The sequence below is a fragment of the Ornithorhynchus anatinus genome, chromosome 1 (assembly GCF_004115215.2).
Source record: "Ornithorhynchus anatinus isolate Pmale09 chromosome 1, mOrnAna1.pri.v4, whole genome shotgun sequence".
Lineage (NCBI taxonomy): Eukaryota > Metazoa > Chordata > Mammalia > Monotremata > Ornithorhynchidae > Ornithorhynchus > Ornithorhynchus anatinus.
In genome coordinates, this window is record NC_041728.1 from 163,866,388 (window position 1) to 164,009,668 (window position 143,281).

At 50.1% G+C, this 143,281-nt stretch overlaps 2 protein-coding genes, 1 non-coding gene and 1 pseudogene across 7 annotated transcripts; 2 read left to right on the forward strand and 2 right to left on the reverse strand.

The window, feature by feature from the left end:
• The first annotated feature begins 6,275 nt into the window (after positions 1-6,275).
• Positions 6,276-6,422, forward strand: LOC114817054 (annotated as a pseudogene).
• An 8,222-nt stretch (positions 6,423-14,644) lies between these two features.
• TNK2 (tyrosine kinase non receptor 2) lies at positions 14,645-75,112 on the reverse strand. 5 transcript variants are annotated; one of them, XM_029069025.1, is made up of 17 exons: positions 74,778-75,112; positions 46,183-46,302; positions 39,092-39,281; positions 37,855-37,925; positions 36,124-36,351; positions 34,853-35,005; positions 33,711-33,988; positions 32,785-32,911; positions 30,125-30,271; positions 29,763-29,857; positions 23,317-23,511; positions 19,566-19,657; positions 18,850-18,894; positions 16,463-17,805; positions 16,115-16,210; positions 15,876-16,003; positions 14,645-15,667 (listed from the first exon to the last, which is right to left on the reverse strand). In XM_029069025.1, the coding sequence occupies exons 1-17, from the start codon at positions 74,826-74,828 to the stop codon at positions 15,661-15,663; spliced, it is 3,366 nt and encodes a 1,121-aa protein (XP_028924858.1). In that variant the 5' UTR covers positions 74,829-75,112; the 3' UTR covers positions 14,645-15,660. The 5 variants fall into 5 exon arrangements, with proteins under 5 accessions (XP_028924858.1, XP_028924886.1, XP_028924866.1 ...); XM_029069053.1 differs by lacking the exon at positions 46,183-46,302; XM_029069033.1 differs by lacking the exon at positions 18,850-18,894.
• TRNAK-UUU lies at positions 66,175-66,247 on the forward strand. Its single transcript has one exon. It is a non-coding gene; the product is annotated as a tRNA-Lys (tRNA).
• A 9,173-nt stretch (positions 75,113-84,285) lies between the features above and the next one.
• TFRC (transferrin receptor) lies at positions 84,286-114,957 on the reverse strand. The gene is made up of 19 exons (XM_029059230.2): positions 114,854-114,957; positions 107,598-107,660; positions 106,673-106,883; positions 105,165-105,384; positions 103,881-104,027; positions 102,937-103,042; positions 102,147-102,269; positions 100,557-100,655; positions 99,302-99,441; positions 98,446-98,606; positions 96,965-97,084; positions 95,102-95,187; positions 94,925-94,988; positions 94,202-94,269; positions 91,983-92,038; positions 91,762-91,843; positions 90,869-91,087; positions 89,086-89,226; positions 84,286-87,480 (listed from the first exon to the last, which is right to left on the reverse strand). The coding sequence occupies exons 2-19, from the start codon at positions 107,631-107,633 to the stop codon at positions 87,238-87,240; spliced, it is 2,322 nt and encodes a 773-aa protein (XP_028915063.1). The 5' UTR covers positions 107,634-107,660; positions 114,854-114,957; the 3' UTR covers positions 84,286-87,237.
• Positions 114,958-143,281: the final 28,324 nt, after the last annotated feature.

Here is a 143,281-nt window from a genome sequence, read left to right on the forward strand (position 1 = left end):
CCTGCCCACAGCTCAGCTGGACTCAGTATTACTCTTTGCACTGTACTAAGCGCTTGGGAGAGTCCAATAGTACAGAATTGGTAGACTCGCTCCCTTCCCACACCGAGGTCTGCCGGGCGGTTCGGAATCCGTCTGGCTGCTGACAGGCTGCTCCCCATCCCACTTCTCCCCGGTCAACTAAGGTGACACGTCTTTCATTCATTCATTCATTCAATAGTATTTATTGAGCGCTTACTATGTGCAGAGCACTCACTGTACTAAGCGCTTGGAATGTACAATCCGGGAACAGATAGAGACCGTCCCTGCCCATTGATGGGTTTACGGTCTAATCGGGGGAGACGGACAGACAAAAACAAGAGCAATAAATAGAATCAAAGGGATGTACATCTCATTAAAATAGCAACATCTTGTGGAGAAAAGTGAGGGGACTGGCCTCACTGAGTAGATTCCAGGACAGCAGGCTGGGTGTGGGCAGGGATTATCTCTATTTGTGGCTGAACTGTACTTTCCAAGTGCTTAGTACCGTGCTCTGCACACGGTAAACGCTCAATAAATACGATTGACTGAATGAATGAAGTCTTCGTTGCCCAGAAAACTGATTTTTTGGTAGGCTCTGCTTAATCTCTTCCAAGCCTCAGACCTAAGGGCCTGTGCTTTTTAATAACACAGTGGTATATGTGGGGGGGGGGGGGGTATGTGTGCCTGCGTGCGTGTGTGTGTGTGTGTGTACTATACTCTCCCAAGCACTCAGTACAGTACTCTGACACAGTAAGTACTCAGTGACCATTGATTCATTGATTCATTGATTCATTCATTCGTATTTATTGAGCACTTTCTCTGTGCAGAACACTATACTAAGCACTTGGAAAGTACATTTCAGCAACAAAGAAAATCCCGGCCCACACCGGGCTCACAGTCTAGAATGGGGGAGACATGATGATTTGTGCCCAGCTGGTGGATGGTGTCCGGACTGGGCCTGAGCTGATTACCTTCTATCTACTTCAGGCTTAATAATAAAAATGGATACTAATTGTATCTGTAAAGTGCTTACAATGTGCCAAGCATGATACTAAGCATAAGGGTAGCTACAAAAAAACAGGGAGAAGAAGAAGCTACAAAGAAACTGCAGAGAAGCAGCATGGCTTAGTGGAAAGAGCATGCACTTGGTAGTCAGAGGACGTGGGTTCTAATCCCCACTCCACCACTGGTCTGCTGGGTGACCTTGGCCAAGCCACTTAACTTCTCTGGGCCTCAGTTACCGCATCTGTAAAGTGAGGATTAAGACTGGCAGCCCCATGTGGGACAACCTGATTACCCTCTATCCACCCCAGAGCTTAGAACCCGTGCTTGGCATATAGTAAGCATTTAACAAATACCATAATTATTATTATTATTACAAGATCATCAAGTCAATCAATCAATCGTATTTTTGAGAGCTCACTATGTGGAGAGCAGGTTACTAAGCACTCGGGAGAGTACAATGCAACAGAATTAGCAGACATGTTCCCTGCCTATAAGAAGCTTATGGTCTAGAGGGGGAGGCAGACATTAATATGAAGAGGTACTTTAAGGAGTGTTTGTTTCCTTTGTGGCAGTTCATCCTTGTGGAGACATTTGTGCTGGGGAGGAGACAAAACACTGTGATTTCAGGGGCCAGAAAATCATTACTTATGCCCTGGGACAGTTTTGGGAGGTCACAGAACAAATCCAACCCCCAAGAGCCACCTTTCTGAAAACAGAAGTCCTCTCAGAGAAGAGTAATAATCATAATAATTGTGGTCATTGTTAAGCACTTATGATGTACCAAGCACTGTGCTAAGCACTGAAGGAAAATAACAGAAAATCAGATCGGATCCAGTCCCTGTTCCACCTGGGTCTAAGTAGGAAACAGAGAAAGTATTGAATCTTCATTTTACAGATGAGGAAACTGAAGCCCAGAGATATTGTGACTTGCTCAAAGTCACACACCAGACAAGTAGCAAAGCCAGGATTAGAATCCAGGTCCTCTGACGCCCAGGCTTGTGCTCTTTCCACAAGGCTACTCTGCTTCTATTCAGTGAAAACAGTGAAAAACTCTAGAGTATAGCTATCCTGTTAATCAATAAATCATCCAATCAATCAATTAATACTACTTATTGAACAACTACCATGTGCAGAGAAACAGAACTTGGAAGAGTACAGTGGATGTAGAAGACACAATCCTGTCCACAAAGAGCTTATCATTTAGTAGAGGAAGAAATCCACGAAATAATGGACAGGAAAATGCTCAAATCGTACAATGGGTAAATCAATACGTCCAAAAGTGCAACAGGAAATTGTGAGAGCAGAAGCCCTGAGCGGGTACAAAACCATAGAGGTGACAGTAGGGATCATGTAACCTGGAGAGAGGAAAAGGTGATCAGGGAAGCCTTCCTGGAGAGGGTGGGACCTCAGTGCTTTGAAGATGGTAGAGCATTCAAACAGTTAATCACTGGGATTTTTTTAATGGTGTTGATTAAGCACTTAATATTAATAATTATGGTTCTTGTTAAGCACTTATTAAGTGTCAAGCACTGTTCTAAGTGTTGGGAGAAATACCAGGTAATCAGGTAGGTCACAGTCCCTATCCCATGTGGGCCTCATAATGCTTATCCCCATTTTACAGATGAGATAGCTGAGGCATAGAAAAGTTATGTGACTTGCCCAAGGTCACAAAGCAGACAAGGGACAGAGGTGGAATTAGAACCCACATCCTCTGATTCCCATGCCTATTCTTTTACCACTAGGCCATGCTGCTTCATGGCCTCCAACCTGGCACTTACTATGTGGATAGAGCATGGGCCTGGGAATCAAAAGGTCATGGGTCCTAATTCCAGCTCCGCCACTTGTATGCTTTGCAGCCTTGGGCAAGTCACTTCACTTCCCCGTGCCTCAGTTCCCTCATCTGTAAAATGGGGATTAAGCCTTTGAGAAGTAGTATGGCCTACTGGCTAGTTGCATGGCCTACTGGCTAGCACACAGGCTTGGGAGTCAGAAGGACATGGGTTCTAATCTCAGATCTGCCACTTATCTGCTGAGTGACCTTAGGCAAGTCACTTCACTTCTCTGAGCCTCAGTTACCTCATCTGTAAAATGGGGATTGAGACTGTGAACCTGACATGGGACAGGGACTATGTCCAATCTGATTTGCTTGTATCCATCCCAGCGCTTAGTACAGTGTGTGGCATGTAGTAAGCGCTTAACAAATACAATTGTGATTAATTATTATTAGGTTGGTCACAATTCATATCCCACATGGGGCTCACAGTCTTCACCCCATTTCACAGATGAGGGAACTGAGGCATAGAGAAGTCAAGTGATTTGCCCAAGGTCACAACAGCAGACAAGTGGTGGAGTAGGGATTAGAACTCAGGTCCTTCTGACTCCCAGGCCCATGCTCTACCCAGTAGGCCATGCTGCTTTTCTATTTGGTATTTGGAATTTAAGTGCTTACTGTGTGCAGAGCACCATGGTCATTCATTCATTTATTCATTCAGTTGTATTTATTGAGGACTTACTGTGTGCAGAGCAGAGAAATGGGAGAAATAACAGGTAATCAGATTGGTCACTGTCTCTGTCCCATGTGGGGCTCATAATGCTTATCCCCATTTTACAGATGAGATAGCTGAGGCACAGAAAAGTTAAGTGCCTGGGAGCATATAACAATAAACAGAGACATTTTCTGCCCACAACAAGCTTACAGTCTAGAGTGGAAGAGACAGACATAAATAGAAATAAATAAATGACAGATCTGTACATAAGTGCTGTGGGGCTGGGAGGAGGGGATGAATAATAAAAGGAGCAAGTCAGGGTGATACAGAAAGGAGTGGGAGAAGAGGAAAGGAGGCCTTAGTCAGAGAAGGCCTCTTGGAGGAGATGTGCCTTCATTGCGAAGCAGCACGGCTCAGTGGAAATAGCACGGGCTTAGGAGTCAGAGGTCATGGGTTCGAATCCCTGCTCTGCCACTTGTCAGCAGTGTGACTGTGGGCAAGTCACTTAACTTCTCTGTACCTCAGTGACCTCATCTGTAAAATGGGGATGAAGACTGTGAGCCTCACGTGGGACAACCTGATCACCCTGTATCTGCCTCACGTGGGACAACCTGATCACCCTGTATCTCCCCCAGTGCTTAGAACAGTGATCTGCACATAGTAAGCACTTAACACATAGCAACATTATTATTATTATTATTCATTGAGGTTTTGAAGTGAGGGATAGTAATTGTCTGTTGAATTTGAGGGGGGAGGGCATTCCAGGCCAGAGGCAGGACGTGGGCAAGGGGGTCAGTGGCCAGATGAATAGATTGAGGCACAGCGAGAAGCTAAGTAGAATCCCGGCTCTGCCACTTGTCAGCTGGGTGACTGTGGGCAAGTCACTTAACTTCTCTGTGCCTCAGTGACCTCATCTGTAAAATGGGGATAAAGACTGTGAGCCTCACGTGGGACAATCTGATTACCCTGTAACTACCCCAGCGTTTAGAACAGTGCTCTGCGCATAGTAAGCGCTTAACAAATACCAACATTATTATTATTATTATTATTAGAGGAGCTAAGTATGTGGGCTGGGTTATAGTAAGCGTAGTGAGGTGAAATAGGAGAAGGCAAGGCGATTGAGTGCTTTAAAGCCAATGGGGAGGAGTTTTTGTTTAATGAGGGGGTGAATGGGCAACCACTGGAGTTTTCTGAGGAGTGGGGAAACACGGCCTGAACGTCTTTATGGAAAAACCGGCAGCAGAGTGAAGTATGGACTGAACTGGGGAGACACAGGAGGCTGGGAGGTCAGCAAGGAGGCTGATGCAGTCATCCGGGGGGATAGGATGAATGATTGTATTTAATATGGTGGCAGTTTGGAAAGGGCTGATTTTAGCAATGTTGTGAAGGTGGGACCGGAAGGATTTAGTGATGGATTGGAAACTTGGACTGATTGAGAGAAATGAGTGGAGGATAATGCCAAGGTTACGAATTTGTGACACAGGAAGGATGGTCGTGCCGTTTATAGTGATTGGCAAGTCAGGGGAGGACAGGGTTTGGGTGGGACGATTAGCAGTTCTGTTCCAGACATGTTAAATTTGAGGTGACGGGAAGACATCCAAGTGGAAAGAGCAAGGGTTTGGGAATCAGCGGTCACGGGTTCTAATCCCAGCTCCTCCACCTGTCAGCTGTGTGACTTTGGGCAAGTCACTTGACATCTCTGGGTCTCAGTTCCCTCATCTGTAAAATGGGGGTTAAGACTGTGAGCCCCACATGGGACAACCTCATTACCTTGTATCTCCCCCACAGTGCTTAGAACAGTGCTTGGCACATAGTAAGCACTTAACAAATACTATCATTATTAGTAGAGATGTCTCAAAGGCAGGAGGAGAGGTGAGACTGCAGAGAGGGAGAGAGATCAGGGCTGGAGATGTAGATTTGGGTGTCGTCCTCATGGAGGTGATAGTTGAAGCCATGGGAGCAAATGAGTTCTCCAAGAGAGTGGGTGTAGATGGAGAAGGGGACCCAGAATTGAACCTTGAGGAACCCCCACGGTTAGGGGGTGGGAGGCGGAGGAGGAGCCCGCGAAGGAGTCCGAGAATGAACAGCCAGAGAGATAAAAGGAGAACCAGGAGAGGACCGTGTCAGTGAAGCCAAGGTCGGATAATGTTTCCAGGAGAAGGGGGTGGTCCGCAGTGTCGAAGGCAGCCGAGAGGTTGAGGAGGATTAGGATGGAGTAGAGGCTGTTGGATATGGCAAGAAGGAGATCACTGGGGATTTCTGAGAGGGTGGTTTCTGTGGAGTGATGGGGACAGAAGCCAGATTGGGGGGGGGGGGGTCAAGGAGAGAATTGGAGGAGAGGAACCTGAGACAGTGGGTGTTGACAACTCACTCAAAGAGTTTGGAGAGGAATGACAGGAGGGAGATGGGGTGATAACTGGAAGGAGCCATGGGGTCCAGGGAGAATTTACTTTAGGATAAGGAAGACATGCACATCTTTGAAAGCGGTGGGGAAAAGGCCATTGGACAGCAAACAGTTGAAGATGGCTGTTAGGGAGAGAAGAAAGAAGGGGGCAAGTGTTTTGATAAGGTGAGAAGGAATGGATGCTGTGAGAGTACAGTAGAGTTGGAAGATATGATCCCTCTAGGAGCTCAATATTTAGTAGAGGAGACCTCCCCGCCCTCATCGCCCTGACTCGCTCTCTTTGCTCTTCCCGCCTCCCGCTGGCCCACAGCACTTGTGTATATGTGTACATATTTATAATTCTATGTATTTATATTAATGATGTGCATATATCTATTGGGATCATTTTTATAGTATGTTACTAGAGAAGTGAGAATGAGAGTGTGAAGAGCCAGAAAACCACGAGGAGGAGTTTGAGCATTCTCTCCTGAGCATGAAGCTGGCTTAGAGGAGCAGCGTGGCTCAGTGGAAAGAGCATGGGCTTGGGAGTCAGAGATGGTGGGTTCTAATCACGGCTCCGCCACTTGTCAGCTGTGTGACTTTGGGTAAGTCACTTCACTTCTCTAGGTCTCAGTTCCCTCATCTGTAAAATGGGGATGAAGACTGTGAGTCCCACATATGAAAACCTGATGACCTTGTATCTACCCCAGCACTTAGAACAGTGCCTGGTGCATAGTAAGCGCTTAACAAATACCATCATCATTATTATTATTTTATTTATATTGATGCTGTTGATACCTGTTTACATGCTTTGTTGCTTGTCTCCCCCCTTCTAGACTATGAGCTCGTTATGGGTAGGGATTGTCTCTATTTGTAGCTGAATTATACTTTCCAAGCACTTAGTAAAGTGCTCTGCACAGAGTAAGTGCTCAATAAATGATTGAATGAATGAATAAAGGCGAAGCAACAGAGTTTAAGAATATGAACATAAGTGTTGTAGGGGTGGGTGCTTCGTAGGTAGGGAACCAAGTGGAAGATGAGATGAGAGCTTAGTCAGGGATGGCTTCCTGGAGGAGATATAATTTTTGAAAAATGGGGAGAGTGGTCTGTTAAATGTACATATCTTTATATATTATAAATTACTCATTTATTTGTTCAAATTAATGTTTGTCTCCCCCTCTAGAATCAAAGCTTGCTATATAGTCAGGGACCATAGCTCCTCATTCTGTTGTACTGTACTCTTCCAAATACTTAGTACAGTGCTCTGCACCCAGTAAGCACTCAATATAAGTTTGAGTGAAAATGAATACTCTCCCAAGTGCTTAGTACAGTGCTCTGCACACAGTAAGCGCTCAATAAATGCCATTGATTGATTGTTATGTAGAGGAGAGAGTTCCAGGCAGGAGGGAGAAGATGAACAAGGGGTCGAAGGTGAGAGAGATGAGATGGGGGCACAGTGGATAAGCTGGTGTTAGAGGAAGGGAGTGTGCAGGTTGGGTTATGGTGGGAGAGGAATAATTTTAGGTAGGAGGGGAGAGAACTGGATGAGTGTTCTAAAGCCGTTGGGGGGAATTTCTGCTCGATGCTGAGATGAGAGATGGGAGATCAGTCGTCTGGGAGATTTGAAGGGAGAGATACTCGTCCCCTTCTATCTCTATCTCTCTCTTTGAGCTGTCCTCAGGAGAGTGTACTTTCACTTGGTGCTGAGATGACAGGGCGGGAATGTCTCGCTTCCTCAGAATCACCCCCTTTTCTGGGCTAGGCCGGGGGTGAGGCTTAGGGGTTCAAGGAACACTGAACCCAGTGGTCTTTCTTAAGCACTTACTGGGCCTTGCTTGGCTGCATTCCCGTGACTTTCAAGTTTGGTTCAATTCAATCGTATTTATTGAGCGGTTACTGTGTGCAAAGCACTGCCCTAAGTGCTTGGCAGAGTAGCTAACAATAGATAGATACATTCCCTGCCCACAGCGAGCTTTCCAAGTGTGTAGTACAGTGTTCTGCAAAGAGTAGGAGCTCAGTAAATATCAATGATTGATTGATTGATTGATGGATTGAGCTGGAGCTGGATCTTGGTCCAACAGACTGCTTGGTCCTTTTTTATACCAACCCATATCTCTTGGCTCCACCCTTCAATCTCACAACCCCACATTCCCCTCCCTAAAATGAACACAAACAAAGCCCAGACTTCAGGGGCACCATCTCAATACTTGTCTTTGATAACAGTCCCCATGATCTGGACACAGCCCCTGGGATCAGAAGCAGTGTGGCCTATTGGAAAGAGGAAGGTCCTGGGATCAGAGGACCTGGATTCTAATCCCAGCTAAACCACTTGTCCTCTGTGTGACCTTGGGAAAATCACTTCTCTGTGTCTCAGTTTTCTCATCTGTAAAATGGGGATTAAGACTGAGTCCCTTGTGGGACAGGGATTGAGTCCAACCCAATTATCTTGTATCGACACCCCAGCGCTCAGTACAGTGCCTGGCATTCATTCATTCAGTCGTATTTATTAAGCACTTACTGTGTGCAGAGCACTGTACTAAGCGCTTGGAAAGTACAATTCGGCAACAGATAGAGAGAATCCCTACCCAACAACGGGCTCACAGTCCCTTACAAATACATTAACCAAAGAAAATAAAAGAGATGTGCATTCATTTGCTGCTCTGAAGTTTTCAACAGGCTTAGCAGAGTTAACATCTCAGATCACAGCTCTCCTCTCCCTAGGCAAGTGGACCCTTTAAGTCAGATTGTGGGGAAGTGTGATCTAGTGGAAAGAACGAAGGAGTTGGAGTCAGAGAAACGAGGGTATAATCCCGGCTCTGCCGCTGGCCTGCTGGGTATCCTTGGACAGGTCATTTATCCACTCAGGACCTCAGTTTCCCCATCTATAAAATGGGGCTAAAATACCCTCACCCTTCCTTCTTAGAGGGTGGGCACCAAGTGGGATGGCTATAATAATAATAATAATAATGAAGATGGTATTTATTAAGCACTTACTATGGGCCAACCACTGGTCTAAGTGCTGGGGTAGATACAAGGTAATCAGGTTGTCCCACGGGGGACTCAGTCTTTATCCCCATTTTACAGATGAGGCCACTGAGACACAGAGTAGTTAAGTGGCTTGCCCAACGTCACACAGCAGACAAGTGGGGGAGCAGGGATTAGAATCCACGTCCTCTGACTCCCAAGCCCATGCTCTTGCCACTAAGCCAAGCTAAAGGAGCAAGTCAAGGCGATGCAGAAGGGAGTGGGAGAAGAGGAAAGGAGGACTTAGTCAAGGAAGGCCTCTTGGAGGAGATGTGCCTTTAGACTGTCTCTGTTGCCAAATTGTACATTCCAAGCGCTTAGTACAGTGCTCTGCACATAGTAAACGCTCAATGAATACTATTGAATGAATGAATGAATGAATGAATAAGGCTTTGAAGCCAGTAGGGGAGTAATTGTTGAGAAGCAGCATGGCACAGTGGATAGAGCATGGGTGTGGGAGTCAGAAGGTCATGGGTTCTAATCCCAGCTCCGCCACCTGTCTGCTTTGTCGCTTTGGACAAGTCACTTAACTTCCCTGGGTCTCAGTTATCTCATCTGTAAAATGGGGATTAAGATTGTGAGCCCCATGTGGGGCATGGACTGTGTCCAATCTGATTTGCTTGTATCCCCCCAGCGCTTAGGACAGTGCCTGGCACTTAGTAAGTGTTTCTCAAATACCATAATTATTATTATTACTTGAGGAGGGAGGGCATTTCAGGCCAGAGGCAGGATGTGGGTGAGAGGTTGGCAGGGAGATAGATGAGCTAGAGGAACAGTGAGAAGGTTAACATTAGAGGAGCAAAATGAGTGGGCTGAGTTGTAGAAGGAGAATAGTGAGGTGAGGTTGAGGGGGTAAGGTGATTGAATGCTTTGAAGTCAATGGTGAAGAGTTTTTGTTTGATGCAGAAGTGGATGGATGACCACTGGGATTTCTTGAGGAGTGGGGAAACACATCCAGAATAGACAAATGGCATTTTGAATGCTTACTGAGTGTGAAACATCGCACTAAGCATTTGGAAGAGTAATCAATCCATCGTGTTTATTGAGTTAATGTCTGTCTCCCCCTTTAGTCTGTAGCCTCACTGTGGGCAGGGAACGTATCTACCAGCTCTGTTATATTGTACTCTCCCAAGTGCTTAGTACAGCACACTGCACACAGTAAGCACTCAATTTGTTTATATATCTCTAATTCTATTTATTTATATTGATGCCTGTCTACTTGATTTGTTTTAGTTGTCTCCCCCTTTCTAGGCTGCGAGCCCTTTGCTGAGTAGGGATCGTCTCTGTTGCCAAATTGAACTTTCCAAGCAGTTAATACAGTGCTCTGCACACAGTAAGCGCTCAATAAATACAATTGAATGAATGAATGGATGGATGCGATTGATGGATGGACTGCAGCACACTGTACTGAGCCCTTGGGAGAGTACAATGTAACAGAAGTGGTAGACCCATTCCCTGCCTCGAGCTTAGTCGAGTACAGTACAGTTCAGGATGGAAGAGGTGATCCTTGCCCTCGAGCTTACAGTCTAGCACCCTCCAGGTGCTCCCAGTGGGCCGAGAACACGTCTACCATCTCTCTTATGACGTCCTCTCTCAAACGCTGAATACAGTGCTCTGCCCAGTAAGTGCTCAAAAAATGCAATTCACTGAAAGCAGCAAGAGCATAACAATACGAATATGAATAATGAGGTGAATAGCAAAGGTCTTAGGGGCTACAAACACTGCTTAGGTGACATAGAAGAGACGGAGATTAGAGTGGGGAGATGAGCACTTAGTTAGGAAAGGCTTTCTGGAGATGTGAAGATTATTCAACCTTGGCTTCACAGACTCCGTCCTCTCCTGGTTCTCCTCGTATCTCTCTGGCCGTTCATTCTATCTCCCTTGCGGGCTCCTCCTCCCCCTCCCATCCCCTAACTGAAGGGGTTCCTCAAGGGTCGGTTCTGGGCCCCCTTCTGTTCTCCATCTATACTCATACCCTTGGTGAACTCTTTCACTCCCATGGCTTCAACTATCATCTCTATGCAGATGACACCCAAATCTACTTCTCCTACCCTGTTCTCTCTCCCTCCCTCCAGGCTCGTATCTCCTCCTGCCTTCAGGACATCTCCACCTGGATGTCCGCCCGCCATCTAAAAATCAACATGTCTAAGACTGAGCTCCTCCTCTTCCCTCCCAAACCCTGTCCTCTCCATGACTTTCCTGTCACTATGGACAGCACGACCATCCTTCCCATCTCATAAGCCCGCAAACTTGGCGTCATCCTTGACTCGGCTCTCTTTCACCCCACACATCCAATCCGTCACCAAAACCTGCCGGTCTCACCTTCACAACATCGCCCTTTCCTCTCCATCCAAACCGCTACCATGTTAGTACAGTCACTCATATCCCGACTGGATTACTGCATCAGCATCCTTTCTGATCTCCCAACCTCCTGTCTCTCCCCGCTTCAGTCTGTATGTCACTCTGCTGCCCGGATTACCCTTTCTCCAGAAACACTCTGGGCATGTCACCCCCCTCCTCAAAAATCTCCAGTGGTTGCCTATCAACCTCCATATCACGTAAAAACTCCTCACACTTGGCTTCTAAGCTATCCACCTTGCCCCCTCCTACCTCACCTCCCTTCTCTCCTTCTACAGCCCAGCCTGCACACTCCGCTCCTCTGCCGCTAACCTCCTCACTGGGCCTCGTTCTCCCCTGTCCCGCTGTCGACCCCTGGCCCACGTCCTACCTCTGTCCTAGATTGCCCTCCCTCCTCACATCCGCCAAACTAGCACACTTTCCCCCTTCAAAGCCCTACTGAGAGGTCATCTTCTCCAGAAGCCCTTGCCAGACTGAGCCCCCCCCTTTGCCTCTGCTCCTCTTCCCCTCCCCATCGCCCTCCCTCCCTCTGCTCTACCCCCTTCCCCCGCTCCACAGCACTTGTGCATATTTGTACTTATTTATTATTCTATTCTATTAATGATGTGTATATATCTATAATTCTATTTATTTTGATGCTATTGATGCTTGTCTACTTGTTTTGTTATGTTGTCTGTCTCCCCCTTCTAGACTGTGAGCCCGTTGTTGGGTAGCGATTGTCTCTATCTGTTGACGAACTGTACTTTCCAATCGCTTAATACGGTGCTCTGCATACAGTAAGTGCTCAATTAATACAATTGAATGAAGAGTGTGGGCCAAACAAAGTGCCACTCTATGGTGGAAAGAACAGAAGAGATTCTGCTTGTCCAGACAGTCCCAACTCTGTCTCCCTCCGGCTCTTGTCCCCTCACTTTCCCGACCTCATCCTTCCCCCTTCCACTCACCCTTGCTCGCCCCTTCTGCCCGCTCGCCAGTCCTAAAACACAGGGTCACCTAGGCAGGTCCTCGTGGTTCTAATCATTCCGAGCAAACCAGGAGTCCCCTAGCATTTGTAATTCTGTGAATCAAGGAAATAATTGTGGTATTTAAGCCCTTACTAGGTGCCAACCAGTGTGTCAACCTGAGGTAGCTACAGTTCAATCAGATCAGATATAGCCCTGTGCCACACGGGACTCCCTGTCAAACGAAACAGGGGTGGGGAAAGAACAGGCACTGAATCCCCAGTTTACAGATAAGGAAACTGAGGCCCAGAGGTTAAGTGACTTACCGAAGGTTATGGCAGCCGAGTGGTAAAGCCAAGATTAGAACCCAGGTCTTCTGACTCGCAGTCCTGCGGTCTTTCCACTTAACCATGCTGCTTCTCATTTTACATATGTTGATGTTCTAATTAGACACATACGTCTCAATTGCGTTTTATATATGTTTGTTACTTTTCTGTATGGCTTCCTGTTTCTGTCATACGTGTGTGTGGCTTTGTGGATAGAGCACAGGCCTGGGAGTCAGAAGGACCTGGGTTCTAATCCCAACTCCGCTCCTTGTCTGCTGCATGATCTTAGGCAAATCGCTTAACTTCTCTGGGCCTCAGTTACCTCAAAAGGGGGTCAAGACTGTGAATCCCATGTGGGGCAGGGACTCCAACCTGATTAGCTTGTATCTACCCTGGTGCTTAGACCAGTGCTTAACACACAGTAAGCGCTTAACAAATGCTATCATTAATGGAACTTATTAATCGTTTACTGTTTACAGAGCACTATACTATACTAGGGGCTAAGAAAAAACACTCGGGAGAAAGTTAGCTGTGGTCCTTGGCCATCAGAACAAGGGAGGCAGAGCCAATGGCGGGTGGATGGGTGGACCGGAACATGAGGAATGAGAAACAGCAGCTAATGGCTGAGGTGCGGCAACTGCCCGGCCATGGGGCTCCCTGGGACTTTGGTGGGTTCTACAGTGAGAGAACAGATCGGAAGGAGAAAGTTAACAGGCCCGCCAACTCATATTGTGATCATAATAATGCAATAATGTTGGTATTTGTTAAGCGCTTACTATGTGCAGAGCACTGTTCTAAGCGCTGGGGTAGACACAGGGGAATCAGGTTGTCCCACGTGGGGCTCACAGTCTTAATCCCCATTTTACAGATGAGGTAACTGAGGCCCAGAGAAGTGAAGTGACTCGCCCACAGTCACACAGCTGACAGGTGGCAGAGCCGGGATTCGAACTCATGATCTCTGACCCCAAAGCCCGTGCTCTTTCCACCGAATCACGCTGCTTCTCAGCGTGATCATATTATCATACTATCAGTTTATATGATCAGTTATCATATTGTGCTTTCCCAAGCTTTTGGAATAGCGCTCTGCACACAGCACTCAATAAATATCAGATTGATTGAAAAAGTCTACAAAGGGGATGACAGCCGGGCTCCACAGGGCCCCTTGCCAGCCGGGCCCACAGCCAGCACCCGCCCAACACCCCTGGGCATCACCACCGCTTCCTCATTGCTTCCCAGTCTCCCGTCCTCCCGGTCTCTTCCCATACCTTACAGGACCCCACCGGCTTTTCTCTCTCTCCACCCCCGGGGACCCAGCTGAGGACCCCATTTACCCTCTCGCTGGAGGAAGAGCAAGAGTCAGGGTCTGCTTCCATTTGGAACGGCAGAATATCCCTCTCGCCCCCACTGCACCATAGAAGCTGGGTGCTGCAGAGGGGAGGGGTTTTCCCCATGCCCAGGCATCCTCGGTGGGGGGTGGGGGGACGGGGAGGGAAATGGTGTCTGCAGGAGTGTCCTCTCTGCAGGAGGGTCCTCTCCCTCCTGTCTGCGGCTGTCCAGCCTGGCCCACAACCCCAACGCCCTTCCAACTGCAGGAGCCCAGAAAGAACCCTGCCCCGGCTGCCGTCGCCTTCTTCTCCCCCTCTCCCACACTGGGGGTCCCATCCTTGGTGAAACACACCCCACTCAGAGAGGGACTGAGGGTAATTTTACTAAGACTGATATCTATTTGTACTGATGTCTGTCTCCCCCCACTCTAGACTGTGAGCACACTGTGGGCAGGGATCGTCTCTCTTTAGTGCTGTATTGTACTCTCCCAAGCGCTTAGTACGGTGCTCTGCACGCAGTAAATGTTCAATAAATAGGACAGTGAATGACCCAGGGCTAGTGGCACCCAGCAGCCCTCAGCTCCCTGGCCCTATCCTAGCGAGGGGCCGCTCTGTGGACTCCTGTTTGTCCTCTGGCCCGAAAAGGGTGCCCTGGGGCTGGGAAAAGTATCTAGGGCTTAGGCACACAGCCCAGGGAACGGGGCAGGGCCCTGGAAAAGCCACACACACCTACACACACACCACACATGCATGCACATAGGCACGCCACAAGCTTGGATAACATAAAATAGAAACTACCTTTATTTCTCAGGGGAGAAGCAGCTAGTGAGGGCAGGGAGAGGTGTTCTTTTGGCAACAGGTGGACGCACAAGACACTGGGGTGCTGCGGAGGGGTGGCTGTGAAAGAAACAGGGGCCCGTACCCCTCCCCTACCCCTTCTGGGTTCTAGCCACTCCTCGTTGGAGCACTCGCCCGCTGGCTTCCCAAGAGACCCTTGGTTGGAGCCGCACGGCTGCCCTGATCCCGCTCCACCTTCCCGCTGCCCTCCCACCCCCAAGCTCCAAGGGTGAGCGGTGCCGAGGGTGGGGTTATGGTAGGGCACCCTCCGGGTCCCTCTCTCCCCTGGGCTGCCTCCCCATCTCCCACTGACAGGCTCAGGCCCCCTCGGCCTGGACGGGGCTCCAGCCACCCGGCCAGATAGCCCGAGAGAGGCCTTCTGGGTCCCGCCCCATCCTCTCTGTTTGTCCTGGGGGGAAGGGGTGGGGGAGGAAGAGGGAAAGGGCTCCCCGCTCTACCCACCTGGCCCGTGCCAGGGAGAACCAGGCACGGGCGGTAAAGGGAGAGAGGGAAGAGAAGCAACAGGTCTGAAGTGTGTGTGTGTGTGTGTGTGTTGCGGGGTGGCAAGGAGGTGCCTGGAGAACCGCCACCTGTCTTCTCTCCCGGTCCAGCCCGGGACCGAGGGTTCCTACGCACCGCACCGACATTCCTCTCGACAGTTTTGCCGTTGCCATCACGAGACCCTCCTGGGCGGGGGTGAGGTGAGTAGGAGGGTGCGGGACAGCAGCTGAAGGCGTGGTGGGGTGGAGGGCGACAGGAGCTCCTGGGTCCTCCGCGGGGCCTCAGGTCGGGAGGCTGAGGTTGGGATAGCAGCAGGGTTCCTCCAGCCCCCGGAGAGGGTGGGCCTCCTCTTCCTCCTCCTCCTTCAGGGACTCGCCACGACCTTCTCCTCCTCCTCGGCTCTGCCTCCGGGGCTCTGGGGCTCCGGGGCTTCAGGATGGGCTTGCGCTCCCCTCTTCAGCGCCTGGAGGGAAGGGAGAGCCCACTGGGCATCCGGGCTTCACAAGCCCCGGAGGGGTTTTCCACCTCGGCCCCTCCACAGGTCCCAATCCTCAGGGAGGACGTCCCCCCGGGAGAGGGAGGAGGACCCCCGAGGCGCTGCCCCTCAGGCCCCAGAGTTTCCAAAGCCATGGTGGCCTCTGAGGCCAAGAGGGACGGGGATGGAGGCTCACTTGTGCCGCGTGGGCCCACACGAATCGAGCAGGTGGCCGCCGGCCTGCTCCAGGTTCCAGTCGAACATCTCCAGCACCTTGTGGCACTCGAGCCGGGGGCGCAGGCCCAGGCAGAACAGCTGCTCCACCTGCAAGGGGCGGACCCGAGCCTCAGGTTGGCGGCTGTGGGTGGGAGGCCAGGGCGTGACAAGTGGGGATGGGGGTGGGGGAGCTGAGCCCAGGGGCCAGAGAGAAGGTACCTTCAGATACTGGACAGCTCTCTGGACGTTCCAGCCATGGCTCTGCAGGGCAGCCTGGCACTCCTCTGTGGTCACCCCATGCACCGTGGCCTGCACCTGGGCACACCCCACCCCTGCCTCCATCAGCACCCCGCCTGGGGCTGGGCCTGCCCCCAGGGGGCTGGTCTTGCTGGCTCCCCTCTGCCGTCCCCACCCCCCACCCCCCCAGAGAGCCGGACCTCCCAACCCTAAGGTCCCCGGCCATGAAGCCTGCGTTGACCGGTCCCCAGCTCAGAGGGAAGACACCGTCCGGGTCCCTCCCCAGCCGCCCCGCCACCATCCGGGGCCCGCTGCCCCGCCGGCACTCACCATCTGAATCTTGTCGGCGGGCCTCCCGGCTTCCTCGGGCCCCTCCCCGGGGCAGCCCCTGGACGGCCCTCCGGTCGCCCGCGAAGCCGGGGTCGAGGCCCCGGGGTTGCTGTTGTTGGCGGAGAAGTTGGCCTTGGGGTCGGGGGCGGACTGGGGCATGGGGCGCACGGTGGCGGTGGGGGCGGCGGGGGGCGGCGGTCCGGGCTCGTCGGAGCCGCCTCCCTCACGCAGATAGCGCTGGTAGCGCTCCAGGTACGGCGGGCGCTCGGGCAGCAGGTAGTAGTGGGTGCTGCTGACCTTCTTGCCGTCGCGGACGATGGGCAGGATGCAGGGCCCCGCCCGCGGGCCGGGAGCCTGGATCACCTGCGGCGCGGCGTACTTGGGGTCCGACGCAAAGCTCTGGGTGGTGGGCATGCCCTTGCCCGGGGACCCGGCCGGGGCCACCATGGGACTGGGGGTGCGGGAGCCCGGTGGGGACAGGGGCTCCCGGGGGGGCACCAGCGGCGGGGTGGCTACCGCCGCCCCCAGCCGGTGCCCCGGCTCCTCCTCGCCCGCGGGGGCCGGGGACGGCTCCCCCGAGCGGCCGCCCGAGTCGCCGCCGCGGCGGAGGGGCCGGGGAGGGATGGGCACCCGCGGGGGCACCCGGGGCTTGTCCTCGTCGGGTCGTGGGCCGGGCGCGGAGGGCAGCGGGCCCGGGGCTGCCCGCAGCTGACGCAGGCACTCCTGCTGCAGGGCCTGGAAGATCTGCGCCGTGTGCAGGGAGCCGGGGCCCGGCGGGAGCGGGTCCTCCCCCGGGGGCGGCGGGTCCTCCCCCGGGGGCGGCCGGCCGGCCTCGGGCACGAAACCGTAGTTGGTCTCGCCCTGGGGCGCGGACGGCGGGCCCCGGGCCCCCACCAGGGCGCTGTTGATGGAGCAGACCTCAAAGTCATCCTCATCTTGGGCCACGTCGTCGTAGGCGGGCGGTGGGGGCAGGGGGCGGGCGTCCCAGTCCACCACGGGCGTGGGGTGCAGCGGCCGGGGCAGCGCCCGCGTGGGGCTCTGGGGCGGCGTCTTGTCCAGCAGGGAGCAGGCGTCCATGGCCAGCCGGGCGAGGGAGGGGGCGCCGGGTTGGGGAGAGGGGGTCAGAGAGGCCGCCGGCTCGTCCCCGAAGTCGATGAGGGTCACCTCTCCGCCCTCGCCTTCGCCCTCGCCGCCCCCCGGCCTGCCCGCCCTGGGGCCAGGCCCTCGGTTCGCCGGTTTCACCAGCCACAGCCCCCGGGGCGGACCGGGCTTCCGCAGGCACAGCCGCCGGAGCCCCGCTCCCAACGGATCCTGGTCCTCGCTCACGGGGTCGTAGGTCGGCTCTGCGGGGCGGGAGGGGAAGGGGACGGCTCCTGGGGTTCGGGCTCGAGGCCAGGTCCCCCACCCCCAGGCACCGGGACCTCTCCCTCTCCTCCCTCTGCCCACCTTCCCTGCCAGGGCAGGCCTAGTTCCCAGAGGGGAAAGGGGCAAGCAGTGTTTCTTTCCAGAGAGCCTTAGACTGTGGCTTTGGAGTCTCAGGATGCCCTCTGCCCGCTCCCCCCCGGCCATTCGACCCCCTACCCACGGTCTCCCCGGTCCCCTGCCCCTTGGACCCAGTCCACTGTTAGGAGGACGTCTCCGGTGACAGCACACTCCCGTTAGTGCGGGCAGCGGGGAGGGATCCGGGTGGGGAAAAGTCCCGCGGGAGCAAACCTTCGGGACCAAAGGTGAGGCGCCCGAACCCATTCTGGCCACCTTCTGTCCCAGGCTTGGCCTCCCAGAGAGGCCGGGGGGCTAAGCTGGCAGCGGGGGTGGTTTGGAGCCTGTGGCGACTGGTGAGACTGAGCCCTTTTCTCAGGATTCCGAGGCAAGGTGGCCAAATGGAAAGAGCACGGGCCTGGTGGTCGGGAGATCCGGCTTCCCGTCACTGGCCTGCCGTGCCACCTTGAGTAAGTCACTTAACCTCTCTGGCTCTCGGTTTCGTCGTGTGTTCAATGGGGAGAAGATAGTGGCATTCTATACCTCAGACCAAAAGCCCTTGGGTGGGGCAGGAACTGTGACTGATCTCGTACCCGCCCCAGTGCTTGGCACACGGTACATACAATCCCCATTACTAATAGCCCTCTAGAAGTACCAAACCAGGATGGTGACTCTGGGGAGCTGAGGGAGGGTGGCGGGGGACACGGAGAGGGGAGGAAGAGAGGGAGGAGGGACGGCTCCCCGGCCATGCTGGGGTCCGGCAGCAGGAAAGCTCACGGCACACCCCGTCTGTCCCTCCACCCCGCGCCCGCCCCAGCTTTCCAGCCATGTACCTGCCAGGTGAGGAGCTAAGAGAGAACGGAAGGGACAGGGGCACAGGCCGGGACAGCATGGATGGCCCCACTTACTCTGAGCGAAGATGGCGGGCTGAGGCGGGCGAGGCGGAGGCTCCCCTGCAAGAGAGGCCGCAGGGAGGGGCAGACCCGAAGGGCGGGGAGGAGGTGGGAGGCAGAGAGAGAAGAGTGACGATGAATACACAAGGACAGGCGGAGAGGTGAAAGAAGGGGGAATTGTTGGGATGGGGGAGAGGAGGACGGTAAACGAGCAGGTGGGAGATGAGCTGGGGGCGGGAGCAGGAGGGAGCCCAATCTGAGGAGGGTCCGGCGGGAGGGCGGGCCAGGGCGTGGGGGATTCTGAGTCACTGAGAGGAAAAACGGGTGGGGGGGCAGTGGGAGGCGTGGCTAGAAAGCAGTGAGGATGAAGGAGGAGCCACGGGAAGCAGCTGACGGCAGGCAGGGACGGGAGCGGGGAGAGGGCCAGGACCGGGCAGGACCACCGCGGAGCTACCCTGGAGGGGGTCCAGAGAGTGGCCGGATAGCGAAGACCGGCAACGGCCCGTACCACCAGCTACCCTGTCTCTGCCGCCTCAAACCCGGCAGTGACCAAGATCCCAGCTGGCACACGTGTGCGCACAAACCCACACGCACACAGACCCACACACCCCTTTTTGCAACTGGACCCGGACCAGGGAGGCCAGGGTGAGAGAGCCCTCCCTCCCACCAAAACCAAGGCCAGAGAGGCAGAGTTGGGGTCGTTGGTGGGACGGGGTGGTTTGGACTCTTACTTTTTGCCCTTCCCGGGAGCTGGGTGGGTCGGGCGGCGCTCAGCTCCACACCTAGCAGGTCTGGAGGGTCCATGGGGTTCCCCAGGTAGAGCCTGGTGGGGGGGAGGGGAAAGCTGGGTCAACTCCACAGTCTGTCATCAGGCAGGGGAAGGGTGGGGAAGGATGGGGAAGCAAATGGGAATACAATAATCTTCCTTCCATCTTAGACTGTGAGCCCCATGTGGAAAAGGGACAGTGTCTGATCTGATTATCTTGTACTTTCCCCACTGCTTAGCAGACAAGAACTAACATATGCTATTATTATTATTATTTTTATGGTATTGGTTAAGCACTTACTATGTGCCAGTCACTGGACTAAGCACTGAGGTAGCATCAAGCTAACCAGGTTGGACACAGTCCCTAGCCCACCTGGAGCTCACGATCTTAATCCCCAATTTACAAATTGAGCCCAGAGAAGTGACGTGACTTGCCCAAGGTCACACAGCAGACCGGTGGATGAGCTAGGATTAGAACCCAGGTCCTTCTGACTCCGAGGCCCACGCTCTATCCTCTAGGCTATATAGTGTTACTGTTAGGCGGAGTGGCGAGGGAAATAACAGAGAGCTCGGTCTCGTTTCCCCCCCGAGAGAAAGCCTAACTCCACGGCCTAAGCACCGGCCACCCCTCGCCGCCTCCCCGCAGCTCCTGCCCCAGCTGGCAACCCTACAATTTCCACCTGCCTGCTCATCTATATCCACTTGCAAACATTATGCATCTAGAAAATATTCCTCTTTAAATTGGGTCATTTCCTGACTATTTTTCCCCACCTCCGCCAAAAAGGGGAGGGCATGCAGGGGGGGAGAAAACTCCAAAGGAACAAGGCTACAGTCAGAGACAGAGAGAACAGAGAAGCCGTATGGCCTAGTGGAGAGATCACGGGCCTGGGAAGCCAAGGACCTGGGTTCTTATCCTGGCTCCACAAAGTGTGACCGTGGGCAAGTGCTGATGATGGTGAGGATGGTATTTATTAATCCTTTTCTATGTACGGAGCACTGTTCTAAGCACTGGGATAGATAAAAGCTAATCAGGTTGGACACAGTCCCCAGAGAAGCAACATGGCCTAGTGGACAGAGCACGGGCCTGGGAGTCAGAAGGTCATGGGTTCTAATTGCGACTCCGCCGCTTGTCTGCTGGGTGAACTTGGGCAAGTCACTTCAGTTCTCTGTGCCTCAGTTCCCTCATCTGTAAAATGAGGGTTAAGACTGTGAGCCCTATGGGGGACAGGGATTGTGTCCAACCCGACTATCTTGTATCTACTCCAGCGCTTAGAATGGTGCCTGGCACACAGTAAGCACTGAACAAATACCATCATTATTAGTATTATTATTATCCCACTTGGGGCTCACAGTCTTAATCCCCATTTTACAGATGAGGTAACTAGGTTCAGAGAAATTACGAGTCTTGCCCTAGATCACACAGCAGACAAGTGGCGGAGCTGGAATTAGAACCCGGGTCCTTCTGACTCCCAGGCCCATGTTTTCTCCACAGGGCCATGCTACTTCCCTAGGCAAGTCACAACCTTTCTGTGACTCGGTTTCCTCATCTGTAAAATGGACATTGAGACTGAGTCCCATGTGGGACATGGACTGTGTCCAACCTGATGACCTGGTATGTACCCCAACGCTTAGTACAGTGCCTGGCACAAAGCAAGTGCTTAACAGATAGCATTACAAAAAAAAAGTCTGAGATATAGTCTCAGGGACCAAAGCAACCAAACGCTGATGGTCCCGGGGACACGACAGCTTTCGCCTCTGAACCAACACCACCTCATAATGATAATAATAGTAATGGCACTTGTTAAATGCTTACTCTCTGCCAAGCACTGTTATAAAGACCCGGATAGATACAAGTTAATTAGGTTGGACACAGTCCCTGGCCCACATGGGGTTCACATTCTTAACCCCCATTTTACAGATGAGGTAACCGAGGCCCAGAGAAGCGAAATGACTTGCCCAAAGTCACAAAACAGACAAGTGGTGGAGGCAGGATTAGAACCCACAGGGCCTTCTGACTCCCAGATCCGTGCTCTATCTACTAAGCCACGTTGCTTCTTTGCTTCTCGTCACCTCATCCCCTACTGCTTCTACCCACCCTTCCCAGAAATTTCCCCGCCACGACAAGGCATTCTCGGATCACGCCCTCCACTGCCCAGCTCAGCCGCTCAGCCCAGCTCCCCAGCACTCTCTACTTCTCACTGCACATCTTGTACACAGAACATTCCTTTTGTTTTGACTCCCAAGTTTTACCAACTGAAGCTAGCAAAGAATCTGTGGGGGTTTTCGACCCGCCCCCTGCTCGTTTCCGAACTCCGGTTTGGCGGTCCGGCGGACGGGAGGTTGGCTTGGCCGGAATTCTGATGTTAAAGCCACGGAGTCCCGGTCCCGTTACCGGGACGCTTCCCAGAGTTTGTCCGTTCCCGCCGGGATGCGGGGGTGCGGCCAGGCACGGAGCATCAGTGGGCAAGGGGGTAGGGTCCTGCGGTCGGAGGCCGGAAACAGAAGCTGCTCCATCCTTCCCCCGCTGCCCACCCGGCCCTGCTCACGCTTCCCTGCCCTACCCACTGTCAGTCCTGGTCTTTGTCACTGCCATCCTGGGGTACTGGGCTGGACTCCCCAAGCCACCCCTCCCCTCGGGCAGCGGGGCACCGGCCCAGCAGGGTATCGGCTCTCATCCTCCTGGCCGGGAGAGCTCTCCGGTGGCCCCTCTGCCCACCAGCCCGGTCTGCCCAGCTAAAGCCCCCAGCTCTTGAGTCCCTGGAACTAGCCCCCCTCTAAGCCCCGCCTCGGTACCCAGGGCCACTCTGGTCAGCGGTCACCCGCATGGGTCTGGTCCTGTACCACTCCAGGACGCTCGCCAGCCTAGGGGTGAGTCATCTTCCTGGATTCTCATGCTCCCTCCTCCGGGTGGGTCGCACACTGACACACCAGGGCGCAGAGAGACTCACCCGAATCCCAGGAAGCAAGCGCGCGCACACTTGCACACACACCCGCCCTCCCCACCCTTCCCCCACAAACCAGTTCCTCCAGTTGTGAGCGCACACACGCGTGTGTGTATCCTGGAGCCCAGGGTCAAGGTCTGCACAGGGCAGGCTGCCTCAGCTGACGGCAGAAGTCGGGGAGGCCCAGAGGTGGGGGAAGGCTCAGGGGAGAAGGAGAAGAGAGGAAGCCAAGCTGGGGAGGGGGACAAGCCAACTCCAGCACGACAGCCTGAGGCCGGCCCGCCTCATCACAGTTCTTCCCCGCGAATAACCAACCCACCCCAGGCCCCCTCGCCCACCCGGTTTCGGCTTGGCTTCCCGGGACAAATCCCTCCGCCTGGAGCCGCGGGATTCGGTCGGTTCCCGAGGCCCTGGGGATGACGGTGTAGTGGATACGGTACGGGCCTTGGAGTCAGAAGGATCTGGGTTCTAATCCCATCTCTGCCAAGTCTGCTGTGTGACCTTAGGCAAGTCTCTTCACTTCTCTGGGCCTCAGTTATCTCATCTGTAAAACGGGGATTGAGAATGCGAGCCCCACGTGGGACAGGGACTGCGTCCAACTCTGTTCGTATCCACCGGGTGCTTAGTACAGTGCCTGGCATGTAGTAAGTGCTTAGCAAATACCATCATCATCATCATCATGTGCTGGGCAGCAGACACTGCTGGGGCAATGAAAGGGGCAACCAACCTGAGAGAGGGGCAGGGAGGCATACACGCAAACACACGCACACTTACTCGTCGATCTTGTCCGGGAAGCCCCAGCAGTGGCGGGGGTCGCTGGCCCCATGGCCGGTGTGGATGAAGCTGTTCTGCAGAGGCTGGCTGATGTCGTGGGCCGACAGCCCGGCCACGGAGGTCACGGCGTTGCGGGGGAAGGGTCCCACCCGCAGCGTCCGCGTGTTCTGCCCGCGCCACCAGTAGTTCTCGGCCCTGCAAGGAGAAACGACCCGGAGGTTGAGGGAGAGCCCTCACCTGGGACGAGGTGGCCGGTCCCAGACACCCACACGGCTAGCGAGCCCGGGGGTCCGGCCCTGGCACCGCCGACCCACCGCATGCCAGGTCTCCCCGCGTCTAACCGACCCTGCCGCCGAGGCAGCGGGAGTGAGTCGTCCCCATCAGTCCCGGTGACGTTTCGTCCAGCGGCAGCGGACCGCCGCTCTCTCGGCTGCATCGTCATCGTCATCTACCACCAGGGTCCCCTGCCATGACACCTAGGGCCCCCGCTCCCAATGTGCCCTGAGCCCTCCGGGTCACGGGGGATCCAGGTGGCAGCAGCGTGAAGCCCCTAAATATTCTAGAACATCGGGAAGCCCCCGGCGATCTACCACCAGACATGTTGGACTCTGAGCTTCGGCTTTCATGTTGCTTTTGCATTTTAAATGATTTCCTCTTTCCTAACACATCTGTTACCAAACCTTTCCCCTCCTTATTCTTAGACTGCGAGCACCTAGAGAGCCAGAGACCGGATCTACCTCTCACGGTGTATCTTTCCCAAGGTTTAGTACAAAGGTGAGCACGCAGTAGGTGCATAATACATACCATTATTACTACTTATGGAAGGAATGCCCTCTCACAGCAGGGATTAAAAGTCACATTGGATTCAGGAGGATGGGGAGGGAGGGGGAGAGAAGAAGCAAGATGAGCGGTAAAAGCTAATGAGAAAAGAGTTGACTTTCCAGCACTTAGCAGGAGCTAAGTCACTCTAGACATCGGGGCCGGGGGAGACGGGAAGGGAGCGGAAGAGAAGAGGCGGGATAAGCATTAAAAGCTAATTAGAAAACAAATTCACTTTCCAGTACTTAGAACAGTGCTTGGCACATTGCAAGCACTTAGAAGGTCCCATAATTATTATTTCACCTCCTGTTCCTCTACAAAACATGTTTAGCTTCCTCCCTCTGGAGTGAACTTCCCTCACATTACCGAATGGCTCCCAGTGGCTGGGCAGGTAGTGAGGATTAAACTGGGGGTTTGGGGGTCCCATAAGGGAATGACTGGGGCCTAGGATTGATGCTATTGATGCCTGTTTACTTATTTTGATGTCTGTCTCCCTGCTTCTAGACTGTGAGCCCGTTGTAGGCAGGGATTGTCGCTGAATTGTACTTTCCATGCACTTAGTACAGTACTCTGCACACAGTAAGTGCTCAATAAATACGAATGAGTGAATGACAGTCCAGCCTACAGGTAGGTCCCCACTGAAGGAATGACCCAGGTGTTTTTCCCTTATGGAGTCTCAAGGAGACTCACCAGGCCTCAGACCTCTTGGGACCACTGTCCTGACACCGGACTTTACCTTGGGGTGGGGTGGGGGCGGGCAAGTGGTGATCCCTTGGCTGATCCTCTGCCAGCTCCCAAGCTGGGTAGCCTGGCCAGCAGACCCCAGAGCTACAAGAACTTTGAACTTTGTACAGGGAGAGGAGTTTGGGGAGGTGGTGGGGGGGACGTCAAAATACGACCAGGGCACCAATGTGAGACAAGAAGATTGCCAACCACCTCATGCTCTGCCCAGGAATGAGCTTGGGGGAGGGAGCAGGCACCTACAAGCTCTCTCCTTCCCCTCACTCTGGAGTCCCTAACTCTCTGTCTGCTCCCTTTTCAGCCGCTGTCACCTAGCTCCAGGGGAGCACGGTACCCCTGCCCCGCCGCCGCCCAACCCATCCCTTCCCATTTTTTGAAGGATGCGATGGACACAAGCTCAGGTGGTTACAGGAAATGGGCTGGGGTGGGCGGGCCTAACTCAGGGCTCCAATAAAAATTATAATTCTGGTATTTGTTAAGCACTTACTATATGCCAGGCGCGGTAATAAGCACAGAGGTGGATACCAGCAAATCGGGTTGGACACAGTCCCTGCTCCATGTTGGGGTCATAGTCTCAACCTCCATTTTTCAGATAAAGTAACAGGCAGAGAAAAGAGAAGTGACTCGCCCAAGATCACACAGCAGAAAAGTGGCAAAGCAGGGATTAGAATCCAAGACCTTCTGACTACCATGCCTGTGCTCTATCCACTGGGGGATAGTGTCCTTCTTGAGGTTCTTTCAGATCTTTGTTTTTCTTCATTCGATCGTATTTATTGAGCGCTTACTGTGTGCAGAGTACTGTACTGCGCATTTGGGAGAGGATGATATAACGATGAACAGACGCATTCCCTGCCAGTGTCTAGAGGATTGTGAGGACTGCCCATCCGCCCTAGGAGGGCAGAGGACCACGGGCACCTCGCTCTCCCCCCCAGCCACCCCGTGACTGCCACCGGCCCTCCTGGCACACGCACACTTCCTCCTCCTTTTCGAATGGGCTGTCCCAGCGAGAAGGCCGACTCAGGGCACCACCGGCATTCCCATGGCAACGAGAGGGCAAGGCTGCCAGTCGGCGTCACTGCAGGAAGGCGAGGGAGAGTCCCGGGGTGAGCCGGGACGGGGAGTTCAGCAGCTGCAACCCCACTGGCCCCAGGGCCAGCTACCATCCCTGAGGGCCAGCGGGAACAGGGACAGGACTATCTTCCTCAGAGGGAGGCAAGGGCTGGGAAAGGGACTGGGGGAGGGGACAGGGGAACAAGCTGTCCGGGAGTGGCTGAAACAGGCAGGGAGTGCTGGCCCACCCCCACTCACCCACCTCTGACAGTACCAGCTGGACAAATGTTTGGTTTCCAAAAAAATAAACAAAAATCCACCCACTCCTCAACCCTCACCCTGCTTTCCGGAGGCTCCAGCCAGCTCCAGGGCCCCTCGCGGAGTCGGGAGAAGAGAGGAGGTAAACAGCAGTCTGATCCCTGGAATGCCCCAGCCCCAAGACCCACTGGCCAGGGGAGCCCGCATCTCCCCATCCACGGCCTCCTTCTCTACCACCCCTGGGGTGGGCTTGATCCATAAGGTTCTCTAGGACGACACCCCCGCCCCCCCCCCCCCCCGTCTCTCTAAAGAAGTCTCAGCGCTCAAGGTCACCAGCCTGGGCATCGCCTCTCCCCCATGGGAAGGGAAACTGAGGCATGGGGCACTGTGATTTGGAGACCGAGCTCAAAAGGGACCCAGGAAAGCCCATTCCCCCCCCCATCTTTTCTAGCTCCTTGTGACCACAGAGAAGAAGAGAGAGGGAGGAAGGAAACCTAGGTCCAAGAACATCTGGGCTGCCTCCTCAGGGAGCCTACCCGCCCACCCTGCCCACTAGCCCAGTCTTTCCCTCCACCCAGCCCTGGCTCCCAACCTCTGGACCTTTAAAAACTTCCAGACTACAGGTGTGGAACCGGATTGTAAACTCCTTGACGGTTGGGATGCCACCTATCAACTTGTACTCTCCCGAGCGCTTACGACAGTGATCCATAAAGGCTATTGATCGGTCGACTGAGCCGGCTAGTCCCCGGTGCACGACCAGCAGAGAGAAGTCCGTCTCAGAGGCCAGAGGGCCAGAGACTAAGGCAGGGAGAGAAACCAATGGAATAAAGAGAACCTAGACAGAGAGCCAGAGTGAGGACGTACACACACACACACCCACCCCAAGATCAAGGACCACCCCCACCTCTGTCCCTCACCGCCCACCTTCTCCAAGCTCCCAGAAGAGAGAGGGCAGAGGACTGCCGGTCGGTTCGGTGGGTCAGAGGCTCCCTGGAAAGACGGTGCCAGTGCCCGAGCTGCACGTTACTCAGAGGAGGCGGCGGCAGCGTCAGCCCGGGCCTCCCAGAAGCCAGTGATGCGAGCGGCGGGGGAGAGAGCACCCACGCCTCCCCTCCCAGGAGGGAGTGGCCGGCCAGGCCCGGCCCAGCCCTCCCACCCACCGGCTCCCCGTCGTCGTCGTCCCCCGCCTCCTTCCGGCGGTGCCAGAGAAAGAGCCGGGCCCCAAAGACACACACGCCAGCCGCCTGAGTCAGCCCCTCGGGAATGACTCCTTGTTGGTTGGGCTCCGGCCCCGGCCCGGCTCACAAACCCTCTACTGCCTGGAGGCTGAGCGTGACGTGAGATGTGGGATAGGGAGTAGGGGAGAGGCAGGGGAGGGGCAAGAGTAGCAGGGGGAAGAGAGGGAGTTCTCGGGGGGCCAGGTCCCCCAGGTAAGGGAGTCGGACAGGGGGGCACGGGGGGGGCAAGGTGGCAGTGAGCATTAAAGCTAAGGGTAAGAAGTAGCCCAGGATTATTTGCCTGGAAGTTCCACCACGTTTGCTAGCGCTCAATAAATATGATTGAATGAAATGTTTTGTGACCTTGGGCAAGTCATTTAACTTATCTGTGCCTCACTTACCACATCTATAAAATGGGGATAAGAGTGTGAGCCCCCTGTGGGACAGGGACTGGGTCCAACCTGATTAACTTCTATCTACCTCAGCACTTAGAACAGTGTTTGGCATATAGTAAGCGCTTAACAAGTACCATTCTTAGTTTTGGACTGGAGGGGACCCCATGGCCAAGCCCCCCTTCATGATGATGATGGTTTATGTTAAGCGCTTACTATGTGCCAAGCACTGTTCTAAGCGCTGGGGTAGATACAGGGTAATCAGGTGGTCCCACGTGGGGCTCACAGTCTTAATCCCCATTTTAAGTGACTTGCCCAGTGTTTCTTCGTACAGGTCTACTCCCTTCTCGCCCAATTAGGCCCTCTCCCTTTCTATTCTCCCTCTGCCCCTGCTCACTGGTCCTCAGAACCCGCCCACTCCATAAGGGCCAAGGCCCACCCGCGCCCCCGTGCACAGGACAATCCTGGCCGCACCTCCAGGAGAGAGGATCCCGGCCCCTCCTGGGGAAACCTTCTCTTCCCCCCAATCCTCAGAGGGACCCAGGAAGTCGGGGAGCACTGGCCGCTTCCAGGACCCTAGAACAAATAGGTCACATTTCCCTCCATGCCCGCCCCGTCCTGAGTGTGCACGTGGTACTAAGACAACCAATCCGGGCACCCACTGACTCAGTCCTCCCCCTCGTCCCCTGAGGGGAAAGTAAGGGAGAGGCCCCCTGGGCCAGCTGCTAGAGGGAGAGGGTAGTCCTTCAAAAGAGTTGGTTAGAGGATGGTTTCCAGGGCCCTGGGGCAATGGAGAATGGCAGGGAAGGAAAAGTTGGAGAGAAAGAGCAGATAGAATTGCCCCGGCCCCTCCCACCCCCAACACCTGAAGCATCTCCTCAGGTGGAAAGGTAAAAGGGTCCTCACCCCAACATCCCTGCCTGCCCCCCTCTAGACTGTAAGTACAGTGTAGTTAGTACAGTGTTAGTGATAGTACAGCACTCTTATTACAGTGCTCTGCACACCAGTAAGCGCTCAACAAAAACGACTGACTGCAGTAGAGAAGGGGGAGGAGGGTAGATGGCCATCCCTAGAGGATTCCTTTCCTCTCCACGATCCCCGCCCCTGCCGCAACCAATTCCGACTCCCGAGGTATCAGATGACGGCGGGCGGAGGGGGGCCGGGGCCAGAGCATGTGTGGGGTCTGCAGGCAGGGTCCGCAGGGAAGGAGGCCGTGACTCCGGTCAGGTGGTGCCCCTGACACATGGGGGGGGCCTTCGGGGCAGGATCAGAGAAGGCCCTAGCTCGGAGCCACCGGCAGGTGCCAGACTGGGCATTGGAGGCCTGGGGTGCCAGGAAGCCTGGTTCTGTGGGCACGTGGCACGGCTGTGGAGGCAATCGAGGCACCCGCCGGAGCTCTGGTGTCCAGCTCCTCCCACGGGCTGACTCGCTGCCCCCAGTGAGGGGCTGCGGATGGAAGACCCGACTGAGCAGGAACCGGAGAAGGGGCAGGGATGGCGGGTGGGGCAGCAGGAGGAAGGGAGGGGAGGGCCCGCACGGACACGCAGACACAAGGACACGTGGCCACAAAGTCATACAGAAACACCGACGCACATGTGGACATAGGGACACGGACACGTTATCATCGATGTCAGGATTGAAGAGTTCTACAGTCCCGGCCGGGGCTTGCAGGTAGCCTCCCGCCCTTCCTTCCTAGGGCGAGTGCCTTCCCCTCCACAAGCCCTCTGTCCCTCCTCTGAGCAGGCCAGGGGCAAGCCAGGGGCAGGCCAGGGGGCCTGGAGAGTTCCCTGGTAGAGCCAGGCGGTGGCGGATGGGATGCCCTCCAACGCTTCTACCTTCTGCTCTTGTGATTACGATGGTGAAGGAGCTGGGAGCCAGCCAGACGGGGACAGACAGACACACAGACACAACCACACCCCTTCCCACCCCCACTACCTATCTGTCCTCAGGCCTCTCTCTCTATCCGTACCTGCCCTCGATGACAGTGATGACGTCATTCATCTGAATGTGTAGCTTGTCCGGCTCCTCAAAGTCCTGCAAGGCCCGCATGTCTGTGGGCTGCGCCTAGACGGAGGGGAGAGGAGGGAGGGACAAACGGCACTCAGCGCCGAGGGGCTCTTCACGTCACTTGTCCCCCAAGATTCAACCCATCTCTGCCTCATTCACATCCACATAGCCTGGGCACAGAACTGCACCTCCCCGGAACCAGAGAAATAGACACACACACACACACGTCCTCCTCCCTGCCACTGGGATCCCAGCTGCAGCTCCCACAGTGCCCGCCTCACCCCCGTGGTGCCAGCCTTGCTCCAGAGTCCCGGGATCACTCACCTCCAGCAAGAAGTCCCTCAGGGCCACAAAAGTGGGCCTGTCTTCGGGCTTGTGGGCCCAGCACTGCACCATGACGTTGTAGATGTCCTGGGGACAGTCTTCGGGCCGTGCCAGTCGCTCCCCCTCCTTATCAATCTTGTGCAGGATCTGGAAACGGAGCCACTGAGCACCTGGACCACCAGCCACCCCCCGGCCCTCCCAGAGAGGCTACCTGTCCCCCCTCACCCTCCCTCCAACTCCCAAGAGCTCGGCGGTTCCCTGACGCCTGGACCCCTGAACTGAGGCGAGGTGAGCTGGGGCAGAGGAAGTGCAACCTTCACAACACTGCTAAAATCCACCCTTTCCTCCCCATCCAAACTACCACATTAATCCAAGCACTTATCCCATCCCATCTTGATTACTGTTCTCAGCCTGATTGCTGATCTCCCTGCCTCCTATCTTTCCCCACTCCAATCCATACTTCACCCTGCCACCCAGATCATTTTTCTACAAAAACGTTCAGGCCGTATTTCCCCACTCCTCCAGAAAACTCCAGTGGTTGCTCATCCACCTCCGCATCAAATAGAACCTCCTCACCATCGACTTTAAAGCAGTCAATCACCTTGTCTGCTCCTACTTCACCTCGCTACTCTCCTACTACAGCCCAGCCCACACACCTCACCCCTTTAATGCCAACCTACTCACTGTACCTCGATCTCGTCTATCTCACTGCCAACCTCTTGCCCACGTCCTGCCTCTGGCTTGGAACACCATCCCTCCTCTTATCCGACAGATAATTGCTCTCCCCCACTTCAAAGCCTTACTGAAGGCACATCTCTTCCAAGAGGCTTTCCCTGAGTAAGCCTTCTTTTCCTTTCTTCCTGTCTCCTCTGCATCGCCCTGACTTGCTCCCTTTATCTATCCCCCTCCCAGTCCCACAGCCCATAGGTACATATCCGTAATTTATTATTTATATTCATGCCTGTCTCTCCCTCTAGATATAAGCTCATTGTGGACCGGGAATGCGTCTGTTATATTATTATATTGCATTCTCCCAAGAGCTTAGCAGAGTGCTCGGCACACATTAAGTGCTCAATAAATACAATTGATGGATTGATTGAAGTGCAGGGAAGCAGTGTGGCCTAGTGGAATTAGCACAAGTGAGTGTGGAAGTTCATACATTCAATAGTATTTATTGAGCGCTTACTATGTGCAGAGCACTGTACTAAGCGCTTGGAATGTACAATTCGGCAACAGATAGAGACGATCCCTGCCCAGTGATGGGAGGATGTGGGTTCTAAATCCAGCTCTGCCTCTTGCCTGTTGTGTGACCTTGGGCAAATTACTTCATTTCTCTGTGCCTTAGTTACCTCATCTGTAAAATGGGGACTAAATCCTCCTCCCTCTTTTCCTCAGCTCCCCCTTCCTTTCACGTCACCTCGACTCGATCCCTTTGCTCTTCCTCCACCCGCCCCACAGTGCTTATGTATATACGTATCTACAATTCTATTTATTTATATTGATGTCTCTTTACTTGTTTTGATGTCTCCCTCCCTCCCCCTAGAGTGTAAACCCATTTTGGGCAGGGACTGTCTCTCTTTATTGCTGAATTGTACTTTCCAAGTGCCTAGTACAGTGCTCTGCACACAGTAAGTGCTCAATAAATACAACTGAATGAATGAATGAATAATATAAACTCTAGTTCCACGTAGGACAGAGACTGTGTCTAACCTGAAGATTGTGCGCTGAGTAGAGTGCTTGGCAAAGAGTAAACGCTCAATACTGATAATAACGATGATGACCTTGTATCCACCCCTGTGCTTAGTCAGGTGCCTCACAAAGAGTAAGTGCTTAGCAAGTACCATTTAAAAAAAAAAAAAAAAGCCACTTTCAGGGCCTAAGATGCCAGGACACTTCGGTCTCTTTGAGGTCCCAGATTGCTTCCTCTCCCAAGCTTCTGCCTGCCTGCCCTTTCCCCAGGTAGCCACCAGTGAGGAGGAAGGAAGGGAAACTGAGGCATGGAAAAATCAATTTCTACTATGATGGGAATAATAACAATATAAATAATGCTGCGTGGCTTAGTGGCAAGAGCCCCGGCTTGGGAGGCAGAGGTCGTGGGTTCTAATCCCGGCTCCGCCACTTATCAGCTGTGTGCCTTTGGGCAAGTCATAACTTCTCTGTGCCTCAGTTACCTCATTTGTAAAATGGGGATTAAGACCTTGAGCTACTACCTTGTATCTACCCCAGTGCTTAGAACAGTGCTTGGCACATAGTAAGCGCTTAACAAATACCATCATTATTATTAAACACCTATCAGGCACCAAGGACTGAACTAAGCACTGGAGTAAAGACAAGATATCAGACCGGATATAGTCCCTGTCCCACAGTCTACGGGGCATGGAGAACAGGTACTGGCCCCCCTTTATGCTGATTCTCATCATTTATGTGACTTGTCCAAGGTCACCCAGCAGACACATGATCATTATCACCATCACCTTCATCAATGGCATTGAGTGCTTACTCAATGTATGCAGAGCCCTATGGTACGTGCTTAATGCAAGTTGCAAGGTTCTGGTTGTCTCCGCACTTAGGTAGGCTCCCCCATCCCCACCCTGCCCCAGGAGACCCACAGGAAACACGGGACATCTTGAGCAGGCACCTCGCTGCCCCTTCGCACTCACCTGGCTGCCATTAAGGCCAATCCAGGGCTCCTGGCCGTAGGTGAACATCTCCCACAGGGTCACCCCAAACATCCAGGTGTCACTGGCGTGGGAGAAAGTGCGGGTCTTCAAGCTCTCAGGGGCGCACCTGATAGAGGGGTGAGATGAGGTAAGGTGGGTGAAGGACCGGGGCCCGGGCAGGCCCACAGTCCAGAACCCGTCCGCACCCCAGGTGGCCGGCCTTGAGTGGGTTGAGAAGGTGGCGGGGGCTTCCTCGAAGGGCCCGGGAGGACAAGGAAAGGGGCCTCCCACTCTAGTTTGGGGTCGGGGGGTGTCAGATCCCACCTGGAAGCTGTTGAGAGGGGGTGGCAAGGTGGAGAGCGCTGAGGCAGACTCCCTGGGGGCCAGGATCAGGGTTCCCGAGGTGACCCAGATTTAGGCCGTTCTGGGCAGGGATTGTCACTGTTTATTTTGTATTGTACTTTTCCAAGCACTTAGTACAGTGCTCTGCACACAATGAGCACTTAATAAATACGATTGAAGTACGATTGAGTGAATGAATGAATGACCTGGGGTTGTTGGAGCCACACTGAGAAAGCGAGGGCCTTGGCAGAATCCACCAAAGGCCAAAACAGGGCTGAGCTCACCCCACGCCCATGAGCCCCTGCAGCTGCCAGGGAAAGGGGGCGGTCAGGTGATTGGGCACGCCTGGGATCAGTCCTGCACGCTGGGCCCTCCGTCCAGCGGGCCTGGGGTCAGGAGGGCAGGGCATAGGGTAGTGGTGAAGGCTCCAAGAAGAAAGAGCCCCAGGGAAGGCCGGGCCGACCGACCTACTGGGACGAAGGCAGGGTCAGCGCAGCGACGGTGAGGGGGCAGGGAGGTCGGATGACACCGGGGGCGGGGGACAGCATGGGGAGGGGTTGAACGGAGGTGCCCTACGCCCTCACCAGGCAAAGGGCACCTTGCGGTGCTCCTGCATGACGTAGTGGTCATCGTTCTGCGGCAGGGCCCGCATCAGGCCGAAGTCGCCGATCTTGACCAGGTCTCGGGAAGCGAGCAGCAGGTTACGGGCGGCCAGGTCCCGGTGGATGAAGCGCTTGGCCTCCAGGTAGCCCATGCCTTCCGCCACCTGCACGGCATAGCGGCTCAGCGTGCCCAGCAGGAAGTGGCCCTGGTGCTTCCGCAGACGGTCCAGCAGCGAGCCCAGCGGGGCCAGCTCCGTCACCTGAGGCCGGGGGGCAGGGCGTGGGTCACCAGCGAGCCAGGCAGGGAGCAACAGCCTCTCTTGCCATCCCTCTCCCCTTGCCCACCCGTTCTCTCTTCCCCCCATCTCATCTCTCTCTCCCCACACTTCCCCATCTCCCCTTCTCATCCCAACTAGCCCCGGGCAGTTAGCATCTGACGGAAGGCCTGTTTCAGCATGGCCGGGTTCGGTCAACCTCTGGCAGAGGACCCGTCCCGGGGTGACCGGGTTCACTTAACATCCGGTGGAGATTCTGTCTCTGGGAGGTCGCTGACACGGCCACCGGGGCACCTTCCAGCTCCAGGACCTCACCCACGTCCCAGACCGCCACCCCATCCCTGCCCTATCATCCCATGGCTTGGGTGGCTGACCACAGCCAACTGCTACCCGGCCTCCATCTCCGCAACCAACGTTCTGCCCCAGCATCCCTTTCCTTCCCCCCCAACTCACTCCCCCAGGGCACAGTTTTGTGTTACCCCTCTGGCAGGTCCCTCTTCTGAGGACCTCAAAGCATTTTCCAGCCCTCTTCCCGGGCAGCACCTCCCCACCCTAGGAGGCTGGAAACTCCATGGCCACCCCCAATCTGAGCCTGTGTTCTGTGGCTCCAGGTGCTCACAGGTAGGAGAGAGATCCCAGGAAGGGGAGCCTGGGGCGTCCACCTAGGCCCCCCGCCTCTGGGGAGGCTGGGCCTTGCTGCTCCCAGGTAGGGAATCAGGCAGGGGTAGGAACTGTGTCCTGGGCCAGCACACGGGGTTGGACGCGAGATCAGTGTACCAGCTCATCCTGGGGGTCCCAAGTATGGCCGGCCGCCCTCCTCCCCCAACAGAGGGGGGGCCCCCCTCTCACCATCTTCATGGGCGGGGTGAGCACCACCCCGTAAAGACGGATGAGGTTGCGATGGTCCAGGGAGTGCATGGCGTTCACCTCGCGGATGAAATCGTCCAGGGCTTCGGGCTGGCTCAGCACATCCGGTTTCAGGCACTTGACAGCCACGTTCACCTGCCCGGGCCAGGCACATTACAGGGGTGGACAGGAGAGGGGACGGGGGGACTCCTGGGTTCCCGGGGAGGCTTAGAGGACGAGCGGCATCGCCTGCCCTCCTGTCCTCGCCCCCTTCCCCAGCAGGGGTTCCCTGCTTGGGTATCCCTGCGGCCATTCTGAGATGGGGCTGGGCCAGGGGCCCTGGAACCGCGGCAGATAATTTGCCTATTTCTCTCTCCTGCGTCACCTTAAATCATCGCTAACGACAACTCTGGCAGTTGCTAAGTGCTTGCTATGTGCCCAACAACGTGCTACGATGTGGGGTAGATACAAGACAATCACGTTGGACACCGTCCCCGTCAAGCACACGGCTCAGTCTGATGGGGAGGAAGACCAAGTATTTCATCCCCACTTTACAGTCGAGGAGAAGGAAGGACAGAAAAGCTTAGTGACTTGCCCAGGGTCACCCAGCAGGCAAGCGGGATTAGAACCCAGGTGTCCTGACTCCTTTATATTAAAATGTCACTCACTGTGCCCCCCCCCCGGGGGGGATCACTGTTCAACTTTTTCTTTTGCCCTTCCTTCGCCCCCTTCCTGCAGCCGCTGGCCCAGCTCTCCCCGGATCTGGGAGAAATCCTGAACGGAGGGAGGCAGCCCTGGGAGCAAGCCCTACTCAGAAGGCGCAAGGTGCAGCCTGACACCCCTGCCCCCCTGGTGGTAGTGGTATTTGTTAAGCGCTTACTATGCGCCGGGCACTGTGTTAAGTACTGGGGTACATTCCAAGCGCTTAGTACAGTGCTCTGCACATAGTAAGCGCTCAATAAATACTATTGAAGATAATAGGATCAGATACAGTCCCTGTCCCACACAGGGTTCACAGTTTTAATTCCCATTTTACAGATGAGGTAACTGAGGCACGGAGAAGTGAAGTGACTTGTCCAAGGTCACACAGCAGGCAAGTGGCAGAGCTGGGATTAGAACCCAGCTCCCTCTGACTCCCAAGCCCGTGCTCTTTTCATTAGGCCATGCTGCTTCTCTAGGCCACACTGCTTGTCTGTCCAGTGCCTCTCAGGCCCCTGGTTCATCCCACCCCCACCCCAGGCGACTCTTGAGGGGACGGGTCTCCCCTAACGTACCGTCTTCCCGGAAGGGGCGTCCCACTCTCCTCGCCGCACCACCCCGAAGGAGCCGTCCCCCAGCTTCTCCAGCAGCCTCAGGTCCTTCTCCCCGATGAGGCAGGTGAGGCTCTGCAGCGGGTTCTCGGAGGCCCCGGGGAACACCCCCGGGGGTGGGGAAGCCTGGCGGAATGTGCTCAGCGTTGGCAGAGGGGGCAACTCTGCCTCTGGTCTCTTCCCGCTGAACACCTGAGGGGAGGCCGGGACCACGGAACCGAGGCCAGAGGGGAGAGGGAGTGGGGAGAGACAGAGACACAGAGAAGCAAGATGGTGCATCAGCAGGCGGCCTAGGAAAATCCACCCCAGCCACCACCCGGGCTACTCCGGCCTGCTCCGGTCCTGGAGCCGGGCCCGCTGGGGGTTGGGCGGAGGGAGCAGGTTGCAGGCCTGAACCACCGTCCCTCCTGAAGGCTGACAAAACGGTCCACTTCTGAGACAGAGCTCCGCAGGACCCAGAGGCAGTGCTCGTGCCCTCAGCTGCCCCCAGTCCGGGGCAGGATCAGAGCCGGGGAGCCCCAGGCTGACTGGAAGAGACGGGAAGGGGCCGAGAGAGAAACCCACCAAGCTGCCCTTATTTTTAGCTCTGGCTCTCTGGCTCGCTCTCTCTTTTTCTCTCCTCCAGCCACTTGGTGCTGTCTCTCTCTCCGGCCCTTCCTGGGAGGGGGCCGCCTTGGCCCTTGTCCGGCTGGGGGGTGGGGGAAGGAAAGAAGGGGGAGGAGGAGGTGGGAGAAGATAATTTTAGCTTTGGAGGTTGGCAGCAGGGTGGGGGAATGTAGTGGGGAGTCTCGTGGCAGTGCTGGGCCCTCAGACTGCAGGAAGGAGATGGGAGCCTGACACTGAGGGTTGAGCAAGATGGCAGACAGGGAAACTGAGACCCCAGAGAAAGGACCAAAGGGGATGAGGGGAGAGAGGAAAGTCAACAGTTGGAGATTAGAGGAGGGATGGTCAGAACCTTCCAAACAAGGTCCTGCAATGGGAGGCTGAGGCGAGGTAGCCGTGTTAACCCTGGCAGAATCACGGATGCCACCCAAAGCTGAATCCCAGTGGCCCCTTCTCCCTTCGCCCACTGCCAGCCTCATCACTGAGCTCTGCCAGCAGGCTGAAGGCCAGACCAGTGCCTGCAGGAAGCCACTTTGTCTGCAGCGGCGGCCCCTTATCAAGTCCTCAAGTGGCCCGCCTGCCCCCATCTCCCCTTGCCAAGCCCCTCTCCCTGACTGGCCTGATATCCCACTCTCCAGGCGGGACTTGGGCGGGCAGAGCAGAGACCCCACTCTGTTATGCGGAGTCCGGGGAGGACCAGCAGCAGACTCTTAGAAAGCACCCCCTCTCCCCGTCCTCAATCCCGTCTTCCTGGGAATAAGCAAAGACCTTCATGGAGCACAATGAACTAATTAAGTTCATTTGGCAGAGGGACCTACTTCGGTGAGAGAAGGGTTGTAAGGGCTGTGAGAGGAGGAAGGCAGCCAGGGGACCAAAGCCAGGTGGGAGATGGGAAGGGAGGGAAGCTAACACATGCAGGGGAGAAAGCCCCCCCACCCAAGGCCAGTTCCATTTAGACCGGTCCCCGCCAGATCCCGGGACGATGTGTACCTCTCCCACGATTCCTCCCCTGTCCCCACTGGTGGCTCGGTCAGCTCCGAGGCCTCCCAAGTCCCACCTCTTGCCCAGCATCCCCCCTTTGCTACCACCCACCTTGCTCATCCAGGACTTGCGCTTGCACACTGCCTTCCTCCGCTTCACTGCCTCCCACAGCCGCCGCTGGCCTACGGGAAACGGGCATCGCCATCAGCTTGGACCCTCACCCGTGGAGCCCCGAGCCCTCCGCTCCAGGCCTCGCATCATCCCTCAGGGCGCCTCAAGGATGAGAGAGGCAGGCAGAGGGACACGGACAGGGGAAACGGGGGCCACCGGGAGCTGAGAATTGACCCTCGGCGCCGCTCAGGCACGGACCACTCTGGTTTGCCCACCAGGAACGGCTGGCCAAGCCTGCAACAGCTCCAAATACCTCAGGGGGACGGCCCCTGTCATGGACAAGACGACCGTTCCCTGGATGCTCTCCCCACCCACATCACCCCACCTTATCCTTCCCTAGATCCAAACCCTCAGTGGGCATAACTGAAATAGGGGTTAAATACCCGTTCTCCCTCCTAGCGAGGGGGAGGGGAACCTAATCCTGGTGCCAGCGACATGAGACCAAGGCCTGGAAAGCAGCCGGGCCCCCTCGATGGCCAAGGCGAGTCCTAATGCCATATCAATGTCCACGGAAAACCATGCCAAAGCTTTTCCCAACAACTCCCACCACCCCAACTTCCCCAAATATAATAATTATAACAATAACTATGCCATCTGTTAAGTGCTTATTATATGCAAGGCAAGGTACCCAGCATCCCCGTGACCCAAACCCCCATCGACTTCTGTTCCCATGTGTGACAGGGACTGCATCCCACCTGATCGATGTATACCTACCCCAGCGCTGAAAACTGTGCTTGAAACACAATAAGCACTTCCATGCCATTATTATTATTTTCATCCAGCGTTTTGGGGGCCGAGGCCTTCCCGGTGGCTCGGGAGGGAGGGGAGGAGCTGTTCCTGGGGTAAGACACTGGTGAAGGCTACGTTTAAGGGTTGGGAGTGGGAGTCTAGTGTCTAGTCGCTGGCACCAGGAGACTAGGTGAGAGGAGGGAGAATCCTCTCTCTCTTTAATCCCTATTTCAGATATGCCCAATGAGGCGTCGGATCCAGGGAAGGATGACGGGGGAGAGCATCCAGGGAATGGTCTTCTTGTCCATGACAGGGGTGGTCCCCCTGAAGCATCTGGATCCGTTGAGAGCTTGGCAAAGAGGAAAGCCCGGGGTCAGGGGAGAGGGGTGTAGAACGGATGGGGTAATGCAGGGGCGGAGGTGAGGGTGGGTCAGGGGTCTCCACTTACCAGGCCGGCCCATGCCGATCTTCTCCAGGTCCTCATTCTTGACATACTCAAAGTGGGAGAGGCGGGTGACGTTGAGCTCGTCGCGCAAGCGCAGGAAGTACTGCTGCAGCTGCACCTCGGCCAGCAACTCCAGCAGCCAGCCCGTACCCTCCTCCGCTCGCATGCTGCCACCGCCGCTGCCCTCCAGCCTCTGGGGAGGCAGAAGAAGCCGTCAGATGGAGACGTCGACTCGGGCCGCCTGCCTCGGGGCCCACCCTAGGGCCGGGGCAGCAGGCCATGAGTCCAAACTGGTCCTGCTGGGATGAAGGGAGAGGACCGGGAGCCAGACTCCCTCCTCGCCCCCTGACCCCTACCCCCAACCCATCCCTAAGCTTCTGTGTCAGGAGCCCCCCGTTCCCTCCAGATCCCTCTTCCCAGGGAAAGAAGTCACGTTACCCCCTCACCAACTCCACAAGTCACTTTCACGGTTCTCCCCCACCCCCCAACAAGAACCCTCCCAGAATATCTGCTTCTTCCCAACCATCTGTTGCCGACTTGTTCATCCCAAGCGCTTAGTACAGTGCTCTGCACATAGTAAGCGCTCAATAAATACTATTGAATGAACCTCCTCCCTCAGCCCATTCTGCCACTCTTTCTCCCTCCATCTTCTCCTGCCAGGCTCTTGGGGGACAAGGGGAGTGGGGAGGAGAGGGGTTGGGTCAGAGAAGAGAGCTGGCATGGGAGCGGGAAGAGAGAAATTCTCATCCCCTAGGAAGTCTCCCCTGGCACCCTCCCAGTGAGCAGTCCTTAAAGCCCAAAGGGGTGGTGGGTGCCGTCCAGACCTGGGCCACCCTGCAGGGTGGGCTAAGCGCTGGGGAGGGAGAAGTTAGCCCTGCTGCCAGAGACACGAGGCCAAGGCTGGGAAAGCAGCCCGGCCCCCCTCGATGGCCAAGGCGAATCCTAATGCCACATCGATGCCCCAGGAAGGCCAGCATTCCCAACAACCCCCACCACCCCAATTTCTCCACAAACAGCCCCTAGCATCCCCATTACCCAAACCCACACCAACTGCTGCTATTCCCCAAATTCTGAACAACAAAATTTTTTCCTTACCATCTCTAATTGGGGTGACAGCACTAACCACCCTTAGCGTTCGGGATTCAGAAGCTTCTGCCCCAAACAGTAATTTCATCGGCAGCTGCAAAGCTACTTCTCTTCCCCTAGGGCACCCTCTGGCACCTCCCTTCCCTGGCAGGAACAGGGCTCCCGCCTCTCCAACGAAACCCAAAGACAACAGGGATAATGCGGCCATCTCTTGGGAGAGGGGCAACATCTGGGGACAGTCTGAAGACACTGTCACCTAGTGAGAAGTAACGTGGCCTAGTGGGACGAGCACGGGCCTAGCAGTCAGAGGACCTAGGTTCTACTCCCAGCTCTACCACTTGACTGCTGTGTGACCGTGGGTAAGGTGCTTAACTTCTCTGTCTCAGTTCCCTCATCTACATCCAGCACTTAGAACAGTGCTTGGCACATAATAAGAGCTTAAAAAGTACATTATTATTATTAAAAAATGGGGATTCAATACCTGTTCTCCCTCCTAGACACTGAGCCCCCCCCATGGGACATAATTTATTTATATTAATGTCCATCTCCCCATCTAAACTGAAAAAGCTTGCTGTGTTCAAGGAATGAGTCTCTTACACTGTTATATTGTAGTGTCCCAGGTACTTGATACAGTGCTCTGCATACAGTAAGCGTTCTATAAATATGACTGGCTGACTGACTGTCAGCATCCACTACAGCGCTTAGTACAGTGCTCGGTCCATAGGAAGCAGTTAATAAATAGCTTAATTACTACTATTCGTGGCTGCATCTGGAAAAGAGCCTCCTGCCCAACCTGGGGCATGCCCTTGGCAACCAGGTGGCCAAGCAGAGGCATCAGCATCCCCCACCACCCAGACTGAGGTGGGCAGGGAGCCCACCCTTTTGAGTCCAGGACACCGTGAGCCCCCCAGAATGAAGGAAACCCCCCGGCCTTGGGGCCTGGGCAGGCACACACACCTGCCCGGCCCCGGCCAGGCTGCTCGCTGCTTGGGAGGCCGGGAGGGGAGAGAGGTGCCTGGTCCCACAGTCTGATGGGGGGACGAGGGTCTGGGGGTTGGAAGTTGGAGGGTCTGAGGGTCCAGGGGTCTGGGTATTGGAGGACCTGAGGGTCCGGGAGTCAGAGCGTCCAGCAGGCCAGAGGGTTTCGGAGGGGAACCCATGGGGCAGAGGGTCTGGGGATCGGAGGATCCGGGGGATCCGGGAGGGATAACTATGGGGCAGAACTTCTGGGGGTAGGGGGTCGGGATTTGGGGAGTGGAGGGTCAGAGTGTCCGGGGGTGGGGCAAAGGGTTCGGGAGTTGGGTGTCGGAGGACCCAAAGGTCTGGGGGTCAGAGGGTCCAGGGGTCGGAGGGTCCGGGGGAGTCAGAGTGTCAAAGGGTCCGGGCACTGGGGGTCAGAAGGTCCCAAGGGTCAGGGGTCCGAGGATCCAGTGCGTCTGGGGTTTAAAGAATCCGGGGGGTCGGGGGGTCAGAGGGTCTGGGTGTCGGAGGACCCGAAGGTCCGCGGGTTAGAGAGCCGGAGGGTCCGGGGGTCAGAGGGTCCCGGGGGTTGGAGGTCCAGTGTGTCCGGGGGGGGTCGAGGTTAGAGGGTCCGGAGGTCCTGTGTCAGGGGGTCGGGGGTTAGAGGGTCCGGGGGATCAGAGGATCCCGGGGGTCAGAGGTCCGGTGTGTCCGGGGGTCAGAGGTCAGAGGGTCCGGGGGCTGGGGGTCGTAGGGTCCGGTGTGTCCGGGGTTCCCGGGACTCACTGTGTAGAGGCGGCGCCGCAGCCGCGCCAGGAAGGGGAGCGGGCGCTCCGGCCCCGAATCTCGGCCTCGGGGGGCGGCGGCTTCCTCCGGGCCCCCTCCCTATCCCCCGCAGGCCAGAGGGGCGAAAGAGGTGCGGGGAAAAGGGGCGCAGCGGAGCCCCCCTCCCACCGTGCCCCCGGCCCGCCCGGGGGCACTGCCAGGCGCGCCGGGCAAGACCCCCCCAGAAATAGGAGCCTCGCGGGCCGACAGCCAATCAGCGGGCAGGGGGCGTGGCTCAGCCGGGGGCGGGACCAATCACCTCTCCTCCCTCCCGGCCCCGCCCCCTGCAGCGAGGGGGCGCGCGCGCATGCGCAGGCCCGTGCTCCCTCCTTCCCCCCGCCCCCCCCCATGCCATCCAGTCCTGGCCAGCCCCAGCCAGGGCCTGCTGCCTTCCTGCCCCAAGACCCGGGCCCCGACCCCCCGAAAAACTCCACTCCCCACCCGGATGCCCCTGGCATCTGGCTCCTGTAGTCGGGCCCACCTGCGGCCTCAAATGATGGCCTTTGTTAAGCGCTTACTAGGGGCCAAGCACTGTCCTAAGCACTGGGGAGGATACAAGGTGATCAGGTGGGCCCACGTGGAGCTCACCGTCTTCATCCTCATTTTAATAATAATAATGGTGGCATTCGTTAAGCGCTATGTGCGGAGCACTGTTCTAAGCGCTGGGGTAGATTCATTCATTCAATAGTATTTATTGAGCGCTTACTATGTGCGGAGCACTGTACTAAGCACTTGGAATATACAAGTCAGCAACAGATAGAGACAATCCCCGCCCACTGACGGGCTTACGGTCTAATCGGGGGAAGCGGCGTAGCTCAATGGAAAGAGCCTGGGCTTGGGAGTCAGAGGTCATGGGTTCGAATCCCCGCTCTGCCACTTGGCAGCTGTGTCACTGTGGGCAAGTCACTTCACTTCTCTGTGCCTCAGTTACCTCATCTGGAAAACGGGGATGAAGACTGCGAGCCTCACATGGGACAACCTGATGACCCTGTATCTACCCCAGCACTTGGAAAAGTGCTCAACACATAGTAAGCGCTTAACAAACACCAACATTATTATTATTCATTAGGGTATTTCTTACTACTATACTTTCTAAGCGCTCGGCACACTGCTTGGCCCGCAGTTAGCGCTCAATAAATACAACTGAATATATGAATGCACTTGTTAAGCCCTTACTATGCGTCAAGCGATGTCCTGAGCGCTTGCTCGTACTTCCAGAATGCACCTCCCCTCCAATTTGGGGGACCATTCGAGTAGCGCAGGCTCCAGCACCCCAGCTCAGCAGAGCATCCCCCACCCCCCCAAACCAACCTCTGCAGAGGGGGGAGTGAGGTAAACACCCTTTCAGTTACTTCTTCCTTCACTCCAAACGCATTCTAAACTCCTTTTCAGTTACTCTTCCTCTCCTACCTTCACTCCAAACACATTCTAAACTCCTTTCCAGTTACTTTCCCTCTCCTACCTTCGCTCCAAACGCATTCTACATCATCTCTCCCACCCAGGCCAGGGCAGAAACCTGACTGGTTGAGGTGTGTGTATTTGGGAATAACCAGGGTAGAGAAGTCCAATTCATCAGCTCACGCTGGCCCAGAATTCTTGAGTCCGGGGAAAACTTGGGAATGGGACCCAAGCAATCCTACTTGAGAAGCAGTGTGGCTCAGTGGCAAGAGCACGGGCTTTGGAGTCAGAGGGCATGGGTTCGAATCCCCGCTCGGCCACTTGTCATCTGTGTGACTGTGGGCAAGTCACTTCACTTCTCTGTGCCTCAGCTACCTCATCTGAAAAATGGGGATTAGGACTGTGAGCCCCACGTGGGACAACCTGATTCCCCTGTGTCTACCCCAGCGCTTAGAACAGTGCTCTGCACATAGTAAGCGCTTAACAAATACCAACATTATTATTATTACTCCCTGTCCAACCCATCTCCCCTCTCTAGGCCTGGCAAAAGGTCCTCCCTGACTGCAGGCTCCCTGAGGGCAGGGATCTTATCTTTGAACTCTATTTTGCTCCCCCAAGGATTCAGTACAGTGACCTGCACAGAGTAATCAATCAATGGTATTTATTGAGCGCTTACTGTGTGGAGAGCACTGTACTAAGCTCTCGGGAGAGTACAACACAGCACACTTGGTAGAGCCGTTCCCCACCCACAACAAGCTTACAGTCTAAAGTTAGGCCCTCAATTACCGATTTGTACATTCCAAGTGCTTAGTACAGTGCTCTGCACATAGTAAGCGCTCAATAAATACTATTGAATGAATGTACAGGACTGACCGGTGGCCCTCGGTCGACCTCAGCAATCTCCCTTCACCCCCAGCACCCCGACTAGCAGCGGAGCAGTCTGGCTTAATGGATAGAGCACGGGCCTGCCAGTCAGGTGACGGGTTCTAATCTCAGTTCTGCCACTGGTCTGATCTTGGGCAAGTCCCTTCACTTCTCTGGGCCTCAGTTACCTCATCTGGAAAATGGGGACTGAGACTATGAGCCCCATGAGCACATAGAAGGTGCTTAATGAATACCATCATTATCATTATTATTCCAGCACTTAGAACAATGTTTGGCACATAGTCAACACTTAACAAATACCATCATTACTATTATGTCGGTATTTGTAAAGTGCTTACTATGTGCAGAGCACTGTTCTAAGCGCTGGAGTAGATACAGGGTAATTAGGTTGTCCCACGTGGGGCTCACAGTTAATCCCCATTTTACAGATGAGGTAACTGAGGCCCAGAAGTGAAGTGACTTGCCCACAGGCACAGAGCTGACAAGCGGCAGAGCCGGGATTCAAACCCATGACCTCTGACTCCCAAGCTCTTTCCACTGAGCCACGCTGCTTCTCTTATGTGGGACTGTGCTCAACCTAATTTGCATCTACCCCAGCGCTTAGAACAGTGCTTGTCACATAATAAGCATTTAAGGAGTACCATTATGGGAAGCAGCATGGCTCAGTGGAAAGAGACCGGGCTTGGGAGTCAGAGGTTATGGGTTCGAATCCCGGCCCTGCCACTTGTCAGTTGTATGACTGTGGTCAAGTCACTTAACTTCTCTATGCTTCAGTTACCTCATCTGTAAAATGGGGCTTAACTGTGAGCCTCACGTGGGACAACCTGATGACCCTGTATGTACCCCAGCGCTTAGAACAGTGCTCTGCACATAGTAAACGCTTAACGAATACCAACATTATTATTATAATTATAAGCAGCAGTCTGTTGAGGACGGGTGGGGACAGAGTTAAGCGAGTAGAAGCTTCAGCTCTTTCTCAGCCATCCTTCCGAGTCATTCCAAAGCACCTGTCAGGGCTATGGGGGGACTCCAAGATGGCTCTTAGGGGGGTCCTCGGGAGTCAGGAGAGGTGGGAGGAACCCAGGTGGAACTCGTGAGGAGTCGCTCACCTGGGCAAAGTGGCAGAACTAATGGGTCAAGGCTGAGGATGTGGGAGGAAAAGTCTGGCCCTCAATCAGGGAGGACTGTAAAAATGCTCCCAAAAAGGATCTCCCCAGATCTCCCTCCCACTCCCCCAATTCCACCTACACCCGAGCACAGCTGGCAGAGCTCCACCATCTTTTGGGCAGGGACTCTCTTTATTGCTGTACTGTACTTTCTCAAGAGCTCAGTACAGTGCTCTGCACACAGTAAGTGCTCAATGAATAAGACTGAAAGAATCTTTTGGTGATCACTACTCCCTGCTGGATCCTCATAGAAGGGCGGGTCCAAGTCAAGAAAAAGGGAGCCAACCAGACAGCTACTCTGCATCCTGTACCCCAACTTTTCCCTCCATTTCTGGGAGGGGGGCGTCCAAAGAGCTCCACCCCTCAGCTTCTCCCTTCCACGTGACAAACACCTCCTGGCTACTTGATGCGAGCCCTTTGTGGGACAGGACGACATCCAACCCAGCACTTAGAAAAGCACTTGGCATCCAGTAAGCATGTGGTAATTATTATATTCGCTGGTGCTCAGCCCCACTGAGTAGCCTGCTTCTCTCAGGGTGAAAGGGAGGAAAAAGCAGGTGCAGAAACCAGACACTCGGAGGAAGAAGGCAGGCGATCCCCCTCTCCCAACCCCTCCCCTGGCACCTCGGTCCCCTGCCCACCTGTCACCCCCTCCCCACTGCTCACCGGTGGGTGACCCAAGCTGCTCCCCAGTCCACGAGATGTCCCGAATGTGGGTTCTGGGGGTGGTACATACAGCTTGGATTCGCCCCCCAGCCCCCTCCCCTCAGGTACCTGCTGGTCCTCCTGGCCGCTAGCCAGCCGCTGGTAGACGGACTTCTCCCCCATGATGCCGGAGGGCCCGGGCTGGGGTGCCAGCTTCTGCTCTCGCTGATCACATGGCACGGGGAGAGGCTGCAGGGCCAGGAGAGAGGCGTGGGCGTGGAGTCAGCACGGCCCTGGGGGCCTAGAAGGGCTCTCCCGCCACATCAGCATCCCTGATCCAGGAACAGGAGCACAAGGCCCCGCCAGACGGGAACAGACCCCCTCCCCAGCCCCGCCGCCGGGGGCCTTCGGGGGTCCTGCTGCCTCCGGAGCTGAGAAGACCCCCCTCTGCTCAGTTTCAGCCCTTCCCTTCTGCCTGCTCCAACCCGCCACCCAACCTCTCTCTGTACTTCCCCCCTCATCCACCCCTGCTGCTAACAGGGGCAGTGCATAAAAGCCTCCAGTAGATGGTAAGCTCTTCCAAGCGCTTAGTACAATGCCTTGCACACAGTAAGCGCTCAACAGACACCACTGATGGGGCATCATTTCCCCCCACCCAAGGGAAACCTCTGTGGGCCTCCGTCTCCAGCCTCCCCTCCCACATTTCAGGCACCCGTTCTGGCCGGCCAGCCAGGAACTGAGGTAGGAGACAGGGAGAGACAGATGAGAGACCGACAGAGAGAGACACATGCACACACATACATATTGGCAGAAAGCCAGAGACTCAGAGCAAGTGAGAGGCCTGGGGTAGATAGGCTGTAATCAAACTAACTCCTTTACTCATTTGACACCAACTGGAGAACATACTCAGTGTGGCCCAGTAGAAAGAATAAGGGTCTGGGAGTCAGGCGACCTAGGTCCCAATCCCAACTCTGGCACTCTTCTGCTATGTGATGACCCGTGCCTCATTTTCTCATCCGTAAAATGAGGATTCCATAACCGTTCTTCCCTCCATGGTCTGTGAGCCCCAAGTGGGTCACAGACTGTGTCTGACTTGATTGTCCTGTACCTACCCCAGCCTAAGCGCTTAACAAATGCCGCAATTACTATTATCAGCTTAATCAGCTCTCCCCCTCCCACCTCACCTCACTGATTTCCCCATACTTTGCTTCCCTAAAGCCAACCCATTCACTGTATCTCCGTCAGTTATCTCTCCGCCAGCCCCTGGCTCACAGACTACCTCTGGCATAGAACTCCCTCCCTCTTCATATCCGACACACCATCCACTCTCTCCATTTTCAAAGCCTTATTAAAAGCACATTTCCTCCAGGCAGCCTGCCCTGACTAAACCCCCATTTCGTCTATTGGCCCTCCTTTCTGCATCACCTATGTATTTGGGTTTGTACTCCTTAAGCACTTGATATTCACCCCACCTCCAGCCCTAGAGGGCTATGTCTATATCCTTAAACTCTGCCAATTCCCCTACCTGCAGTGGTGGGTTTTTTTTAATAATTATAAGCTCCTGGTGGGCAGGGATCTCATCAACCAATTCTATTCTATTATACTCTCCCAAACATTTAGTACAGCACTCGGCAAATCTAAGTGAGACGCAACATGGCATAAGGGATAAAGCATGGGCCTGGGAGTCACAAGAATCTGGGTTCTTATCCCAGCTCTACTCCTTGTCTGCTGGATCACCTTGGGCAAGTCACTTCACTTCTCTGTGCCTCAGTTACCTCAACTGTCAAATGGGGATTAAGACTGTGTGTGTGAAGGGGCATTTGGCAACCAGACTCAAAATGGCTTGGGACCTTGGCTACTTGGCAGTTACACCCAGTAGTGGGGGCCAGGCTTGGGAAAGTGGGTTTGTGTCCCCTCTAGCCTGTAAGCTCGTTGTGGGCAGGGAATGTGTCTGTATATTGTTGTACTGTACTCTCTTAAGCGCTTAGTACAATAAATATTCTTGAATAAATGAATGAATGAGCCCCAAGTGGGATGGGGACTGTGTCCAACCTGATTAGCTTGTACCTAGCCCAGTGCTTAATACAATGCCTGGCACATTGTAATTTAAATCCCATAAAATAAAAAAGTGCTTAATACCATTATCATCATCATCAATGTAAAGATCAAGAGAGTTCCAGGGTTCTAATCCCAACTGTGCCATTGGGTCTCCTGAATGATCTTGAAACTCCAGTTTCCTCAACAGTAAAATGGGAAACAGATCCTTATTTTCCCTACCTCCTAGACTGAGTGCCCCGTGTGGGACAGGGTCTGTGTCCAATCTGATTACCTTACATCTACCCCAAGGTTAGGTTCAGGGCTCAACAAATGCCACCACAAACTCAATTTTCCATCTGAGTGTCATTTGAACCAAGAGCTCACTACCCCAAATGGCTCCAGTCCCTTGCCCCTCACCTCAACAGGGTAAGGGTGTGGGAAGGATCAGAATCTGAAGACTTGGGGGTACCCCGAGGAGATGGAGTCTTTCTGGGGGTGGGAGGAGATATGGCCTCACCTCCAGCAGGGCAATGAGGCTAAAGGCCACTGAACGCACAGGGGAGGGTGTGGGGGCCTGCAGTCCCTTCCCCTATGGGTATGGTGGGATAAGGTCCTAGCTCTGCTGGAGGGCAGCTTTTGTGAGGAACAGCTCCATTCCTGGGCCTCAGTTTACCCCTCTGAGCAATAAAGAAGGTAATCCTGTCCCTCCCACCTCATATCTGACAGACAATTACTCTCCCCCCTTTCAAAACCTTATTGAAGGCACATCTGCTCCATGGCCTTCCCTGACTAAGCCCTCTTTCCCTCTTCTTTCACTCCCTTCTGCGTCACCCTTACTTGCTCCCTTTATTCATCACCCCCATCCAGCCCCACAGTACTTATGTACATATCTGTCATTTAAGTTAATTTATGTTACATATAAATTTACAATAATATCTGTCTCCCCCTCTAGACTGTAAACTCAATGTGGGCAGGGAATGGGTCTGTTTATTGTCTATTACTCTGGACACAGTAAGCACTCAAAAAATATGACTGAATGAACGATTCTCCTTCCCACCACAACCCAGCTCCTTCTTCCCTTCGCTCTAAAACTAACCCACTAACCCACTGAAAAAGGCGCTTTTTCATCTCTCCCAAAGCCACCAACCTCTTGCTTCCAGCCTCTCTCCAGTATGCAACTCCTTTCCTTGTTGCAGCTGGCAGACCACACAGTTCTCCCCATCTTCAAAGCCTTCTGAAATCCCCTCCTTTCCAAAAGGCCTTCCCTACTTACTCCTCCAACCTCATTCACTCAGTCATTCGTATTTATTGAGCGCTTACCGCATGCAGAGCACTCAGATTTACCCCAACAGCCACTTCTGCCATTTCACTTAATAATAAGAATAATAATTATTATAATCATGTTGGTATTTGTTAAGCACTTACTATGTGCCAAGCACTGTTCTAGGCACGGAGGTAGACACAGGATAATCGGGTTGTCCCACGTAGGGCTCACGGTCTTCAGCCCCATTTTACAGATACGGTGACGGAGGCACAGAGAAGTTAAGTGATTTGACCAAGGTCCCAAAGCTGACAAGCGGCAGAGCTGGGATTAGAACTCATAACCTCTGACTCCCAAGCCCAGGTTCTTTCCACTGAGCCAGGCTGCTTCTCAAGTAAGTACGTAAGTACTCACACCCTCCGCAGAACTTACAGCCCTAACTTTTATACCCTATAACTTCATAGTCCATTACTGGGCAGGGATTGCCTCTATCTGTTGCCTAATTGTACACTCCAAGCGCTTAGTACAGTGCTCTGCACATAGTAAGTTCTTAATAAATACTACTGAATGAATAACTCTATTTTAGTGTCCCTCTCCTTCACTAGTTTGCAGGCTCTTTGACAACAGAGCTCTTGCTTAATTCTAATATTATCTCCCTAGGGCTTAACATAATGCTCTGTACACAAGGGCTCAATAAATGCTACTGATTGGTATCAAATCTCCACCGATATCCACCCTGGACCCAATCTAGCCTACAAATACAAAATGCCTCTTCTCTCGACAAATCAACAGCAGTGTTCATTAAGCCCTTACTGTGTGCAAAGCACTATGCTGAGCACTGGGAGAAAATACATCGGTGAGAATTAGACACAGTCCCTGTGGCTTGGGGGGCTTGATAATATTTATCGAGTGCTTACTTCAGGGACAGCACTGAAATCCTCTAGACCTTAAGCTCATTGTGGGAGGGGAATGTGTCTTTTTATTGAAATATTGTACTCTCCCAAGCAATTAGTGCAGTGCTTTGCACACAGTAAACGCTCAATAAATACAACTGAATGAAAGTAATTAGTGTATCGATCGCTTGTCCTCAAAGGGATAAAAATCCCAATAGTGTCTGACTCTTGTCGACTGTAAGCTCTTTATAGGCAGGGATCACACCTACCAACTCTATTATACTGTATTTTCCCAAGCAAATTCATTCATTCAATAGTATTTATTGAGCGCTTACTATGTGCAGAGCACTGTACTAAGCGTTTGGAGTGTACAATTCAGCAACAGGTAGACCCAATCCCTGCCCAATAATGGCTCACCGTCTAAACGAGAGTACAGTGCTCCACACACAGTAAACACTCAAATACCATTCATTGTTCAACTGGCTAAAATAAGTTACAGAAAGGATTTGGAAAGAACGGGGAGATGAACATGAGTTGCTGCTTAAGTAACAAGCGTCTGTGCCCTGTTCCTTCCCCTCCCACCCTCCCACGTGGCTTGTGGGGGATGAGGAGGGTGGGGGTGAGAAATCTAGGGCCCTTTTTAAAATCGGTGTCTCGGAGAAAGCGTAATCGGCTCACCCACGGTGTACGCGTCTTGCTTGGACGGAATGCGGTTGGGGGCTGGGAAACCTCAGTCTGAGAACCCCCTCTTCCTGGAGAGAACGTGAAGAAACCCAGGAGCACTGGGCGAGGCTTATCGTTCTTGACCCCGTTGACCACCCGCTTCTCCGGGCAACATTGGCTTCACTGACTCTATCCTCTCCCAGGTCTCTTATCTCTCTGGCCACTCCTCCTCAGTCTCTTTCACAGGCTCCTGGTCTGCCTCCCTCCCCTTCACTGTGGGAGTCCTTCAAGATCTGGTTCCGTGTCCCCTGCTGTTCTCCATCTACACCCTTGGGAAACTCATTTGCTCCCATGGTTTCAGCTGCCATCTCTATGAAGATGAATCCCATTTCTACATCTCCAGCCCCCATTGCTCTCCTTCTCTGAAGGATAACTCTACTCAGATGTCCCATCGACATTTTAAACTTAATATGACCATGACAGAACTCATCTTCTGACCAAAACACTGTCCTCCCCTAACTTTCCCACGTCTTAGACAGCACCACCATCCTCTGTCTCCCAACCCTTTAAACCTGGTGCTACTTTCGACTCACCTCTCTCATTCAACCCACATATTCGACGTCACCAAAACCTGTCAGTGCTTCCTTTTTGTCCCTGCTAATATCTGCCCTTTCCTCTCTGGCTAAATTGCTACTATTCTGAACCAAGCACTTATCTTGTCCCACCTCGCTGACTACATCAACCTCCTCACTGACCTTCCTGCCTCTCCCCACTCCAGTCCACACTTCACTCGACTGCCCGGATCAATTTTCTAAAAACATATTCAGTTCTTAAGAACCTCCAGGGGCTGTCCATCCACCTCCACATCCAACTCCTTACCATCGGCTAAAAAGCACTCAATCAGCTTGCCCCCTCCTTTCTTACCAAGCTGATTTTCTATAACCCAGCCCGCACAATTTGCTCCTCTCGTGCCAACCTACTACTCACTGTACCTCGACCTCACCTATCGCACCACTGACCTCTTGCCTTCCCTTTTCCTTTGGCCCGCAAAACCCTCCCTCTTCATACACAACGGACCACCACTCTCCCACCTTCAAATCATACCACCCTAAAATCATATCTCCTTCAAGAGGTCTTCCCTGATTAAGTTCTCATTTTCCCTACTCCCTCTCCCTTCTGTGTCACCTCTACACTCGGATCTTTAACAGTTGATACTCACCCCACCCTCGCATTTTTGTACATATCCAAAATTTATTTTAATGCCCGTCTCCCCCTCTAGAGTGTAAGCTCCCTCTGGGCAGGAAACGCATCTACCAACTCTGTTGTTTTGTACTCTCCCAAGTGCCTAATAGAGTGCTTTACACAGAATAAGCACTCAATGAACAACACTGATTGAGTTTTCCTTAATACAGGGTTCACCAAAAACATGTAATGCAGCTTAGTGGAGGACCTGGGTTCTAATCCCACCTCCACCACTTGCCTGCTGTGTAACCTGGGGTAAGTTATATAATAATAATTGTGGCATTTATTGAGCGCTTACTATGTGACAGGCACTATACTTTGTCCCATGTAAGGCTCAGAGTCTCAATCCTCATTTTACAGATGAGGTAACTGAGGCACAGAGAAATGAAGCCAAGCCCATGCAGCAGACAAGTGGCAGAGCCACGATTAAAACCCAGCAGCGTGACTTAGTGGATAGAGCCCGGGCCTGGGAGTCAGAAGGCCATGGGTTCTAATCCCACTTGCCTACTATGTTACCTTGGGCAAGTCCCTTCACTTCTCTGTGCCTCAGTTACCTCATCTGTAAAATGAGGAATGAGACTGTGAGCCCAACGTGGAACAGAGGCTCTATCCAACCCAATCTGCCTGCATCCACCCCAGCAATTAGTACAGTGTCTGGCACACAGTAAGCGCTTAACAAATACAATTATTATTAGTATTATTCTGACAGAACATGGATCTGGGACCATGCTCTGTCCGCTAGGCCATGCTGCTTCCCCATGCACTGAACTTCTCTGTGCCTCAGTTACATCATCTGTGAAATGGGGATTGATTGGGAGCCCAGCGTGGGACATGGATTGTGTTCAACCGGGTTATTTTGTAAGCTTGTTTCGGGCAGAGAATGTGTCTGCTAATTCTCTTGTATTGCACTCTCCCAAGCACTTAGTACAGTGCTCTGCACATAACAAGGGCTCAATAAACACTACTGATTCTTATATCTACCCCAGCGCTTAGTACTATGTGAAGAGAAGCAGTATGGCCTAGTGGCAACAGCATGGGCTTGGGAGTCAGAGGTCGTGGGTTCTAATCCCGACTCTTCCACTTGCCAGCTGTGTGACTTTAGGCAAGTCACTTAACTTCTCTGTGCCTCAGTTACCTCATCTGTAAAATGGGGATTAAAACTGTGAGCCCCACATGGGACAACCTGATCGCGTTATATCCCCCCCCCAGCGCTTAGAACAGTGCTTTGCACATAGTAAGCACTTAACAAATATCACCATTTTTTTCTTTTATTAATAAAATAGAGTAATAAATAATATATACAAATATACATTGAGCACTTACTGTGGACTGAGCACTGTTCTACAGGCTTATATACCCCAGTGCTTAGAACAGTGCTTGGCACATAGTAAACGCTTAACAAATACCATCATTACCATTATTATGGTATATAGTAACAGCTTCGCAAACAAAAACCTCCACTGGTTGCCCATCAACCTCCTCAAGAAACAAAAACTCCTCACCCTGGCTCTCCATCCCCTTGCCCCCTCCTACCTCACCTCCCTTCTCTCTTTCTCCTGCCCAACCCGCACGCTCCGCTCCTCTGCCGCCCACCTCCTCACCGCTCCCCGTTCTCACCTATCCCGCCGTCGACACCTGGGCCACGTCCTCCCGATGTCCTAGAATGCCCTCCCTCCTCACCTCCGCCAAACTCACTCTCTTCCCCACTTCAAAGCCCTTCTGAGAGCTCACCTCCTCCAAGAGGCCTTCCCAGACTGAGCTTCCCCTTTTCCCTCTGCTCCTTCTGCTCCCCCTTCACCTCCCCTCAGGTAAGCCCTCTTTCCCCCCTTTCCCTCTGCTCCTCCCCCCTCCCCTCAGCACTGTGCTCATTGTCTATATTTTTATTACCCTATTTATTTTGTTAATGAGGTGTCCATCCCCTTGATTCTATTCATCGCGATTATGTTGTCTTGTTTTTGTCCGTCCGTCTCCCCCGATTAGACTGTGAGCCCGTCAGTGGGCAGGGATTGTTTCTATCTGTTGCCGAATTGTATATTCCAAGCGCTTAGTACAGTGCTCTGCACATAGTAAGCGCTCAATAAATACTAGTGAATGAATGCATGAACATTAAAAAAAACCACAACAGCTCAAAAAAGCTCCAGAACTGTCCGGAAGGAGAAATGGATTCTCCACTAGGGGGCGCTAATGCCTGCACCAGGACACACAAACACACACAACATACACAAACCCTCTGCTCCCTCTCTAACCCCCTCTTCACCTCCCCTCAGCTAAGCCCTCTTTTCCCCCCTTTCCCTCTGCTCCTCCCCCTCTCCCCTCCCCTCCCCTCAGCACTGTGTCCGCTCATTTGTATATATTTTTATTACCTTATTTATTTTGTTAATGAGATGTACATCACCTGGACTCTATTTATTGCTATTGTTTTTGTCTGTCCATCTCCCCCGATTAGACTGTGAGCCCGTCAATGGGCAGGGACTGTCTCTGTTGCCGATTTGTCCATTCCAAGCGCTTAGTACAGTGTTCTGCACATAGTAAGCGCTCAATAAATACTATTGAATGAATGAACACACATGCCACCCCCCCCCCACAATTTTCTCCTCCTTCGCCCCATCTTTCTAACACAATCCCCGGCCCCCTGGCCACACTCAGTCTCCCAAGCAGGGCCAAAGCACAGGCCCTGGAATGGAAAGAGGCTTCGGGGCTTTATCTTGAGGCCCTGATTCATGAGAAGCAGCGTGGTTTAGGGGAAAGAGCACAGGCTTTGGAGTCAGAGGTCATGAGTTCTAATCCCAGCTCTGCCACTTATCAGCTGGGTGACTGTGGGCAAGTCACTTCTCGGTGCCTCAGTGACCTCATCTGTAAAATGGGGATTCAGACTGGGAGCCCCACGTGGGACAACCTGATTACCATGTATCAACCCCGGTGCTTAAAACAGTGTTTTACACATATTAAGTGCTTGACAAATACCGTAATTATGAATTATTAATTCACTCATTCAATCGTATTGATTGAGCGCTATGTGCAGAGCACTGGACTAAGTGCTTGGAATGTACAATTCAGCAACAGATAGAGACAATCCCTGCCCAACAACGGGCTCATAGTCTAGAAGGGGGAGACAGCAAAACAAAACAAGTAGTCTGGCATCAATACCATCAAGATAAAGAGAATCATAGCTATATACACATCATTAATAGAACAGAGTAATAAATAATATATATAAATATGCACAAGTGTTGTGGGGAGGGGAAGGGGGTAAAGCAGAGGGAGTGGGGGCAATGGGGAGGAGAGGAGGGGCAAAGAGAAAGGGAGGGCTCAGTCTGGGAAGGCCCAAGGTCCTGGAGGCAGAGTGTGGGGCGGGCAGGGGGCCCCCGCTTGCAACTCAGCCGTCTGTCTTCACAGCAAGGCCAATCTGGCCCCCAAATTCCCTAATAATAATAACAATGATGACATTTGTTAAGCATTTACTGCAAAGCACTGTTCTAAGCGCTGGGGGAGATACAAGGTGATCAGCTTGTCCCATGTGGGCCTCATGGTCTTCATCCCCATTTTACAGATGAGGTAACTGAGGCCCAGAGAAGTCAAGTGACTTGCCCAAAGTCACACAGCTGACAAGCGGCAGAGCTGGGATTAGAACCCATGAACTCTGACTCCCAAGCCCAGGCTCCTTCCACTGAGCCACGCTGCTTTGTGTGTGTGTGTTTGTATACATATGTTGGGGGGGGGGGTGAGGCGCAGGAAGCACATTGCCACCCCCCACTGCAGTAAGGGGGACAGGCTGGGGGGGATTTTACCTCTAGCAACTGACCGGAGGGCCAGTTTGTTCCTGCCAATGGACTCTTCCTGGTGGAGAGGATCAGGACTGGCAGGGCGGGGGAGAGACAGAGTCACTGGGGTGCCATTTATTCAATAACCATTCAACAGTATTCACTGCCAATTGGATTTACTGAGTGCTTACTGTGTGCAGGGCACTATACTAAGCGCTTGGGAGAGTACAATAAATAGACACATCTCCTGCCCATAAGGCCTGGAATGCCCTCCCTCCTCACATCCACCAAACTAGCACTCTTCCCCCTTCAAAGCCCTATTGAGAGTTCACCTCCTCCAGGAGGCCTTCCCAGACTGAGCCCCCCTTTTCCTTTCATTCATTCATTCATTAGTATTTATTGAGCGCTTTACTATGTGCAGAGCACTGTACTAAGCACTTGGAATGTACAAATCGGTAACAGATACAGTCCTTGCCCTTTGATGGGCTTACAGTCTCTGCTCTTCCTCCCCTCCGCATCATCCCTACTCCCTCCCTGCCCTACAGCACTTGTGCATATCATTCTATTTATTTTATTAATGACGTTTATATATCTACAATTCTATTTACCTGTTTCGATACTATTGATGCCTGTCTACTTGTTTTGTTGTCTGTCTCCCTTTTCTAGACTGTGAGCCCGTTGCTGGGTAGCGACTGTCTCTATCTGTTGACGAATTGTACTTTCCAAGCACTCAGTATAGTGCTCTGCACACAGTAAGTGCTCAATAAATACAACTGACCAAATGAATGAGCTTACAAGCCTAGACGGGGAGACAGGCATGAATATAAATATAAACCGACTGTAAGCTCATTATGGGCAGGGAATGTGTCAGCTAATTCTGTTACTCTCCTAAGCGCTTAGAACAGTGTTGTGTCCATAGTAAGCACTCAATAAATAGCACTGATAGTGCCCCTCCCACTCTCTTCCACATCACCCCGACCCGCAACTTTTGCTCCTTCCCCCTTTCTCCGTCCCATAGCTTTTATGTATATATATCATATATATATATGATATATATATTTATATATATCTGTAACTCTATTTATATTGATGCCTGTTTACTTATATCGTCGTCTGTCTCGCCCCCTCTCTAAACTGTGAGCCTGTTGTGGGCAGGGATTGTCTCTATTGTACTGTGTTTTTTAAGCGCTTAGCACAGTGCTCTGCATACAGTAAGTGCTTAGTAAATACAACTGAATGAAGTGTCTTTCTGGCTCATGGAAAACTACAGGGAGCAAGGCCTTTAAAAAAAAAAGGTATTTATTAAGCACTTACTATGTGGAAGACACTACACTAAGTGCTGGGGTAGATACCGGTGATAAGGTTGGAAGCGCTTAGTAGAGTTCAAGTGCTTGGTACAGTGTTCTGCACACAGTAAGCACTCAATAAATACGACTGAATGAATGCAGTCCAAGTCCCACATGGGACTCCCAGTTTTAATCCCCCGTTTACAGATGTGGTAACTGAAGCACAGAAGTTACAAGACTTGCCCACGATCACACAACAGACAAGTGGGCAAGGACTGTCTCTTATCTGCTGCCGAATTGTACATTCCAAGCACTTAGTACAGTGCTCTGCACACAGTAAGCACTCAGTAAATACGATTGAATGACGTGGTGGAGCAGGATTAGAACCCAGGTCCTTCTGACTCCTAAGTCTGTGCTCTTTCCACTATCCCAGATGACAGTCCCCATGGAGTTGTGGAAACTAAGACTGTTTGCCCCCACCTCTCCTTGCTGATGGGGGTACTTTTAATTCAGCCATTGTACTTTTAATTCAGCCATTAATTCGGCACCGGTGGGAAAGCTTGGCTGGCAAAGCACCGCCCTCTCTCCTTTCCCTCACCACCATTCACTTCCCTGGCACAACTGCCATCAGGCAGAAGCCAAGGGCTCAGGCCTTGGGCATCCAAAGTCCGATCTCTCATCTTTCCTCCCTGAGGCTTCAAGCCCTCACTCTCCAATCCACGGGGCCTCTCCATTCATTCAATCGTATTTATTGAGCGCTTACTGTGTACAGAGCACTGAACTAAGCGCTTGGATTGCACAATTCAACAACACCCCACCCCTGCTTTCCACAGAAAACTCAACATACAGCTCTGGGGTGGAGAAGGCTGGGCAGCAGAGAAGACTACCAAGAGGAAGATGAGCCAAAAGTCTTACCCTGATCCACAACTGATCTAGGCTTCAAGGCTCTCCATCACCTTGCCCCTTCCTACCTCTGCTCCCTTCTCTCTTTCCACTGCCCACCCCGCACGCTCCGCTCCTCTGCCGCCCACCTCCTCACCGTCCCTCGGTCTCGCCTATTCCGCCGTCAACCCCTGGGCCACGTCCTCCCGCGGTCCTGAATGCCCTCCCTCCTCACCTCCGCCAAACTAATTCTCTTCCCCTCTTCAAATCTCTACTTAAAGCTCACCTCCTCCAAGAGGCTTTCCCAGTCTGAGCTCACCTCTTTTCCCTCTGCTCCCCCTACTCCCCCCGTCACCTCTCCGCAGCTAAACCCTCTTCTCCCCTCTTTCCCTCTGCTCCTCCCCCTCTCCCGTCCCATCCCCTCAGCACTGTACTCGTCCTCTCAACGGTATATATCTTCATCACCCTATTTATTTTGTTTAATGAGATGTACATCACCCTGATTCTATTTATTTGCCATTGTTTTAATGAGAAGTTCTTCCCCTTGACTCTATTTATTGCTATTGTTTTTGTCTGTCCGTCTCCCCCGATTAGACTGTAAGCCCGTCAAAGGGCAGGGACTGTCTCTATCTGTTGCCCATTTGTACATTCCAAGCGCTTAGTCCAGTGCTCTGCACATAGGAAGCGCTCAAATACTATTGAATGAATGAATGAACCTGAGGGAGGGAAGAAGAGGGAGATGGGGGAGGAGGGGTGAGATACAGGAATAGGGATTAAAAAGCCTTGCCTTAGCACAGGGTTTAGCACAGGGGACCGGGTACAGCCACTCTGAGAAGAGGTGAAGAGCTCACATCTCCCTACCATTCATGCCCCCGGGGAGACAACACTGTGGGCAGGGAATGTGTCTGTTTATTGTTATAGAGTACTCTCCCAAGCGCTTAGTACGGTGCTCTGTGCACAGCAAGCGCTCAATAAATACAACTAAATGAAGTACGACTGAATGAATGACTGGGAGGAGGGAAAGGGGTGGAGGGAAGAGCAGTGTGGCCTAATATAGTAATAATGTTGGTATTTAAGTGCTTACTATGTGCAGAGTACTGTTCTAAGCGCTGGGGTAGATAAAGGGTAATCTCAGGTCATCCCATGTGAGGCTTACAGTTAATCCCCATTTTACAGATGTGATAACTGAGGCACAGTGAAGCGACTTGCCCACAGTCACACAGCTGACAAGTGGCAGAGCTGGAATTCGAACCCATGACCTCTGACTCCCAAGCCTGGGCTCTTTCCACTGAGCCACGCTGCTTCTCATATGATATGATTGACAGAGTGGACAGCACGCAGGCCTGGGAGTCAGAAGGACCTGGCTTCTACTCCTGGCTCCACGACCTGTCTGCTGTGTGACCGTCATCAAGTCACTTCACTTCTCTGTGCCTCAGTTACTTCATCTGTAAAATGGGGATTAAGACTATGAGCTTCATATCAATCAATCATATTGACTGAGTGCTTATTGTGTGCAGAGAGCACTGTACTAGGTGTATGGGAAAGTACAAACTGAGCAGCCTGTATCTACCCCAGCTTTAAGTACAGTGCCTGGTACAGAGTAAGTGCTTAACAAATGCCACTTAAAAAAAAAAAGAGGGGAAGAAGGGAGGAGGGTTTGGTTCCTGGTCAGAGCAGACAGCTAACCCTAAATTAACTAATCCAGGGGGGCTTCTTGGAGTTGGGGCAGAGTCACTGACCCAAGTCAGGCTGAATCAAAGGGGACCAGGATGGGCACTTAAGAGGCCCCAGATTGAGAGGGTATTTTCTGGGCACACCAAGTGGAAAAAACCCGGGCAGGAGTGGGGTGGTGTGGGGAGGGGCCCGCCATCTCCAGCCTCACCTCCGTCTGACACGCCTCCAGCCGGACCCGTGGCTGCCAGCCCAGATCTCGGGGGTGCTCGGGGGGTTCCCGGGTACCACTGATATCTCTGCCGCCGCACTGAGGGAGGCCCAGGTAGGCCCCACCTCCCCGGGCCTTGCGGCCAGCGGCTCACTCCCCTGGCATCTGCGGCATCTGCTGACTCCGCACCAGGTATGCGGGGCTCGGCTGGGGGCAGACAGACGTGCACCTCGGCCCAGCTGGGATCCGAGGGGCCAGGATTGGGGTGAGCACGGGCAGGGGGCCCGGGACCCTCTCCCTGACACCCACTCTGCCAGGGAGAAGGTTCTTGTGAAGCCAGGACAGGCCTAAGATCTGGCTTTTCTCCTTCCCTCCACCCTCTCCACAGGTCCCTCCCGGTCATCCCAAGCCCAGCCCTGCAGGGGCAGGAGCGGCTTGGGGGCTCAGGGGTGTGTGAGAGGGGCAATTCTGCACCCCAGTTTCCCCTTCAGCTACAGCAGGTGTCAGGGCATGAGAAAAGAAGGGCTCGGGGACTGTGACCTCTTCTGAGTTTGGTGGCATTGAGAGAATGAGTGGGAAATGCTGACCTCCAACTTCTGCTGGCTCATCCCCTCCTCCCCAGCTCAGCCCCCAAGAGGGACCCCAACCCTCGCTGGGATGGGGATGGGGGACCAGATCTCTCAATTAGTTCTCCTGGAGCACAGGGCTGCAATTTTGTCACAGCTGGCCTGAGGGAAACCTCACCCACCAGCCCCCAGTAGCACTCAGGCTGGTGTTGCCAGCCCACTGCCCCTTTCCCTCACCCCCAACCCTGGCCAGACCCCAGAGCACCACGAGAACCTTGGCCCAGCAGAGCTTCACCGGTCCCCTGCCCCACACCATCTCCTTCCCGACTCGCTCAGGGCCACAAGCGACCCAACCGCAGTCTCCTAGACCACACACTTCACTCTAATGCCAACCTTCTCACTGTACCTCAATCTTGTCTGTCTCGCTACCGACCTCTTCCCCACGTCCTGCCTCTGGCTTGGAATGCCCTCCCTCGTCACATCCAACAGACAATCATTCTTCCCACCTTCAAAGGCTTATTGAAGGCCCATCTCCTCCAAAAAGCCTTCTTAGGTAAGTCCTCCTTTCCTCTTCTCCTACAACCTTCTGTATTTCCCTGCCTGGCTCCCTTTATTCAACTCCCCTACCAGCCCCAAAGCACTTAAGTGCATTTTGTCATTTATTTAGAACGTACGCTCATTGTAGGCAGGGAATGTGTCTGTTATATTGCTATATTGTATTATCCCAAGTGCTTAGTACAATGCTCTGCACACAGTAAGCGCTCAATAAATACAACTGACTGACTGGAGCAACTTCCAAAACAACCTGTCAGCTGCATCTTGGGAGAGGGATGCGATCCTCTGGCCCAACCAACCCCCATCCCGGCCAGCCTGGAGCAGAGATGGCTCAGAATGCCCTCTCGGGGGTGGTTGCCCCTTGATAATAATAATAATTATTAAAATAATAATCATGATAGTGGTATTTGTTAAGCACTTACTATGTGCCAAGCACTAAGGTAGGTACAATCATACATAATTGTATGCCGTAGTCTCCCAAGCGCTTAGTACGCTGCTCTGCACACAATAGGTGCTCAGTAAATAGGGGATGGACACAGATAATCAGGATGGACACAGCTCCTGTCCCACATCAAGCAGGAAGAAGAAGAGGCACTGAATCTCCATTTTACAGATGAGGAAACTGAAGCCCCAAGATGTTCAGTGCCTCACCCAAGGTCACACAGCAAACGAATGGTGGAGAATGCAGGCCCTCTGCCCGCCCCCAGGCCCACATCCTTTGTTGACCCATCTGTGGGCAGGGGTGGGGGCGGGAAGGGGGTGGGGGGCAGATGGAGGGTGGGTCCGCTCCCTCAGGGTCACAAGCAGGTAAGGCAATGCAGTCAATTTCTGTCCCCAGGATGCTGATGTCACAGGCAAAATAGTCCAGAGAACTGGCGAGGAGGGGGTGGGTGGGTCAGGGAGGAAGAACTAGAGGGGGTGGGGTTGGCGAGTAGGAGAGCCCCACAGATAGACACTCTGAGTGACCATACAAACACAAACACACGCACACACAAACATGCTTTCCCTTATCTAAGTCTGAAGAGAAACTTCCCCACTGAGTAAACTGCCAGGGGAGATTCCCCCTTAATGCCTCTTATTATTAATAATAATAATGACAATGATATTTGTTAAGGGCTTACTAAGCACTGTTCTAAGCACTAGGTTAGATTCAAGATAATCAGGTTGTCACACATGGGGGTCACAGTCTGAGAAGCAGCGTAGCATAGTGGATAGAGCACGGGCTTGGGAGTCAGAAGGTCAGGGGTTCTAATCCTGGGCTTGGCCACTTTGCTGCGTGGTCTTTGGCAAATCACTTCACTTCTCTGGGCCTCAGTTACCTCGTCTGTAAAACGGGGATTGAGACTGTGAGCCCCACATGGGACAGGGACTGGGTCCAACCCGATTTGCTTGTATCAACCCCAGCACTTAGTACAGAGCCTGGCACTAGTTAAGTGCCATCATCATCATCATTATATTATTAATCCCCATTTTACAGATGAGGTAACTGAGGCACAGAAAAGTTAAGTAACTTGCCCAAGGTCACTCAGCAGACAAGTGGCGGAGCTGGGATTAGAACCTACATCCTCTGACTCTCAGGCCTAGGCTCTTGCCACTAGGCCATGCTGCTTCTCTTAGCCTAAGAAGCTCAATCAAACCCGGTCCCACCCCTTACCTCCTCCCCAATTGGGCCCGGCCCAGACCATTTCCACTTCCCCTGCCAGAGCGAGGGAAATTGCAGGGGATTGCCCAAATGGCCACCTTGGGGAAGGGCAGAAGCCAGATACTGTTGGCCCCTAGGGACGCCTTGCTCCTGCTTCCATCCTTTCCCCTCCCTCCCTTCAGAGCTGAGAGGAGAGTGGGGAGGGAAGGGAGGGAGGGAAGGGAGAGAGGGAAGGGAGGGAAGGGAGGGAAGGGAGGGAAGGGAGGGAAGGGAGGGAAGGGAGGAAAGGGAGGAAAGGGAGGAAAGGGAGGAAAGGGAGGAAAGGGAGGAAAGGGAGGAAAGGGAGGAAAGGGAGGAAAGGAAGGAAAGGAAGGAAAGGAAGGAAAGGAAGGAAGGAAGGGACTGCTGAGGGGTCTTGAGGCAGGGGCTCCCTGAGCCCGTTCTCTGCCCTCACCCACCTCCAGATTGGGGCCCAGTCCAGCCCTGCCCAGCCCTCCAGAGCGAGGGAAACTGCAGGGGACTGCCCAAATGGCCAAAGGCTGGCAAGGAAGGAAGGGCTAGTTAGGCTTACTGCTTCCTCTCTTGGGGTGCTGGGGCTGAGGGAGGGATTCGGGGTGGGGAAAGGGAAAAAGGGCAGAGGGAGCTAAATGGCATCAAGCCAAATGAGGAAAGCATCGGCATAAAAGTCAGAACGCCTTCCCCTCTAGGCGACGCAGCCCCACAAGGCAGATGACCTCTCCCATCCCGAGTCTTGGGGGAACTGGGAGGCTAACTCATGTCCCTTCATTAAAGGGCTTTAACGACTGAGTCAGTCACAAACCCCAGTGACCCTCAAAAGCCAGGAAACATTCCAACAAGCGTACGCGGGCTCGTTCTCTCTCTGCCCTCCCCCATACCACCTGCACTAACTCCCTCTCTTCCAAGTCACAAGTGACAAGTCCAGTCACAACCCAACCCAGCAGAGGGCACAGGATTGGCTGCTGAGCCCCTGGACAGGAAGACCCCTGACTCCCCCCCACAGGCAGAAAGAACCCCCCCCCCCCAAGAGGTGCCTAGGGAAGCATTAGTGCTTGGCATTCACTTGGCTCAAAGGGATGGGTCGGGGGGGTGGGGGGTTGTGGGGTGACCCTCCCCAAAGTACCTAAGGGAGGGGAGGTTGGGCAGGGAATGTCACTGTTCATTATTGTATTGTACTTTCCTAAGCACTTAGTGCAGAGAAGAGAAGCAGTGTGGCTTAGTGGAAAGGGTACGGGCTTGGGAGTCAGAGGACGTGGGTTCTAATCCTGGCTCTGCCACCTGTCTGCTGTGTGACCTCGGGCAAGCCACTTAACTTCTCTGCACCTCAGTTGCCTCATCTGTAAAATGGGGATTAGGACTTTGAGCCCCTCGTGGGACAACCTGATTACCTTGTAATTACCCCAGTGCTTAGAAGAGTGCTTGGCACCACAGAGCAAGCACTTAACAAATAAGGCTGCCTATCAACCTTCGCACGGAACAAAAACTTATCACTCGTGGCTTCAAAGTTCTCCATCGCCTTGCCCCCTCCTACCTCACCTCCCTTCTCTCTTTCTACTGCCCACCCTGTACACTCTGCTCCTCTGCTGCCCACTTCCTCACCGTCCCCCCGTTCACTCCTATCCTGCCGTCGACCCCTGGCCCACGTCCTACCGCGGTCCTGGAATGCCCTCCCTCCTCACCTCCGACAATCTAATTCTCTTCCCCTCTTCAAATCCCTACTTAAAGCTCACCTCCTCCAGGAGGCCTTCCTAGACTGAGCTCCCTCCTTTCCCTCTGTTCCCCTCTGCTGCCCTGCCCCCCACCCTCTGCTCCTCCCCCTTCCCCTCAGCACTGTGCTCATTTGTATATATTATTTATTACCCTACTTATTTTGTTAATGAGGTGTACATCCCCTTGATTCTACTTATCGTGATGATGATGTCTTGTTTTTGTTTTGTTCTGTTTAGCTTTGCCGTCCGTCTCCCCCATTTAGACTGTGAGCCCGTCACTGGGCAGGGATTGTCTCTCTCTGTTGCCGAACTGTACATTCCAAGCGCTTAGTACAGTGCTCTGCACATAGTAGGCGCTCAATAAATACTATTGAATGAATGAACAAATACCATAATTATTATTATTACAGTGCTCTGCACACAGTAAACACTCAATAAATACAACTGAATGAATGAAGCCACACACCCTGCCCCTCCCTTCAGTGCCTTTTCCCCCAACTCACTGAAGGGAAAACTGAAGCCCAGCCAAGGGAATCAGGGACCAGGCTGGGCTAGTAACTGAGCAGCCCACTGCCCGGCCACTTCTGCCAGCAGTCGGAAAAAACCCAAGGGCTCTGGGGTCTTGTGGGAGGGGAGGGTGGCCTGGATGGGGGATGGTCCCCTCCCCACAGCCCTGCTGCAGGGCAGGGAGGGGGAAAACATCATCTGGTTAGCTGGGCCCAGGGCCCTCCCCTCCTCCCTGGCTCATTCTGACGCTGGGCTGAAGGAGCCCATTGTTGGCCGGCCTGCAGGGACAGCCAAGCAAGGGGCGGGGGGGAGAGAGGAGGGGCGGGGAGCCAGTGGAAGGACAGAGGAAGTCCTTCCCAGATGCTGGCATTTCCAGAGTTGACGCAATTCTTCACGCGGGAGGACCCCAAGTCTGTGGTTCCGCTCCTCCCTTCCCAGCTCCTGCACCAGCTACCGTCCACTCATCCATCATCATCCACTAAGTAGCAGTATGGCCTAGTGGAAAGAGCACAGGCCTGGGAGACAGAGGTCCTGAGTTTTAATCATGGCTTTGCCGCTCGCCTGCTGTGTGGACTTGGGCAAGGCGCTTAAATTTTCCGGGCCTCAGTTTCGTCATCTATAAAATGGACATGCTGTAGCTGTTCTCCCTCCTACTTGGACTGTGAGCCCCATGCAGGACTGACTGCCTTGTATCTATCCCAGAGTTTAGAAGAGTGGTATGATAATTGTGGAATCTGTTAAGCACCTACTATGCGCCAAGCACTGTACTACGTGCAGGGGCAGACACAAGACAATCATAACCCATGTGGGGCTCACAGTCTTAATCTCCATTTTACAGATGAAGGAACTGAGGCACAGAAGAAAGGAAATGACTTGCTCAAGGTCACTGAGCAGCCAAGCGGCAGAGCTGGGATTACCACCCAGGTCCTCTGACTCCCAGACCTGCCCTCTTTGCATTAGGCCATGCTGCTTCCATGCTTGACACATAGTAAGGACTCAACAAATACAATAATAATAATTATTATTCTCCTCCTGTCCAGCTGGCAGGTCCTAGGCTACACAGGTGAGAGGAGGGGCCGGTGGGTGCCAATCAGTGCTTGAGACGGACAGGGAGACAGCATTGCCCAGTGGTTACAGCATGGGCCTGGGAGTCGGAAGGACATGGGTTCTAATCCCCCTCTGCCACTTGACGTGACCTTGGGCAAGCCACTTACGGAGCCCGAACAGCTCAGTCGGTAGAGCATCAGACTTTTAATCTGAGGGTCCAGGGTTCAAGTCCCTGTTCGGGCAGTCGCTTCTTTCAGAAGCAGCGTGGCTCAGTGGAAAGAGCCCGGGTTTGGGAGTCAGAGGTCATGGGTTCTAACCCCAGCTCCGCCACTTATCAGCTGGGTGACTTTTGGCAAGTCACTTAACTTCTCGGTGCCTCAGTTACCTCATCTGTAAAATGGGCAGTAACACTGTGAGCCTCATGTGGGACAACCTGATTATCCTGTATCTACCCCAGCATTTAGAACAGTGCTCCGCGCCTAGTAAGCACTTAAATACCAACATTATTATTATTCAATGCTCCGGCCTCAATTACTTCATCAGTAAAATGGGATTTAACACTGTGAACCCCACATGAGACAGGGACTGTGTCTGATCTGCCCCACAGCTTAGAACAGTGCTTGACACATGGTAAGTGCTTAAGAAATCCCATCACTATTATGAGGTGCCTCCCACACTACCAGCCCCCGCATCTGCTGACCACACCCCCAGCCAGCCGGGGCAGTGGCAGCCAGGCACAATCTTCGGAGATGAGTGGTCATGGTCACATCCTTCTCTCTCCCTCACCGGGGAGGACTGACCATACGGCCGCCCGGCGCCCTGCTAAAACAGGGTGGAACTGCCAGGAGGCCCACAGTCAGGGACACAGACACAAAAATATCTGGGCACGGACCAGGCTGGCCCCCGCCCTGTCTGGCCGGACTGAAACCCAGACTGATTGGGCCCGGAGGGGCGGGAAGAGGGTAGCGTCCTGAATGAGCGGCACAGAGTGCACGAAGGGTGGGAGCCAGAGGATCTGGGCTCTTGTCCAGATTCTGCCCTGACTGGCCACAGGGCCCCGACTGACTGCCCGGGATATGCTCCAGGAGGGAAGGAGGCCTACAGAATGATGGACGGGTATCTGTCCACGCTACGTTGTGCATTCGCCACAAAACTGCGGGCTGCAGAGCTAGGAAGGATACAGCCGGGGTCCAGAAAGCCTCTGGATGCCGTCTCCTTTCTCCCCCCTACTTTGGGGAATCCCTGGTTCATTCAGTTCATTCAACTGTATTTATTGAGCGCTTACTGTGAGCACTGCACTGTCCTAAGCACTTGGGGAGGACAATAAAACAATAAACATATTCCCTGCCCACATCAAGTTTACAGTCCAGAGGGGGAGAGGGACATTAATATAAATAAATTAAAGATATGGACATATGTGCTGTGAGCTGGAAGGGGGGGATGAAGTAAGGGAGCAAGTCGGGGTGACAAAGAAAGGAGTGGGAGAAGAGGAAAGGAGGGTTTAGTCAGGGAAGCCCTCTTGGAGAGATGTGCTTTCAATTTCTCTGTGCCTGTTCCTTCATCTGTAAAATGGTGACTGAGACTGAGCCCCACGTGGGACAGGGACTGTGTCCAACCCGATTTGCTTCTATCTACCCCGGTAATTAGTACAGAGCCTGGCACATAGTAAGCGCTTAACAAATATCATTATTATTATTATTATTAAGGCTTTCAAGATGGGGAGGGTAACTGTCAGTCACTTGTGGCACTTGCTTGCCCTGGACAAGAACCACAGCGCAGTTCAGTCCAATTTCCTCCAAGAGGCCTTCCCTGACCAAGCCCTCATTTCCTTTTCTCCCACTCCCTTTCGCGTCACCCTGATTTGTTCCTTTTATTCAGCACACCCACCTCCAGCCCCTCAGCACTTATGTACTGATCTGTAATTTATTGATATTAATGTCTGTCTCCCGTTCTAAACTGTGAACTCATTGTAGGCAGGGAATGCGTCAGTTATATGTTACATTGCCTTCTCCCAGGTGCTCAGTACAGTTCTCTACACACAGTACGTGCTCAATAAATACGGTTGATTGAATGACTGATAATGGGCAAGGGGAGGGGGAGTGAGAGTGACCTGCAGCCCAGGGGACGCCCGGTGTGTCCACTGTGGTGATCGGAAGGAGCCCAAAGGACTCCAAAGCCACAATGCCAACCTATTCCCCCCCTCTGCTCTGGGCCTCGGGCCATCCTGCGACCGCGAGCAAGCCCCCACCCCTGAGGGGGTGCTGGGGCTGAGGCTTCACACACTGGCCTACCTTCCTCTCTGCCATCCCGATTTCTAGGAGACCCCACCAAGAAAAACCAGGAGTTCCTGGAACCGGTGCCAAGACCCACCCGGGGATGGGACCTGGAGGTGACCAGTCAGACTTCAAGAGAACCGGCCCGTTCCCCAGCTGGGGAGAAGGGCCCGGAGGACATGCAGCCAAGGAGGGCTTCCACAGCTGTTTCTTCAGGGTGTGGGTTAGACGGGGGCGGCGGGTCAGAGCTGCAGAATTATGGTTCTCCTCTCCTCTCCCGGCGGGCGGGCAGGTGTGGGAGGGGGAAGCAGACAGACAGGTTTGGAGCAGGAAAAACGGCTCCGGACCAGTCAGAGCTTCTGAGGAGGTTGACCCTGGCACCACCACAGGGCAGCACAGTTCTGCCTTCTCCCCCAGCCCGGCAAAGAAACCCCAGACAGCAGCCTGCTACAACCCCAGAAGCTATGCTAGGGAGGGAGGAACCCGCAAAGGGGAGGAAGACAGGCCACCCCAGAAGGCTGAAAGTTGGAGAAGAGGGTCATTTCAAACAGTCAATTGTAGTTATTGAGCGTTTACTGTGTGCAGAGTTCTGTCCTAAGCACTTAGAGTAACATATAACAATAAACAGATCTATTCCCTGTACCTGACGAGCTGGGAGGCGAGGCAGACATTAATATAAATAAGTAAATGACAGATCTGTACATAAATGCTGTGGGGCTGGGAGGGGGAATGAATAAAGGGAGCAAGTCAGGGCGACGCAGAAGGGAGTGGGAGAAGAAGAAAGGAGGGCTTAGTCAGGGAAGGCCTCTTGGAGGAGATGGGCCTTCAATAAGGCTTTGCGGGGGAGAGTCACTGAAGTAATTAAGTGTAATTTGAAGGTGTGGGAGGGGCTACAACCAGGCCCTGAGAGGGAATGATGGGGTCTTGGGGAGGGCCGAGGGGGCACACAGAATAAATTGGTCAATCGATGGTATTTATCAAGCGCTTAATGTATCACTGCATTAAGCGCTTGGGAGACTACAATACAACGGGGTTGGCAGGCAAATTCCTAGCCCACCAGGAGTTTATAGTCTAGAGGGGCAGGCACACAGACATTAAAATAAATTATGAGGATGTCCAAAAGGACTAAGGGACTGATGGTGGGGTGAATAGCGGGACAGATCCAAGAGCAAGGGTGACCCAGAAGGGAAAGGGAGTACGAGTTTGGCATGATCCCACTGAACCCCGAGGTTCAGCGGGAGAAAGGCAGGCTCACCCCATCAGTCCCAGAGCCTGCCCTGCTGCCACCAGCTGATCGGTGTGACTTATCCCGCGTAAGGGAGGCGCTCCGGACTCCCAGGTTTTTCTGGGCCTCTTCCCAGCTCTCCGGGCAGGCTGGGGCTGGGCCAGAGGCAGATAAGGCCCAAGCTGCACCGGACACACGTGCTGGAGAGGGAGACGGGGGCCTCATTACCAGCTGGCACAGAGCCACGGGGAAAACCCGCCGCCTCGCCGCCCAGATCCATCACCGGACTCCCTCCGGGCTCTGGCTTGCCCCGCTGCAGCGCTGGGTAGCCAGCCAGCCTCCACCCCGGACAGCACGGGATCCCCCCCAATGCTATACCTGCCCCTCTCTCCTCTACAAATCTGCCAGTTCAGCACCCCCAGTTACCAAAGCCCCTGGGGATTTATTATTCTATTTATTTTATTAATGATGTGTATATATCTATTATTGTTTACCTATTTTGATGCTATTGATGCCTGTCTACTTGTTTTGTTGTCTGTCTCCCCCATCTAAACTGTGAGCCCTTTGTTGGGTAGGAATTGTCTCTAACTGCTGCTGAACTGTACTTTCCAAGCGCTTAGTACAGTGCTCTGCCCACAGTAAGTGCTCAAATACGATTGGGTGAATGAATGAACCTATCAATCAATGGTATTTACTTAGTGCTTACTATGTAATAATGATAATGATGGCATTTGTTAAGCACTTACTATGCATCAAGTAGTGTTCTAAGTGCTGGGGTAGACACAAGCTAATCGGGTTGGACACAGTCTCTGTCCCAGGTGGGGCTCACAGTCTTAATCCCAATTTTAGAGATGAGGTAACTGAGCCCCAAAGAAATGAACTGACTTGCCCAAGGTGACACAGCAGACAAGTGGCGTAGCCGGGATTAGAACTCAGGTTCTTCTGACTCCCAGGGCCGTGCCCTAGCCAATGTGCAGAGCCCTGTACTAAACAATCAGGACAGCAGAACAGAATTAGCAGATGTGTTCCCTGCCCAAAACAAACTTACCTCACCCGACAATGCACTGATGTTCATAGTTTTCTAACCTATTCTTTCCCCCTTCCTGTAATTTATTTCCGAGTATATCTCTCCCACTTGACTGTAAGCTTCTTGAGGGCAATCAGTCAACTGATCACATTCACTGAGCACTTTACTGTGTTCAGAGCACTGTACTATGTACTTGGGAGATTACAATATAAAAGTTGGCATTTTCCCTAAGAACCTATAGTCTAGGTTTTCCACAAAGAACCTATAGTCTAGAAGGGGAGACAGATATTAAAAAAAAATTATGGATACGTACAAAAGTGCTGTGGGGCTGAGGGATGGGCAAAGTGATGCTAAAGGGAGAGGGAATAAGGGAAATTGAGGGCTTAGTCAAGGAAAGCCGCTTGGAGAATTGAAAAGCAGCAGAGCCTAGAAGATAAACATGGGCCTGGGAGCCAGAGGACCTGGGTTCTAACCCAGCTCTGTCACTTGTCTGCTCTATGACCCTGGGCAAGTCACTTACTTCACTTGTCCATGCCCTTTTCCTCATCTGTAAAATAGGGATTGAGTCTGTGAGCCCCACAAGGACTATGTCCAACTTGATTAGCTTATATCTACCCCAGCGCTTAGTACAGTGCCTGTCATTTAGTAAGCACTTAAATACCATTAAAAAATGTGATTTTAATAAGGCTTTGGAGGTGGGGAGAGTGATGGTCTGTTGGAAATCAAGGGGGGAGAGCGTTGCAGGCCAGAGTCTAGAAGTGGGTGAGGGGTCGGCAGCGAGATGGGGAGAGTGAGGTACTGTGAGTAGATGGGCATCAGAGGAGCCAAGTGGGCAGAGGTGGGTTGTAGTAGAAAATCAATGAGGTAAGATTGGAGGGGGCAAGGTGACTGAGTGCTTTAAAGCCAATGGTGGACGGGCAAGCACTGGAGTTCCCTGATGAGTGGGGAAATATGAACTAGTGTGTTTTGAGAAAAATGATATGGGCAACAGAATGAAGTATGAACTGGAGTGTGGCCTAGTGGATAGAGCACACAGGCCTTGGAGTCGGAAGGACCAGGGTACTAATGCCAGCTCCGCCACTTGTCACAACTTCTCTCGGCCTCCATTACCTCAGAAGTACAATGGGGATTTAGACCTTCAGCCCTACGTGGGACAGGGACGGTGTCCAATCTGATTACACTGTATCTATCTCAGCAGTTACTAGAGTGCCTAGCACATAGTAAGAGTTTAACAAATACCAAAAAAAAGAGAGACAGAAGGCAGGGAGTTCAGCAAGGAGAAGGAGGCTGAGAACAGTAATCAAGGCGGGATAGATAAGTGGTTGGATCAACGTGATAGTCTGGATGGAGAGGAAAGGGTGGATTGTAGCAATGTGAAGGAGAACCGACAGGATTTGGTGACAGGTCGAATACTTGGGTTGAATGGGAGAGATGAGTCGAGGATAACGCCAAGACTATGAGCTTGAGACAGGGAGGACGGCGGTGCCGTCTACAGTGTTGGGAAAATCACAGGGAGGACAGAGTTCGAGAGGAAAGATGAGGCGTTCTATTTTGGACATGTTAAATTTGAGGTGTCAGCCAGAAATCCAAGTAGAGATGTCCTGGAGGCAGAAGAAAATACGAGATTGCAGAAGAGAAAGATCAGGGCTAGAGATTTATTCAATCGTATTTATTGAGCACTTACAGTGTGCAAAGCACTGGTCTATGCGCTTGGGAAAGTACAGTACGACAACAGAGACATTCCCTGCCCTAAATAAGCATATTTGGGAATCATCGGCATAGAGATGGAAGTTGGAGCCTTGGGGGCGAATGAGTTCTCCAAGGGAGGGGGTGCAGAGGAAGAATAGAAGGGGACCCAGAACTGAACCTTCAGGGACCCCGACAGTTACGGAGTGGGAGACAGAGGAGGAGCCCAGGAAGAAGACTGAGGATAAAAGGCCATAGTGCCTGGGAATTGGATGACCTGTGTTCTAATTCCAACTCTACCTTTTGCCTGCTGGGTGATCTTAGACAACTGACTTAACTTCGCCGTGCCTTAGTTATCTCAATTAAATCCTCCTCCCTCGAATTTAGACTGAGAGGGCAGAGACATGTCCAACTTGATAAACTTCTAACTACCCTAGTGCTCAGAACAGTGCTTGACACATAGTAATCGCTTAAATACTACTAAGAAAAAAAAACCACAGGAGAGAGCAGTGTCAGTGAAACAACAGTATTTCCAGGAGAAGGGGGCCAGTTGACAGTGCCAAAGGCAGCTGAGAGGACGAGGAGGATCAGGATGGAGAAGAGGCTGTTGGATCTGGCAAGGAGATGATCACTGGTAACCTCTGAGAGGGCAGATTCCGTTGGAGTGAAGAGGGCAAAAGCCAGACTGGAGGAGGTCAAGGAGAGAATCGAACACAACCCGCCCGAGGAGTCTGGAGAGGAATGGCAGCAGGGAGATGGGGTGAAAACTGGAGGCAGCCTTGGGGTTGAAGGAGGGCTACGTTAGGATAGGGATGCCTATCCGAGAAGCAGTGTGGCTCAGTGGAAGAGCCTGGGTTTGGGAGTCAGAGGTCATGGGTTCTAATCCCGGCTCTGCCACTTGCCGGCTGTGTGACTTTGGGGAAGTCACTTCACTTCTCTGTGCCTCAGTTACCTCATCTGTAAAATGGGGATTTAAACTGTGAGCCCCACGTGGGACAATCTGATCACCCCGTATCCCCCCAGCAATTAGAACACTGCTTTGCACATAGTAAGCACTTAAAATATACCACCCTTATTATTATTATGCCTCAGCGCTTAGAACAGTGCTAGGCACATAGTAAGCACTTAATAAATGCCATCATTATTATTACCAAATGTTTGTACTGTACTCTCCCCAAGTGCTTAGTTCAGCGTTCTGCTCAAAGTGCTAATGAATAGGACCTCAATGACGGAGTGAAGGCAGAGGATGATATAATTCAAACCCACACCAAAGCCCCCCGCCAGCCTCGGGCTGCCTCCATCTGAGCCCCCAGTTCCTCTGGCCCTCTTTGGGGGCATCCTCCAGAGGCTGCAGTAACAAATAGCAGCGTGGCTCAGTGGAAAGAGTCCAGGCTTGGGAATCAGAGGTCGTGGGTTCTAATCCTGACTCCGCCACTTGTCAGCTGTGTGACTTTGGGCAAATAACGTCATTTCTCTGGGCCTCGGTGACCTCATCTGTAAAATGGGGACTACGACTGTGAACCCCATGTGGGACAACCTGATCACCTTGTATCCCCCCAGCACTTAGAATGGTGCTTCGCACATAGCGCTTAACAAATGCCATGATTATTATTATTAAATACCATCATTATTCATTTCTGACAGCTCCTTCCTGCCAGGGGCTCTGCAAAAAACAAGAGAGCTCCAGGAGGAGGAAAGGGAACAGGGTAGGGGACAAGCAAGCTGCACGCAGATATGTTCTCTCACCACAAGCACATTACTGACCACAAATGCACAACCATATGACCGACCCCTAGACCGTAAGCTCTTTGTGGGCAGGGAATGTATCCGTTTATTGTTATATTGTATTCACCCAAGCACCTAGTACAGTGCTTTGCACAAAGGAAGCGCTCAATAAATACAACCGACTGACCTAATGAATGAATCACCCTTCTGCTTTCAGAAGAGTTTTTCAAAGAGAGGGAGTGACTGTCACTCCCCTTGCCACCGGAAATGGTACGGGCCTTTCCTCTACGAATCCTGTCACCAGAGGAAACCGGCTTTTAGAGAAAACCAGGTTTTAGTCAGCCTCCCCTACCCCCCACCCCCACGCGCCCTCCTTGTCCAGCGCCTGCTTTCGCCCTCCTCTCCTGGGTGGGCACCATGATTCCCTCCCCTGGTCTGTGCTGCGGGGACCCCCCTAAGAGGTGGTCAGGCCGGGATGGACATTTCTGGATGAAAGGTGGGTAGGGACAGGCAGAGTAAGGTGTCTGTCTGCTGGACAGAGGGCGCAGCGGGGTGGACGGTAGCCTGGTGAAGCTGGGGGCCCCCCAGCTCGGTCTGGAACACTGCCGACAGCCCCCAGCCCCCCACCCACTGAGCAATCCTCTCCCACACAGCGCCCTCCACTCCACTCCGACGCAAAGGGTGCTCGGCCCAGAGCTTGGCATTTAGGTAGCCACAACCCAGGCTCCTTCCCCTCGGCCCGCGGGAGGCTGCTGGGGTGACCAGCGAGCCCACCCCTGGACAGGAACCCCCCTTAGACCTCATCCCCCTCCTCTCTGGCCTCCGGCCCTTGCTCACCTGCTGCTGCGACCTGTCGATTCCTCCCAGCCCCCAGGCCGGGGCATCCATCGGGGTCCGGGTCCACTTGCTTTCGGCCCCCCAGCCACAAGTGGGGGGGGGGGGGTCAGAGGGGAGCCACACGAGACGGTCCGGCTCTGGCGGCGACTTCCAGTCCGGTCCTGGGCTCGGGCCCTCCCACGCCACTTCTTGGCACTACATTTTGGAGCCCCCAACCGTCCCTCTTAGCCCCACGAGGCCGTCCAAGGTGCCTTGGGGAGCCGGGCGACCCCCGGTGTCGTCTGACCACCACCCACCTCACCACCTCCTCCTCCTGTCGTCTGACCACCACCTCCCCACCTCCTCCTGTCAGCTGACCACCACCTCTTCCTCCTCCTGTCGGCTTGACCACCACCTCCCCACCCTCCCCTCCTCCTGTAGGCTGATGGCCACCTCCCCACCTCCCCCTGTGGGCTGACCACCACCACCTCCCCCTCCTCCTGGAGGCTGACCACCACCTCCTCACCTCTCCCTCCTCCTTTAGGCTGACCACCACCTCCCCACCTCCCCCTGCTCCTATGGGCTGAGTACCACCACCTCCTCCTGCTCCTGCAGGCTGACCACCACCTCCCCACCTCTCCCTGCTCCTGTGGGCTGACCACCACCACCTCACCACCTCCTCCTCCTCCTCCTCCTCCTCCTGCGCCGCGGCCCCCCCTGCCCAGGGGTCCCGGGACCCTGGGGCAGCTCCCCTTCCTCCCCCAGGCAGCGGTCCTGGACCTGGACGGCCAGCCTCACCTGGCCTTCCTGCTGCCCGGCCCTCCAATCGGCCTCCTGCACCCCCGACCACCTCCCTCGGTCCGGCTCCCGGGGGGTCACCCAGGGGGTCCCCCGAATGGGGGCGGGGAGCGGCCGGGCCGATCTCAGGGGCTCCTCCTCCCGGGCCTGGGCCTCATCCCGGTCCTGGAGCTGGGCGGTCCCTGCGGCGGCCTCCCCCCGGAGCTCGGGGGTCCCCCGGAACCCCGACCGCTGCAGCTGGAGCCCCTCCCCTCGCTCTTGCACGCCCGTCCCCCGCTCCCCCCTCTCCTGCACCGCAGCGCTGCCGCCCCCGCGGTCCTGCTGCAGCTGCGGCCGGTGCAGCTGCCCGCCGGGGCCGAGGCCCTGCTCCTGCTGCCCGGGCCGCCCCCTGCCCCTCCCCTTGCCCCTCCCCCGCTGCCCGCCCTCCGCCGCCCCCCGCTCCTGCACGGCGAGCCCCGCTTCCCCCTGCTCCTGCACGGCGGGGCTCAGCCCCCGCTCCCGCTGCGGGCCCCAGCTCAGAGCCCCCTCCTCCCGCCCCGCCTGCTCGGGGAGCCCCGGACTGCCGCCCCCGCGCTCCTGCACCCCGCGCCCCGACGCCCGGAGCCCCCAACCCGCCGGCCTCCCCGCCGGGGGGATCGCGGCCCCCTCGCTCCGGATGGTGCCGACCGACGGCCGAGGCTCGCCCCCTGCCCTGCCCCGCCGGAGGCGGCCCGGAGCTCGCCGCCCCCTCCCCGGCTCCCTCGGCCCCCGCGGGGGCTGCTGCGGCCGCTGCAGCTGCAGGAGCTGCTGCAGCTGGAGCTCCTGCAGGACCTGGAGCTGCTGCGGCTGCAGCTGGAGCTCCTGCAGGACCTGGAGCGGCTGCAGCTGGAGCTCCTGCAGGACCTGGAGCGGCTGCGGCTGCAACTGGAGCTGCCGCAACTGCAGCTGGAGCTCCTGCAACTGCAGCTGGAGCTCCTGCAGGACCTGGAGTTGCTGCGGCTGCAACGCGGGAGCAGCCGCAGCTGCTGCAGAGCTGGAGCTGCTGCAGAGCTGGAGCTCCTGCAGCCGCCGGAGCTCCTGCAGCCGCCGGGCGCGTGCGCCCTCGACGCCTCGTGCGCCTGCGCGACCCAGGGCGCGCCCCCGCCCTTAAAGGACCAGCGCCCCCTGGCGGCGGCGGCAGCGACGGGCTCCCCCACAGGAGGGATTGGAGCGCCCTCTGCTGCTCCTCCCTGGTGTGGCCACGCAGCGGCCCTCTAATAATAAGGGCGTTTGTTAAGCGCTTACTACTACTACTAATAATAATAATGTTGGTATTTGTTAAGCGCTGACTATGTGCAGAGCACTGTCCTAAGCGCTGGGGGAGATACAGAGTCATCAGGTTGTCCCACGTGAGGCTCACAGTCTTCATCCCCATTTTGCAGATGAGGCACAGAGAAGTGAAGTCACCTGCCCACAGTCACACAGCTGACAAGTGGCAGAGCCGGGATTCGAACCCATGACCTCTGACTCCCAAGCCCGGGCTCTTTCCGCTGAGCCACGCTGCTTCTCTATTCATTCAATAGTGACATTGGCAACAATCCAAGTTCCTATTCCACTCTTCTCGCCAAGAGGCACTGTCCTCTTTTTCATGGAAAGGAGCAGCAGGACACAAAATTGATTTGTTTCTTTGATTGCATTCATATGGCTTTAAATACCACCTCCATTTTAATGATAAGTATAAGAATAATAATGTTGGTATTTGTTAAGCACTTACTATGTGCAGAGCACTGTACCAAGCACTTGGAATGTATAAATCGGCAACAGATAGAGGCAGTCCCTGCCCATTGACGGGCTTACAGTCTAATGGGGGATAATGTTGGTATTTGTTAAGTGCTTACTATGTGCAGAGCACTGTTCTAAGCGCTGGGGGAGATACAGGGTAATCAGGTTGTCCTACGTGAGGCTCACAGTGTTCATCCCCATTTTACAGATGAGGTAACAGAGCCCAGAGAAGTGAAGTGACTTGCCCACAGTCACACAGCTGACAAGTGGCAGAGCCGGGATTCAAACCCATGACCTCTCACTCCCAAGCCCGGCCTCTTTCTACTGAGCCACGCTGCTTCTCTGTACACATTATTTTATATATTTTCCTTTTCAGAGGGAGAAAACCCGGCACCTTGCTCCGATTTTTCTTCAATTCCAGTCTTTTAAAAGTAGTTTTATCATTTTCTGACAAATACCACCCCCCCCCCCATCTCAGCAATGTGTTTATATGTTTTGTGCTTGAGTGTTCTTGACAATGGAGGAGTGGAGTAAATAAGATACACAAATGCTATAGTGGAGTAGGGAATGGCACCAAAGTGCTGATGTGGGAGCAGTGGTGTCCTAATTGAAAGAGCCCAGGCCTGGGAGTCGGAGGACCTGGGTTCTAATCCTAGATCTGCCCCTGGCCTTCCGTGTGTGACCTCGGGCAAGTCACTTCGCTTCTCTGTGCCTCAGTTCCCTCAGCTGCAAAATGGGGATTCAATACCTACTCCCTCTCCTACTTAGATTCTGAGCCCCATGCAAGATTTGATGATCTAATGTAATAATCATAATAATGGTATTTCTTAAGCACTCAGTATGTGCCAAGCACTGTTCTAAGCACTGGGATAGATACAAGGTAATCAGGTTGTCCCACGTGGGGCTCACAGTCTTAATCCGCATTGTACAGATGAGGTGACTGAGGCATAGAGAAGTTGCGACTTGCCCAATGTCACACAGCTGATGAGTGGCAGAGTGGAATTTGAACCCATGACCTGTGCCTGAGCTCCCAAGCCTGAGCTCTTGCCACTCAGCCACACTGCTTCTCACCTACTCCAGTGTTTGACACAGTGCATGCTTAACAAAAACCACAATTATCATTCTTAATAATAAATTGTGGTATTTGTTAAGCGCTTACTATGTGCAAAGCACTGTTCTAAGCGCTGGGGGATACAAGGTGATCAGGTTGTTCCACGTGGGGCTCAGTTTTTTTTTAATTCCCATTTGAAAGATGAGGTAACAGGCACAGACAAGTTAAGTGACTTGCCCAAGGTCACACAGCTGACTAGCAGCGGAGCCGGGATTAGAACCCGTGACCTCTGACTCCCAAGCCCACGCTCTTTCCACTGAGCTACGCTGCTTCTCTATAATAATAATAATAATAATAATTTGTTCTCCCTTCCCCTCACACTGTGAATGCCAGGTGAGACAGGGACTGTCTGACCTGTTTAACAGTGCTCGACACATAATAAGTGTCTGTCAATCAAGGAATAATGTTTCTTGAATGCTTACTATGCAGGGTGTTTGGTACAGTGCTCTGTACCCAGTAAGTGCTCAATAAATATGATTGATTGATTGATTGCAAAGCACTGTACTAAACAATTGGGAGAGTCCAATACAAAAGAGTTGGTTTGCACGTTCCCTGCCTACAATCCAGGCGGAGAGCGAGACATGAAAATAAATTAAGGATACGGGGCCGAGGGCTGGGGGCGGCTGGGGCCCCCACCCACAAAGGGGAGCAGCACAGGGGGTGGGGAGTAGAACTGGGTTGGTTTTGATCTGTTAAATGCATTTCTTATTAATAATAATGTTGGTATTTGTTAAGCGCTTACTATGTGCAGAGCACTGTTCTAAGCACTGGGGTAGATACAGGGTAATCAGGTTGTCCCACGGGAGGCTCGCAGTCTTCATCCCCATTTGATAGATGAGGGACTGAGGCCCAGAGAAGTGAAGTGACTTGCCCACAGTCACACAGCTGACAAGTGGCAGAGTCAGGATTTGAACCCATGACCTCTGACTCCCAAGCCCATCTTCTTTCCTCTGAGCCATGCTGCTTGTTATTCTGGTTGCATCAGTGGGATAGCTGAGTTTCGAGGACTCAGGGGAAAGCACTGAAACCCACCTTAGATTATGTTAGGAAACTGAGAACAGAACCCACATAAACTGATTTCCCAATCGAGGCTCAGCCCGCTGATTGAGAAGCCAAGTCTGGGGACCAAATTGAAGCCTTTCGTACTCAAAAAGCACTTTTCCCTTCTTCCTCCTATCAGTACTTTATTGATTACTGATCAGTAATTACCATCTGCCTCTCTCGGCACCATCCCCCGACTCCCCCGGATTGCTAGGTCCTTGAGAGCAGGGGTCATGTGTACCCTCCCAGGTGCTAAGTAGAAACGGCATGACGTAGTAGCAAGAGCCCGGGCCTGGGAGGCAGAGGACGTGGGTTCTAATTCCAGCCCCGCCTCGTGTCTGCTGTGTGACCTTGGGCTTCTCTGTGCCTCAGTTGCCTCATCTTGGAAAATGGAGATGGAGACTGGGAGCCCATGTGGGACAGGGTCTGTGCCCACTTGAGAGAGAAGCAGAGTGGCTCAGTGGAAAGAGCCCAGGCTGGGGAGTCAGAGGTCATGGGTTCAAATCCCAACTCCGCCGCTTGTCAGCTGTGTGACTTGGGGCAAGTCACTTCACTGCTCGGTGCCTCGGTTACCTCATCTGTAAAATGAGCATCAAGTGTGTGAGCCCCACTTGAGACAACCTCATCACCTTGTATCCTCCCCAGATCTTAGAACAGTGCTTTGCACATAGTAAGCGCTTAACAAATGCCATTATTACTATTATTTGCTTGTATCCACCCCAGTGCTTAGCATAGTGCCTGGCATATAAGTGCTTAATGAGTGTCATAATTGAAGTGTTCTGCATTCAGTTGGTACTCAGCAAGTTACACTAATTGATCCATAAAAGCCATTAGGGAAGCAGCGTGGCTCAGTGGAAAGAACCCGGACTTGGGAGTCAGAGGTCATGGGTTTGAATGCCCACTCTGCCACTTGTCAGCTGTGTGACTTTGGGCAAGTCACTTCACTGTGCCTCAGTGACCTCATCTGTAAAATGGGGATGAAGACAGTAAGCCTCATGTGGGACAACCTGATGACCCTGTATCTACCCCAGTGCTTAGAACAGTGCTCTGCACATAGTAAGCGCTTAACAAATACCAACATTATTATTATTGGTTGAGTAGGAAACAGAACTGCAGCATGGCGTAGTGGATAGAGCATGGGCTCTATTTTACCCAATAACCCAATTTACTTGTCTCCACCCCAACATTCAGAACAGTGCTCGGCCCATACTAAGTGCTTAACAAATACCATAATTATTCTTACTACCACTCCAATTGTTCCACTTCCAAGTAACCCTAAGCAGCAAGGCAGCCTCTGCCCCACAGAACAATTTCTGGGGAACAGAGAAACCGAGTCTTGCTGTTTTCATGCTGATATGGACCTGGCAAACTGATCATTAAAGATAACCAAGGTGTGCTCTAAGATGTAAGCTCATTGTGGGTAGGGAATGTGTCTGTTGTGCAGTACTCTCCTAAGCACTTAGTCCAGTGCTCCGCACACAGTAAGCATTCAATAAATATGAGTTGGGGTTCCCTCCCTAGAAAAAGTTATTCTAGTTTAGGGCTCTCCCTGCCTCTTTATTCTGCTTGTCTTAGTAATAATAATGATATTTGTTACGTGTCTTACCAAGTGCCAAGCACTGTACTAATCTCTGGGGTAATCAGGGAGGACTCAGCGGGAAGGAGGACATTTAATCCTCGTTCTACAGATGAGGAAGCTGAGGCACAGGGAAGTGAAATGACTTGCTCATGGTCACATGGCAGAGCAGGATTAGAACCCAGGTCCCCCGACTCTCAGGCCTGTGCTCTTTCCACTAGGGCCACAGGGCTCCTCAGGAAAACTATTCCCGGGTAGAGCAGGAAGAGAGGATACCACAGACGTCAACTCTAGGTCACGCTCAGTTGGCCCCCACTGCCCCTCTTGAAGAAAGTGTTTGGGAAATGTCATAATAACAACAATAATAACTATTATGGTTTTTGTTAAGCATTAACTGTTCCAGGCACTATACTAAATGCTGGGATGGATACAAGCGGGTAGGGTTGGACAGTCCCCTGTTCCACGTGGGGCTCACAGTCTCAATCCCCATTTTACAGATGAGGTAACTGAGGCCCAGAGAAGTCGAGTGACTTGCCCAAGGTCACCCAGCAGAAAAGCGGCGGAGCGTGATTAGATTCCATGACCTTATGCCCTTTGCTCTATCCACTATGCCATGCTGCCATGTGGCTGTAATCAGCACCATCATCAAAACCTCTACCCTATGTCTGCAATTGCAAATCTCAATTCCGCATAAAACCTTCCCGAAGCCAGGAGACCCAGATGATAGATCCAAAGCAACGCCCACCTTCCTGACAGATTAAGCTCAGAGAAAAAATCTGCTGTGAGATCTTGGGCAAGTGACTTCACTTCCTCTGGGCCTCCATCACCTCATCTGTAAAATGGGGATTAAGACTGTGAGCCCCACATGGGGCGGGGACTGTGTCCAACCTGATTAGCCTTTTCACTCCCCCAGTGTTTAGTAGTACCTGGTACATAGTAAAGGCTTAATACCATTAAAAAAAAAAAAAAATTACCCCAAATCCAACAATTTCTTTGGAACCTACTTGTATCCTGGCAAAAGGGCCCATCTTGCTGCCACTTCAGGATGAATGATAATGTTGGGATATTCGGATAGGTAATGACTTCTGTGTCAGAGACCCCACTGGGAGCCTTGGACCGTAAAAGAGTAAAGTTGTTGCGTGGCTTAGTGGAAAGAACATGGGCTTGGGAGTCAGGTTGTGGGTTCTAATCCCATCTCTGTGCCTCAGTGACCTCATCTGTAAAATGGGGATGAAGACAGTAAGCCTCATGTGGGACAACCTGATGACCCTGTATCTACTCCAGCGCTTAGAACGGTGCTTGGCACATAGTAAGCACTTAAATTCCAATTATTAATTATACTGGAGGAAAAGCAAAGGTTTGCATCATGTGACAACATGAACCTGGCATTTTAGGGCCACTCCTGACCATAGGATGTTTATGGCATCCGCTAATCCTGCTCCCAGGTCCTTATGACAGCACTGTGCCCGTGCAAGTTTCCAACTGCATTTGGACTGGCTCTCAAGTTGCCAGACTTAGCTTCTTGCCCTCTCTTCCTTTCTTTTCTTCATCTGCTATCCACTCATTTCTACCCCTACACAGAAAGCGTCTGGCATCCAATTGAGCAAGTCATACCTTTCTCCCTCCTGGCATTAATAAATAATAATGATGATATTTGTTAAGCACTTACCATGTACCAAGCACTAAGTGCTGGTGGGATCTCGGGTCATCAGGTTGTCCCACGGGGGCTGTCTTAATCCCCATTTTACAGATGAGGAAACTGAGGCCCAGAGAAGTGAAGTGACCTGCCCAAAGTCACACAGCTGACAAGTGGCAGGGCTGGGATTGGAACCCATGACCTGACTCCCGAGCCCGAGCTCTGTCCACTGAGCCACGCTGCTTCACTGACACGCTGCTTTATAATCTGGTTAATCAAACCATCACCGCCTTGACATGGGTTTCTTTACCTGGCTTTTAAGGTAGGACAAGACTGCCTGTCGGCTTCACAAGCCATCGGGGTCCCAAGCCGGGGAGATTGACTATGGAAGGAAATGCCGGTGCTCTGGACTGCAGGGGCTGTAGTCCCTGGAGGGGGAAGGTGGAGGAGAGACAATCACACTGACCTGGAGGTCCACATGAGGAAGGGAGCGTCTTTTAAGACTGCCATTTCTGAATCTAGGAATGGAGAGACATTTCAAGCAAAGTCACTTGTGCTTACAAGCAGAAGTTTAAGCCTTTGAGAAGCCACTGCTGCCTCTATTGAGAAAAAGACATTTAAGGATGATGGTATATAAGCGCTTACCATATGCCAAACCCTGTTCAAAGTGCTGGGGTAGATACACTGTAATCAGGTCGTCCCACGTGGGGCTCAGTCTTCATCCCCATTTTACATATGGAGGTAACTGAGGCACAGAGAAATTAAGTGACCTGCAGAGTCACATACCTGATAAATGGGGGGAGTCAGCATTAGAACCCATGACCTGGGACTCGCAAGCTCATGCTGTTGCCCATGCTGCACCCATTGTCACTTAAACTGTCATTCCTGGATTGGGTGAAGAGATTAGGGAGGACTATGGTTTTTGGCGCATTGTCAATCACTCCTCCCTGCATTTTTCCTATACTCTACTCACTCTTCTAGATTTGTAAGCACCTTGAGCACAGGGTAAACTTGTGGAAAGGGAATGCATCTTATACTGTACTCTCCCTAGCACTTAGTACAGTCCTTAGCACACTAAGCACTCAATATAATTGAAGAATCAATAGGGATGACAACTTGTACTCCAACTGCTTAAATGCAGTGGCTCAGACTGAATATTTTCATCTTATGAAACAGAACATTGCCTCCCACTATTTGATGCTTTTGCTTTTTTTGAATCCTCTCCAACTCCACAAGCTTATTTTTGTGGCATTCAGCTGGGCAAGACTTCCAGCTGTTCAGCCATTTTCAGTTTTCAAATTTGTGTATTTGTGTACACAGGTGCCTTTCCCCAGATGGTGACCACCTCATGGGCCCAGGCCACCCCAATTTTAAAGTTATCTTGTGCTAACCCCCAGTTTCCACAAGCATTTTGTGGGCAGGGATCATGTCCAGAAAGGTCTGAACTTATTGTGGGCGGAGAATGTCCTCTCCCAAGCACTTAGTACAGTGCTTTGCACACAGTAAGTGCTCAATACAATTGTTATATCACATACTTTTCCTAGTATAATTCTCTGCACACAATACTCTGATACCTGTGAGTGATCAGTAGTGTGTGTTTAATACATCAGCAATAAGAACCCGGAAGTTGTTTTCAAGCATTTTATTTGATCAGACGACAGGTTAAGGAGGAACTTTGAAGTTCCACACGTACCTGCCAGTGACTGGTACAAGAACAAGGATATGTGCTCCAGAGATACAGCCGAATACTACGCGATACCCACCATCACACACCGAAAGTTGGAGAGCAGATACATTCACGGGATAAGCATTAAAAAGGTAGGAACATTCAGGAGATGAGCAGAGGATACCAATATTCATGCTTAGAGATAGGCACGAGATACTTGAGGCTGAGAACAGGGCCCTCCAACTGATACTAGGACCTTGTGGTCAGAAAGGCTAAAGCTTGAGTAACAGTTTGTCATAATGCAAGAAATAAGTCAAGTCCAATCACTACCTGATGAGATTAAGTCTACACAGGGTTACACCCAGCAACATGCAAGTCTGTCTCATTTCAATCTGCAGCTGGTCCCTAGAGAGCAGGTCAAACCTATGAGGGGGGTGGAAATACGCCTACTGCTACTTGGAAGCTAGAACAAGGGCTGCTCGCTAGTCTAGAGGATGAAATGGCAGCCCTTTGTCGTAAGCACCACAAGGGCCTTCGGATGCCCACCACCCAACTTTAGAGTCGAGTCCCCTGTGTTCCAAGATCCAACAGCGGGGAGGCACTAATTGGAGGCAGGGGCGGTTAGTAGTTTCTGGATTCAGACAGTTTTCATAATCAAGAGTTAGACTTGGATTCCGTCACTTTGCAGGGGAGAGTAGGGATCAATTCTGCCAGGGTCGCTTTCGAACAGTGGCTCACCAAGAGAACAGAGGCCCAGGGTCAGAGATCAGCTTGGCCGACTCGGATGTCCACTCAAGCGCAATCACTGCGTGTTTGAGAGAAGCAGTGAGCCTCTCTCGTCCCCTCCCCACTGCGGAGCTAGTACTGAGTTTTGACACATCTGAACCACTTTAACTAGGAACATACTCGAGTGCAAAGGGAAGTATTGGAGCAAGATTGTTCATCAACAGCTTACGTTATAAGTGTAGTCCTACCTATCCCAGGATCAACGTAACATCTAAAGAAGTCACAGCGACGCAAGTGCAAAGAAAACAAAACCCACCCACATTAAGTAAAAAAAAAACAAAAAAAAAAAACCCCAGCAATTCTGAAACAGTTTTAGTTTTACAATGGTTGAGTACTTGCCCACAAGGAGTGCAGATTACAAAAGCATGCTTCTGCAAGAGACTAGAGGGCGGAGAGACAATCGCAGGAAGCCGAGAATACATGTTAGATACTAACATCTTCAAGCCTTGCAGATGTCATTGCATGAAGAAAATTATGGGAAACACTGTTCCCGATAATTACGTACACCCTTAGTGTGACATATGGAGATCACTGCCTCCGATATAAACACCTTGGTAGGCAAAAGCTACCTTGTTCTTTATCCATTATGGAAGACACTGCTCCCGATAATGTGAGTTAGGTTCGTGACATAGGTACTGGAAGCTTTGCACCGATCCGAAATAGCCTGAATCGGTCTACAAGTTAAGGCCTCGCACGCGCGATTCCAGTGTCAAGTGATAGCCGTGCCCGTGGTTTCACCCCACTCAATGCTCTGTGGGCAAACCGGGGTTCACATCTGGCTGTGCTCAACACAGCACCAGTGGGGGGGAAAGTGAGCATCTTCAGTTGTTATAAGGAGCCGCCTCCCGATCTCATTACTTGACTTTTTGCTCCTCTAAGAAGCTGGAATTACGAACTAAAAAAATTCTGTGCTTGGCCAATCTCATTCCTTTGACACCGCTGACCCGTAAATTGAGACTCGATGCAAGACTTCCAGTATCCGTTCGCTTTTAATAGCAGATGCTGCTTTTATTAAAAAAACGACAGTATAACTGTCATAATTATGGAAGGCACTGCTTCCGATAATTATCTTCTATAAAAAAATGAAACACCATTTATAGTGAACTCTGTCACTGATAAATAAATAAACAAAATAAATATCTCAGTGCCAAATGATGGAAACATTTTCCTCATGAGGTTTTAACATTTTGGCCAAAGTTTGGCAAGCATGTATTTTAGGGATTTGACAAGCTGAGCAACAGGATCTGAAATAAGGTGGATAGAAAACTGGTGTGGTCCTGAGGATTTCTTCCTCTTAAGCCAAGTCTCTTTGTTGAGGGGTGGGGAAGGGGAGAGAAAGAGAAGGGAAGACTAGAAATTAAGGCAAAAAAAAAAAGTCTGGCTTCTGATCTTTTAATGACCTTTTTAAGAAACTTTTACCTCACACAATGGAGGTTACCATCATGTGGGGTTTTCAAGTTAATATACCAGCTGAGGGTCACCTATTATTTCAGACCTTGTTGGCAGGAAGAAAAGCCACGGTTTTCCTTCCGGAGTTAAACTTGCTTTTCTCTTCCATAGCTGAGACAAAACTGTCTGTTCAGAAGAGTTAAACATCTGTCATTGAGGTTCACGTTTGGTAACCCAGTATTCTGCTTAATGGCAACTGAAGAGGGAAAGAGCAGGACACAGGCCAACACTTTGTTCCCCCGGTATGGCCATCTTTTATCCCCATTCACCCTTCAGAGATCACAGTTAACCCTGGCCCTCAAGTCTGAGAAAGTCACAGGTCTTAAATTTGTAAGACTCTGCTCAAGTGTAACAGGAAAGAGGTAACTTTTGATCCTTCAGGCTGACCAGGAGAGGATAACCTTACAGATTTTTCCAAGTGATTTGATTTGAGTTCAGTATAGCAAGAATACCAGTATTAAACCAGAAGTACAATTACCTGCATTGTATGCATCTGCACTGTGCTAGGAGCAGCAGCTGCCTTGCAACATTCTTGTACCAAGATGGGCAGAAGTCAGTTATCAATCTTTTGCAGCTCTACTGGAAAAAGTGTTTCAGCTCAAAAAAAAAAAAAAAAGTAAAGTGGTTGGGGGCTGAGCTGCCCTGTTCCTGTTTTTAGCGCAGGAGTCCGCATCTCAACTAAAACTCATTATCTATGTCCCAAATATCACCGGCTAGAGCGTTAGCCACCCCCTGGATAGTCCAGGTAGCGAGGGCCAGTTGGTTTCTGAACAGGGTTTCATTGAAGGCGTCATCTTTTTTCTTCAGAAGATCCAGATGTTCTATCAGAGCTGACAGAGTATGAGAGCCCGAGCCCCAGAAGATATGACGGAAGGGAGTTTCCTTGGGCGAGACATAGGGGGAGAGAAAGTAGTATTCCACCTGGGGGGGGGGGGGGGGGGGGGGGGTGTTGGAGAGAAGGAGAGGAGACACATTAATTCCAAGTCATTGTCAGATGTGCCTGCCATTTCAAATGCTGAAGTGTCCCAAGTTAAGAGCACAGCCAGGAACTCCATTTTTCCAGAGGTGTGGTGGGGTGACGGGGCAGGGCCCAGAAGTGAGGGAGAGGAAGGTCCCAGGCCTCCTCCATTCCCACTATCCTTGCCCTGGGGCAGGCCTACTCACCCACTGTACGTGCATGCACACACAAATGACTTCCCCCGCCCTTCAAAGCCTTATTGAATTCATTCAATAGTATTTGAGTGCTTACTATGTGCAGAGCACTGTACTAACCGCTTGGAATGTATAATTTGGCAACAGAGCGAGACAATCCCTCCCCATTGACGGGCTCACAGTCTAATGGGGGAGGGTACTGAAGGTACATCTCCAAGAGGCCTTCCTTGATTAAGCCTTTTCCTTCTTTCCCTTTTGCATCATTCTGACTTGCTCTCTTTATTCATGCCCTCTCCGAGCCCCATAGCACTTAGGTCTGTCTCCCCTGATTAGACTGTGAGCCCATCACTGGGTAGGGATTGTCTCGCTCTACTGCCAAACTGTACATTCCAAGTGCTTAGTACAGTGCTCTGCACATAGTAAGTGCTCAATTCATTCATAAATACTACTGAATGAATGAATCTGTAGTTTACTTATATTAATGTCTGTCTCCCCTTCTAGACTGTAAGTTCATTGAGGGCAGGGAAGGTCTTATTACGTACTCCCTCAAGAGCCTTTAAGGCAAGTACAGTTGTCTGCACACAGTAAGGGCTCAATAAATACAATACACACACACGGCCATCACCTCCAAGTTTCCTTCTACGCTGCACCTGGCAGCAGGATGTACTAAGACTCCTTATCACTCCTGCTCAGACACAAGTCAAATAGGTACGAGAGGCTTGTGTCAAGAATTCTCCCGTCTGCATCACGTTATCTTCTTAATACCCTCCACTCTTTCATGTGTAGCTAGAGAGCTCTCATTAACCCACCTGGCTAAGTTTTGTGGTCATTTATATTTACCTTTGAGCCCTGTAGATGTTCATGTATGATCTACACCTGTTACAGGTGAACGTTTCTGCAGTTCTATTAGTATAGTCCCTTCCACCCTCAGCTAGGTGGTAAGCACCTTAAGAAGCAGGAATTATTCTGTTCCCTCAGTTTTCCTTATAGTTCCTAGGACAGCATTCTGTACACAGAGGAATTCGATCCCCACAGTTGAATGGCATGCTATTTGTGAAACTGATGGGGCCACGAATCAGCCCCAGATTACTCAATTTAAAATTGAGTGCAAGGGGCAGAGAGGGCAACCAAATAAAGTGGTACTGGGTTAAAATGAGAATGAGAGTCACACAATTATCAAATTCAAGAACCTTAAACATGCCACCCTACAGTTTGGCAATTGACAGCCACCACCTGTCCAGATGAAAGGAGTTCCCCCCACACCAGATTGTTTGAAGGCTTCATTCCTAGCAGTCCAGTTGGATAGAAAAAGGACTGTTTCTGCACAAAAAGATCAGTTTCCTCATCTTAGTTAACCAGGCATGAGTTACTCACTTTCATGATGCGGTCATTGATCAATCGGGTAATGAACTTGTTTTCACTCTCAGCATTCTGGAAGTCAGTGGTCAGGGCAGTAGTCGCCCTAACGAAGTCACCACGAGCAGAGTACAGCCACTGTAAACTCAGACCCAGGGCCTGAAGTGGAAAGAAGAAGACAGATAGATCAGTTATGAAGAAGGCTTGAAAAAGGCAAGTCCTGTTCTTAGGTTAATCCCATCTGCTTCATTTGCTAGGGTAATTCAGTTGCCCAAGTGATTTTTAGCTCAAAGCAGTAAGAGGCTCACCCATCCTGTCCTGGTAAATCAACTGCCGGTCTTCAGCACGCTTTCTACTTACTAGTTGAAGAAGAAGATCAAGACTTGTAGCACCTTACTGGTATTTATACAGAGTGTCACAGAGAACATGTGCAGACACAGATCTGTGATACTATTTCTCCACACTTCTATCAGGGCCCTGACAGCATTTTCGGCCATCAAAGCAAAGTTTCACTGTTGCCGGCCACACTAGCCCTGAACCACTTACTGGCAGTTTAAAGGCACCCTTATTTATGCAGAGATAAAGTTTTGCCACTTTGGGAAACTACCTCTGTTAATTCTGAAAGACAGTAGCAGGGTGGCAAGAACTAAGTACTTGGTCAGCATTTTGATCAGAAGCAAAGAGATAATAAATAATAATAATAATGATGGTATTTGTCAAGCACACTGGGGTAGATACAAGGTAATCAAGATGACCCATGTAGGGCTCACAGTCTCAACCCTCATTTTCCAGATGAGGTGGTAGGCACAGAGAAGCAAAGTGACTTGCCCAAGGTCACACAGGAGACAAGTAGCAGAGCCCTCATCCCCCAGGAATCGTAGAACAACAATGGGCCAAGTGGAAAGAGCCTGGGAGTCAGAGAACCTGAGTTCTAATCCCAGGTCCATCACTGCTGTTTGCTCTTAGGCAAGTCACCTCAATATGCTTCAGTTATCTGTAAAATAGGGATTAATACTGTGAGCCCCTATGGGACATGGATTGCGTCCAACCTATCTCCCCTAGCATTCAGGAGAGTGACTGGCATATAGCAAGTATTTAAAGGTCACCCCACCCCACCCCCAACAAAATAATGCCAGTCAGTGTCAAGTAAAAGCTTCTCCAACTTGTACTTCTGAGGCTCAGGGGGGGTTAGGTATGTCTCTGGCCCAATCCCCAACTTGCTTTGTCTAGGGCCAGCCAGACTTTTCTGGGGTCTCCTTACGCAAGGTAATGTATACAGAGGGTTATTATTGTGGTGGTCTCCCAGCAGTGCTGCTGTATTTTGCAGAGCATTGTATTAAGCGCTTGGGAAGTACAACTCAACAAGAGAGACAATCTATGCCCACACCAGGCTTACAGTCTAGAAGACTGCCAATGGATTGCTGTGTCACCCTGGGCAAATCACTTCACTGTTCCTCAGTTTCCTCAACAGTAAAATGGGAATGTGGGAATGTGGAACAGGGACTGTCTTTCACCCACCCCAGTACTTAGAACACTGACACAAAGTAAGTACTTCAATATCTTAAAAACAAAAAAACAAACCAAAAAAAACACATGCTGGTTCAAGGAGGGGACTCTGATCCCAATACCCTGAGGGTTTCCCAGGGCTTATGTGTCAATTGGTAGATCACCTCTTCCAGCATCGAGAGGTCTTAGGGATGTTTGAATCCTCTGGGGGAGGGGCTTAGTTACTCAACTTGACAAAGGAATCTGACCCTCAAGACACAGAGGTTAGCTTTACAAAACTTTGGCTAGCACTCACCTTGATTTCCTGTTGGAATGGAGAAAACGCCTTGATGAATTTAAGCAGCTCTTGGTTGTATCTCACATAATCCAGGTACAATTCATGGTCATGGGTGAGCCTGATCATCATCTGACCAGCTACTTCTGCAGCTGCTCGCATCAAGCTGTTCAGATTGGGGAATGACTTCAAATTATCGAGAGTATCCAGTTGAGTGCCCAAATATGGGTATTTTTTATCCTAAAATTAGAATGGCAAAATGTCTCAATATTTGCAAGAATATGAGCTTGACAGTATTGACAGCAGCTGTATTTTGGATGTATGGACACCTAGGCATGGGGCGGTGGGGAGGAGAAATCATGAAAGTTTGCTTCTACAATTAAACCAGAAGGGCAAAACTGCTCAGGTTAGAGGCTGCTAAAGCCGTGCTGTTTAGGGAAGGAGCATGGCCTATGGAAAGAGCACAAGCAGGCGAGTCAGAGGACCTAGGCTCTATTCCAAGATCCACCATTTACCTGCTTGTGTGACCTTGGGCCAGTCAGTCATTTCTCTGACTCAGTTCCCTCATCTGCAAGATGATTTTATACTTGTTCTCCCTCTTAGTCTGAGCCTCACGTGGATCCTTATCTTGTAACCCCAGTGCTTGGCACATAAGTGCTTTATGATGAAGATGGTTGTTATTACTAATAATATTCATCATCCCAGGAAAAAAAGGGTACTGGCTTTCCAGTGGAGGCAAAGTACCTAGTAATGCAGCTGAAAGTAGAAGCAGCCCACCATGCTCACTTTATGTGGTTCTACACTACAGAGAGGAAAGAAATTGCACACAGGTTTTGGGAGAAAGATTGAAAGATGCCCCCAATTTAAGCCCATTAGCTAAAGCACACTACTTCAAGGGAGTCTTACACACCTACCCCACAGAAAGAGAATGAAACAGCAGGGATTCCAGAATATGCGATGAAAGGAAATGCAGCATTATCCAAAGAAAGTGGCTCACTGCAAGAAAACCAGAATGACCAATTATAAGTTATTCAACTTCATTCCCCCACCCACCAAAACATAGACCTTCAGCCTGTAGTGATATCAGGGGCTTGTGCTCAACCTTCTTTGAAAACCTTTTATTATTCAAACTTACACATCCTTTACCCAGTCGGTGTCTCTGAAGAGAGAAGATCCACTGGGATATTTTACCTATGGATCAAAACCATAAAGTTAGCATCTCAGCTAAGTACCTTAAGTTGAACTTACCCTCACACTCCTGAAAGTGGGGCAAAACACTTTATGGTCTCTACAAATTCACTCATTCAACAGACTGAGGGCTACCAATAAAATGGTCTCTCTGCTAAAAAAAAAAAGGGTTCAATCTAATGGGGACGTATTAAGGCAGACAAGTTTTACTTTATGCCCAGGTTTCTTGCTTGGCCCTGAACTTCAGCTATTCACTTCCCCATTCCCACAAGGCCATATGTGCCTATTGACAAACTTGTTCTTCCTGTTGAGATCTTTAGGTGTTCCCTACCAAGAGCTGCTTTAAAAAGGGACTTAGGTGTATTCTATAGCTTGCAGCACATAAAAATACTCTCTGAATGTTCCGAGTCAAGAAGCTGGAGCTGCTTCACTTGTCTATCATTCAAGTGGCTTAACCCCAGACAGGAAGAGGAGTGGCTAGCCCATGCCTCTGGAAGTAACTCATGTTCTAGTGTGAATGGGCTTTCCTGAAAGGGGATTTTGACCCACTGATTCCCTAAGGCCCTAGAGCAGCTTAATAAAAAAAAGTTAGAAGATTCTGATCCTTTCCAACCCTCCCTCACAATACCTTGGATTGCCTCACACTTGTTCCTTTTACAGAACACTCTCCAGTTACACCACACACTATTTTTTCCATATTAATAAGGGGGCCCAATCCTTTCCCTCAGACAGCTCCTGAAATTGCTCAGGAAAGGCCAGTGAAGGAAGTGGGGAGACTAGATTCCCCTCCACCTACTTTTAGGTTCAGTTAGAACTTCCAATCTTCAGTTTCTAGGTCATTCTTTTCACTGACCACCCCACCCCAACATGCACCTGCTTAATGTTTGCTCTGTTATCTAGGTCTTCTGCCTGTCTGCAATGAACAGCAGGTTGACTACTATGGTCCTAGGTACTGATATTTTTTCCAAGGGAAGAACTTAGAGCATGTGCTTATTTTAAGCAGGCTACCTCCCCCCGACCACAAAAAAAAAAAAAGAGACAGCCCCCCTGCCCAAGCATAGGAGATTGAGGATTGTATTGTGAATTTTTTTTTTTAATGATATTTTTTAAGTACTTATGTGCCAGGCACCGTACTAAGTAAGCACTGATACAAGCTAATCTGGTAAACTCATTTTGTGCTGGGAACATGACTGCTAATTCTACTGAATTGTACTCCCAAGCACATAGTACAATACTTTGCACATAATAAGCTCTCACTACAATTAACAGTGTCTGTTCCTTCCCTCCATAGGGCTCATTTTAATTCTCAATTTACAGATTAGTAACTGAGGCACAGATAAGCAAAGCAACTTGCCCAAGCTTACATAGCAGCCAAGGGACAGAGCAGAGATTAGAACCTATGTCTGTTGACTTCCGGGCCTATGCTTTAACTCTTAGGCCACAGCCTTGAAAAATGAGATTGCAGAAAGGTTTTAGGCTGAGGTAATTCTCCAAGTCTCCCCAGCAGACACTCTTGGTTAAGTTCACTGTCAGGATCTGCTCTTGTCATTTGCTTTCTCTCAGCAACCCTCACTAATGGAAACAAAGTGGGGCAGAGCTCAAGATTAGAAAGCAATAGCAAAAGAACTTGCTGTTTTTGTCTGTGTCTCTCACCTAGTTCATCAGCTCTACTTCCCCACCATTACACGAACTTCTCACCTTCCCCTAAACTATTCATGGCCTTTAGAAACTCATGTCAAATCTCTAAAGGCTATCAGAGCCACATTTGTTTTTCAGTGTTGTGAATCAATCCCAGTGACTACTTGGAAAAAAATGTCAATACCACCTATCCTCCAATCCCTTTCCATCCTCCTGTTTTCTTCCCTCCTCTTGTTTCCCTTTTCTTTTGCAGGGAAGGATCTAGGGAAAATACTGGAATGATCCACTGCACCATTTTGAAAGGAGAATAGGAGTCACTAGAATTTTGCTTGTTCCTTATCATAACTTCCAAGGAGGAGTCAAAGTCTTGAGACTTATGGTTTGAAATGAACTTCTTGCCAGTTTGGCAAGTCTGTTTTCTCTGTCATAGCTATTTGCAGATTGTGTTGAGCACGTATTAGAGATTTATTTAACTGAGCTAGCAAACAGAACCACGTCATATGTTCTGAGGCCATGAGACTTACTTACCTCTTGCATAGTCTTCTCAAGCAGAGTGTACAACATAGGACTGGCAGAAACTTTGAAATTTCCATCACCTGTGAAAGGATAGAGCATTAGTCCTACTGAGCTTCCAGAGGGAATTTAGAGCAACTTTCCCATTTCATTCATTCAAAAGTATTTGAGCACTTACTATGTGCAGAGCACTGTACTATGCGCTTGGAATGTACAATTCGGCAACAGATAGAGGCAATCCCTGCCCACTGACGGGCTTACAGTCTAATCGGGGGAGACAGATTTGATTCTACCACGCATAGGAATGGCATGCCGAGTAAGAACGGCCACATGATCTAAGTCTAGGGTCTAGTTATTCACCTTAAAGAGACAAAATGAATGATGATGTGCACATGGGTCAAAGTTAAAGGGGCAAGAAAATCCAGGGGTACCTAATGTCTTTTCTGGTGTTGTATCAGGAGGATTGTTCCCCGTGCAACACTATTCTCTTTTTGGCTGAAATACTAAGTTCACTCAGTTGATACAATGCTAAACAGAATTTCACCCAGAGCTCCAAATATTCATTCTAAAACGACCTTCCTGTTGCCCCAAACAGCTTAAGGATAAAGCAGGTGGCCAACAAATACAGTCTGTAGTTGTGGACATCCATTCCGTGGAGTCTGGAAAGGATGCTGATTTCCTAAGGACACATCCTTGGTACTGACTCCAAACAGAAGAGTTGAAACATCTGGAACTTACCAACTACAGCAGAATCCAGGTTGATGTACGTGAAGGCCTTCAAGTGAAGTGTAGAAAGGTAACCCTGAATAAACAGCAAACAGTGCAAGGTAAGAGGGGGAGAGATTTCTTTTGAGGGGGCAGGGAGGGGAGAGAGAGGCAGGCTAGTATCAGACAAGGTAGATGGTGATGCCATACCTCTAGCCATTCAGTGGCACCAACAGATCCAAACTCTCCAGCACTCCAGCTGGCAAAGACAACGCTTCTTCTAGGTTTATAGCCTCCTTCCATGGAAGAGAAAAAAAATTCCAGCCTTCAGTGTAGTAGCTGCAGATGCTCACAACTTATTATGCTTTCAATTCAAAGTCTTGCAGATATAAAAGCCTTTCCCTGGCTATAGGACTCTGTAGAAAAACTAAGGGTTCCTAGTTGCTTTGTATCATAAACCGCTTGATGTGGGAAGCGGCGAGAGTTCGGCCTACATCTTACTCAGTGAATTAGTGCACTGGAAGCTAGAGTTCCACTCTTACAGCCCTGAAGTTAGACCACATAGGGAAGAGAACAAGATGGTGACAATAGAGTACCCGGGGGGGAAAGGAGAAGGGAAGGACACAGTGCCTAGTCCCAAGTTTGGCCCAAATAAAAGGAACTGTCAATCGACAAGCTGAACAGCCGCCACCCCAGCCTTGGGTGTGCAAGTCCACTGTGAGAACCTGTGCCTGATGCAAAGCCCTGACTTCACTACATGTCTTTGGCCTCACCAATTTCTGGGCAAGCTCATACCTGGGGTGCTCAAAAGTCACTATATACATACACTGTTTCCATTTCTGACTCTCTTTGGGAGGGAAAATGGGCTGACATGTCAGTTCATGATCTGCTCTAGTCCTACTTTGCTGTTTTGTTCCCCCCCCCCCCCCCAGTGTTTAAGCACTTATGTATTACATACTGTAGTAAATTCTTGGGTAGAGACAAGCTAATAAGGTTGGAGATAGGCCTAATTTACCCCTAGCCACCTGGTCTAATCACTATGAAAAGATATTACCATGAGGTGCTCATCTTTCATGGTGACAGGCTGTTCAATGGAAGGCTGGTTTGGAGCTGTCTTTTGGTTTGAAATACTGACATAACTCCTTGCCTTCCCCGTCTTAGTTGGCACTATTACCATCCCAGTCTCACATTCCTGTACCTGAGACATTACAGTGCACAGGCCTGGTAGTCAGAGGACCTGGGTTCTAATCCTGCCTACACTATTTGCCCGCTGTATGACCTCAGACAAGCCACTATGCTTCCCTAGGCCAGTTTCTTTATTCATAAAAAAGGGATTCAATGTCTGTTCTCCCTTTCTCTTGGATGCAGTTCCTGGTTCCTGGTCTGATCTGCTTATATCTACCCCAGTGTTTGGCATATAGAAAGTGCTTACAACAGTTATTCCTCCACTGCATTTCTGGAATCCACCCCTTCCTCTACCTGAATAGCCACCAACCTGGTACTTATCACATCCTGGCTTGACTGCTGCATTAATCTCCCTTGCAACCTCTGCCCCTCTATACCTCACTTTACTTTGTCTGAACTTAAAAAAAAAAAAAAAAAAGGTCACCTTACAACTTCTCCCCATGTCCATTCCTCTGCAATAAGGATCCCTGATAATAGGCTTTAACAACCCTTCACCAGCTTAGTTATCCACTTTATTTCCACTAGAACTCAGTTAACACTTTCACTCAAGCTAACCTACTCACTGGGCTTCATTCTCCCACCTCTGCCTTGCTTGTTTACCCCTTTCCTCACCCAATTCCCCTGACTGCTTGGGAACTCATTCCCTCCATATACGACAGACTACAGTTTGCCCCAACATCCAGGAAGTCTTTCCTGAGTAAGCACCCTCACCCTACCTTATATCCCTCAACAGCCCCATTACCCTCCTGCATACATAAGCATATACCTTAGAGTGCCTGGCACATAATTATTGTGGTATTTGTTAAGCACTTACTATTATTACTCCCCTAAGCTTCTGCCACGCTCTGCCTGCAGCAGCACCTCATTTAAATAAGCTTATTATTTTACCTGTTAGGACCATATCAGAGTAGGTGCGGGCAAGATTCAGCAGGAGGGATGTTCCCACACCAGACTTGGCAATTCCAGGCCCCCAGGCATCCCTCTGAGCACCTACCACAACATAACGATCTGCAGAGGAAAGACAATAGAAGCTTCAGTCTTCTGTCAACTGACCCGTTTGGTTCCTCCATTCAAGTGGCTCCTCTCTCAAGTCTACGAATGCCAGAAGCTACAAGTGGCAGGGTTGAGCAGATGCCACTGGAGCTGCTCTTTGGAGGGAGGCAGACAAGGTAACAGCACACAGATGACCTCTTTCTATTTATACTTGATATGAGCCTTTGGCTCTTCACTCCTAGACCTCCAAATGTCTCCAATTAAGGCAAAGAATCGGACCCTGTCCCTGTGCAGAAGCAGCTCAGAGATTTATGAAAATGAATTCTTATAAGGAACTGGCTGACACAAATAGCCCAGAAGCCAAGCATGGCTATGTATTCAGCTTCATATCTGCCAGGGCCATGCCCCTTGAGTAGCTTGGCTCCTACCAGCCCGCCCGAGTTCTCTAGTCCAGGTTAGCTTCTGGGAGAAGTGGGCTAAAGAGGTGGAGCCTCAGAGGGCACACCCATGGTAGAATCAATGTTTATCACCAACCCTCCAGTCCAGCAGTTGTTACTACCAGTTGCCCTGACAAATACCATCATTTCTGCCAGATTGGGGGGATATGGCCCTCCATTCACTGGCATCAACAGATTTTAAAAAAAGTCAGTGGGGTAATTTGAAGCAGAAAGTGAATCGGATATTTTAGTGGGAAAGTGCAGCAGTAGATTTTAGGAAGAGGTCTACTGGTCCTCAAGGATGATTCTCTTAATCTGAGGAATCTTTTCTGCCACCATAGAAGTATTTGGCTGTGAAGGAGTGCTATAAAAATCTTCAGGTGGACTACTCGTAAAATGCATTAATTCACCACCTGTTGCTTTGTCAAGCAACTTCTTGGAGAAATGATCTTCGGCGGTGCCTAGAGGAGGATTTCTACCATGAAATAAGGCTCCTGCCAGAAGCATCCAATCTGGATGAAGAGCATTTTAAAAAGTGGTCAAAAGGCCAGGAACAAAGTAGGAGCACAAAGCAACTCTATCGTCTGCTGCAAAAGGACCCAGTAAGTGCCCTTTATTATGGTTCCTTGTTTGTGGGGAGTTGGCAGTCTAATGGGAAACAGCAGAGTGGTCCCAGTGGAATGATGTATTATGGGGAGTCGGGAGGCCCGGGTTCCAATCCCAGCTCTGCCCTTTGCCTGCTCTGGGACCTTGGCTAAGTCACCTGTCTCTGGTTCCCCATCTGTAAGATAAGAAAACAATCCCTCCCCACTTAGGCTGGGAGTCCTGCAGGGGCTTGGTCCAGGGTAGAGACAAAGGAGCAGAACTAGGAAACACTGTGGAGAAGAGCTTACAACTTGCTCACCACGTTGTAGTCATTTCAATTAGTAAGAGCTTTACCTGGTTCATCCAAACCCTTGACAACGCCAAAGATATTATTGATTTTCTTTTCCACCATCATGTTGTTAACCACAAGTTTCACCAAATTGTCCTTTAGTGAGTTAATTTTACATGTGGGACCACCTTCCCACTGTTGAGGACACTGTTCTCCATCCATTTGTCTGCAAGTGAATTGTAGCAGGTTATGCTTTGACAGAATGTCAGCAGTTGGTCTCTTCCCACGCGGGCCAACAGCAGATTGGTTTCTCAAGTAGGGACTACCTGGCTGCATTTTAGAAGTTATGGACTTGGATGGGGGAAAAAAAAATTACATTAGGACAGAGTGGCTGATCTCAACCTTCATGGAGCAATTCTCTGGAGATGAATGCAGATACAGTAATTTTTTTTGTACCTGGATCTTTCCTTAGCTAAGAAATAATCCCCTTCACCTGAAAATTTGACACACTCCATCCCTCCCTACCCTGATATGTGGTATTTAGATTGCCAGAAGAATAACTGCAAGACACTTTGTTCTGCATCTTCAATTTTCAATCATTTAACCATAATAGTGTCTAGTGACTAACTGCCTGCAGACATAATCCTTTTGTAAAGGGAAGCAGGCCTAGTAGTCAGAGGTTCTGGCTTCTAATCCCTGCTGTGCCACTTGCTTGGTGTGACCTTGAGCAAAATCACTTTACTTTAACGATTGTTTCCTTGTCCGTAAAATATGGATTTAATAGCTGTTCTCCCTCCCTCTTGGACGGGGAGTCCCATGTGGGACAAGGGTGGTGCCAGCTTACTGTCTTTTACCAACCCTGATGTTTGGCACATAGAAAGCACTTAACGCCACAGTTACTGCTGTTAAATACAAAATTACCTCATTAGTGTTTCTGCAGCACTCCTGGAGATTGTTTGGGCAGGAATATTAGGTAGTCCTGAGGATTTGGATGGAGGAAACTGAGTATGGTTGAAAGAAGGAAAGCCAGGTGTGAAAGGGTCTCCTGTTCCTAGGTGTGCCTGAGGACAAGATCGAGTCATTACCACACTTAATCAAAGTGACTTTTAGCCAAAGAGCCAATCCATGCCCCTCAGTCCCATCAGAACTTTCCCCCATTAGTTAACTGGAAAAAAAAAGCTTGAAAACACATGTGGTTGGCAAAGACTTAATATCAGAGCCTTTAGTTTTGCCTCAACAATTTGTTAGGATGAGTACCTCCCAATCTTAACTGGAGCATGCATCCTACTTCCAGCAGAGGAGATAACGCTATTTAGACAGTGTTCAAGACCCCAGGGAGAGAGACTGTGCCAGTTTTTTTCCTTTTAACATTGTGGTTACACCAGACTTGACACCTTGGGATCAAGGCTGGATGGGAATTTGGAAAGTTACCAAGTTCATCCCTCTGCCACTATTATTTCACAACCTACACAGAGTAGCACGTACCACGTCCTTAACCCAGAGATTCCCAAATCAAGGAGCCTCAGCTGAGGAAAGGAGAAGATTGATAAGACACTGCTTCTCCTCAGGAAGCCCAGCAAGAGAAGAGCTGTAGGATCAATAAGAAGAAATAGTTCCTGCTGCCATCTTTGTGGGGAGGTTCACAGAAGTGCTTACATAAGTGGCAATTGCAGGGACATTTTTTCACCTTCTCTGACATTCTTCCAGGGACATCTCTGAGTACATGTGAGGAGTGGGTTGGAATGAGGAGTGATGGTTATAGAGAGGCATGTGACAAAGCGGTACGGCCTAGTGGAAAGATTTTTGGGGCCTGGGAGTCAGAGAACCTGGGTTCTAACCTTGGCTCTGTAATCCTGGACAAGTTACAAGTTCTGTGACTCAGTTCTCATCTGTAAAATGAGGATTAAACTGAGACCCAGATGGGAGAAGGACTGTCAGCAATTGGTTAGCTTCTATCTATCCCAGTGCTTAGTAGAGTGCCAGCCACATGGTAAGCACTTCAATACCATTTAAAAAAAGCAATATCCTTCAGGTGAAGGCTGGAATGAGAGGGAAAGCCTGTTCTAGCAGATGGCTGATTCAGAAGGTTTACAAAAGCCAGAAGATGGCTACTTATTTGAACTACACCACTCTTCGAGTTGTGGTAGAGTAAAAAGGGTTATCGTTTATCACTTACATGTCCAAAGACTGCTGCTTTAGCTTCAACAAGTGCAAAATCTTTGCGGTCTAGATATATCAGAACACCAGCTGCTTTGAAGCTCTCGGCATTAGCAACCTAAAGGAACATCAATTTGAGTTTAATTTTTCAGTCAAGGCTACTTACAAATTCCAACAGATGTCTAAAGTTGAGAATGGGCTGCAATGTTCTAAATCCAGAAGGAATGAACTGTATTAACCTTTTTCCTGCAATGCATGAAGGAAGCTTGGACTAGAGATGCATTTACCTAGACTAAATCAAGTTTGAGGGCAGCAAGTTTTAATGGTTTCTCAGTCTTCTCCAATCACAGAATGGACATCGGATCTCCCACACCCTCCTCATATGAGGTAAATGGACTGGAAAGTATTCCAGCACTTACCAAGACCTGCCGGTCTCACCTTCACAATATCTCCAAGATCCGCCCTTTCCTCTCCACCCAAACGGCTACCTTACTGATACGGGCTCTCATTATGTCCTGGCTAGACTACTGTGTCAACCTTCTCTCTGATCTCTCTTCCTCCTCTCTCGCCCCGCTCCAGTCTATTCTTCACTCCGCTGCCCAGTTCATCTTCCTGCAGAAACGCTCTGGGCATGTCACTCCCCTTCTTAAACACCTCCAGTGGTTGCCCATTGACCTCCGCTCCAAACAAAAACTCCTCACTCTAGGCTTCAAGGCTCTCCATCACCTTGCCCCTTCCTACCTCTCCTCCCTCCTCTCTTTCTACTGCCCACTCCGCACGCTCCGCTCCTCTGCCGCCCACCTTACCACCATCCCTCGGTCTCGCCTATCCCGCCGTCGACCCCTGGGCCACGTCCTCCTGCGGTCCCGGAATGCCCTCCCTCACCTCTGACAATTCTCTTCCCCTCTTCAAATCCTTAAAGCTCACCTCCTCCAAGAGGCCTTCCCAGTCTGAGCTCCCCTTCTCCCTCTACTCCCTCTACCCTCCCCTTCACTTCTCCGCAGCTAAAACCCTCTTCTCCCCACTTTCCCTCTCCTCCTCCCCACTTCCGTCCCACCCCCTCAGCACTGTACTCGTCCGCTCAACTGTATATATCTTCATCACCCTATTTATTTTGTTTGTTTATTGAGATGTACAGCACCCTGATTCTATTTAGTTGCCATTGCTTTTATGAGATGTTCTTCCCCTTGACTCTATTTATTGCCACTGTTCTTGTCTGCCCATCTCCCCCAATTAGACTGTAAGCCCGTCAAAGGGCAGGGACTGTCTCTCTGGTGCCGACTTGTACATTCCAAGTGCTTAGTTCAGTGCTCTGCACGTAGTAAGCGCTCAATAAATACTATTGAATGAATGAATGAACGTTGCCATTCAAGGCAGATTGGGTGTGCAAGGGGGGAAATCAGAGCACGTCTAAGGCTGGTTATCCCAAATTTTTCATATTCAAAGTCCCTGAACTGGCCATTAGAGAAGTATAGCATCATTCAGAGCAACCTCTTACTGCTTATGTCCTTATGACAAAGAATGTGCAATTTTCCAAGGCCATTTAGCAGAGAAAGGGAAAAATGGTTACCTCCAGCAAGTGCCAGGTGGTCTCTGCCTGCCTACTCACCTTCTCGGCAAAAGTGATGGTCCCAGCTCTGACAATAACTATTGATCCATTGATGGCAATATTTCTCTCCTTCAAAATTGCAAAGTCACTTTTAGATCCATAATTGGCATAAACTGGTTTACCCTGGGGGGAAAAAAAGGGTTATATTAGTGATTCAAGTTTAAGGGCAGGCAAAACTACTTCTCCACAACAACAGCCTACAATTGGAGATGTGGAAGTGGCTCGTGGCAGCCAGGGTAGCACAATAATAATAATGTTGGTATTTGTTAAGCGCAGAGCACTGGTCTAAGCGCTGGTGAAGACACAGGAGAATCAGGTTGTCCCACGTGGGGCTCACAGTTAATCCCCATTTTACAGATGAGGTCACTGAGGCACAGAGAAGTTAAGTGACTTGCCCATAGTCACACAGCTGACAAGTGGCAGAGCAGGGATTCGAACTCATGACCTGACTCCCAAGCCCAGACTCTTTCCCCTGAGCCACACTGCTTCTCTAGTATGTGAAATGTCAGCTCTACTCCTTGGGAAGTGACTGAGGCTTCCCAGAGGGCAAGGAATACTGCCATACTGCAATGGGGCATTGTTATGAAAACTCTTAAACATGAGTCCCTTGTTGAGACAAACCTCGGCTGATGACGGTCACCCCTGCCATAAAGAGCTGGCTCAACAGGCCTCCTCAAACTACAAGGATTTTGATTTGTCAGCTAAGATATTTGAAGAGTTGCATTCTCTAACAATGGGACCACAGGCTATAGTGAAGATGGCAGATTTCTTCAAACCATTTAACACTTACGACAGCTGTTGTATTGGCACTGTAGGCCACATAACCTTCAGGTTCCTCTAGCAATTCTTGATTCTTTCCATTAGCATTCACAAATGCTACCAAGTTCTGAGCCCCACTAAAATTGAGAGAGTATACATTTAGATCAAGCTTGATGAACAAGTCCCCCCCAAAACAAAACAAAATATTTAGTAGATCAATGGTGCTTAAGTGCTTACTGTATGCACAGCATTGTGCAAAAGACAACAGAGTAGAGACAATCCCTACCCACAAGGAGCTTAGAGTGTACTGAGGGAGATAGACATTAAAAGATTAGGGTTAGGGGAAACGGGAGCATAAGAATACCTACGCACTGCAGGGCTAGGGTGAATATCAAAGTACTTAAAGGATAGACAGCCGAGTTTAGTTGACAGAGGGGAGGGTGGATGGTGGGAGTAGAGGAGAAAGGCTTTTGGAGATGTGATCGTAGGAGGGTTTGAAAGGCAGGGGGGAAAAATAGTGGACTACCAAATGAAGGGGGAGGGAGTTCCAGGCCTGAAGGAGAACATGGACAAGGGGTCACTGGTGAGATAGACAAGATGAAGATATAGAAAGTAGGTTGGCAATAGAAGAGTGGAATGGGTGGGGAAATCATCAAGGTGGAAGGAAAAGAGCTGATTGAGTGCCTTCAAGTCAATGGTAAGGAATCTGATGTGCAGATGTAGGGCTATAATTGGAGGTTCCAGTGGGGAAGATATGGACTTAATGGTCAGAAAAAAAAATCTTCTCAAAAATATATATAACACTAGGAACACACGATAGATGGAAGTCAGCTACTTCCAAGGGGCAGGGAGATTTTCAGTTCCATCTAGTAGTATTATCCAAGTCTCAATCCCTGAGATGTTTTATTTAAAGAAGAGCCCGGTGCTTCTGAAAGAGACTTCTAGACCAAACCCAGCATACCATTCTTAACCTACCTGCCTTTAACTTGTACTTTAACATAGTGTTCATCGCTCCAGACTTTATCCAGTTTAAATTTGATGAACTCACTACGAATAAAGTGCCCAAGATTTTCATCACCTTGAGAGCCGGCTTCACGTGAAGGATACTTGAGAGAGATTTCTCTGGAAGGGAAATACAGACACTTAAAGAAAACCTAGATTTCAAATCAACACTAAGCAATTCTCCGCTGGACACGGTATGCTGGACTAAGTCCTTGGGAAAAGACAGTAAGAGGAGTGTCCAGGAACAAGGAGACCAATTTGACTTCAAATGAGGCTATGAAGTGAATCAGTGAGGGTAATTGGTTTAGAATGCTCTCAGAGAATGTTTTCCTAAAGCATTGGGATTAAGAATAATTCATCTAAGATTTGATAAAAATGGGAGTTTGGCAGAGGTACTTGCCTAGTTTTGTAGTCTAATAAGAGCTTGTTAAAATGACTCAAGTTGGTGCTTAGTTGTCTTTTTCTAAGTTTTAATTTAGGGCTGTAACACAAACATTTCAGGTCAGAGTTTGACCTTAATTGCAGTTGTTTACAGTCTTCTATTTGAAAGTGCCAGAGTTAAGACAAGCCCAGCCTCCTCTCCACCACCTCACTAAACAAATAAATCCCTACCGCTTTTCAGCAACTTCTATGGTTTCTCCATTATATTCTGCATTCATTTCACCTTGTTTAGTAATAGCAAGTGTGGGCAGTTAGTAGCTAAGGGGACAGCAGCCCTGTTTCTATGATTTATACTAGTAGGGGCTTTCCTATTCTCCCCCAGGATCTCAAGCAAGCAAGCCTTCCCACCACTCCCTTTATTTTCTTCAGATGTCTGTACTGAACCTTCCCCGACATTTAGAAAATCCACTTGCTAAGTTAGCTCCCTGATTGCATCCAAAACTCCACCTCTTCCAGAAAGCCAGTCATAATGAAGTATAATTCTGTGTTCAACATGTAGTGATTTAAAAATATTAATAATCCAGAAGTGGACATCCACCCACCCTAAAGATGGGCTAGAGTTTATTCATTCTACTTAGGAGTAGACTGTACAGTCAGGTGGGCTTAAAGTCTGCATTTGGTAGAGGTTCCACATTTAAATCAAATCCAATCCCAGTTCTCCAAATACTGGGTATCTGCCAATACGATTACAATCTGGTTAATAAAACATGGTTAATATGAAAGAATTGAAATCCTCCTCCCTACCCTTAGACGCATTTGGTCTGAAGCAGTGCCAGTTCTTTAAGTAATTCTACTTCGAGACTCTAAAAAGCTTACGTAAGGGTGTTGAGAAAGGGCTGAACATTCAATTTCTTTGACAGTATCTCTTTCAGGTCACCCCAGTATAACCTAGGTGAATATTCCAAGCCTGGTTCTTCGTAGGGAAGCTCTGCTGAAGTATCTGATGGGGTTTTCTCTGATTCTTCACCAGAATAACTTGTACAGCTACCATTTGGGTCCACTTGCTTGCAGAAGCTCAGGTAGCCAATCATAAACCCTAAAGTTAAGAAGTTGAAGGTTAAGTTTTATTCTAAGCAGAGTTTAAGCACATTTCCACATCCATTCCCTTGCCAGTTGTGATCATTTTTTGCTGAGTCTGCCGGTTTTCCCATGCCATCTTTAACCCCTGCACTGGTCAGTACATTCGCTTTCTTCCTCTAATGCCGACCTATTCATGAACCTCCAACTCACCACAGACCCGTTCCCACATCCTGCACCTACCTCCCCCTTCATGTCTGATCACTCATCTACCCTCAGACCAAAAAAAAAAAAACAAACAAAAAAAAAAACAAAAAAAAAAAACCCAAACCCTTCTCCAAGGCCTCCCCCCAACTAAAGCCCTCTTTTCCAATACTCCCATTCCCTCCTGCATCTTCCCACCCTCAGCGCCACAGCCCTCCTGTATATGCCTGTAGTTTATATTTATCTGTTTCTCACTCTAGACTTAGCAAGGGACAAGTTTATTAACTCTCAGACCATTCTCTGCCAAGCAGAGTGCTCTGCACACAGTATTACAATTAAATGCGTCTCTGAAGAGAGTAACAATGTGATGTGTGGTCAAGTGAGACCTTGGCAGGCTTTTTAGCCGGCTGAGAAGACCTTTAATAATGTTGGTATTTGTTAAGCACTTACTATGTGCAGAGCACTGTTCTAAGCGCTGGGGTAGACACAAGGGAATCAGGTTGTCCCACGTGGGGCTAACAGTCTTAATCCCCATTTTACAGATGAGGTAACTGAGGCACAGAGAAGTTAAGTGACTTGCCCGAAGTCACACAGCTGACAAGTGGCAGAGCCGGAATTCAAACCCATGGCCTATGACTCCAAAGCCTATGCTCTTTTGAGTGCCCATATGGCAGGTGGTAGAACTGCCCCATTTCTCCATTCCATTAGCTTTTAAACTTCCAGCAAATCAACTGTATGTATTGATTACTTACTGTTTGCAGAGCACAGAACTGAAGGCTTGGGAGAGCATAACAGCTGGCAGGCACATTCTGCCACAGGGCATCCTGTGTCTTAAAGCATCCTGTGGTTAGTCAGAGGAATCTATATTTAACAGAACTTTTCAGGCATCCATTCTAGATGCCACTCAAAAAAAACAACTCTTATCTCCAAGCAGATTGCTAATGAACCAAGATGTTCATCGATAAAGAGAGAGATCCCAGACATGTTAGGACAAAAGTCATGTGGGACAGGGACTGTCCTGATTTAACTTGTAGCTACCCCAGTGCTGAAACAAAACAGAAGAATAAGAGCTGTTGCATTTTAGGCCATCCATTTTCACTTACCAATCAAGAAGAAGATAGCAATAGCAATGATTCCGAAGCAGATGTTTCCAAGAACGTTTCTCCGTTTTACACCACGGGTAGTCCTGTCACCTGAGCTGTTTTCTACCCCATCTTCCTCATCTGCAGCCAGTTTCATTTCCACATGACTGCTGTCTCCATCCACTTGCCGAGCCAGGCTGAAACGGGTGTATGACAGTGGCTCTCCGCCAAACTACGGTTTGAGAAAGATTAGTAGTCACAAGTCAAACCTTTGGAATTGGCGACTATAAGGTAAAGAAGGTTTTGAGTGGCAGGGAAGAGAATCTTTTAAGTTTGGGCTGGGGAGCTTAGTGATCCAAGAAAGCCCAGCTTTAGCAGAGGCTATTAAGTTAGAAAAATTGTTTGTAAATATCCTCAAAATAGAGTCTGAATTTCTGGTCACTGAGTGACCTAGAAGGGCTTTTAGCAGAGTTAATAATTAAGCAGACTGCATGAGCTAGACTGGGAAATGTACATGGCTCTATTTCAGCCATTTCAAAAATGGACCAATAATTTGGCTTTGAAGACAACCATTTATTATTACTATATATTCACAGAGTTAATACATATATATTAGCAAGTAAATAAAAATTGTAATTTTAAAGGTCAGAAGAGACCAGCCCAGATGGAAAAACAGTATACAACTACTATCCATAAGCAGGACATTCTATGAGGTACTTGATCAATACATACACAGGGGAACTGACTGTCCCCTGCCCTCAAGGAACTTAGAATCTGTTTAGCCTAAACAAAGGCCATCTGTTCCACGCCATTTATTCACCCACCGAACAACAAGGCTGTTAACTGACCTGTCGTGATTGACAGCTCTAGTCAGAGACTTGAGAACATCAATTCTACTTAAAAGGTTTAAAGAGGCATGTTACAAAACACACATGCTCTGACTTACCAAATTGGAGAGAGCTGATCGAGCATGGTCCATCATCCTGAGCTGCTACACCAATCCAATTGCCTTGGGGGCATTAAAACAGAGGCACAGTAAGTGTCAAAATTCATTTATGTGATCCAAGACAAGTTTAATAATGTTAATAATAATGTTGGTATTTGTTAAGCGCTTACTATGTGCCAAGCACTGTTCTAAGCACTGGGGTAGACACAGGGGAATCAGGTTGTCCCACGTGGGGCTCACAGTCTTCATCCCCATTTTACAGATGAGGTAACAGGCACCAAGAAGTTAAGTGACTTGCCTAAAGTCACACAGCTGACAAGTGGCCGAGCCAGGATTTGAACCCATGACCTCTGACTCCAAAGCCCGTGCTCTTTCCACTGAGCCATGCTGCTTCTCACTGAGCCATGTTTGTATTGCTATGTCATTTTAGACTTTAAGAGGCCATGGATAACTGCCCTCTTGCCCAAATACATATTTAGAATCAGGCTTCATATACATTACTGAGCAGCATGGCTTAGATGGCAGATGGGGGTAGGTACGAGTTAATTAGGTGGGACACGATTCTTCTCCCACATGGGACTCAGTTTAAGTAATAAGGAAAACAGGTATCTGCATTTTATAGTTGAGGAAACAGAGCACAGAAGTTAAGTGACTTGTCCACAGTCATACAGCAAGCAATTGGCAGAGCTGGGATTAGAACTCAGGTCCTTCTGACTCCTGTGACCATGCTCTCTCCACTAGGCCACACTGCTCCTCCAGAAGCCTACTGTGAGATCTAGGCTAACTCATTAACCATCTGCCTCCATTTCCTCATATGTAAGACTGGGCTAATTCCTCCCTTTCCTTATCTAATAGGGATGTTATGACGACAAGAGTTAGAAGAGTAATGGGAGATCTTGAATAAAAGGGCTTCATAAAAAGAAAAACATAGTCACAGTTGTATTAGTTTGCTCATTGCTAATATGGAAAGCTACCTATATTATTGCTAAAACACTATGATACTTATGGAGCAGAAGAAAAACATGCTGCCTGCCCTTAAGGAGTTTATGGTGTGTCTGTGGGTGTGGGGGCGGGGGGTGGGAGAGAGAAGGGTGTCTCATATGGGGGAGAAAAAAAAATTATAGTGAAGAATGAAGAACAAATTTAATACCAATAATTAAATAGCTTGCTCATTATCAGTCACAAGCTATAAACACTGTTCCCCACCCCATCCAAGTGGCCAATATTTTACCAATATATCAGTCACACTTAAGTCATGGCAAGTGTGCCCATGATAACACGCTTCTAGGAACATGATCTCTCTCGCCCTTATGGGGAAAAGCTTATCACAGTCTGACCAAATCTCCCATGCCAGACTGGTAGCGCCAATCCACCTTGAACTAGACCAAATTGATTTTTTTTTTTTTTAAAAGAGAAAGTTGAACCTCCCTGAGAGTTAGCAGAATATTGGTAAGAGTTTAATGCCTGGTACGACCAGTGTGCCTTCAACAAAATCCTTCAGATAAATGTCAGATAAATGGGGAGTCTTTCTCTGTATAACACAGTATGATCAAGACAAATTACCGTGACCATTTAGTAGCTAATTCTACCTCCACCAATATTCAATAGTAGTCCCTGCAGGTACAGGACTGGATGCTTCAGCCCCACTGATTTACAGGCAGTGACAAAGCACTTTTTAAATTTTAAAGTCAAGTTTGAGAACATTTCAAGTAAAGTCTTTTTTTAATTGAAGAATCAGTGAGCCTTCTGAAGTCAACCATATCAAAGATGAGAAAGCTACTCATCCTCAAGTGTAGTCATCTTGATCAAGAACTTCTTTTCTGCTCACCCATGTTACAGACAACGTAGTCAACGATAAAACAAGCTCTGAAGAAATGGTGCATAAGTTATAGCTTTCAGGGCTGCACTTCAATTTATAAAACAAAAAGTCATCATATAAAAATTAGGCCTCCAGGAGCCAAGTTTTAAGTACCCATCTAAAGCATCTCAAAACCACTGTAGGAGACCCAAGCAGCAAGATTCACTCCCCAGAACAGCAGCTGATTAAGATAGCAGAGCAGGTAGAGGGAATGAAATTGTAATTAGCACTTGGAAGGTTTCTGCCAGTAATTGAGGTTGACACCTGAAGCCTACAAAGCCAATGAGGTTAAAGAGCAGTGAGTGCCTTGTTGGGTAGGGATTGTCTATCTGTTGCCCAATTGTACCTTCCAAGTGACTAGTACAGTCCTCTGCACACAGTAAGCGCTCATTAAATATGACAATTTACTCCCTCTCCCTTGTGTATCACTTATGCACTTAGATCTGTACCCTTTAAGCACTTGATATTCACCCTACTTACGGACATATCCACAGTTGGAATGGACGTCTCCCTCTCTAGATTGTAGGCTCCTTGTCAATTGTATTTGAGTATTTACTGTGTGCAGAGCACTATACTAAGCACTAGGGTATTACACACACATTCCTTGCTCACAGATATGTACATAAGTGCTGTGGGGCTGAGGAAAGGATGAATAAAGGGAGCAAATCCACGTGGAAAAGGGCGATGTGGATGCAGAAGGGAGTGGGAGGAGAGGAGGGCTTAGGGAAGGCTTCTTGGAGGAGCTGTGCCTTCAATAAGGCTCTGAAGAGGGGGAGAGTAATTTTCCATCAGACATGAAGAGGAAAGGCTTTCCAGGTCAGAAACGGGAAGTGGGCGAGAGGTTGGTGGTGAGATAGACAAGCTTGAGGTACGGCAAGTAGGTTGGCATTAGAGGAGTGACGTGTATGGGCTCTATTTCCAAGATCTTAGTACAGCACTCTACACAGTTAAGTGCTCAATCAATACTAATTGAAGTGGCTACATCTGAATAAGAAAGCAGCAGCATGCCTCATGAGAAGTTCCCCAGAATACCTTAGTGAGCAGCTTTAAGGAAAGGGCATCCTAAATATCCACAGTTGAACAGTGAAGCCTCCAAACTTCAGTCCCCTGACAAATGAAGGACATTTACTCTTTGTGATGTTAACATTAACTTTGAGGTCCATAAAGTCTCCATCCATGGAAGATTTCATTGAATGGGGGCAGAGGGAGGAAAGAGCAAGAACACTGGGGACCACCAAAGGTAGGAGAGAAGCAGCTCAAGAAGGCAGATAGAGGGGAGGTACAGCAGGCTCCAGATTTGAATTAGGATGGCCCATCCACTTTACAAGTTACTCCTGCAGTTGGTTCTGACACCTCCTTTCTGTCTCTTGGAACCCTTTTATGCAAGGAACCCAAAGGAGTCTCCCTTCTCTAGACTGTTAACTCCTTTGGGCAGGGATCAATGGCATTTGAGCCCTTACTGTGTGCAGAAAACTGTACTAAGGGATCATATCTATCGACTCTCCTATATTGTCATCTCCCAAATGGTTCGTACAGTGCTCAGTAAAAGTTACAGGAACACATTCATGGGTTTCTCCCGAAAATATTAAGGGGAAGGGTAGTTATTTCACAAACAGAACCCCAGAATGTATTTAGTAGTGTGTTCAAAGGCTCACAAAATTGAGAAGCAATCAAACAGTTGGATTACTTAATCAGAGTTGATCAACAGTACAAGTAAATGCCTGGCCAACCGTCACCCAAGATAAGCCTTTCAAAACATAAGACAGAAGGTGTTTTTTACACATTTCAGAGCCTTGCTTTACTCACACAGATTAAGATCGCCCCCCACCCTCAACACACACACACCTGTTAGTTATCTCGGCATTCTTATATCTTTATCACTGATTTAACGCCCTGTTTATTATTCATATCCACTCACAGTAACCATATATTCAATAAGTCTCCTGGTCTTTCCATCAGAATACAAACTCTTCAGGGGGAGGGACTGCCTTTTTACTCTTGTGTAGGACTCAATCTAGAAGAGCTCAACACAGACTTTCAAATATTACTAAGGATGCCCCCTCTGTGGACCAGAGCTCTTAAGTCACTTGACACAACCTCCCTGAAAAAAGTCAATCATTAGCTACTGAGTGCTGTTTTTAGAGCACTGTACTAAGCTCTTGGGAGAGTACAATTTAACGAGTTGGTAAATACCTTCCATCCACAATTTACAGTTTTAAGGGACTAAATCTTTTAGCAAAGTCGTGTGGCTTAGGGGGAAGGGAACGGGCTTGGGAGTCAGAGGATGCAGGTTCTAATCCTGACTTTGACACCTGTCCACTGTGTGACCTTGGGCAAGTCATTTCACTTCTCTGTGCCTCAATTACCTCATCTGTAAAATGAGGATTAAGACTGTGAGCCCCAAGTGGAACAACCTGATGACCTTGTATTCACCCCCACTGCTTGGCAAATGGTAAACACTTAAATACCATTATTAGTTTAGGGCTGGTGTTTCTCCAACAGGCTTCGGAACTGACAGGCTCCTCTTCCCCTCTCCATGGTGCTCCCTTTAGCCATTTATGACCTCAACGTGCCTCAGCCTCCCTTATATTGCTATAAAGAGAGCAGCGCGCACAATCAACCCAGGGCAGGGGATGCCTGGGAGCCAGTATTCTGGGTTTATAGTATAATAATATTTGTGAAGTACTTACGATGTGCCAGGCACTGTACTAAGCGCTGGGGTAGATACAAGCATAACGAGTCGGGCACAATCCCTGTCCCACGTGGGGCTCACAACCTCGATCCCCATTTTAACAGACAAGGTCCCTGAGGCTCAGAGTAGTGAAGTAACTTACTCAAGATCACCCAGCCGACAAGACGAGCAGAGATGCAGCACGGCATAGGGATATCTGTGGCCGAACTGTACATTCCAAGTGCTTAGTATAGTGCTCTGCACATAGTAAGCACTCAATAAATACTATCCAATGAATGAATAGTAACAACAATCATGGATGGTATTTGTTAAGCTCTAGGTGCCAATCACTGGGGAAGCAGCGTGGCTCAGTGGAAAGAGCCCGGGCTTGGGAGTCAGAGGTCATGGGTTCGATCCCCAGCTCTGCCGCTTGTTAGCTGTGTGACTGTGGGCAAGTCACTTCGCTTCTCTGGGCCTCAGTTCCCTCATCTGTAAAATGGGGATTAACTGTGAGCCTCACGTGGGACAACCTGATGACCCTGTATCTACCCCAGCGCTTAGAACAGTGCTCGGCACACAGTAAGCGCTTAACAAATACCAACATTAATCACTGTACTGGCACTGAGGTGGATACAAGCCAATCAGAGGCTTGGGAATCAGGAGCTGTGGGTTCTAATCCCAGCCCCGCCACTAAGCAGCTGCGTGACCTTGGGCGAGTCACTGCACTTCTGTGCCTCATCTGCAAAATGGGGATGAAGATTGGGAGCCCCACGTGCAAGATGACCTTGCATCTACCCCTGGGGTTAAGGACAGTGCTTGGCACATAGTAAGCGCTTAAGAAACAAGCGCTTCTTGGAACAAAGCTACAGAGCGGCCCGGGGGCACCTTTGTTCCTAGGAAGGGCCGGGGGCAGGAGCAGGGGCAGGCCCAAGGTCATGGGGAGCGGAGACAGGGGAGGCGGTTTCCCGGAGGGCCCGACACGTGCTCCTCGCCCCGGCCCCCGGTGGAGAGGGCCCACCCTCCCTCCCCCAAGGCCCCGCGACTGTCGCGATATGGCCGCGGGGGGGGGGGGGGCCGGGGGTGAGCAGTGAGGAACCAAATCCTTGGGCTGAGGGGAGAAAGGGATGGGAGTGGAAGAGAGGCTGGACAGGGGCGCGATCGACATTTCCCCTCGGAGGTTGGAGAGGCCCGGGGAGGGGAGAGAGGGTCCTGCGCCCTACAGCGAGGGACACACACAGCCATGGAGAGAGACAGACACACACACACACACACACAGCCATGGAGAGAGACAGACACACACACACACACACACACAGCCATGGAGAGAGACAGACACACACACACACACACACACAGCCATGGAGAGAGACAGACACACACACACACACACACACAGCCATGGAGAGAGACAGACACACACACACACACACACAGCCATGGAGAGAGACAGACACACACACACACACACACAGCCATGGAGAGAGACAGACACACACACACACACACACAGCCATGGAGAGAGACAGACACACACACACACACACAGCCATGGAGAGAGACAGACACACACACACACACACAGCCATGGAGAGAGACAGACACACACACACACACACAGCCATGGAGAGAGACAGACACACACACACACACACACAGCCATGGAGAGAGACAGACACACACACACACACACACAGCCATGGAGAGAGACAGACACACACACACACACACAAAGCCATGGAGAGAGACAGACACACACACACACACACAAAGCCATGGAGAGAGACAGACACACACACACACACACAGCCATGGAGAGAGACAGACACACACACACACACACAGCCATGGAGAGAGACAGACACACACACACACACACAGCCATGGAGAGAGACAGACACACACACACACACACAGCCATGGAGAGAGACAGACACACACACACACACACAGCCATGGAGAGAGACAGACACACACACACACACAGCCATGGAGAGAGACAGACACACACACACACACAGCCATGGAGAGAGACAGACACACACACACACACAGCCATGGAGAGAGACAGACACACACACACACAGCCATGGAGAGAAAACGTGGGTTCTAATCCCGCCTCCGCCCCTCGTCTGCTATGTGACCATGGGCAGGCCACTTCGCTCATTCATTTCATCGCATTTATTGAGCGCTTCCCGTGTGCGGAGCACCGTCCTAAGCGCTTGGGCAGTAGCAGTCAGCCCCAAATAGAGACCATCCCTACCCAACCACGGGCTCCCAGAAGGGGGGAGACAGACGGCAAAACGGGCTTCTCTGAACCTCCGTGACCTCTGCGAAAGGGGGATGAGGACGGTGACCCCCCCCCGTGGGACCGCCTGATGACCTCGTACCTCCCCCCAGCGCTCAGCACATAGTAAGCCCACCCCACCGTTCTCGGGGCCCGCCATCCTGCCCTGTCCGCATGCACCTGCATTCATGCACAGGGCGCTTACTATGTGCAGAGCACCAGGGCAGGCCGGAGGTCCTGGTCACAGGACCTGCTCTCCCCAGGGACCTCGGGGACCATCTAGGCCGGCTCCCTCCACCCCAAATTGGGGGCTGAGGCTGCACAGGCAGAGGCAGGACTGGCCAGGCACTGGCAGGACTGGCCAGGCACTGGCAGCCCTGCCTCCCCCCATCCTGAAAACAGAAAAATTGGACAAGAAAAAGGAGAAAGGGAAGAGAACTCACTGGGGCTCTGCTTCCTCCTCCTCCTCCACCGCCTCCGGCCAACCGGCCCCCCGACACCCCACTGAGGCCGGGCCCCTGGGCGGCCACACCGTTTATAGGTAAGGCCCGCCTTCTTCCCCGCCCCCACTTCGGCCAACCGCCCCCATGACGTCACTTCCGCCTGCACGTAGGCCCTGGAGCTCCCAGCCGCGGGGGTGGGGGGGTGGGGGGAAAGCCGAGGCTCCAGTGCGCATGTGCGGCTGGTGCCCCCCCCCACCCCCCCCACCCGGGGCCGCACGCGGCCGAGGCTCCAGGGCGCATGTGCGGATAGAGCCCCGCCCCCTTGGGCAGCACGTGGTCCGGGTTGGGGAAGGACGAGGCTCCAGTGCGCATGTGCGGCTGGGCCCCAGCCCCGACCTTGGGCCGCACGTGGCCACGGGTTGGGCGCTGAGAGGGACCAAGGGAAAGGGAAAATGGCGCCAAGGAACAGCTGCTCTCATTCATTCATTCATTCATTCATTCATTCATTCATTCATTCATCCACTCAGTCAGTCATTTACTCACTCAGTCATTCATTCAGTCAGTCATTCATTCATCCACTCAGTCAATCAGCCAGTCATTCACTCACTCAGTCAGTCAGACAGTCATGCATTCACCCACTCACTCAGTCATTTAGTCAGTCAGTCAGTCATTCATCCAGTCAATCAGTCAGTCAGTCATTCATTCAGTCAGTCAGTCAATCAGTCAGTCATTCACTCACTCATTCATTCATTCATCCACTCAGTCAATCAGCCAGTCATTCACTCACTCAATCAGTCATTCATTCACTCAGTCATTCAGTCATTCACTCATCCATTCATCATCATCATCATCATCATCATAATGATGGTATTTGTTCAGCGCTTACTATGTGCAAAGCTACAAGAGGATTACTGGGTGGTCAGGTTGTCCCCTGTGAGGCTTCCAGTCTTTGTCCACATTTTACAGAGGAGGGAACTGAGGCTCAGAGAAGTTAAATGACTCACCCAAAGGCACACAGCTGACAAGCGGTGGAGCTGGGGTTAGAACCCACAGCCTCTGACTCCCAAGCCTGGGCTCTTGCCACTAAGCTATGCTGATCCATTTATTCACTCACTGACATCCATCCATCCATCCATCCATCCATCCATCCATCCATCCATCCATCCATCCATCCATCCATCCATCCACTCACTCACTCACTCACTCACTCACTCACTCACTCACTCATCCATCCATCCATCCACCCACTCACTCACCCATCCATCCATCCACTCACTCACTCACCCATCCATCCATCCACTCACCCACCCACCCATCCACTCACTCACTCACACCCACCCACCCACCCACCCATCCATCCATCCACTCACTCACTCACTCACTCATCCATTCATCCATCCATCCAAGGCTCAGTGGAAAGAGCTCAGCCTTGGGAGTCACAGGTCATGGGTTCTAATCTCCACTCCACCACTTCTCAGCTGTGTGACTTTGGGCAAGTCATTCAACTTCTCTGTGCTTCCGTTACCTCCTCTGGAAAATGGGGATCAAGTGTGAGCCCCAAGTGGGACAACCTGATAACCTTGTATCTATCCCAGTGCTTAGAACAGTGCATGGCACATAGTAAATGCTTAACAAATGCCATTATTATTATTATTATTATCCATCCATTCATTGATATTTATTGAGCGCTTCCTCTGTGCAGAGCACTGTACTAAGCAGTGGAGGGGTATTAATTGTGCTTTCTAAGTGCTTAGTACAGTGCTCTGCACTAAGCAGTTGGTAAACACAATTGATCCCCCTCTACCACTGCATGTCCTCTACCTGAAGGCAATAATTGACCACTCTGGACCCTATAGCTTTTACATTAGCCAAGGTTCAATGACCTAGGGATGCTCTGATTCCTGCTTCTACCTGGCATGAAACGGATGCCACAAATAAAATCAATCAGCATTCATTTAATCGTATTTATTGAGCACTTACCGTGTGCAGAGCATTGTACTAAGCGCTTGGAAAGCACAATTAATCCCCCTCCACCGGTGCTTGCCCTCTACCTGAGGGCAATAATTGGCCACTCAGTGTTTTTACGAGATGTTCTTCCCCTTGACTCTATTTATTGCCCTCGTTCTTGTCTGTCTGTCTCCCCCGATTAGACTGTAAGCCCGTCAAACGGCAGGGACCGTCTCTATCTGTTGCCGACTTGTTCATTCCAAGCGCTTAATACAGTGCTCTGCACATAGTAAGCGCTCAATAAGTACTACTATTGAATTATTGAATGAACCACTCTGGACCCTATAGCGTTTACATTAGCCAAGGTTCGATGACCTAGGGATGCTCTGATTCCTGTTTCTACCTAGCATGAAACAGATACTACAAATAAAATCAATCAACATTCATTCAATTGTATTTGTTCATTCATTCATTAAATCATATTTACCGAGCGCTTACTGTATGCAGAGCACTGTACTAAGCACTTGGAAAGCACAATTAATCCCCCTCCACCAGTGCTTGCCCTCTACCTGAGGGCAATAATTGGCCACTCATTGTTTTTACGAGATGTTCTTCCCCTTGACTCTATTTATTGCCATCGTTCTTGTCTGTCTGTCTCCCCCGATTAGACTGTAAGCCCGTCAAACGGCAGGGACCGTCTCTATCTGTTGCCGACTTGTTCATTCCAAGCGCTTAGTACAGTGCTCTGCACATAGTAAGCGCTCAATAAATACTACTATTGAATTATTGAATGAACCACTCTGGACCCTATAGCGTTTACATTAGCCAAGGTTCGATGACCTAGGGATGCTCTGATTCCTGTTTCTACCTGGCATGAAACAGATACTACAAATAAAATCAATCAACATTCATTCAATTGTATTTGTTCATTCATTCATTAAATCATATTTACCGAGCGCTTACTGTATGCAGAGCACTGTACTAAGCACTTGGAAAGCACAAATAATCCCCCTCCACCAGTGCTTGCCCTCTACCTGAGGGCAATAATTGACCACTCTGGACCCTATTGCTTTTACATTAGCCAAGGTTCGATGACCTAGGGATGCTCTGATTCCTGCTTCTATCTGGCATGAAACAGAAACCGCAAATAAAATCAGTATTCATTCAATCATATTTATTAAGCGCTTACTGTGTGCAGAACACCGTACTAAGTGCTTCATAGTACTTCAATCAACCAATCGTATTTATGAGTGCTTACTCTGTGCAGAACACTCTACTAAGCGCTTGGGAAACTACAGTGTAACAGGGTTGATGATAGACATGTTCCGATAAATCACTAGCCTGGGAGCCAGAGGACCTGGGTTGTAATCCCAGCTCCACCATTCATTTATTCAATTGTATTTATTGAGTGCTTACTAAACATTCGGAAAAGTATAATACAACAATAAACAGTGTCATTCCCTGCCCAAAAGAAGCTCACAGTCTAGAGGGATAATAATAATAATTGTGGCATTTGTCAGGTGCTTACTGTGTGCCACACACTGTATCCACTGGGATGGATATGAGCAAATTGGGTTGGACACAGTCTCTGTCCCATTTGCTGTGTGACCTTGGGCAAGTCACTTCTCTGTGCCTGCATTTATTGAGCGCTTACTCTGTGCAAAGCAGTACTAAACACTTGGGAGTGTACATTAAACTTGGTAAACTCGTTTGTTTTTCAGTCGTATTATTGAGTGCTTACTGTGTGCAGAGCACTGTATTAAGCTCTTGAGACGTACAATTCCACAACAGAGACAATTCCTACTCAACAATGGGCTCACAGTCTAGAAAGGGGAGACAGACAACAAAACAAAACAAGTAGACAGGCATCACCTCCATCAAAATAGATCAATAGAATCATAGATAAATGCACATCATTAATAAAATAAATAGAGCAATAAATATGTACAAATCTACACAAGTGCTGTGGGGCGGGGAAGGGGGTAGAGCGGAGGGAGGGAGAAGGGGTGATGGGGAGGGGAGAAGGAGCAGAGGAAAAGGGGGTCTCAGTGTGGGAAGGCCTCCTGGAGGAGGTGAGCTCTCAGTAGGACTTTGAAGAGGGGAAAAGAGTTAGTTTGGTGACTGTGAGGGGGGATAGCATCGTAACGGGCCGGGAACGTGACCGCCAACTTCGTTGTTAGTGTACTCTCTCAAGTGTTTAGTATAGTGCTCTGCACACAGTAAGCACTCAATAAATACCACTGATGATAAGTAGACTCGATCCCTACCCACAAGGTACTTACAGTCTAGTAGAAGAGAAGGACAGTGACATCATATTGATTGCAGAGAGCCATGTATGCAAGTGCTAGAGGTGGGAGGGTGAATTCCCAAATGCTGAGAGGCCACAAGAGTGCTAATGTGATGGTGAGAAGGGGATATAGGATGGGCAGAAAGGAAATGAATTAAGGAAATCCTCCAGGAGGAGATGTGATTTCATCATCATAATAACAATAATGTATTTGTTAGACACAATATACCAAGTACTGCGCTACGCACTGGGGTAGATAGAAGATCATCACATGGGGCTCACAGACTAAGCGGGTGAACAGAGGAGGGAAGTGATGTACAGAGAAGTTAAGTGATTTGCCCAAGATCACACAACAGGTAAAAGACAAAGGGGGGTTATTAATAATAATAATAGTAATATTGGTATCTGTTAAGCGCTTACTATGTGCAGAGCACTGTTCTAAGCGCTGGGATAGATACAGGGTCATCAGGTTGTCCCACGTGAGGCTCACAGTCTTCATCCCCATTTTACAGATGAGGTAACTGAAGCACAGAGAAGTTAAGTGACTCGCCCACAGTCACACAGCTGACAAGTGGCAGAGCCGGGATTAGAACCCAGGTCCTTTGACTCCCAAGCCCAAATTCTTTCCTTTAGGCCATATTGTTTCTCAGAAGCACAATTTGCTCCAAAGTTGTCCCTGGATAATAATAACTGTGGTATTTGTTGAGCCAATTTTTGGTGACAGTACATAGTACATTGAAATAGGTTTATTATATTTAAGTCATGAAAATATTTTGGCATGCCAGGCCAAAAAAAGAAAGGGAGAAAAATAATTTGAACAAAATACCTGAAAATATTTGGATTCCATTCTTCAAGCTCTGCCATGTTTTAACCACTTGTAGTTCATTCGGCAACTTTACTGACACTTGACTATCTCGGATAAGGGCTTAGCCCATTTCATTCAGATCGTACTTTCCAAGTGCTTAGTACAGTGCTCTGCACAGAGTAAGTGCTCAATAAATATGATTGGGTGACTGAATGAATGAATACTAAGCACCTGGGAGAGAACAGAGTTGATAGATCCATTCCCTGCCCTCGAGCACCCAGGCTAAGTCTAATCCCTTTTAATGATAGTTTCCCCAGAGTGGCTCTGAAAATTGTAACAGGAAATTCTGGTAAGAGAAGGAGGAGGAAGCCCTGGGGGTGTTGGGGAGGGAAGATAAGGGAGGGGAATAGCTTTTCAGAGCTAGCTGCGGCCCACACTGGCCCACAAAAGCATGAGTTTCCAGGTATTCCAATGGGCCAGTCTGGACCTGAAACCTTCCCATCTTTGAGCCCGTCCATCGTGGCACCGGCCCTTACTCCTTTTTAGTTTTAATTCGAAGGTCCTGCCATTCCCGGCTCCCTCTCTTCCTCAAAGCAAAAGAGTTGGGCTGCTTTCAGTTACTTCCGAGCTCCGTCGTTTGAGGCCTAACAAAGGGAAGTAGTGAGCGAGCAAATTCCAGTTCTTCCTTCTAGCTCTATTAGAGCAGGTTTGTGTTTCCAATTATTTCTTCTATAAAGTCTCCTTCCAAAGGTATTCCAGGGTGACGTAGCCCTGAAAGCCCCATTCATATTGCTTCTCCACGCTTATCTGGGCAAGGGTGATGGCCTGCTGGGGGTAATACAGGGAGATGCCCAGTCCCGTGAAACCCAAGGGGTAGATCAGCTTCTTTACTCTGGAACCTCAGAAAGAAGAATCCGACAACCCCGGCGAAAACGATCACACCTAATCTTGGACTAAAAACCCGGAGAGGCGTTGCAGAGGAACTCATAACCATCTTTTCCTTGTAAGCCCGTTGGATTAGAAACCCCTTGAAGGCAGGGAAGATGTTTTCCCTCTGTTGTACTCTCTCAAACCCCTGGACAATAAATACTTAGTAAATACTTAATAAATGCCATTGACTCATAGAGTGAAGTGGAGGTTTGTTTCAGATTATTCTAAATTCTGACTTCTGTTCAGCATTTACGTTGGGCAAAGTTTTGTAAACCCAGTTCTTCCGGGGGCGGGTGTGTTTTCGCTCTGCGTTTTGACAACTTCGCTAGAGAGGTAGGGAACCTCCTTGCGATAACACCAGCTGGAGACAAAGAGAGAAGGCTTAGTGGCGTGCGTGTAATATCAAGACACAACAATACTCGTTAAAGAGTACCAGTTTTCTTTAAGGAGGGACTTCGCTAGAATGCCATCCCGACACCGTGGGAGAACTGGGTGTTTTCAGAACTGGAATGCTCATTGTGGACAAGGAACGTGGCTCAGTGGAAAGAGCATGGGCTTTGGAGGCAGAGGTCATGAGTTCGAATCCCAGCTCTGCCACCTGTCAGCTGTGTGACCGTGGGCAAGTCACTTAACTTCTCTGTGCCTCAGTTACCTCATCTGTAAAATGGGGATTAAGACTGTGAGCCCCACGTGGGACATCCTGATTCCCCTGTGTCTACCCCAGCGCTTAGAACAGTGCTCGGCACATAGTAAGCGCTTAACAAATACCAACAAATACCAACCCTTGTATTGTACCCTCCCAACCTCTTAGTATCGTGTTTTGCAGTAAGTCAATCACATTTATTGAGCACTTACTGCGTGCAGAGCACTGTACTAAGACCTTGGGAGAGTATAATATAACAATATAACAGATGCACTGATGATAATAATAATGATGATTATGTTTGCTACGTGCTTACTATGTGTTTTAAGCACCGGGCTAGATACAGCTTAATCAGGTGGGACACAGTCCCCGTCCAAATGGGGCTCACAATCTTAAAACCCATTTTACAGATGAAGTAACTGAGGGCCAAAGAAGTTAAATGACTTGCCCAAGGTCACACAGACAAGATTAGAACCCATGACCTTCTCATTCCTTTGTCAGTTCTCTATCCATTAGGCCATGGTGCTTCCCACACTTTCTTCCCGCTTCCCTGCAATAGAGAAAATCTTTTCCCCTGCAATGTTGGGTAGGGAAAAAGGAGGCGGGAACCTAAGCAATATCTTGATTTTCTGGCAGCATGCCATAGTGAATAGAGCACGGGCCCGGGAGTCAGAAGGTCATGGGTTCAAATCCCAGCTCCTCCACTTATCTGCTGTGTGACCTTGAGCAAGTCACTTCACTCCTCTGGCCCTCAGTTAAGTCTTCTGCAAAATGGAGGTTGAGATGGTGAGCCCAACGTAGGATAAGGGACTGGGTTCAACCGGTTGTGTTTGTACCCACCCCAGCATTTAGTAGAGTACCTGGCAAATAGTAAGTGCTTAACAAATACCATAATTATTATTATTATTGCATTTTTATTTCCAAATCGGTCTCACATGATTTGGGTCATTTTTCCTGTGAGGTAGAGAAAGGAAAGTATTATTTTCCCCATTTTGCAGAGGGGGAAACAGAAGTAACTGTGGTATTTGTGAAGCGCTGACTATGTGCTGAGCACTGTTTTAAGCACTGGGGGTGATACAAGATAATTAGGTCCCACATGGGGCTCACAGGACGGAGAAAAGGCATGGAATCCCTACTTGACAGGTGAGGGAACTGAGGTCCAGAGAAGTGAAATGACTTGTCCAAGATCACCCGGCAGATACGTGGCAGAGCCGAAATTAGGTCCTCTGATTCCTTTGGTCTTTCCACTAGGCCACTGCTTCTCTAAGTGAAGTGATTCAGTGACCTGTCCAAAGTCGCACAGCGGGTAAGTGGCAAAGGTAGGATTAGAATCCACCTCCCAGGCCCATGTTCTTTCCTTAATCTTTTACTTCTCTCACCCCCAAGCAGAGCGCTCATTCACGATAGCAAGTGGGATATCCATCCAAGGGTAAGCTTGGGAAAAAAACAATTCCTAACTCCTCCTCCTCTTCTTCCTCATTATTTATTAAGGGTCTTAGTCCGTGCTGAGCGCCGTATTAAGCAATCAATCAATCACTGGTATTTACTGAGCGCTTACTATGTGCAGACCACTGTACTAAGTACTTGGGAGTGTATATATCTATGATACTATTTGTCTTGATGTTATTTATGCCAGACTACTTGTTTTGCTTTGTTCTGTTTGGTTTGTTGTCTGTCTCCCCCGTTTAGACTGTGAGCCCGTGGTTGGGCAGGGATGGAGCAGCGTGGCTCAGTGGAAAGAGCCTGGGCTTGGGAGTCAGAGGTCATGGGTTCCAATCCCGGCTCTACCGCTCATCAGCTGTGTGACTGTGGGCAAGTCACTTAACTTCTCTGGGCCTCAGTTACCTCTGCTGTAAAATGGGGATGAAGACTATGAGCCTCACGTGGGACAGCCTGATTACCCTGTATCTACCCCAGCGCTTAGAATAGTGCTCTGCACATAGTAAGCGCTTAACAAATATCAACATTATTATTATCTGTTGCCAAACTGTACATTTCAAATGCTTAGTACAGTGCTCTGCACATAGTAAGCGCTCAATAAATACGATTGAATCAATGAATGAATACAGCAGCATTAGCAGACACGTTCCCTGCCCGTAACAAACTTTCAATCAGGAGGGGGAGGCAGACATTAATATGAATAAATACTTTATAATATAGAATTTAAATATACACACATAAGCGCTGTGGGGTTGAGGGAGGGGCGAATATCAGATGTCTAAAGGTCTCAGATCCAAGTGCACAGGTGACACAAAAGGGAGAGCGGGCCAGTGAAAAGAGGGTTTAATCGGGGAAGGCCTCTTGGAGAAGATGTGACCTTAATAATGCTTGGTCTGTCGAGAGGGTGGTGGTCTGGCATCTATGGAGGCGTAGGGAGTTCCAGGCTAGGGGAAGGACGTGAAAAAGGCGTCGGCAACAGTGAGTAAGCCGGGATGTAGTAAGAGATCGGTCAGGTGAGGTAACAGTAATAATAATTTTGGTATTTGTTAAGCACTTACTATGTGCCAAACACTGTTCTAAGCAGTGGGGTAGATACAAGGTAATCCGATTGTCCCACCTGGGGCTCACATTTAATCCATATTTTACAGACGGAGTAACCGAGGCTCAGAGAAGTGAAGTGATTTGCCCAAGATCACACAGCAGACAAGTGGCGGAGGCAGGATTAGAATCCTCATCCTCTGACTCCCCAGCCCGGGCTCTTTCCATGAAGTCCTACTGCTTCTCTAGCATGGCAGGTAGGATGGGGCAAGCTGATTGAGTGCTTTAATGCCCCTGGTATGGCATTTGAGAATATCCAGTAGAAGTAAGAGACTCTCTCTTTCTCTCTCCATCCTGGGAGTCCTGGGAGTCTGAAGGTCACGCATTCTAATCCTGGCTCCACCACTTGTCTACTGTGTGACCTTGGGCAAGTCGTTTCAATTCTCTGGGCCTCAGTTACCCCATCTGTGAGACAAATGTGGGACAGGGACTGTAACCAACCTGATTTTGCTTGTCTCCACCCCAGTGTTTGGCCCACAGTAAGGGCTTAACAAATGTCACTATTATTCTCTCTCAGAGCTTAAACTCTAGCTTAAAAATGAGTGTGTCACCCAGGACTTAAATTGAATAGGTCTATTCCTCCTCCTCCTCCTCATCATCAGTATTTACTGAGGATCTTACTCTGTGCAGAGCACTGTACTAGGCACTTGAGACTATCCGTTAGAAGCAAGAGACTCTATCTGTTGCCGAATAGTACATTCCAAGCGCTTAGTATGTGAATGAATGAATGAATGAATGTACAGTCTCTTTCTCTCTCTCTCTCCCTCTTTCTCTTGGAGCTTACACTCTACAATTGAATGTCACCTGGGACTTAATAATAATAATAATGATAATGTTGGTATTTGTTAAGCGCTTACTTTGTGCCAAGCACTGTTCTAAGTACTGCAGGTTGTCCTGCATGAGACTCACAGCCTTAATCCCCATTTTACAGATGAGGTAACTGAGGCACAGAGAAGTGGAGTGACTTGCCCAAAGTCACACAGCTGGCCAAGCTGGAATTAGAACCCATGACCCCTGACTCCTAAGACCGTGATCTTTCCACTGAGCCACATTGCGTAGGTCTATTTCTGCATTTTGGGGAAGACATGGAGGAGAAGAAGCAGAGAACTGCTCCCATGGCTGCTGGCTGGCGAAATTGGAAGAAGAATCTTTCTGCTGCTCTTCCCTGACCTTTGAAGCCCCAGTCGGGCAAAACCAACATCAAAGCAGGCTGCCAAATACAAGGATTGGTCCTTAGCTCTTTAACTCTCTCCTTTTCACTCAGCAATAAGATGAGACGGTTAAAGGGGGAAATGGGTAGCCCGATGTTCAGCTTCAATTTAATGGCAAAGGAGGTGATAGTTTCCAAAATTTCCGGCTCCTTCCTCTTTAGCAGTGAGAGCTAGGTGATGAGAACAACAGTCAAGCATTTTGCAAGTCATCTAAATTTATAAAGTGTAATTATATGCATATCAGTCAATGCTTCAATTTAATGGCATGGGTGGTTATAGTTTCCAATATTTCATGCTTCTTCCCCTTTAGCAACGAGAGCTGAGTAACGAGAACAGCAGTAAAGCATTTTGCATGTCATTTAGCTATATAAAATCTAATTATAAGCACATCAATCAATCAATGACATTTGTGTGCTTATTCATTCATTCAGTCACATTTATGGAGCGCTTACTCCGTGCAGAGCATTGTACTAAGAGAAGCAGCATGGCTTAGTGGCAAGAGCCCGGGCTTGGGAGTCAGAGGATGTGGGTTCTAATGCCGCCTCCGCCACTTCTCAGCTGTGTGACTTTGGGCAAGTCGCAACTTCTCTGTGCCTCATTTACCTCATCTGTACAACGAGGATGAAGACTGTGAGCCCCACATGGGCCATCCTGATTACCTCGTATCTACCCCAGTGCTTAAAACATTGCTTGGCTCATAGTATGCACTTAACAAATACCATAACTATTTTTATTATTACTAAGCACTTGGGAGAATACAATAGAGCAATAAACAAGACACATTCCCTGACCATTGACTTTAAGGCTCTCAGATACCCATCCCCAGCCCTAATTAATTCATTAATGACAGCATTTGTTAAGTGCCTAGTATGTGCAAAGCACTGTCCTAAGCGCTGGGGGGATACAAGGCGAACAGGTTGTCCCACGTGGGGCTCACAGTCTTCATCCCCATTTTCCAGACGAGGTAACTGAGGCACAGAGAAGTGAAGTCACCCAGCTGACAAGTGGCTGAGCCCGGGATTAGAACCCATGACCTCTTGCTCCCAAGCCCGGGCTCTTTCCACTGAGCCACGCTGCTTCTCTATGATGATGCCATCTGTTAAGCGCTTACTATGTACCAAGCACTCTTCTAAGCGCTGGGGCAGATAGCAGCCAATCTGGATGGAAGCTAATCAACCTTTGCTTGTTAGGTCGGGAAACGGGAAGGAGTCCCCGCAGGAATGAGCGGAAGCTAAGCTGCAGATGAAGGCGCAGCCACCGGCTTCCACGCAGGGGATGTTTTGTTGGTTAGAAATAGTGACACAGTTGCCATTTGGTTAAGGTAATACGTTCATTTAACTCCTTGAGGTTGGAGCTGAAAAAAGAGCCCAAATTAAATCGTTCCAGAAATTTCAAATTATCCCCAAACAGCTTGTTTTTGTTTTTTTTAATGGTATTTGTTAAGCACTTTCTAAGCACTTGCTCAGAGAAGCAGCGTGGCACAGTGGAAAGAGCACGGGCTGGGGAGTCAGAGGTCATGGGTTCGAATCTTGGCTCTGCCACTTGTCAGCTGTGTGACTGTGGGCAAGTCACTTAACTTCTCTGTGCCTCAGTTACCTCATCTGTAAAATGGGGATTAAGACTGTGAGCCTCATGTGGGACAACCTGATTACCCCGTATCTACCCCAGCACTTAGAACAGTGCTCTGCACATAGTAAACGCTTAACAAATACCAACATTATTATTATTAATCTTTCCTCCTCTCCCACTACCAACCAGCTCACAAGCCATCCTACCCATGGGCCCTCATTCTCATCTCTCTCACCGCGACCTCTTGCTCACATCCTTTCCCCTGCCTGGAAATCCCACCCCCTTTACGCCTCTCTCCCCATCTTCAAGGCCCTTCTGAGAGTCCATCTCTTCCAGGAGGGCTTCCCTGATTGATCTCTTCCCTCCCCCATCCTCCCTAAAAGCCACTTGAGCATTTCCCCACTACCTCCCCAACTGGGTACTCGCCCTCTAGCCCATGACACTTATGAACATTTAATTTTCTATTGCTTCTTCCTATGTGCAGAGCACAGTACAACAGTTAGACACATTCCCCGTCCATAACAAGTTTACAGTCTAGGGGATATATCATGTCCCACACTCTTTGATTGAGATTATTATTGATGATGATAATAATAATAATTGTGGGATTTGTTAAACTCTTACTGTAATAATAAACTGGGACATTTGTTAAGCACTTACAACGTGCCAGGCCCTGTCAAATCAGGTTGGACCCAATCCCTGCCCCACATGGGGCTCGCAGTCTTAATCGCCGTCTTCCAGATGAGGGAACCGAGGCCCAGAGAAGTGAAGTGACTTGCCAAGGCCACACAGCGGACAAGTGGCAGAGCCGGGATTAGAACCCATATCCTGACTTCCCGGTTAGCGCTGGGGTAGATGTAGGATAAGCAGGTTGGACACGGTTTGTGTCCCACGTGGGGCTCAAAGAGAAGTAGGAGGGGTTATATCCACCCGGATCTTCTCCAGTGAGCACTGTGCGTGCGTCACCCTGGATTTGTACCTCCATCACAGCTCTGCACCAGTAGACATTCAACAAAACCTGCTGCTGCTGTTGCTCCTGCTAATAACTAGCCACGGGAGTACTCGCTTGGGAGTCAGAAGATCTGGGTTCTAATCCTGGCTCCGCCACTTATCTGCTGTGGGACCTTGAGCAAGTCACTTCGTTTTTCTGTGCCTCGGTTACCTCAACTGCAAAATGGGGATTAAGACTGTGAGCCCCATGCGGGACATGGACCGTTCCTAACCTGATCAGCTTGTATCTACCCCACCGCTTAGTGCAGTGCTTCTATAACTCAGCCCTCCCACTTCGCTCCAAAGAGCACGGGCTTTGGAGTCAGAGGTCACGGGTTCGAATCCCGGCTCGGCCACTTGGCAGCTGTGTGACTGTGGGCAAGTCACTTAACTTCTCTGTGCCTTAGTTACCTCATCTGTAAAATGGGGATTAAGACTGTGAGCCCCATGTGGGACAACCTGATTCCCCTGTGTCTACCCCAGCGCTTAGAACAGTGCTCTGCACATAGTAAGAGCTTAACAAATACCAACATTATTATTATTCTCGCTGTGCCTCGACCTTGCCCGTCTTGCAACCATCCCCTAATCTACATCCTGCCTCTGGCCTGGAACACCCTCCCTCTTCAAATCTGACAGACAATTACCCTCCATTCCTTCAAAGCCTTATTGAAGGCCCATCACCTCCAAGAGGCCTTCCCAGACTAAGCCTCACTTTTCCTCATCTCCCATTCCCTTCTCGGTCGCCCTGACTCACTCCCTTTGCTCTTCCCCCCTCCCAGCCCCACAGCACTTATGTACAGATCTGTCATTTTATTTATCTGTTTTGATATCTATCTCCCTGCCTCTAGACTGTAAGCTCTTTGTGGTCATTGAATGTCACTGTTTACTATTGTGTTGTACTTTCTCAAGTGCTTAGTACAGTGCTCTGTACACAGTAAGCGCTCACTACATATGATGGAATGAATGAATGAATGTATAGCCTAATTCTACATGAGTGGTTGAATGGTATTGGTGATATCACGTGACTGTCTCCTTTTGAACCAGCCTCCATCTCGCTACATCCCGACTTTCCTCTATTTCTTCCTAATTTCAGGTGGAGAATGGACAGTGCCTCTGAGAATAAAATCTACAATAACTACATAATAATAACCCCTTAGTTCCTCTAGACATCGTGAAAGAATAAACATGATGTTCTCCCAAAAATCTTCCTCTGGCAAATAAGAGTCTAATGTCCCTGAAGCCACTATGGATCAATCAATCCAAAAATCAGTAGTATTCACCGAGGGCTTACTATGTGCAGAGCACTGTACTAAGCGCTCGGGAGAGTCCAATACAAGAGAATTAGCAGATGTGTTCCCTGGTCATAACGAGCTTACAGTCTAGAGGGGAAGACAGACAGTAATGTAAATAAATAAAGTTTTTATAATATAGGATTTAAAGATAGGTATATAAGGGTTGTGGGGTTGGGGGTGAGGTGAATATCAAATGCTCAAAGGTCAGAGATCCAACTGCATAGACGATCACTCTTTCAAAAAACAATACTCTCTATTCAAAATTAAATCCTCACACCTGGGTCTTCAGAGATTAATTGTAACTCATCTTCTAAAATATTTTCTTTGGTAATAAAATATTATGCTCATAGGAATGTGTAGGAAACAGAAGGCTAGAATAGCTCTATTTTAATAAGTGAAATAGATGTGGAGGCACGTTTCAAATCTGGCATGGAATTACTGTGGTATTCTAAAATGCAGGGCAAGAGAAAGGATAAAAACCCCATTTCTATGGGCTAAACAAGGCCCCAAAGGGTTGCATGCTCATGTCTTCCCTGCCAAAGGAAAGGGAAGAACTGAAGCAATTACCTAGATAATTCAGGTCTAAACCCCACTATCACCGGAATAAAGTGGTATTATCTAGATTACCCATAATTGCTTTCATCCTACCTTTGCTCTGGGCTTGGAGGCCTGGCTTATTATTATTAGCCCCATTTTGCAGATAAAGAAACTTGGAGGCTGAAAAGTTAAAGAATCAGACTAATAGATGGAAAATGTCAAATTGGGATGAGAATTTGGACTGTGCCTTCTAAGGAAAGATAGGCAGAGTTAGCATCTCAACCCTAACCTCAAAACAACATGGATAAAACCAAAGTTTTTTTCGAGAAGTAGTATGGTCTAGTGGGAAAAGCTTGGGTCTGTTGAGTTCTAAACTCAGCCCCATCACTTGTCCACCGTGGGACCTTGGGAAAATCATTTCTATGTGATTCTTAACAAGCAGTGTGGCTCAGTGGAAAGAGCCCAGGCGTGGGAGTCAGAGGTTATGGATTCGAATTCCAACTATGCCACTTGTCAGCTGTGTGACTGTGGGCAAGTCACTTCACTTCTCTGGGCCTCAGTGACCTCATCTGTAAAATGGGGATGAAGACTGTGAGCCTCACGTGGGACAACCTGATTACCCTGTATCTCCCCCAGCGCTTAGAACAGTGCTCTGCACATAGTAAGCGCTTAACAAATACCAATGTTATTATTAACAAGTACCATTATATTTCGGCTATATTGGTTGACGTATTTGCTCCCATTCCTATTAGAAACAAGGTGGTGTGTTTGAAAATATTCTTAATAAATAAATATTTATTTATATTAATGGCTGTTTTACTTGTTCTGATGTGCATATATATCTCTATTTATTTATATTGATGCTACTGATTCCTGTTTGCTTGTTTTGATGTCTGCCTCCCCCCTTCTAGACTGTGAGCCCGTTGTGGGCAGGGATTGTCTCTCTTTGTTGCTGAATTGTACTTCCCAGGCGCTTAGAACAGCGTTCTGCACATAGTAAACCCTCAATAAATACGATTGAATGAATTGAATGAATGAATATAAAGCTTTTGAAAATTACAGCGTTTAATTACTGCTTAAACATCTAATACCCGCTAGACTGTAAGCTCACTGGGGGCAGGGAATACGTCTACCAACTCTGTTACGTTATACTCTCCCAAGCGCTTAGTACAGTGCTCTGCACACAGTAAGCACTCAATAAAAACAATCGATTGATACCAACCAAGCTCTAAACCCTCCAGGGCTCTTCTATACGTTCTTTGTGGGAGTCAACAGCTGTCCTGGAAAACAGCTGTCGGATTTCAAGCCACCTGAAAAAATGTCAGAGTAGGCTAGTTGGCACCGCCCTCCAGGGTGTGGTGGGGAGCGGGGCCAGCTCCTATTTCTAACGCTGTTGGAGTTTTCCATTTTGCTTTGCATTTCGCTTTTATTGCAAAATATATTTTCTGCAACCTCAGTTTCCTGAATCGGTGTTGCTGATTAAATATTATTTCTCGCAACAGTAAGAGGGAAATGGAGTTCAATGTAAAATACGAATATGGGGTATCTCCACTGCTGTGTTGTGTGTGTGTGTATTAATTTTAAGGAAAGGGGTGTGAAGAACAATTAGTCTTCTTGAAACCAAAATTAGGTCATCACAATGTGACTGTTGACCTTGGGCTGTTGGTTGGGCAGAGCCTGCATTAGGGTTCTGAAAAAACAGGAGTGGACGTTATCAGACCTCCTGCTTTGTTTCCCCTTCAACCCCATCGCCCTGCCTGCCCCATCCAAGAAGCCAGAGAGTTGGTGTCTGGGGAGACTGTGCACTACATCTGTTTCTGGGACGGTATCTGGAGCAGAGGAATTGATAACAGCAGGGAGATGGCTCTCTAAAAGCAGCCTTCTCCACCTTTTATTAGGCCTTGAACAATTTATTATTATGGCATTCGTTAAGGGCTTAGTATGGGTCAAATCACTTGGGTAGATACAAGTTAATCAGGTCAGATACAGTCCCTGTCCCATTCGGGTTCACAGTCTAAGTAGGAAGAGGAACAGGTATTGAATCCATATTTTACAGATAAGGAAAGAGGTACAGAGAAGTTAAGTGACTTATCCAAGGTCACACAGCAGGTGATGGAGGAGCCAGTTTTACAACCTAGGCCTTCGGACTCCTAGGCCCTTGCTCTTTCCACTAGGCCATGATGTTTCCCTGCTTCTCACAAATAAGGCAGAGTCTGTGCAAGGTTTTTCACTTACAGATGTAGCCAACAATCCAGATATTAGAAGCACATTCGCACACTCATCTATGAAAAAGAGCTGAGTGAGCCATTATGGATTTCCATTTGCACTGTATCTATTGTAGAATAAAAAGTGCTGCTTCTTCAACACTTTTTAATGGTATTTGTGAAGTGCTTACTTACTATGTGCCAGGCACTCTATTAGTGCTGGGCTAGATAGAAGCTAATCAGGTAGGATGCAGCATGGTCTAATGGTTAGAACCTGGGCCTGGGAGTCAGAAGGATATGGGTTCTAAGGCCAGCTCCTCCTCTTGTCTGCTGAGTGACCTTGAGCAAGTCACTTCACTTCTCTGGGCCTCAGTTACCACATCTGTAAAATGGGGATTTTACAGCTGTGAGCCTGTTGGACAGGGACTATGTCCAACCCATTTCGCTTGTAGCCACCCCGTGCCTAGTACAGTGCCTGGCACATAGTAAGCGCTAAACAAACATTACAGTTATTATTACATGGGACACACAGTATTTCTCCCCACTTTAAGATAAGGTAACTGAAGCAGAGAGATGTTCAGTGACTTACCGAAGGTCACAAGACGAGTGGTGGAGCTGGGATTAGAACCCAGGTCCTTCTGACTCCCAGCCCCAAGCTCTAACCACTAGGCACACTGCTTCTCACTTGCACCTGCATGCCTCAGAAATAGCCGACAGTTGCCCAAACCTCTCCATATCAGGGAGAAATTCCTGGTAATTGGTTTTAAGACATTCAGTCAGCTCTCTCCCGCTTACTGATCCATGCTCTTCCAGTTTGTACCCTTCGCTCCCCTCAAGATAACCTACTCCCTGTGTCTCTTTCTCATCTTTCCTACCACCAACCTCTCAAAGTCCTCCCCCTTGCCTAGAACTCCCTGCCACGACAAACCACAGCTCTCAGTTCTTTCATCTGCAAATTGGGGATGCAATACCTCAATCAATCATATTTATTGAGCATTTACTGTGTGCAGAACACAATTCAAAGCACTGGGGAGAGTAAAATATAGAGTTGGAAGACACGGTCCCTGCCCACAATGAGCTTATGGTCTAGAGAGGGGGACAGACATTGATGTAAATAAATATATTATAGATATGGACCTAAGTGCTGTGGGGCTGAGGGTGGGATGAATAAAGGGTTCAAATCCAAGTGGAAGGGTGATGAAGAAGGGAGTGGGGGACGAAGAAATGAGGGTTTATTTGGGGAGGAGATGTGTCTTCAATAAGCCTTTGAAGGTGTGGAGGGTATACCTGAGAGTATATCCTCTCATATCCGAAAGTCTGTCGGATATGAAGAGGGAAGGTGAAAGTATTCAGCAAGAGAACCCTAACAACACCCTTCCGCTCATTTGGAATTTGAAAATTATATATATAATGGAATTTATTAAGCGCTCACTCTGCGTCAAGGACCGTTCTAAGCACTGGTGTAGGTTTAAGCTAAGCAGTTTGGACCCAGTCCCTGTCCCACATGGGGCTCACAGTCTTCATCCCCATTTTATAGATGAGAAAACTGAGGTTCAGAGAAGTGAAGTGACTTGCCCAAGGCATCCCAGCTCTGCCACTTGGCAGCTGTGTGACTGTGGGCAAGTCACTTAACTTCTCTGTGCCTCAGTTACCTCATTTGTAAAATGGGGGTTAAGACTGTGAGCCTCATGTGGGACAACCTGATTACCCTGTATACCCCAGCGCTTAGAACAGTGCTCTGCACATAGTAAGCGCTTAACAAATACCAACATCATTATTATTATTATACAGCAGCCAAGTTGCGGAGCTGGGACTAGTCTCTCTGACTCTCAGGCCCATGCTCTATCCATTAGGCCGTGCAGTCAGTTGTTTAACTTGCTTTTGAAATCTGTCAATAAATGAAAGCTGACACGGTGAAAGCTTTGTCCCAAAGTTTATGAAGCTTAATAAATCAATCAATGAATACGCAGAACACTTACTAACAGCTTGGGAAAGTACAATATGACAGAGTTGGTAGAAAGTGTAGAGTATAACTGGACTGTTCTCCCTCCTACTTGACTATGAGCCCCGTATGGGGCCTGATTATCTTGTGTGTACTCCAGCACCTATTACAGTGCTTGACACAAAATAAGTGCTTAACAAATACCGTTATTAATATTAATATCATTATCATCATTATTTGTGGAGGCCCATTCCCTTGCCCCTGGACAAGGCCGAATTCAGGTGGTGGTAGAAAACTAACTTTCTCTTTTGTTTTTGAAAATCTCGAGGAGAAAACATTACTTTCGGTAAGGCTACCTTGTAATTCATTCATTCAATAGTATTTATTGAGCGCTTACTATATGCAGAGCACTGGACTAAGCGCTTGGAATGGACAATTCAGCAACAGATAGAGACCATCCCTGCCCATTGACGGGCTCACGGTCTAATCGGGGGAGACGGACGGCAGAGCGAAACAGAACGAAACAAAAACAAGACAACCTTATCACGATAAATAGAATCAAGGGGATGTACACCTCATTAATAAAATAAATAGGGTAATAAAAAATATATACAAATGAGCATCGTGCTGACGGGAGGGGAAGGGAGGAGGGGGGAGGAGCAGAGGGTGGAGGGGGAGCAGAGGGTCATTAACCCATGTCCCCAAAATCCAAGAGCCAATTTATTCTGTCTTGTTCCTTCATCTTTGTGCTTCCAACATCTTGATCCTCTATGAGTCTTCCTTCCAACTGACTTTTCCTATTCCTGTGATGAAAGGCTGTGGTTTCCTAGTGGCGTAGTGGCATGCAATGAGACTGGATTTACCATCTGCCCCAGCACTCGAGCTTGCAAAATGCTGATATTTCCAAACGTAGGCCAAAAAGAATACCAGGATATTTTTAAAAGAATGGTATGAAATTCTGGGTAGTTGCTGATTTAAATGGAAAATGTAAGCCAATGTCATGGGAAAACATTTGGAGAAGAACATGTAGCTGGAGTGCTGGTACAGTGGACTTGGAATTCTAGAAACATATAATCGGGTCATGAAAAATTATTTGCTCCCTCAGTCTTTTAAAGTGTTGTTCACAGCAAGGAGAAGCAGCATGGCGTCATAGATAGCGCACAGACCTGGGAGTCAGAAGGTCATGGGTTCTAATCCTGGCTCTGCCACTTGTCTGCTGTGTGGCCTTGGGCAAATCACCTCACTTCTCTGTGCCTCAGTTACCTCATCTGCAAAATGAAGATTAGGACTGTGAGTCCTATGCAGACAGGGACTGTGTCCTCATCTGTAAAATGGGGATTAACACTGTGAGCCCCATGTGGGACAACCTGATTACCTTGTACCTACCCCAGTGCCTAGAACAGTGCTTGGCACATACTAAACGCTTGACAAATGCCATCATCATAATAATAATATGCTTGTATCCACCCCAGCGTTTACTACAGTGCCTGACACGTAGTAAGTGCTTAATAAATACCATAATAATTATTATTAGGTAGTTTTGTTACCTTGTTTTGTTTTGTTCAGTGGTATTTGTTACCAGGCACTATAATAATGTTGGCATTTGTTAAGCGCTTACTTATGTGCAGAGCACTGTTCTAAGCGCTGGGGTAGATACAGGGGAATCAGGTTGTCCCACGTGAGGCTCACAGTTAATTCCCATTTTACAGATGAGATATCTGAGGCCCAGAGAAGTGAAGTGACTTGCCCACAGTCCCACAGATGACAAGTGGCAGAGCCGGAATTCAAACCCATGACCTCTGACTCCCAAGCCCGGGCTCTTTCCACTGAGCCGCAATGCTTCTCATAAGACGTGCTGAGGTAGCTACATGCTTATCAGGTTGGACTCGGTCCCTCATAAGGCTCGGTCCCTCATAAGGCTCACAGTCTCAATCCCCATTTTTCAGATGAGGTAACCAAGGCACAGAGCAGTTAAATGACTTGCCCAAGGTCACACAACAGAAAGTAGCAGAGTTGGGATTAGAACTGAAGGTTCTCTAACTTCCAGGCCCCATGATCTCTCCAGTAGGCCACATTGCTTCTGCCTGGGTGACACCCTGTCTGATTGTGAGCTGGGAATGTGTCTGTTTATTGCTATATTGTGCTCTCCCAAGCGCTTAGTACAGTGCTCTGCACACAGTCAGCGCCCAGTAAATGTGATTAAGTGAATGAATGAATGACAGGTGATCGTTCACGTGAGCCACGCTGATTGTGCTGCTGGGCAGTGCCCAGGGACCCGGCTGGGAGCGTGTTTCTCGTGGTTTGGGGGAGGAGTGGGATATTTCGGTGATCTTGGGATGTGGGTGAGCGCTGACAGCGGACAGCACCAGGTCTGGGATGTGGGCGGGGATCAAGGCAGGTGCTCAACACTGGGCCGAAAGCTCAGTCAGTCGTATTTACTGAGTGCTTACTGAGTGCAGAGCACTGTACTATGCGCTTGGGAGAGTACAATATAACAATAAACAGACACATTCCCTCCCCACGACAAGCTTACAGTCTAGGGGGAGGCAGATAATATAATATAATATATAAATATAATATAAACAAATTTCAGATATGTACATAAGTGCCATGGGAGGGAGGATGAATAAAGGGGGCAAGTCAGGGTGACACAGAGGGAGTGGGAGAAGAGGAAAGGAGGGTTTAGTCAGGGAAGGCTTCTTGGAGGAGACTCCATTCATTCATTTATTGAGCACTTTCTGTGTGCAAAACACTGTACTGTTCATTCATTTGTATTTATTGAGCGTTTACTGAGTGCAGAGCACTGTACTAAGTGCTTGGAAAGTACAGTTCAGTAACAGATAGAGACAATCCCTACCCAACAAGGAGCTCACAATCTAGAAGCACTTGGGAGTCAATAAAAAGACACATTCCCTGCCCACAACAACCTTACAGTCTAGAGTAATTGGATGAGGGAGGGAAGGGCTGCTCTGGGGCTTGATTCTATTTATTGCCATTGTTCTTGTCTGTCCGTCTCCCCCGATTAGACCGTAAGCCCGTCAAAGGGCAGGGACTTTCTCTGTTACCGATTTGTACATTCCAAGAGCTTAGTACAGTGCTCTGCACATAGTAAGCACTCAATAAATACTATTGAATGAATGAATGAATGAATGACAAGGGCGGGGGTCAGGGCTGGCGTCCCTTTTGCCCCTCTCCTCAGAGGTCTGAACTTGGGTTCCAAGCCCCCTTCACTCCTTTCTCTCTTGCCCCATGCGTTCTGGAGTCAAGGGGCAGGTGGACTTCGGCCCGCCCCGCCCCTGCTGCCTCTTTTCTCTCCCACTCCCGCCCTAGCACTCAGCTTCACAGCTGCAGCAGTGACCCAGGCTCATCCCCACCTCATCACCCTCCCACCAACAGTCCAGGGGGTGTCCGCCCTCGGCTTCTCATCTCTGACCAGTGCTCAAGGCCCAGACCTCAGTCACGTGGTAGCGAGCTCATCTGAGAAACAGCGTGGATTAGTGGCAAGAGCCTGTCTTGGGAGTCAGAGGTCGTGGGGTCTAATCCTGCCTCTGCCACTTGTCAACTGTGTGACTTTGGGCAAATCACTTCTCTGTGCCTCAGTGACCTCATCTGTAAAATAGGGATTAAGACTTTGAGCCCCACGTGGGACAACCTGATTACCTTGTATCTACCCCGGTGCTTAGAACGGTGCTTGGCACATAGTAAGTGCGTAACAAATACCATCATCGTTATTATTATTGTGGACAGAGAATGTGTCTGTTTATTGCTGTATTGTACTCTCCCAAGTGCTTAGTGCAGTGCTCTTCACACAGTAAGTGCTCAGTATAGTACAGAAGCAGCGTGGCTCAGTGGAAAGAGCCCGGGTTTGGGAGTCAGAGGTCATGGGTTCAAATCCTGGCTCTCCCACTTGTCTACCGTGTGACTTTGGGCCAGTCACTTCACTTCTCTGGGCCTCAGTTCCCTCATCTGGAAAATGGGGATGAAGACTGTGAGCCCCACGTGGGCCAACCTTGGATCTTCCCCAGAGCTCAGAACAGTGCTTGGCACATAGTAAGCGCTTAACAAATACCAACATTATTATTATTATTATTACCATTGAATGAATGAATGAACCCAGGATGGCAGGTCTTGGCCTGCCCCATCAGGAGGAGCAGATGCTGGTGGCGATGATCAGTGAATTGCTAAGAGAACTGAGTGACAGCCCTGCCACCAATGGGAGGACAAGGAAGACTTCAGCCAGTGTGATGGTCTGAGGGCGGGATTAAATAAATGGCCATGTGCAGGGACTTCCCAAAAGGGAGTGGGAGTTAAGGAGTTTGGACTGGAACGAGCTGCTGTTGGGATGTTTTCGACACTACACTCCCCTGGGGAGCGGCAGCAAAGCATGTCCTAAAATATAGAAAGTGGGATGGAGGACAGATCCCCCAATTTGAAGATGGCCCTGTTTCAATTGGAATTTTCTGCTTATCTTCCACAGAGTAATTCAAACACTTCCAGGTCTCCCCATCATATTAAAATAATACTTTTTTGACTCCCCATAACCATCTGGTTATGGTCCCATGTCCCTCCTACCATTTCTGCTCAACTACTAAAATAAGGTATTTACACTTACTGTCTCCACCTCCTCCAAATTTCCTCTTGACCCTTTACAATGTGGCCTTCACCCTTTTCACTCCACCTGTCTCTTCAAGGTCACCAAACCAAATCTAATGGATCTAATCTAACCCTTCACGGCCTCTTGGCTGCCTGTGACACTGTGGATCAGCTTCTTGTCCTGGAAACACCATCTAACTTCGTTTTCTCTTACATTATTTCCTGGTTCTCCTCTTATCTTTCTTGTCAATCCCTCTTAATCTCTTTCATCGGCTTTTCCTCTGCCTCCTTCTCCCTAACTGTGGATGTGCTTTAAGGCCCATTCTGAGTCCCCTTATCTCTCGTTAATCTACATTCTCTTCCTTAATAATAATATTGCTATGATTCAATCATTCATTCACTCTTATTTAATGAGCACTTACTGTGTGCAGAGCACTGTCCTAAGCACTTGGGAGAGCACTGTATAATTATTATTACTACTCAATCAGCTCTCTCCCTGCTATTTATCCTTGTGCTCTTCCCACTGCATCCTAGATCACACTCTTTATTCTCGATCCTACTCACTGCCCTATGTTCTCGTCTCTCCTGGTGCCCAATCTCTTGCTCACACCCTTTCTTCTGCCTGAAACTGAATAAATACTATTATTAATAATAATAACTCCCTCCTCATTCACATTTGGCAGGCCTCAGCTCTCCCCAGCTTCAAAGCCCTTTTGAAATCACTTCTCTCTCAGGAGGCTTTCCCTGATTAATCTCTCAATTCCCCACCCTATATCCCCTCCAGCTGCCGCTTTAGCATTTTGGCCTCCCTCACCTAAGCTCTTGGGCACATGAACACCCACAGGGCACCTAGGTACATATCTTTATACTCTATTGCTTCCTCCTACTTAGAATTTGTGTTAGTATCTATCTCCCCAGCTAGAGGGTTAGCTTCTAGAGAGCAGGGATCAAGTCTACTAACTCTTCTGTACTCTCCCAAGTGCTAAGACAGGGCCGTGCACTTAGTAAGCATGCAATAAATACAATCAATTGATTGAGATTGTGTGAGACATGAAAGTATTCTGCTTTGGCATCTCAAGTTGCTTCCTATCTCCTATCAAGGAAAATGAAGCTCTATCGCAGAAAGCAACATTTCTGAAGGAAGATGGAAAGTCTTCAGATGGCCCAGTTCCAAATTTGTTAAGCGCTTACTAGAACAAGCGCTGTTCTAAGCACTGGGGTGGATACAACCTAATCATCTTGGACACAGTCCCTGTCCCACATAGGGCTCACAGTCTTAATCCCCACTTTACAGATAAGGGAACTGAGGCCCAGAGAAGTGAAACGCCTTGCCCAAGGTCACAGAGCAGAGAAGTGGCAGAGCCGGGATTAGAACCCAGGTCCTTCTGACTCCCAAGCCCATGCTCTGCTCACAAGGCTATGCTGTTAGGGTGGCCACTTACAATACAATCAAATAGCAGATACTCCTTGGCTAATCCTGAAAGGAAAGCTCTACATTGCTTGCCCTACCCATGGTACACAACTTAATGTAACGATGTCATAAGGAACAGAGGAAATTTGAAAACCTCAATTACATTCCTTGGGGTCCCTCTGAACCTCCTTTTTGGTCCAGGCTCATTTCATTGCCCTTCCAGGTCCTTGAGTACATGGGGAACGTGCCAAGATGGAGACAATAGGAGGAGGCATTTAAAATAAAAATAGCAGAGGTGAGACATTAGGAACTACCAAAGGTCACCCTACCTTCATTGTCCCTTATTTCTTATTCCCACAGATACATTCTTTCACCTTTCTTCTCTATTTGTTGCCTTTTTTCCCCTCAGGTGTCTGCCGTTACTGAAATCAATGCACCCCATTATGGCTCAGTAAATGCAGAGACTCCTGAATGAGAAAGAACAATTAAGTTTAACAAAGCGGTAGGCATTTGTGTGAATACTCTGTATTGAAGGTTCTTGTTAAAGTAAGGGACTCTCTACTAGTACCCATTTTACTAAGGCAGGAAGTGTCTCTAGCTGTTAACTTCATTCATTCATTTATTCAATCACTGGGTGCAGAGCACCTGCACCATGCTCTTGAAAAGTACAATTCAGCAATAAAGAAAGACAATCCCTGCCCACAGAGGGTTTACAGTCTAGAGCGGCGGAGATAGACATCGAAACAAGTAAACAGGCATTAATATAAATAACTAGAATTATAGATTCTACTTCCGTCCTTCCTTCCAGAAGGCTGTGGGGTGGGGAGACAGGGAGGAGAGCAAAGGGAGCGAGTCGAGGTGACGCAGAAAGGAGGAGGGCTGAGGAAAAGGGGGCTTAGTCTGGGAGGGCCTCTTGGAGGAGGTTCACCTTCAGTATGACTTTGAAAGAGGGAAGAGTGATTGGCTGTCAGATTTGAGGAGGGAAGGCGTTCCAGGCCAGAGGTAGGAAATGGGCCAGGGGTCGGCGGCGAGACAGGAGAGATGGAGGCACAGGGAGAAGGTTAGCACCAGAGGAGCGGAGTGTGTGGGCTGGGAAGGAGAAGGAGAGAAGCGAGGTGAGATAAGAAGCGACAAGGTGATGGAGAACCTTAAAGCCATTAATGTGGAGTCTTTGTTTGATACGAAGGTTCATAGAGGACCACTGGAGATTTTTGAGGATGGGGGTGACATGCCTGTCCTGAACATTTCAGGTTACAGCTGGGGAAAGCTCCCCGCTCCCCCGTCCCCGCAAGTCGAGAAGGGGAGTAGTGGGTGAAGTCAAACTTCCCTACCATTAGTTTTTCCTCTTCCACAATTGCTGCTTAACCAGTCTGATTCTGCGTTTTAATATCCTGATCATTAAACAGCGTGGCTCAGTGGAAAGAGCACGGGCTTTGGAGTCAGGGCTCATGAGTTCGAATCCCAGCTCTGCCACTTGTCAGCTGTGTGACTGTGGGCAAGTCACTTAACTTCTCTGTGCCTCAGTTCCCTCATCTGTAAAATGGGGATTAAGACTGTGGGCCCCACGTGGGACAACCTGATTCCCCTATGTCTACCCCAGTGCTTAGAACAGTGCTCGGCACATAGTAAGCGCTTAACAAATACCAACATTATTATTATTATTATTAAAGCAGAAAAAGAAACCCAAAACAAAACCACAACTAGTTTAGCAAGCAAACTGATGAGACGGGATTGGGGGCTGAGTGTCACAGCATCAGCATCACAACAAATAGATTCTAAGATTATCAAATGATCAATGTTAAGTGATGTTAAGAGTTAAGTGCTGAACTAAGCACTTGGAAAACTCTAAGAGGTTAAAATCTCATGAGGGAGAAAGACAGGCATCATTATTGACAAATGATGGGAGCTGCAAAATGAGATTCCATACCTTTTACTTTATCTTTGAATGGTAAAGCATTTACTGTGAGTCAGACACTGTACTAAGTAAGGCTTAGTGGCTAGACCATAGGCCGGGAAGACAGAAGGTCACAGGTTCTAATCCTGGCTCCATCACTTGTCTGCTCTCATCTGTAAAATGGGAATTGAGGCTGTGAGCCCCACAAGGGACAGGGACTGAGTTCAACCCGATTTACTTGTATCCACTCCAGCGCTTAGTACAGTTCCTGGTGCACGGTAAGCACTTAACAGATATCACAATTATTATTGTTATGTGCTGGGATAGATAATAATAATTATTATTATAGTATCTGTTAAGTGCTTACTATGTCAAGCACTGTACTGAGCGCTGGGGTAGATACAGGTAATGAGGTTGTCCCATTTGGGGCTCACAGTCTTAATCCCCCTTTTACAGATGAGAGAACTGAGGCACAGAGAAGTGAAGTGACTTGTCCAAGATCACACAGCAGACAAGTGGCGGAGTCAGGATTAGAACCCACATCCTCTGACTTTCAAGCCCGGGATCACGCCACCAGGCCATTCTGCTTCTCTTAGATACAAGCTAATCAGGTTGGACACAATCCTATGTTCCACATAGGACTCACAGTCTTAATCCCCATTTAACAGATGAGTTAACTGAGCCACAGAGAAGATAAGTGACTTACCCAATGCCACAGAGCAGACAAGTTCTTCCTTCTTAGACTGGGAGCCCCATGTAGAACAGGGACTGTGTCTGGTACCCAGTAAGTGCCTAAGAAATACCATAATCATCAGTCAATCAGTCAATCGATCAAATCATATTTACTGAGCATTTACTGTGTGCACAGCACCATATTAAGTTCTTGGGAGGGTACAATATAGCACAGTTGGTAACCAGTTAGGGAAGCAGCGTGGCTCAGTGGAAAGAGCCTGGGCTTCGGAGTCAGAGGTCATGGGTTCGATTCCCGGCTCTGCCATTGATCAGCTGTGTGACTTTGGGCAAGTCACTTAACTTCTCTGTGCCTCAGTTACCTCATCTGTAAAATGGGGATTAACTGTAAGCCTCACGTGGGACAGCCTGATTATCCTGTATCTCCCCCAGCGCTTAGAACAGTGTTCTGCACATAGTAAGCGCCTAACAGATACCAACATTATTATTATTATGTTCCCTACCCACGGGGAGCTTTCAGTCTAAAGAGGACCTTAGTGTCCAGAGAGTACAGTCTACTGTCTACAGTCATCAGTTGCAGGAAGGACCAGGTAGTAAAGCCAATGAGCATGTAAGGATCAAGCATCAAAATGAATAATCAAATACACAAGTGAATGTACATACACAATATCTACACGTGCTAAAGGATGGAGTGGTGAGAAGCAGCATGGCCTACTGGTTAGAGCATGGGACTGGGAATCAGAGGGACCTGGGTTCTAATACTGGCTCCTCCACATTAGAAGCAGCGTGGCACAGTGGCAAGAGCCCGGGCTTGGGAATCAGAGGACGTGGGTTCTAATCCCGGCTCTGCCACTGATCAGCTGTGTGACTTTGGGCAAGTCACTTGACTTCTCTGTGCCTCAGTTGTCTCACCTGGAAAATGGGGAGGAAGACTGAGCCCCATGA

Bases quoted from the DNA above. Each gene is read 5' to 3' on its own strand.
- TNK2 (XM_029069025.1), bottom strand. From the start codon at position 74,828: ATGGATGCCCCGGCCTGGGGGCTGGGAGGAATCGACAGGTCGCAGCAG. The intron at 46,303-74,777 runs GTGAGCAAGGGC...CTGGCCCTGCAG, and splicing joins TCGACAGGTCGCAGCAGCAG to CCTCTCCCCGTGCCATGTGA. The intron at 16,004-16,114 runs GTACCTTCTCTC...CGCCCCTTGCAG, and splicing joins GAGCTGTCCAGTATCTGAAG to GTGGAGCAGCTGTTCTGCCT.
- TFRC (XM_029059230.2), bottom strand. From the start codon at position 107,633: ATGATGGACCATGCTCGATCAGCTCTCTCCAATTTG. The intron at 92,039-94,201 runs GTAAGTAAGTCT...TTTGATCCATAG, and splicing joins TTGAGAAGACTATGCAAGAG to GTAAAATATCCCAGTGGATC. The intron at 89,227-90,868 runs GTGAGTGCTAGC...TTTCCACTTCAG, and splicing joins CATTCCAACAGGAAATCAAG to GCCCTGGGTCTGAGTTTACA.